The 133,858-nt window shown below is 40.4% G+C and overlaps 3 protein-coding genes across 8 annotated transcripts; 2 read left to right on the top strand and 1 right to left on the bottom strand.

The window, feature by feature from the left end:
• Nucleotides 1-1,154: 1,154 nt before the first annotated feature.
• PDE6H (phosphodiesterase 6H) lies at nt 1,155-15,397 on the bottom strand. 2 transcript variants are annotated; one of them, XM_060777214.2, is made up of 4 exons: nt 15,293-15,397; nt 9,251-9,440; nt 6,462-6,502; nt 1,155-4,884 (listed from the first exon to the last, which is right to left on the bottom strand). In XM_060777214.2, exons 2-4 carry the CDS (start codon nt 9,394-9,396, stop codon nt 4,808-4,810), a joined length of 264 nt encoding a protein of 87 aa, XP_060633197.1. In that variant the 5' UTR covers nt 9,397-9,440; nt 15,293-15,397; the 3' UTR covers nt 1,155-4,807. The 2 variants fall into 2 exon arrangements, with proteins under 2 accessions (XP_060633197.1, XP_060633198.1); XM_060777215.2 differs by lacking the exon at nt 15,293-15,397 and adding an exon at nt 13,753-13,930.
• Nucleotides 15,398-32,929: 17,532 nt separating this feature from the next.
• On the top strand, nt 32,930-66,630 carry ARHGDIB (Rho GDP dissociation inhibitor beta). Of its 5 annotated transcripts, none has more exons than XM_060777210.2 (6): nt 32,930-33,040; nt 53,043-53,290; nt 55,920-56,003; nt 62,527-62,603; nt 64,226-64,289; nt 65,900-66,630. In XM_060777210.2, exons 2-6 carry the CDS (start codon nt 53,113-53,115, stop codon nt 66,097-66,099), a joined length of 603 nt encoding a protein of 200 aa, XP_060633193.1. In that variant the 5' UTR covers nt 32,930-33,040; nt 53,043-53,112; the 3' UTR covers nt 66,100-66,630. The 5 variants fall into 5 exon arrangements, with proteins under 5 accessions (XP_060633193.1, XP_060633192.1, XP_060633196.1 ...); XM_060777209.2 differs by having other exon boundaries at nt 32,938-33,044; XM_060777213.2 differs by having other exon boundaries at nt 32,940-33,036.
• A 5,094-nt stretch (nt 66,631-71,724) lies between these two features.
• ERP27 (endoplasmic reticulum protein 27) lies at nt 71,725-105,524 on the top strand. The gene is made up of 7 exons (XM_060776127.2): nt 71,725-71,897; nt 73,415-73,515; nt 79,289-79,426; nt 88,573-88,689; nt 92,557-92,682; nt 99,194-99,391; nt 105,297-105,524. The coding sequence occupies exons 1-7, from the start codon at nt 71,807-71,809 to the stop codon at nt 105,342-105,344; spliced, it is 819 nt and encodes a 272-aa protein (XP_060632110.2). The 5' UTR covers nt 71,725-71,806; the 3' UTR covers nt 105,345-105,524.
• The last annotated feature ends 28,334 nt before the right edge of the window (nt 105,525-133,858 follow it).

Below are 133,858 nucleotides of genomic sequence, written 5' to 3' on the forward strand. Positions count from 1 at the left end.
ACTTGGATATGTATTGGCTCTGTAAAAATGCTTCCTGCTGGTCTCTCGAGGCTTCAGGTTTAAAAATATATGAATTAATTAAATTTTAATATAATTAATTAATGGTGGTATCAGTTCAACAAATAAATGGCAGAATCTGTATCTGTATGAAAAATGGCCATAATTTTTATTACTTATAGCTTTATCGGGCTTGGTCCTGATGGGATTGGGTTCATGCACTGGGCCCAATGAAGCCTGTAAACCTAGCCATGTGCTAGGAACCCTTGGAGTGACAGTATTGAATTGCCACCTGGGCATAAACCCCCCATCATGTGCATATAAGGCTGTATCCCAATTTAGGTTTTATCTGAGTTTCCTTCACCTCCCAACGTCCTGTAAGGGATCCCCACTGAGTATGACAGGCTCTCAATTTCTTCATCTTTTCCTCTCTGCCAGGTGTGTGCTCCTTCCTACTTTCTCCAGTGTGTATGAGTGAATATATGTGGGATACAGAAAATATGTTACTACAGTATATTCCTGAACCCCGATGTCTCCTTCTCGTAGTAACCATTGAGCTTTTGATTTTGTACCCCAGCCCTCTTGGCCTTGCAAGTTTGTTTGATTGAGTCATTATGTCCCCATTCTGAAGCAGCAGTGCTCCAACTAATTCGTTATTTGTGTTTCCTCTGTTCTGTTTGCCATTCGTGAAGCTCTGCTGTAGTGTGCAATAATTGTGTATATTTTTATTCTTGTCCATGTCTAAGAACATTCCAATTTTTAAAGCTCTGTGTGAATATCGTTTATTGACTGTCTGGGCCGTTCATCCCTTATAGTCTCTTGAGTAATAGTTTTGAACTCATACATGTGCTTTGAGAGTATTACTGGAGACATTATATAGCAGAATACACACCAAGACATAATGGGAAAATTATCCCTTATTATTGAAGTAATCTCTGGAAATTTTCTGTTTTTTGTTGTTGTTTGTTTGTTTGTTTGTTTCGTTGAAGAAAGAGTAGGGTGACAGGATGGAGTTGGGAAAAACTTAACTGTAACTCGTATAAATATACACTTAGCACATGCACTAGCCTAAATGCACACATTAACATTTGGAACCATTCCTATATTTTGTGGAAAATGCTTTAAGAAGAGGAATCAAATGCATGCCGTACTCAGGGTATTTTAAACAATGTTTTATTTCATTTTTGCATTTTATAGTAAATGGATAAGGATATATCTAGGATGGAGGATATGTACTATGACATTTTGACAGAATATTAAATATAGAGCTTGTTTTCAAAATAGCACTTTCCCAGTGCTATTGTTCAAACTGCAGGGAGCATGGATTCACGAACAAAACATACATAAAAGAAGCATATCCCTCCCTGCAGAATATGATTAATCACATGGTAGTAATCTTTAAAAAAAGACACTTTTCCTTAATTGTTGGAATAAAAATGAATTAAAGGTATGGTGCTAACAACCTTTAGCAATAATTGAAGGAATATATACATCTTCCTGCACAAGGAGATGTATGGGTCTGCTGGTCAGTTTTGCCCACTATAGTGAGATGGGTTTTCTTTATCTTTCAGTTATAATAATCCGTTGAAATCTATTGGGGATGTATACAGTGTTAGTGCATCCCACCTCAATCTCCCTTTACTGGGCAGCAGCCACTGTGATTAACAAGGGTCTATTCCCCTGTTGATGACTGACAGATATTCTCACTCTTGGCAATATATTAAGTATCCATTCTATACTTAACTGATATTTCTTGTACCAGTCATATATACTAATTCTCTACTTGCTGGTCCTAGTGTAGACAAACTCAAATCTGTACATGAGGGGAAGTGATCAGCAGGCACAGGTTACACAAGTCAGAAATAATAAAATCTGTTAAGGGGGAGCATCCACAAAGGGGGCGTGCAGACCAAGGAAAGAAATCTGGACATTATTACATGGAAAACATTAAAAAAAGTTAGGTCCTATCTTAATACTCATTGTTTTAATATGTTGTTCAATATTGTTTACAGAGAGTGAAGTTTTTTTATTGAAGCAAACATTCTGTTTCTTTGTTGACTGATAGCAAAAATCAGACATACTCCCTCAGCTATGATGCAAAGTACATTAATTTTGAAAATCTGTCCATCAATGCAAAATAGAGGACAAGGGCTTATATAAAACAGAATTTCAGAGAAAGCAGAATCAAAGAAGGGAAAAAACCAGGAAAAACACAACTGAAGATAATGAAATAAAAGTCCATTTTAAATCTAAGTAAAAGTACAGTCAGGAAGGATCTCAAGAAGAAACAGCATAAGCTGTTCTTTAACGAAAAAGCTGAGTAAATTAGGAGCAATAGTGCATGAAAATGTTGTGCACACTTTATTAAGAGTAATGATTGTGGAACAATTCCTTTTTTTGTTTGCTTTAGCATACTAAGCGTAATTTTCTTTCCTATTGCTATAGTCAGCATCTGGCTTATAGCACTGAAAGCAGGACTAAAGCTAACTTGCTGATTTTCACTTTAGCCTGAAGAGGTGAAGCGTAACATTTTTACTTCCAGACTTGACATATTATTGTATTTTATTTGATAGGTGTGCTATACAGAAGCTGATGCCTAACAGCAATAATGCAGACTACTTCTCTGTGCATCAAGTGTAAGTCAGACATCTGAAGTAGTAGGATAAAGTAAGTAGGACTCACAGGGGGCACATCTACACTGACCATTTAATGCAGTTTGAAAACACCTTGATAGCGCAATATCAAGGCATTAAGGGGTTTAAAAAAGGATCAGTAAAGTTGAGGGATACTCGGAAATAAAGCCTAAGTGTAAATCACATTGCATAGCAAAACCGATTATGGAACAGGTGCTTTGTTGAACCACATATGTGTACTGGTGCAAGGAGAGCTGGAAGAAATAAATCCTCTATGGCAGTGAAGTCGTGAATACTGGATATCCTGGAATCAGATTGAAGCCAATCTCTGCGGTGGCATATAAAAATAATCCAGGCCTCAACCCAGTTCCAAGGCTTCCTGTGCTATTACTCTGCTGAAACTGCTGCCTCCTTTGCCAGTTGCACATCAACCTAAGTGGTCAGTGTAGATGTGCCCAGTGTAGATGTGCCCTTACAAATGTTTGTAAGGTAACAACTCCCCATCTTAATATCAAATGGCAAACAAAGGAAAGATTTATTTCCCAGATAAAGGAAGGATTTCTCCTAGAGCTTTCTACAGCAATTCCAACCAATGTTATTCATCATCTTGGGCTGTCAGGGACTAAGTCCAGGGCGGGATGTGAGAACAACAAAAAGGAATTAAAGTACTTCCTTCCCAAAAAACATTCTTCCAGTCATGTGAGTCTCTTTGCTGATACTGTGGCTACTTCACACAAGATTTTTTTCCCCTGATTTCGACATATACATAGGCATAAGGAGGCATAGAAGAACACATACAATTTATCTTGTGCAAACCAATCATGTTTCTATTTTCTACCATATACATGTGGCAAAGTAGATACTCACATGATCTTCAAACTTGATGGGTATATAGAGTTTCACTTTAAAATCAAGTGTATACATGTAGAGAACATGCAGTCTGCAAAGCAGCTTTCAGAGTTTAGTTACAGGATATGTTGAAAACAAGATGCAGCAATATTAATAAATAAAAACGAACCTGTTTTAAAATGAAAACCCATCATATCCAGCAACTGAAGAGCTCAGTTGATGATTTGTTTATGATTTGATCTGTTTTGTTATGTTCGTTTGCATTGAATTTTTGCCCATTTTTATTGTAAATCACCCTCGGGGAGATAGAGAAGGATAAAATAAAGATTATTATTATTATTATTATTATTATTATTATTATTATTACAGAAGAACAGTCTACTTGTTGTTTCCAAGAAAGTTAAAATGCTATCTCATGTATGACTACTCTGAAGTAAGTCCCACTGTACTCATGGTTACTTATTTCCAAGTAAACATATATAAGATATCCAGACTTACTGTAGGGAGTGCCCATATTTTCTTAACTACCATTCATTCCAGCAATGAAAGCCACAACTGGGGCTATATAGAGTTAATAATCAAACCAGACTTTCATTTGGGAGTCTTTGCAATGCCCAGCTGATGTGAAATAAAAGTGTTCTTAATGTCTTCAAGACTAAAGCTAATTTCTTGCAATTCACTTTATTAAAACGTGACCCAAGAAAAATGAAAAGTTATGGCTAGAAATATGTTGCCTCTAGTGATATTTCCTGCCCACAGAATACAACAGGTTCCCAAGTATTTTTCTGGCATAATGGGATATTTTTGCAACCTTTAAGATGTTTCTTTTTATTCTTTTTGGTTTGTTTGTTATAAGCTATTCGTTACCTTAGCTCTTGTGGCTATTTGCATACAGCTATTAGTGTGGGGTTTAAGACTGGATTAAACGGCAGAAAAATCCAGGATTGCCTGCATAGGCACACACATTCACAAGATGGAGAATTATGGGCAAGATTTTTTAATATATACAAAAGAAATATAGGATCACAAATGGAGACGTGCCATACACGGATTATTTTAGGGAGAAATAGCTCATACTATTTTACATGAAGAATATCCTGATGTTTTCCAAGTTCTTAACTGATGAACCAATTGGTTATTTTAGCAGCATTTCCTAATTCTTGCAAAGGTAAATCAAAACGACAGTTGGTCATAACTGACTCATAAAGAAATCTGTTTCTGTATGATGCCAACATTCTGGATGGACGATAGGAATAAGTGTTATGGGTGACAAGAACTGTTCCAGAACTCCCAATGTCACTAAATACACAAGCAAAAATTGGGGGTGCTTAGATAATTCCAAACTGCGCCAACTCATGAAGCTCCAGGTGGCTAAATGCTTCCCAGGGACAGATCACAGTGATATCTGCAAAAGATAGAAACAATAAATATTTTTTTAGTTGACTTCAGTTTATGGCAACTATTATGTATGAGAGACTTCTAAGGCAGCCTATTATAAAAAGAAAAGAAAAAAAGAATTGCAAATCCAGGATCATGGCTTCTTTTACTGAGTTCTACCTATAATATGGTGTCCCTCTTTTCCTACTGCCTCCAATTTTGCCAAGCATTATTGTGTTTACTAATGAGTCATGTTGGTAATAATAATAATAATAACAACAACAACATCAACATCAACAACAGTAAAAACAACAACGGTAATTTCATTCTTATATCCGACCACCATCTCCCCGAAGGGACTTGGGGCAGCTTACATGGGGACCAAGCCCAACAGAAACAGAAATAAAATATAGCACGAATTAAAAACACTACATTTCAATAATTAAAACAATTGAACCAAACAACAGACATCATAAAAACATAAGAGCTATAATCATCAACCAGTAACTGACAACAGTTGGTGTGTTCTGATCTAGAAGGGCCAGGCAAGGGCTAGTGCAATACAGCTGTTAAGAGCAGGGTGGGTAATAAAGTGCTACAAGGCCAGACAATGAGGAGGGCTGGGGGGCCTAGTCAATCGATGGACCAATTAATCAAAGGCACATTGAAACATCCAAATTTTCATGTCTTTACGGAATGTGGATAGGGTGGACGCTAATGTAATCTCCCTAGAGAGAGAGTTCCAGAGCCAGGGGGCCACCACCAAGAAGGCCCTCTCCTTCGTCTTCACCAATTGTGCTTGTGATGGAGGCGGGGGTGAGAGGAGGGCCTCCTCAGCAGATCATAAAGCCCACACAGACTCTTAGGGGAAGATGTGATCATGAAGATAGATAGGACCCAAAATGTTTAGGGCTTTGTATGTGATAGCCTGCACCTTGAATTGGACCGGAAACATTGGCAGCCAATGGAGCTGTTTTAGTAGGGAGGTTGTCCACTCCCTATAATTATCTCAGTTATAGCCTCAATTTAGTTATTTTAAATTCTGGTTTAGGCTTGATTGGATCTAGGATCTGTTTATTTCAGGCAATCCATGGTACCTATAGAACTCACTACCAGTGCCATATTTCAGAGGTGGCTTGAGTGCTAGACTATGGTTCCGGAGACCAGGGCTTGATTCTTCGTACTCTCTCAACTATCTCAGATGTTAAAAGGGCAGGAAATGGGCTTTACTTTGTTACTTCAGTTGTACTAGGTGAAGGGGAAAATGTGTGTGGGATCTTCTGATTTATATCAGAAATGGATGGGAAGGGGCACTATTTGGTGATTGTCTTTAAGTAGCAAAATAATTAGGTTTGGGTCTGCGGAGCTGTTCATTATGCCAATCATCCAAAATCTTTAGAAACATGTGGATTGCTATTCTCAGAAGCAGCAAACGGGGTGAGATGATCTCATCTGTTCTAAATGATCTGGCAAATCTTTTCAGATAAAAAACAGGAAAACAATCCACCCTACTTTATTCACCATGTGGATTAATCCAAAGCACACTACTATTTCTGCATTCTTCCCACAAAGGCAAAAGTCAAAGCAATATTTTATCTTGTTTACCTGTTCCAAGCCCTTCCATTCCTGGGATATCATCTCCAAAGCTACAGAAAAAAACCAACAAAAAACAAAAGAGAGGTGAGATGTGGTTCATCTAAGACAAGGAAGGATAATGAGGACCTGCTTATGCATCAATATTTTAAGAAGAACAGCAGCAACAATAACCCTGAGAAGAGAATAACAACATGAAAGGGAATGAGCTAGTCAAGAGCTGCACTAATTGAAGGATCAAGTCATTCAGCTGAATTGCGTGTTCTCTTCCCCCCTCTTCCCATTAGTGAGTTCCTGTATTTGGCCTGTCCTTGTTTTGCATGTTAAGTGTTGGGATTATGAACAGGTGGAACTACAAATCCAAAGACAAATGGCCCAGCTTTAAATAGAATATAATCTCCTCCTCACATTCTGGTACATGTGATCCGTTTAGATCAGAGAATAAGGATCTGCCCATAAAAAAGGTCTTATCACTGTGAGTGAACTGGCAGTTTCTGCTTCCAAGTAAAGCTTCTTCTCACAGAAAGACTTTAGTAAGGGAAGGGGTCTAGACGCTACTACCTTGCACTTTTAATTGTTCATTTGTGTTCATTCATCTTTTTTCTCCCCTTCCATAAAAAGATATGTTAAAGAGTAAAAGACATAGTTTTGTCATGTCTTGATTTGTAGAACCCCACTGTTTTAGAAACACCCAGAAACTTACGGCTAATGGCATTTCTGCTAACAAAATGTATATCCTTTTAGTTTGGTGCCATAGTGAACAATTGCAAGAGCACTGTTGTTGAAAAACACTGCAAAACAAAACAAGCACTGTATTGTCGAAGGCTTTCATGGCTGGAATCACTAGGTTCTTGTGGGTTTTTTCGGGCTATAGAGCCATGTTCTAGAGGCATTTATCCTGACGTTTCGCATGCATCTATGGCAAGCATCCTCAGAGGTAGTGCGGTCTGTTGGAATTAGGACAATGGGTCTGTGGAAGGACTGTGGAATGGCTGGGGTGGGGCAAAGAGCTTTTCTCTGCTGGAGCTAGGTGTGAATGTTTCAACTGACCACCTTCATTAGCATTTGAAGGCCTGCCTGAGCCTAGGAAAATCTCTTGCTGAGAGGTGTTAAGATGTGCCTGGTTGTTTCCTCTCTGTTGTTTTGCTGTTGTGATTTTAGAGTTTTTTAATACTGGTAGCCAGATTTTGTTCATTTTCATGGTCTCTTCCTTTCTGTTGAAATTGTCCACATGCTTGTGGATTTCAATGGCTTCTCTTTGCAGTCTTTCTTTCATGTCACTCATGTCAACTTTACCATAAGCTGAGCCACAGTGACATTTAGGGTCAACCTACATACTTTATCATCCAAGAAAAATAAAACCTGCAACTTTGTGGAATGACATACTTTATGACTCATAATTAGCTTAATTTTTGAGTGTGATCTGAAAATGGTTTTGTAATCTTATACAGGCAGTCCCCAAGTTACGAACAAGATAGAATTTCAACTTAAGAACAAACCTACAGAATCTATCTAAGTCGGAATACACTAAAATACACTATATTTTAAAGTGTAACTTCAATTAAAGATAGATAGATAGATAGATAGATAGATAGATAGATAAGCTTTGGATAGTATAGGGAAGGCTTAACGCCCCTATGGCGTTTATTTTGCTATCTGTGCCCCTTTTCCAGAAGACTTAACCTCACTTTCTGACTTTGGTAATTGGATTTTGAAAAAAATGTCTTGATGTAAAAACAAGGATTGGGGATAAAGTTTCCGTGGAGACACTTTTTACCCAACTCTTTCAGGATGGGTAAATTTCCCTTCCGATGGGTAAATTTCTCTCATTTCCTGTTGTCTCACTCCAAATGGTCATAGTAAGTTATATATCCCAATGACATCATCCATCAGTGGCTGCATTTCTGGCCTAACAGTCATTTCACGTAATCCACATTGATCTTTGTATCTGATTTCAAAATATAGTCTGAGAATCCACCAGTATATCTTTAAACTATAAAAATCTCTCCCAAGAAGACTTTTATTTACTTTTCTGTTTTCTCTAATACGACCGATTTTCATTAAACTTCTCACCCCCCCCCCAACCCAAACAGGTACTGGCTCCATTTAATTGCACCACCATACATATTTGTACATGCACATTCCACTTCGAAGCAATGGGGGTGCTTATGAAGGATTCACTTTTCATAGAGGCAATTCCTTGGAGACCTTTGGCATTTCTATGATGTAAGGTTTATGTACACATACATGCAAGTTTAGCACAAGGTCAACAGCACTAACTTCTGCTTTCACAAACTTAGGGACATTCATAGTGTACAATTTCATGCAGAAATTAAAGTTTTAGCACAGGTAGGGTACCATGCTTCTGTAATTTTCAAAGAGCCCCAAATTAGCATATTTTTGGAGAGCAGGGAAGATTGAAGTAAATTATCTCTAGCTAATTCCTATATGTCTTGGCAGTATTCCAACTCCCGTTACTCTAACAACAGGGTGTTACACACCTGTGACTATTGTCATCATGCCTTGATGGTTCAGGCACCTACATTAAGCGTTTTTGCCCGTTACCTATTCCACCTTGCTGAGAAGCATTACATGGGGTTCTTAGCCCTGTTTATAATTAACCAGAGGGCCTGGATTGCAAGGAATTGCTGAAAGGTAATCCCAAACAACCCCAAACCTAAAGCAGTAGGTTTACATAGCAATAGATGAGTCCCTTTGGCTAACAAGAGGACTGGCTGGTATTGCACAGCCTTAATAAGCATTTATGTAGCTAATTCTCTGTTCAGTTGCCTTTCTCTTACCCTTTTACTCCTTTCTTTGGGGGCTTGCTTTTGAACTGTCTTGTTTGCCTTTGCTTGAATTTTGGAGGCCCCTTGCGTGGTGTGGTAGGCCCAGTGTTGGCTGCATCTGTGTTGAGGTTAGCCGGAGGAGGGTTGCTCTCCGTCATTCTTAAGCTGCTCAGAGGCACTCAAGCTTTTCAGACTGTTCTCTCTGGAAGAGAAATAACACAATTAATGATCAGGTGACAATATTTGATCACTTATGATATTTGATGCCATGACAGTTGGAGAGGTAAGAGAATAGAGATGTTCTTGGTTGCTATTCCAGTCTTGAAGAAATCCAGAGACACTGACCTGATTTAGTGGAGAACAAAGCTTGTATAACTTTGAATAAATGGGGAATTTGAGAGGAGTGTGATACTTTGTTCTGTGGAACTGTGACTTGATAAGCTTCCCTTACCAAGCTATCAATATTTCAAAATGTTAGGAGTCTTGCCCTCAATTAATTTAGTTCCTGTGTTCTCTACTCTAGAACTCTGAATATCCGAGCATTCATATGGATGTCAGTATTTTTTTAAAAAAGCAAGATGCAGTGCTTTGGCTAAAATCCTGTTAGTGACACGTGCCAAATACATATCTTTTTTGTTGCTTGTGGAGGTTGGTATTGTCTTTGACCCTCACCTGGACTTATGAATTGGGTGCTGCAACCATACAAAGTGACGATTCAATGACTAGTAGCAGAGATAGATTGGAGAAGTGTCTATCTCCTTGTAGCCAGATGGAAACCAATGGCAGTGAGCCTCCAGTGAATTTCAGTGCATGGTGTAGTTACTCTACATCTGATTAGAGCAGTGGTTCTCAACCTGTTGGTCCCCAAATGTTTTGGTAAACTGGCTGGGATTTCTGGGAATTGTAGACCAAAACCTGGGTACCTACAGGTTGAGAACCACTGGGTTAGAGGGACATAACCAGATACCTCTTTGATCTCCTGCCCCTTTTCACCAGACAGAGAATGGCCACGGAGGTGCCATTGATAGTGTATGATTTAAATTGGTAGACTTTCCCTTCCCTGCCTGCCTTCCTTCCTTATGCATAGGTCATACATTCAACAGGGACAGCATGTTGCATACTTTCAAAAGCATAAAATGTTTAGGAAATGGGGCAATTCTTTCCATGCAGGTTACTTTTCTACTTCTCAACATGTTCTTTCCTCCTCGGTTGAATAAGATAAGCAAATGTAGCAGCCTAGCTCTGCTGAGCCATCTATCTGCAAAATTGCTGAGCTCCTGGCTGATAAGACCAGGTGGTAATTTAAGAACAATGGAGTAATTATGTGGCTGACTGCGATCCTTCTGTATTTCCATTTACTTGTTCTTATCAGGAAATTGTTTTTGGTGGACCACATGCTTTACATCCAGAAGGTCACAGTTTCAATCCTTGGCATTTGCAGGTTAACAATGAGGTACCAAATGATGAGAAATACTCCATCTCAGATCTCAAGAGCCATTACCAGGCCAGGTAAACAATAAGGAGCTAGATAAGGAATGGAAATCTTGTGGCCTGCGGCCAACATACTGTTCCCCTGGGCCATTGTTGTAGTTCAGAGGTTCCTTTTGGATATGCTCCACGTGACCCAGATGGGGAAATACTCTGACCTGATCTACAAAAAGTTGATATTATTGTTATTACTTATTTATGTTTCAAACACCCAAAACAGAGGAGGAACAACTAATTCATTATATTGATTGAGGGGCAGTTCATGACATTGTTTTACATAGTAAGATGGAAATTGAACACACTGGATGTTTTGTTGAAAAGATCCTCCGTATCTTAGACAAGCATGGCATATAACCAGATAGGGTGAGACTGGGCTAGGGAAGCTTGCAGCTAGGCTAGTCATAAGAGTCATTCACAGGAAAATAGTAGCCAAGGAACTTTAGCCTTCTAGGTCCTGAAAACATATGCTGTAACCCACCTTGAGCCACTAAAAGAGGCGAGTAAGAATTATGATTATGATTATGATTATGATTATGATTATTATTATTATTATTCCGATGATTGTTTTTTCAACTCTCTCTGTAACATGGAACTCAGCAATTTTCTTCTTCTTTTAACTACACATCCGTGCCTTCTTTCTCAGAGCCAGCATGATTTTATGTGCATGGGAACACGTCTTCTATATCATCAGTATATCTATACTTTATGGGTTGGATAGAAGATAAATTTTGGAAGAGGGATCAAAATTGCTTGCTGAGCAGAGGTGATAAAAGTCACGCTTGCTGTTTTTTTCCTTTACACATTAACTTAAGGAGAAGCTGCTCTGTGTTCATTGGCAGTTGTTCAATTTCTAATCTTTCTAGTTTTCCTTACAAATCCTAAACAATAACTACTACAACAAATATGGGTATTGCCCAATTTCAGCTAATGTGCTAACTGTTTATGGATTCCCACTTTGCCAGACACAGACCAATGTTCTAATTTACACTAAAAAAATCACTTTACAAAAAAGATTTAACTTTTCTCTTTTTATGTAAAGAATATCAAAAATATTAGGATACAGCTGCCTTGTTCCAGAGGGCAAAAAGAACGTGTCCTTTCTTTCCTCCCATGACACGTCACTAGCTCCCATTTATGACTCCTTACACAAGTTATGTAACTCTTTATTCTAGATGTTTCCTTTTATTATGCCCCCTACTGAGAAGAGACAAAATTAGCCCCAACGTATCTGAGTGCATGTCTAATCTTTTGATCCCTGTGTATCACACTAATACAACAGCATAACATCTTATTATGGGAGGGGATGTTATATCTCTAGGTTATAAAAGCATGAATGCAAATCCCAGGATATAATGAGAATAGATATAATGTCTTAGAAGGAAACAACTTGTGGACATTACATAAAGGGGGATATTTATCATCTAAACCTTTTCTGAAAAGCAAGCCAACTCTTTTGTAATACTAACATTTGAAAAATAAAGGTAAAGTTATTGAACTTAAGAAGACCAGAATTCACAATCATCCAATTATTCACTATCATTATGAATCATTTCATGGCCTGTTTATGAGACAACAAAAATACTTTGGCAGTCACTTTGTTCAAGCTTGTTGTCTTCTCTGGCAGAAAGCACTGTCTCAATAAACAAAGGATCATAATAAACAATCGGTTTTGCTTTGTTTCCATTTAGTACATGTTGACATGGTAAAGAGCAAAAGGAACAAGCAAAAAACCCTGGAGGATTTTGCATGCTTTTGTTTGTTTTGCTTTTGAGAATGAAGAAAGCGAGGTACCAATATTTTGGGCACATGTTGTTGGCTACCACAAACCTTTAGGACTTACTTGGGCAAATTTCATGCTTCCTATAGATGTATATATGACATGCTGCCTGTCATTCAGCATTTTGAATTCACTAGGTTTTACACCCAAGTAAATGTGCAGTGGTTTGTCATTTATAGTTGCCATTTTCTCATAGGAGCCCCCGGTGGTGCAATGGCTTAAATCCTTGTTCCAGTAGGACTGCTGACTGAAAGGTTGGCGATTTGAATTCGAGGTGTGGGGTGGCCTCCAGTCCATCAGCTCCAGCTTCTCATGCAGGGACATGAGAGCAGCCTCCCACAGTATGGTAAGACATATGGGGCATTTCCTAGGCAATGTTCTTGCAGATAGCCAATTCTCTCAGACCAGAAGCGACACACACACACAACCCCCCCCCCCCACACACACCATTTTTTCATGCATCCTTCTTCTGGAAGTTAAAGTCAACCCAAAAGACCATTTGTTCAAGTAAACATCAATTAATCAATCAATCACTTTAATTTTGTCCTGCCTTTTTCCTAGAGAAGTATGCAAGGTTGCTTGCAGAATAAAATATGCATAGGATTACATACAATGAAACCTGCTACCACATTTCCCAGATAACTCCTTGCCAATCTTGAGATGGAAACACAAAACAATCTAATCATGGACATTTACAGCAAAGCTGAGAATTAACTCCAAGCACTGAAATCCTTCATCCTATCATTGCTGAAGCCAATGGGGCTGTGCCAGTTTGAATCAGTGCAAACAGACCTCTATGGTGTCTTAAGCACAACCATTTGTCCTTAAGTTCAGCCTTATTTGAAGGATTTTCATTCCGCATTCATCCTCAGCTTAGACTTTTTGTATTATAACCAACAGTAGAAAAAACATTTCAACGAGAAGCCTATTATTGGATTTTCCACTGCCCTTTTCTCCTTTGAACAAGTTTAAAAACAAACTATTTTCACTGCTAGATTTCCTGAAAAAATCAAAATGTACCACTTGGTTTTTTAGCAAAACTATTTGCTAATTATTGTGAACCATGATTCTGAGTCATCAGCAAAAATTAATCAAGCAAAAGCACACCATTGATTTCTTTACTCGAGTTTGTGTGCTCAAATTTTCACTAGCATTGTACTATATTAAGTGCCTTAACTAAATCTCTTGGCTTGGCTTTGATCTTTAGCATCACGTCTTTAAGGTCCTCTTTTCATCCTTTGAAACTTACCTCTCTCAGGAATGTTCAACAGCAATTCTGCTGGTTTAGTTGCCTGTAGTTATTACCAAATCCCTGCACAGTTCTGAGATGAACAAACCAGCTGCAGGCATTAGAAGTAAAATGTCGCTGGAAAATGGCTGTGCAATTAAGTGTCCTTTCTCTTCCCACCTTCATCCTCCGCCTCCAGCCTCCAGCCTCAAGCTCAGCATTTTCTAATTGATTCTGACAGATCCCTATTTAGTGTAAGAGGTGATCCATTGTATAATGACCTTGCTGACGTAGATGGCTAATTTCATCTAATGCAATTGGCAATGATAATGTTCTTAGTGTGATGCTGTCAGGTGGAAACTCACCCTTCAACTTAATCTTCCTTCTGCTTCTTCGCTTTGTTGTGTAAACAAGAAGGCTTGTGTGCGAATGGCAAATCGTCTCTTCTTAATCCATCCCTTTCAAAACTTTAATCACTGATCCTCCAGGAAAGGCAAAACAGGCATTATCTTTTATAGCAGAAGAAGACCCTGAACTCCAGATGGGTTGCTCTGAGCTTTTAAATGGAGACCCTTCTATATGTGCTCTATGTCCAATAGTAACATTTTGCAGGTCCATGGAAAAGCAGGACTAACCATGTAAAAACTGCAACCTTAAGTGTTCCATAGTGGATGACAGTGGACCCATTGTGGTATGTTCTGAGATCTCCACAAAGTCTCAAAATCCAGTCATCAGAAGGAGCTATTTAGATTCTTCTCAATCTGGCAGTGTGCATCAGACAAATAGTATGGTACTACTATGAGTTTCTTCTACCAGTTTCCTACCTAGAAATTATTTAATCCATCTTCAGATGTGATTCCAGAAGCATATTGCAGATTTATTCCTGTTTTGGGATGACTTGTTCCAGCTGCTCATAATGAATATTTCCAGCATCAACATGACAAAAGTCTTTTCCTCTTCTTATCTCTTCCAGTAGTAAAAAATAGGGTTATCCAGCAATCACTGAAATTGGAAAATCTTCCTCCAAATGATGTCAAGTGCAAATCTCCCACTGGTTTAATAGAGCATTTGTAGAATTATCACCACCAAGCTCAGCCATGTATGTATTCCTTAAAATTTCCCGTTCTCATTGCCTAGCAATGTTTGAAATACTTTAAAGAACTCTGTTAGGAATATTTCTCAGCAAACCCAGCCAAACACATCAACCCATATGACCACAACTGCCAACTGGTAGATCAAAATATTGCTAAGGAAAGGCCTAAGGAAAAAGTGACAAAACTCACCCAGTATTGCCTACATGCTCAAAACACAGTTAATCTAGTGAATAAAGAGCTACTACATCTGACTTTTTAAAAAAAGGAAAGATCAGCAATTTCAAACGATATCATCTTTACTGCTTGTGAATTCATTTAACTTCAGAGATCAACGTACAATAACATTTAAACAAGGTTTCAGTGCATTCTTAAAAGTTTCTAATTCTAAAGCAAGAACCACAATATATTTTTCCTTCCCTCCCTGTTCTACTGACTATGAGATGCAGAGATTTAAATATAAAACTTACAGTATTGGGGACTCCGCCTCGAAACCATGAAGTTATCTTCTACTCACTTTGATCAGAAAAATTTCAGAAAGGCTATTCATCCTCTAGAAATACTCCAAGTCCTCCTAATCCTCCAGGTGACATCACTGTTTAATGCCACCAATTACAAAGTGTCAGGCCTCTCAGCAGAAGCAAACATGCTTCTGAGAATGCTGATCCCAGCTGTACTTTGGAGTGCATTTGGGGAGAGCTGTATTAGGAGAACATTGGAGACAGCAGAACTTCCTCGGAGGAGCCTTTATAGTGCTCCTAGCATTATGTTGGCCAAAGGTGGGCAATGTATGGTTATCAAGATATTCTTGGACTACAGCCTCCATCCATCTTCTTTGGCTTGTTGGCTAGGGCCAATGGGAGTTGCAATATGATGGCATTCAAAAAGCCACAAACTGCCCACCCTGTGGGTACTGACATCCCACTTCGTTTGTAAGTGGATGAAAAGGTGATTTAGCCAATGTCTTTGTTTCATAGATACATAATGTCTATGTGTTGGAAAATACTGCCATGCCTTAATAACAGGAATTTCTGCCAAAATTACTGAAAATGTGATTTAAATGAACAAGGCAGGATAGTAAGCCAAGGTTTGATTCTGGCTTGTTTGAGCTAATTGTTTTATATGAGGGTGTGTCAAAGAATTTTTCCTCCCGTGCCATAAAAACATTATAAATGAAAATATAACAGCAGAAGTTGCTACAGATCATAGCCTGAACTATCCTCTACACCAGTGGTTCTCAATCTGTTGGTCCCCAGGTGTTTTGGCCTAAAACTCCCAGAAATCCCAGCCAGTTTACCAACTGTTGGAATTTCTGGGAGTTGAAAGCCAAAGTATCTGGGGACCCACAGTCTGAGAACCACTGCTCTACGCAAAACTACCGTTTAACATAATAACCATCAATTTGTACACATTTGCGCCATCATTTAACCCAGGCATCAAACCCATTTTGGAAAAATTCAGGGTTTTGCTTTGTGACCCATGATTTTAAAGCTGTTTTAATGTCATTCAGTGTCAGACTATGCAGAGAAGCCAAAGGTCCTCTGAAAGACAACCTACGAGGTTCCAGATTGAATGACTTGGATGATGTTAAATCAGCTATAAAAGCATGAGTCACGAAGCAAAACAATGACTTTTTCCAAATTAGTTTTGATGCCTGGATTAAACAATGGTGCAAATGTGTACAAATTGATGGTGACTATGTTGAATGGTAGTTTTGATTGGAGGATAGTTCAGGCTATGATCTGTAGCAACTTCTGCTGTTATATGTTCATTTCTAATGTTTTTTTGTGACACAGGAGGCAAAACTTTTTGACCCACCCTCGTATATACCTTGTTCAAAGTAATTCCCTCCAGACAGCTATCCTAGCCAGGGATTCTGGGATCTGATTTAGAAACAAGCAAATGGGGGGCGGGAGGACACACCTAAGAGTAACATCATATATAAGTTCTTTTGGTGGGGAGAGGTTTACATTCAAGCGATCTGTAAGTCTCTCTGTTAGTGCTAAAAAGCAGAAATGAAAGTCATTTCTTCAGGAGTAAGGTTTTCAGGTGCTATTTGTGGTCCAACACATTTAACATCAGGTTTTCATTATCACCACACACTACATCACCATATCAAAATAGAAATGTATCTCCATATCTCAATTTCTGTGTTCCACAGTATTATTAAAAACACATGTACAGAACCATTAAAAGAATCCAATATTGGAAAAGATGGATGATAATTTCTTGAGGCATCTGCTGTTCTGTGTGTGAACACATGCATCTAGTGTCAAAATGCCCCCATTGCAGAGCTTGGGACCAACAGATTAACACAAGATTATTCAGTTTGACTGACAGTACACATGTTTGCTGTCAGCTTCTGTCAGCTTGAGAAACTACATAAAGGGTCACCAGTTTTGCCGTATGTGATCTTCTCACATGCCTGCTCACCTCCAGCTCTCCATCTGTCTCAGCTGCACTGAAGCCTTCTCTGTGCCATTTCATTATTCCTTCTTACATAGTGTTTGCCCTCACAGTTTCCTATATTTTAAGCTATTCATTTTTCTTCCTTTCCAATCATCCCTCTTTCCATTTTTATCAGCGTTGCACTGCAGTGCACTATGTATATTGATTGACATGTGAAACATATGTTCGGTATCTTATCTTCCCTCCTTTGATCCTTTACATGCTCTATCTACTTCTTTCTTTCTTTCTTTACCACCTTTTTCATTACTCTGCAACTCAGGGTGGATTTAAAAATTAACACAAATACGGATAAAAATCTCATCATACAAAAGTGAAAATATTAAACTGTGTCAATAGGATAAAAGCAATTTAAAATCATAATTATTTTTAAAGAAAACAAAAATATAGAATCATAGAATCAAAGAGTTGAAAGAGACCTCATGGGCCATCCAGTCCAACCCCCTGCCAAGAATTACATCACATTATTAAGCCTTTAACCCATGAACAATCAGTTCTCAAAGACCTGTCAAAACAGAGGTTTTAGCTTTCACTTTGTAACTGTCCAAGGTGCTAAATCTGTTTGCAAAATAGGACTTCAGCATGTTGGAAAGATGTTTTAAAGTTCAGACTTAAATGCAGCTTTAAAGTTCAAGTTAAAATGCAAAAACTACAGCATTCACCACTCCACTGGAATGGGAGCCACTATCTGCCACTGACCACCACTAAGAAAAAAAAATTCCCTGAGGTCTGTGTGTAAACAATATTCCAGCTCTGTGTCCTCCATCACAGCAGCAGGAGATGACGGCTTTCTCTCCTTTCCTAGAAAAGAGGAAGCGCCAGGCTCAGAGGAGTAATATTAGATGGATTCCTAACAAAGGAAGACTCTTTCCAAGATGTAAAACATAAACTCAAACCCAAGTCACGGCTAAATGCTATGGAATCATAGTTTTTATATAACTGCCTTGAGTCCCTCAGGAAAAAGCTCGGATTTAAAAAAAATCATGGGATTTGTAATTTGGTGAGACACTAACACTTGTTTGTTGTTCATTTGTTCAGTCATTTCCAACTCTTCGTGACCTCATGGACCAGCCAACGCCAGAGCTCCCTGTCGGTACTGGTCCATTTAGTTTTCTTGGCAAGAATACTGGGGTGGTTTGCCATTGCCTTCCCCACTCTTTGGTAGAGAATGTTAAAGACCTTGTAAAACTTCAGCTTCCATAATTCCATAGCATTGAGCCATGGTAGTTAAACTGGTGTCAAACTGTATTAATTCAATAGTGTAGATGCTATACTGAGCATTGAGCATTTCATAGTTTGAGTACTGGGTATTCCAGCTTAGGTGACCTTACCAAGAGTCAAGACCCCAGATAGAATCTCATCCTCTCTCTTAACCCTTTCGCCACACAAATTGGTGCATCTGAATGATAATACAATCAAAACCTAATTGCAAGCCAGTACTTTTGGAAGACATGTTCTGAGAGTGATACAGATTTGGTACATAGTGGTACAAATTGATATGCATTATGAGAAAAATAGTGCTGTAAGTGTTACGTACAGTTCAAATCTTGATCATGGACAGGGCAAGTCACCCCAACATGTAAAAGACATACAGATCAGGCTCATTATTTTTAGATACTGTCAATTTTCGGATTATATAGAGGCAAGAGGTGTCTGTAGTGGAATTACAAGACATACCGAGCTTAAACTCTTAGTACTCTCAGTGACGTTATTCATTATACACAGCCAAAAATAACACTTCCTCCAAGCCCAGTCCTGCCAGGTGGTTTGTTTGCTCCTTTGGGGATCTGTACTTATGTCTGTATAAGCAAGTGTCACTCTAAGTACATTTGTATATTGAGTGTTTCAAGGGGGCTGACCTACCGAATCCATCTGCTTAATGGCAGCAGAGGGGATCTACCATGCACGTTGTGATCTAAAACATCTGTCAAGAAGAATCATCTCCTTAATTTTAGTTTGCTTTCCACCTCCTCCTCCTCTTCCTCCTCCTCCTCCTACATCTCCTACATCTTCCCCTTCCTCCTCCTTTTCTATATCACGTTTTTCTGTCTTGATCAAGATCCAAAGCTATTCACAAGCTTAGAAAAATACAGTTAAAAACCTACAAAGTATCAATATTAAAATAGTATTAAATATTTTAAAATTCCGTTAATATGACATTAAACAAGTAAAAACAAGTAATTTTGCATTGCTTATGCAATACAATCCTATGTGTGTTGACTTTGAAGTAAGACTTACTATGTTCACTGGGTCATATTCACAGCTGAGTTGCATACAATTGCATTCTGAACAGTTTAGCCTAGATTTGAGGAATCTTTTCAGATAGATTTGGTTTGGATGATTAATTGTAGGCGAACTGTTTAACCCTTTCAAAAATGCTTTTACATTCCTTGCTGATTCATAAGCAAGATTAGCATTGTGATCAGGTCTTAGCATGTGCTTGATTTTCCAGTGTGTAGCTGCTGAGACAAATTTCCAAGCTTTCCCAGATTTTATGGTTCTGTGCAATGTTTTATTTTATACAGTGCATTCGGTGATGGGACTTGCTAACTGCACAACTAAATTAGGATATTTTGTATTATTCATCTCCTTATTCTTTTCTCATCCTGTCATGCTTATAGATATCTGGATTTTTTCTGATACAGCATGGAAAAATCTGTTATTTTGTCTAGAAGCGTTTTACGAAATTTGCAATTTCAGCCTTTCCTGTAACAGCAACTTCCTGGAGGAGTCAAGAGGATTAGCTGACTGTACAACTGCCTTTTCTAATTAAATATCCTGCTCATGGTAGTATCTGTTCTGAGATTGTGGCAGAGGAAGAAACAAATGCCAAACACTTTTATAACACTACATTTCACAGGTAATCGGTCTTTAGCTGGTCGCCCAGTGGATTGTCCTTGAAACCAAAGTAACATTAAATGCTATGTAACATAGTTGGGAAGGTAACATACTACTCAAGGTACTATACAATTCACAGTTACAAAGAAATTCATATGTAACTTGAGGTATTTAATTTTGTTTGTAAGATAGACATCCACTTTCCCAACAGCCTCAGAAAAATAAGTCTTTAAAGCAAGGAACAGCAAAAGTGAACTTTTAAGAAGTTCACTGGAGGATGAGGGACAGTCGGAATATTCTGGCATTGAAAAATGTTATCAGAGTTATATTCAGAACATGTTTTGTTTTGTAAACACTGGCAAATGAGAGATTTTGGACAGTATCAGACTTTTTTAAAATGCTAATAGCTCCTATTTCCGGCAAAATATGTTTTATGGAATTAATTGGATGATTTAATGACAGCTAATAAGATGTCAGATCCCCCAGTGGCACAATGGGTTAAACCGCTGAGCTGCTGAACTTGCTGACTGAAAGGTTGGCAGTTCAAATTTGGGGAGCAGGGTGAGTCCCCACTGTTAGCCCTAGTTTCTGCCAACCTAGCAGTTTGAAAACATGTAAATGTGAGTAGCTCAATAGGTACTACTTCTGCAGGAAGGCAGTGGCACTCCATGCAGTCATGACAGCCACATGACCTTGGAGGCTTCTATGGAAAACGCCGGCTCTTCGGCTTAGAAATGGAGATGAGCACCACACCCCAGAGTCGGACAAGGAGAAACCTTTACCTTTGATAAGATGTCAACAAGAAGGATATAATTTGGGATATGTTTTAATTGTGTCTTGATATTTTTTTTCTCTTTTGCATTTATAATAATTTTCTCTTTCCTCATTTTTTCCTGTGACTATTAAGCTAATCAACATTGTTGCTAATCTATATAAATAAAAATGTAATCTTTGTTTGTGGGATTAACATAACTCAAAACTACTGGACGAATTGACACAAAATTTGGACACAATACATGTATCAGGCCAACAAGTGACCATCACTCATAAAAATTCTGAAAAACACAGCAGAAGAGACTTAAAAAGCCAAAAAACAAAAAAATACATTACAACGCATGCACAAAACCACATATATATATGCAAACACACATATACACAAATATATATACAAACAAATCACATATACACAAATTAGGCCACAGCAATGCATGGCAGGGGATGGCTAGTAAAAATATAAATAACAAAACATTAAAAACCATGGGTGCATCTACACTGTCAAATTAAAGCAGTTCGACACCACTTTAACTACCATAGCTCAATGCTATGGACTGATGAATGTTAAAGTTTTGCACAGTCTTTTGCCTTCTGTGCCAGAGAGTGCTGGTGCCTCACCGAACTACAATTCCCAGAATTCCATAGCATTGAGCCATGGCAGTTAAAGTGGTGCCAAACTGCATTAATTCTGTTGCGTAGCTGTTCCCCATGTTGCTGCTCTTATTTGCTTGGCCATATCCAGGATTTTTTAAAAATTACACAATTTGTTACAAAAATAGAAGAAATTTTGAATAGATAACTGGAATTATAGACTGCACCCTGATGGTGAATAGAAAGACATTTCTAAACATCTCTTCGAAAGTGGTGCAAACTAGCATTTAATATACTGGTAAGGGTAAAGGTTTTCTCCTGACACTAAGTCCAATTGTGTCCCACTCTGGGGGTTGGTGCTCATCTCCATTTCTAAGGTGAAGAGCCGGCGTTGTCCATAGCCACCTCCAAGGTCATGTGGCTAGCATGAGTGCATGGAACACTGTTACTTTCCCTCCGGAGTGGTACCTATTGAGCTACTCACATTTGCATGTTTTGGAACTGCTAGGTTGGCAGACAGCGGGAGCTCACACTGCTCCCTGGATTCAAACCTGCAACCTTTTGGTAAGCAAGTTCAGCAGCTCAGTGGTTTAGCCCACTGTGCCACCGAGGCCTCCAATATACTGGCATTTCACATAATATTTTAATGGCACTACATGATAGAGAAGAACACCATGCATGGTAGAATTAAAGACGAAGTAACAGAGGATAAACCTGTTATCCAAGCATGCTTACCTCAGAAAAATGTATCTAAACTGCAGAATTATAGAAGTTTGACACAAAATTAATTGCCATGGAATTCTGGAGTGAAATGTTTTATGAGATATTTAGCTTTCTCCGTCAGAGAGCTTTGGTGCCACAACCAATTGCAAATCCCAGGATTCCATAGATCGGTGCTATGGCAGTTAAAGTAGTGTCAAACTGCTATAATTCTGTGGTATGAATGTGAGATAATAATAATAATAATAATAATAATAAATCACCTTTATTAATCCCCCGCTAACATCTCCCGAAGGACTCGGTGCGGCTTACAAGAGACCGAGGCCCAACACATCAAAAAACAACAACACAACAAATACAACAATAAATAAACTCATAAAACAGGCAATAAACATTAAAAACAATAGCAATTAACATTAAACAATAACACCGTGACACATTTAAAACTAAGGCTGGGCCAATGTGATGATTAAAAGGTTTAAGATTGGTCTCAATACACTCAATGGTGTTATTCCAAGTAGATGTGTATAGGACTGCACTTTCTTCTTCTCCCATAGTCTTTGCATTTCCTCTTGTAGAATTTAAGGAAAGAATGTAAGATTCCTTCCTTATCTTAAATTAAGTAACCCTGGGGAATGTGTTTCCTTCCAGATGTTGAACTACAAACCTCATTTTTTAAACCATTGGCTATAATAGCTAGAATTACTGGGGGCTGCTGGGCCACATGTTGCCCTTGCCTGTGCTGCTTCAGTATCTTTGTCACAGCTTGACATTTGGTCAGTCAGCAGAAAAGACCAGAATTTGCCCACGTGTCTTTTCCCCCCTCACCTTTAAGCTGGGGACAGGAGTCAGATGATTAGCTGACTTGTAAGCTGATTTATTGGGCATTAAACCTGCAAATCTTCTAAAACGTGAGGGAGTGACAGGCGTCCACCAGATAAGACCAGAAAAGAAAAGCCTGCTGATAGCCCAGATCATGCCTTTCCTGCATTAGAAACAGAAGGGAAAGATGTATTGGAATACCTATCATTATATTGCTTCTTACTGCATATTATGAGAATAATTTCCCTGTCTTTGCTTGCTGCCTAGGTTGTATTAAACGTCTTTGTTAGACCCCTTAGTTCTTGTTAGATACTTCTGTTATACAGCTTGGACTGTATGAGAAAAGAGTGATCTATCTATCTATCTATCTATCTATCTATCTATCTATCTATCTATCTATCTATCTATCTCTATCTAAAAAACCCCCAGCCAAAATGGGATCTTGTTGGTTTACTTTCCTGAGAGACTGTTAGGAAGGGAAATCACTATAGGATAAAGTGTGTGTCCTGACCCCAAAGGGGGTCTCTTCTAATTCACTGTTGGGGTCCTGAAAAAGTTGCCAATAGGAAACGATTTCTGAATATCACCTAGTGTCTATTTAGACATCTACATGAATCAGTTGTGTAGCATTTACAGTGGGTTCTGTAGAAGATGCTGCTGCTGTAGTTCACAAAAAGGAAAATCAGAATATTGTCGAAGGCTTTCCTGGCTGGAATCACTGGGCCCAGGCTGTATGGACATTCTCTCCTGACGTTTCGCCTGCACCTATGGCAGACATCCTCAGAGGTTGTGAGGTCTGTTGGAAACTAGGTAAATGGTGTCTATATATCTGTCGAATGTCCATGGGTGGGAGAAAAAACTCTTGTCAGTTTGTGGTAGGTGTGAATGTAGCAAATGGCCACCTTGACCAGCATTTAATGGTCTAGCAGTTTCAAGGTCTGGTTTTTTACTGCCTGGGGGAATCCTTTTTTGGGAGGTGATTAGCTGGCCCTGATTGTTTCTTGTTTGGAATTCCCCTGTTTTGAGTGTTGTTCTATATAACAGTAAATAAAGAGCAACACTCAAAAACAGGGGAATTTCAGACTGCTAGGTCATTAAATGCTAATCATGGTGGCCAGTTTGCAACATTCACACCTACTTCAAACAGACAAGAGTTCTTTCTCCCACCCTGGACGTTCCACATGTATATAAACCTCACTTGCCTAGTTTCCAACAGACCTCACAACTTTTGAGGATGCCTGCCATAGATGTGGGTGAAATGTCAGAAGAGAATGCTTCTGTAACATGGTCATAGAGCCCGGAAAACTCACAACAACTGAAAATCAGAACGTTTAGTATGCCTTGCAAATGCTGATTTGCTACTAGTAAATGTTTGATTTTTAATACCTATTTTATATACCTATGTATCTGGAGTCATGTTAAAATGTCTTGGGCAAAAAGGGGTCCAAGTGGAATGGTTTAAGAAGCCCTGGGATAAAGAACAAAACTATCATTGCCAGGTCACTAATTTTTCAGGCTCAGATGTTTCCAGGGCGAAGCATGAGATCTAGGGATGATTCTTAGAAAAATCACAGGGGATGGGCTCAGCATTGTCATTAAGCACAATACAAGCACCAGTGTTGCTCAGAGCATTCAAATAAAAAACAAATTTAACAACTGAGAGAAAAATAATTAAGTTGAGAATCCGGTTTTCGTGCTCTGCAGTGAACAAAGACTGAACATTTTCATCACATGGTTTTCAACATCTTCTGAAGCACTTCTTGTAGCATCAGAGCAATCTCTTGGGAAAGTACACAGAAGAAAACAACACAGAGTTTAAGATGGCTTATTCCTAATGGGACTTCTTATTGCATTCAGACTCTTCAAGTTTGCAAACAGGAAGCGGGTTATGGGGAAACTTTGGCCACAGTCACCACGCATGTCAAAGTTCCTTTGCCTGAAAATATGTATTGTACCAAGCAGCAAAGCAAATGTAACGTAAAAGCAGAATAAGTTTTTAAAAATAAAATACACATTAAATATTTGCTACTTTGAAATGGAACCAAGAGTGCAAGAGAAAATTCAAATCTTAAGTTTACGTGGAAACGTTTTGAATCACAAAGGCGAAGTTGTGGTTTTACCGTTAGCCAGCATACCACAGAAGTATGAAACTAGTTTTGCAAGGTCAAGCAAATGTTACACTTCCCTTTGATTATCACCAGCCTGTGTTTGAACAATAAGCTTGTTTGAAATGTGCTCTTGTACATCACTGTCAGTGCAAATCCTATGCATATATATTTGTGTGTTGTTTGGATTTTTAAAAGTGTGATTACAAAGGAGAAAAGAGAAAAAAGGAGAAAATGAAACAAGAAGTGGCAGTACCTAGGTTATGGACATGGGGCAGGTGATGATATTTTTGAAATTACTGTGTATAAAATATATGTTTATGTATAGGTAAGGCAGTAACATGGTGAATGTTTATTTTTGCAACTCTGGGATGTAAGTCTTCCATGTAAAGTAAAACCATGTAAGGTCCAACCACATTGATCATCAGTTTGACTCCATGTTTCATAGAAATCTTTTGAAAGAATATATGTGGTGCAGTGGATTAAACCGTCAAGCTGCTGAACTTACTGACCAAAAGGTTGGTGGTTTGAACCTGGGGGGGGGGTGAGCTCTTGCTGTTAGGCCCAGCTTCTGCCAACCTAGCAGTTTGAAAATATCCACTTTGTGGCCCCATTTCTTAGGATTGGCTCTGCATCTCGTGGTGCCAGAACACAGTCTGTTCAGTGCCTTCCAAGTTGCCCAGTCTTCTGTGTGACCAGGGGAGAGTGTCTCATTCGGTATCATCCATGGCTTGAAGTTCTGGGTTTTAGCCTGCCAGTTTTGGACTCTCGCTTGCTGACTGTTCTTGCGAGTATCTCTGTAGATCTTTAAAAAACTATTTCTTGATTTAAGGCATTGGCATGCTGACTGATATCCAAACGGGATGGGTCGGACATGTCACTGCCTTGGTCCTTTCATTACTGGCGGCTACTTCCCTGCAAATGTCAGGTGGTGCAATACTAACTAAACAGTATAATTTATCCTGTGATAATGTGGCATGTCTCATTAAGAGCCACATCCACTGTGTTAGCATGGTGAGCAATGTTCCATGCTGGGCATGTCTATTATATACAGCTATTACAGTCTGATTTTAGAAAAATGAAAAAGGAGTCTTCTGGTATTTTAACACTAAACATAAAGTTCCATGAACTGCAGGTCATGTTCCTGTCATTTTTGCTTCTTAACTGAGCATTTTTCTGTAATGTTTTTACTTCTGTCTATTGAATGGGCTATAAAAATGAATAGACAATGCACTTTAGTTAGCTTTTGATGCCCTGTGAACTAAGCTACAAAGCTCTCCTGCAAATTGTAGTGGATGCAGAAGTAGATGAGGGTAAAGATAAGGATGCACATATAGTGGAGGGTCTTTCAATGGGTGTTGGCTGCTCTAAAAGCTGTTCCTTGTGGAAGGTCCTTTTAAAGAACTACTGAAGGCAGAGCAGGCTTTCATTCTGAAGACAATGAGGTGTTGTTCTTATGTGCTTTAAAGTCAGCTCCAACTTATAGTGGAAACTACATTTCTCTTCCCATTTCTCAGCAGACAGAATTGCAGCCAGGTTTCGGTTCCTTCTCTCTGTTGAGGAAAGAGATATACTTCTTTGTAGCAGAAGTGCAGTTGGATTTAACATCTGGGGAAAGGGTTGCTTTTGGGAGCTCAGTGCAGCAAGCCTGGTCCCTCACTTCCCTCACCTTCATCCACAGAGGAGGCCTTCAGATATAACTTAAACTGAATAACACAAACTTGTATGATACATGGACCTACTGTAGTAAATTAGAGCAACAGTGTTGATATTAAACACATACTAAAGCAAGTAGCACTAAATGTTCTTTTAAAAATGACCGTGTTTACTGGATGGAGCATACCACACCAAAAATATCTCCCTCCCTGTCTGTCTCTCCCACGAGATCCCAATCCAGATAGGACTCACATAGCAAACAAACAAACAACTCTAAAAAGACAAAACCCAGATTAAAAAAAATCAATATGCAGAGCAAGAAGTGAATTTTACAAATGGCATAAAAACCTAAAATAACCACTTTTATTGTTAAAACAGTCCTAAATCACGAGCTCCTACAGCACCAGAAAGGTACGCGTGAATTTATTTTGCTAGTGTGTATGAGACCAAAGATGTAGTCAATATGAAAAATGTCAGCTTTAAGAATCTTTTAAGACTGATGATGGACATTTTAGCTGTGGCAACATATTTGAAAATAACTTTTCTTTAGCTCAGTGTTTCTCAACCGGGTCGGGACACCTGCAAGGGGGGGGGGTTGTAAGGGGGTGTCAGAGGGGTTGCCAAGGACAATCAGGAAACACAGTATTTTCTGTTGATCATGGGGGTTCTGTATAGGAAGTCTGTCCCAATTCTATTGTTGGTGGGGTTCAGAATGCTCTTTGATTGTAGGTGAACTACAAATATTAGCAACTCCAACTCCCAAATGTCATGGTCTGTTTTCCCCAAACTCCACCAATGTTCACATTTGGGCATATTGAGGATTTGTGCCATGTTTGGTCCAGTCCATCATTATTTGAGTCCACAGTGCTCTCTGGATGGAGGTAAACTACAACTGCAAAACTCCAGTTCAATGCCCACCAAACACTTCCACTATTTTCTGTTGGTCATAAGAGTTCTGTGTGCCATGTTTGTTTCAATTCCATCGTTGGTAGAGTTCAAATGGCAGCAACAACTCCCAAATGACAAAATCAATCCCCCACAACCCCACCAATATTCAAATTTGGCCATATTGGGTATTTGTGCCAAATTTGGGCCAATGAATGAAAATACATCCTGCATATCAGATATTTACATTACAATTCATAACAGTAGCAAAATTACAGTTATGAAGTAGCAATGAAAATAATTTTATCGTTGGAGGTCACCACAACATGAGGAACTGTATTAAGGGGTCATGGCATTAGCAAGGTTGAGAAACACTGTTTTAGCTGCAGTGAATAATATACTGTTGATTTGATTCTAGTGGCATATTTATTCCATAGTAAGATATATTACAGAGGAAGGATCCTTAGTAACACCTGTTGAAATTAATAAAACTTATGGATTATCACCGTGCCAACATCAGGCTTCCTTTTCCCAAGAAAAAGGATGAATCCCCTTTCATATTTTCCCTCCAATGCTGAAGGATACTATTCATCCACTGATCTCAGTGGGAATGTTAAGTACATGCATGCCTTGGCTGTATACATGTTTCTTTTCCCCACTTTTCCCCACTGAAATTATAACGCATGACAGAACTTAGGTTGGTGTTTATCGGGGTGCCTCCCAATAAGTATTTTCAACTTTTGTTATATTAACAAACACAATGTTCCTTCATAATGAAAAATAGCCTGTATGCAAAATGACACGTCCATGCTGCAGGATAGGAACCAGCCATCCAAAGCTTCCTTATGAAATGCAAAATGGGAAGTACTGTAGTCAAATCTTCTAGATTGTGTAAACAAATGCCTCTGGATTTAGGCAAGGGCAGAAAATGAAACATAAGCAATGCTTTTACTTGAGGGAATGGAAAGAACTGTATTTTGTAAGTTGATTCTGTTTGCTTAGAAATGTACTGAACTGAGCAGCGTTACAGTCGACAATACCAGCCATGAAGCTTCGTTGACTTATTGTAACTCCAAGGCAAACCCATCATGGAGATTTCTTGGCAAGATTTGTTCAGTCGGTTCGGCCTTTGCCTTCCCCGAGGCAAAAATTTAAAAAATCCAGTGGGTTTCCAGTATCCGGAATCATAGTCCAATGCTCAAACAAATACACTATGTTACTTACATGTAGAGACTTGTTACATGCTTTTAATTCAAACACAGGTGAACATAGCACTGAACGAAACATGCAGAATAATCACCTGTTGATAGATTCTACAAGTTGGCATTGCCCCCCAACCCAATGTGCAATGGGAAGTTGCTAACTGTGAGAAAAATAAGGCTGAACACTGTGAAAGCCATTCACTGCATGGCTATCAGCCTTCTCCCAGTAGACCAGCGTTTCTCAACCTGGGCGTCAGGACCCCTGGAGGGGTCGCCAAAGACCATAAAAATCACAGTATTTTCTGTGGGTCATGGGGGTTCTCTGTGGGAAGTTTGGCCAAATTCTATTGCTGGTGGGGTTCAGAATGCTCTTTGATTGTAGGTGAACTATAAACCCCAGCAACTACAACTCCCCCCTCCAATCCCAGCAGTATTCAAATGTGGGTGTATCTCTCTCCACGTACCAACCTGGGCCCTTCGCTCCTCGGGGGAGGTCCTCCTTTCGCCTTTACCAATTTCACAAGCTCGTCTTGTGGGCACAAGGGAAAGAGCCTTCTCCTCTGTGGCCCCCTGACTTTGGAATTCCTTACCTGGGGAGATCAGGAAAGCCCCTTCACTAGAAACATTCAAAAAGAATCTCAAAACCTGGCTTTTCTGCTGCACCTTGGTGAGTAGGTGCACAGCATGATATTCTGCACCCCTCAACGTTTTCTGCTAATGGAGTTCGTGCCCTTCAAATACGATGTTTAGCCTCACAACTCTCTGTGTTTTGAGTTCCATTTAAATGCTCCGCTCCTATTTTATCTCATTATAGTTTGTTAACTGAATGTGTGGCCTGCCCATTGTCATCTTTACTGTGATTGTGTTTATTGGAATGTTTATCTTACGATTTTTTAAAATGTTATTTTGATGATGTTGTTGTTGTTTGCTGTATATGTGTTGATTTTATTGCTGTATTATGTTGTCCGGGCTTGGCCCCATGTAAGCCGCACCGAGTCCCTATCGGGGAGATGGTGGCAGGGTAGAAATAAAGATGATGATGATGTTTATCTGGTATTTGTGCCAAATTTGGTCCAGTGAATGAAAATAAATCCTGCATATCAGCTATTTACATTACAATTCATAATACTAGAAAAATTCCAGTGATGAAGTAGCAGCAAAAATAATTTTATGGTTGGGGGTCATGTGGAACTGTATTAAGGGGTTGCGGCATTAGGAAGGTTGAGAAACACTGCAGTAGACTCAAATCAAGAAAAAGCTTCATGAGAACCCCTACTCCTCTTAATGTTCCCCCAGCAACAGTTAGAGTATCCCACTGGGCAGCTAAAACAAGAAATCCCAAATGGATGGTCCCCCATGACGGTCTTCCTCCCGGGGCAAACCAAGGGGCAACTTGGAAGTCCCTGAACAGACTCAGAAGTGGAGTGGGCAGATCAGAAAACAACCTGGCAAAATAGAACGACCTAAAAGAATCCTCCACCTTGTGTGGCTGTGGAGCAGAACAAACAACACCTCACCTGTATGCTTGCCCACAATGTCCTGCCTCATGCACAGAGGAGGAATTGTTTAAAGCTATAGACAATGCAGTTGCTGTTGTCTGGTTTTGGTCAAAAATTATTTTCCCACTTGTGCTCCTTCTATTTTTATCAGTTTTATACTTATATATACAATGCTTTTGACACAAAATAAATAAATTCTGATACAATATTTGAATTTGGAGCCCCTGTTGGTGCAGTGGGTTAAACCTCTGAGCTGCTGAACTTGCTGACTGAAAGGTTGGTGGTTCAAATCCAGAGAGTGGAGTGAGCTGCTGCTGTTAGGCCCAGCTTCTGCCAACCTAGCAGTTTGAAAACATGCAAATGTGAATAGATTAATAGGTACCACTTCTGTAGGAAGGTAACAATACTCCATGTAGTCATGCTGGCCACATGACCTTGGAGATGTCTATGGACAACACCGGCTCTTTGTCTTGGAAATGGAGATAAGCACCACCCCCACAGAGTCAGACATGACTGAGCTGCTGAACTTGCTGACCAAAAGGTTTGCGGTTTAAATCCAGGGAGCGGGGTGAGCTCCTGCTGTTAGCTCCAGCTTCTGCCAACCTAGCCGTTCGAAAACATGCAAATGTGAGTAGATCAATAGGTACCACTTTGGCAAGAGAGTAACCACGCTCCATACAGTCATGCTGGTCACATGACCTTGGAGGTATCTATGGACAAAGCCGGCTCTTTAGCTTAGAAATGGAGATGAGCACCACCCCTCAGATTCGGAAACAACTAGACTTAATGTCAAGGGGAAACCTTTACCTTTTACAACATATGATGGTGGTATCCTAGGATTTTCTTGGCAAGATTTATTGGGAGGTGGTTTGCCATAGCCTTACTTTGATCTTGGAAGCTAAAGCATGGTTGGTACCTCGATGGGAGACCGCCAACAAATGCCAGGTGTTGTAGGATATATTACCCACATGCAAATAAAAGTATTCCAAAATTTCCCCAAATTCCAAAATTCAGCACTTCTGGTTCCAAACATTTGGAAGAAATTGCATTATATGGCAGGGTAGATAGGGCCTGGGTGGATGTCAGTTTGGACACGTAATTTATTTATTTATTTGCTAGCCGTCCCCTGCGGGGTCCCCTGTATATGTGTTTTGTGTGTGTTTGTATGTGTGGTAGATATTTGTGTATAAGTGTATAGATGTGTGTTTATGTTTATATAAGTGTTTTTGCGTATGTGTTGTAATGTATATATATATTGTCGAAGGCTTTCATGGCTGGAATCACTAGGTTCTTGTGGGTTTTTTCGGGCTATAGAGCCATGTTCTAGAGGCATTTCTCCTGACGTTTCGCCTGCATCTATGGCAAGCATCCTCAGAGGTAGAGGTCTACCTCTACCTCTGAGGATGCTTGCCATAGATGCAGGCGAAACGTCAGGAGAAATGCCTCTAGAACATGGCTCTGTAGCCCGAAAAAACCCACAAGAACCTAATGTATATATATATTTGTTCTTTTAAGTCCCTTTTGCTGTGTTTTTCAGGGTTTTTATGAGTGATAGTCACTCATTGGCCTGATAGATGTCTTGTGTCCAAATTTGGTGTCAATTCGTCCAGTGGTTTTTGAGTCATGTTAATCCCACAAACGAACATTGCATTTTTATTTATATAGATTTACGACAAATTTTATGCTGCCCTTCTCACCCCGAAGGGAACTCAGAGTGGCTTATATTGTAATATTATTACTAATATTACATGCTATATATATATAGCATGTAATATTAGTAATAATATTACAATATAATGGTATAATACAATATAGTAATAATACTGATATTGTATTGTACATTCCAGCCTGGTGGAATGTGTGTGTGTGTGTAATGTTATTAGCATAGTGAGATCGAAGGTAACCCCCCCCCCCCCCCCCAGGATTCTGTAAAAGATGGTTCAAAATCAGGAAATTCATAGTTTCGCCAAGTACACCAGGCTGAAATGTACAATACAATATCAGCATTATTACTATATTGTATTATACCATTATATTGTAATATTATTAGTAATATTACATGCAATATAAATATGTTATTATAATATCATATTATTAGTAGTAGTATTGTAATTGTGGGTGCCTCTACACTGTAGAATTAATGCAGTTTGACACCACTTTATCTCTTATGACTCATTGCTATACAAGCATGGGATCTCCAGTTTCACAAGGCTGTTGGCCTCTCTGCCAAAGGGTGCTGGCCTGGCACTGATCCGTGGCAGCTCAAGCGGTTTCAAACTGCGTTAATCCTGCAGCGTAGATCCACCCTGCGCTTTGCAAACACCTTCACATCACAAAAATGCCTATCACATAACAAGGAGGAGAGAAAGAACAAGGCAGGAACCACTTTGGAGGAAATGAATGGCTCTTTTGTGCCATCCTTGGTAGAGGAAGGTGATTTTTTTTTCTTTCTTTTTAGCACAGACTAAAAAATAAAAGAAGATGCCTGTGTTGTGCGCAGGGCAGGAAAAAGCAGCCACACCGCAGCCCCGGGCTTCCTCTTCAAGACTGATTTTTTTTACTATTTTTTTTTCAAGCAACTTCCTTCCTGCTTTGAACTGCCAAAAAGCTCCAAGCAGAAGGAGGGAAGGACCCTGGACGGAGGAGAAGGAAGCCAGTGAGTAAGTAAGTAGGGGGTCCCTCCATCCCGGGGAAGAGAGAGAAAGAGAGAGTGGGTGGCCGAGGGAGAAGGAAGGAAAGGAGGCGGATGCGGGGGGAATCAAGCTTTGCAGAAAGAGAGAAAGAAAGAGAAGAAAGGGGCTCAGCCACAAAGGAGCACGATGCAAGGCAAAGAGGAGGAGGAGGAAAGCCGTAGGGAAAATGGAAGCATTCCTAGAAAGTTGCATTCCTTCCAGGAGCTTGTTAGAGGGACCAAGCTTGGTAGCTCCTCCAGGGCCCCCCGTATCCGCGGTCTGCATTTCCTTTTGCACCCGACTCAGTGGAAAATTCCATTCCTGTGCTGAAGCTTGCCTATCATTCATAGAAACCCCAGGGGCCTCTTTCTCCCTCTCCTTCTCTCTTGCTCCATTTCCTTATTTTTAGATCAGGATCCGCTTCTGCCTGGAAGGAGGCAAGCCCCAGGGTGGCTCTACTACACCCCTTTTCATTGAGGGCCACATCAGCTTTATGGTTGCCTCCAAAACGGATGGAGAATCCGTGGATACAGAGGGCCAACCATATATTTTTTAATATAGTGTTCAGTGCTTATTCGGTTTTACCCAATTTGGGTTCCAGGATGTTATTCAGGAACAAACCCTATGAGGAGCGGCTTAAAGAACTGGACATGTTTAGCCTTCAGAAGCGAAAGCTGAGAGGAGACATGATGGCCTGCATAAATGTCTAGATCAGGGGTCCTCAAACTAAGGCCCGGGGGCCGGATATGGCCCTCCAAGGTCATTTATCCGGCCCTCACTCAGGGTCAACCCAACTCTGAAACGACTTGAAAGCACACAACAACAACAACAATGCTATCTCATCAGCTAAAAGCAGGCCCACACTTCCCACTGAAATACGAATAAGTTTATATTTGTTAAAATTGTTCTTCATTTTAATTATTGTATTGTTTTTAAGTGTTTTTTGCACTAACAATAAGATATGTGCAGTGTGCATAAGAATTAATTCATGTTTTTTAAAATTATAATTTGGCCCTCCAACAGTTTGAGGAACTGTGACCCAGCCCTTTGTTTAAAAAGTTTGAGGACCCCTGGTCTAGATCCAGGGAAGTCATGCAACCTCGCTATTCTGCCTTGCTCAGACCACACCTGGAATACAGCGTCCAATTCTGGCCACCGTAATTGAAGGGTGATGTTGACAAGCTGGAATGTGTCCAGAGGAGGGCGACTAAAATGATCAAGGGTCTGGAGAACAAGACCTATGAGGAGCGGCTTAAAGAGCTGGGCATGTTAAGCCTTCAGACACGAAGGCTGAGAGGAGACATGATGAGGGCCATGTATAAATATGTGAGGGGAAGTCATAGGGAAGAGGGAGCAAACTTGTTTTCTGCTGCCCTGGAGACTAGGAACATGGAAGAATGGCTTCAAACTACAAGAAAGGAGATTCCACCTGAACATTAGGAAGAATTTCCTAACTGAGAGCTGTTCAGGAGTGGAACTCTCTGCCTCAGAGTGTGGTGGAAGCTCCTTTTTTGGAAGTTTTTAAATAAAGGCTGGGTGGCCATCCGTCGGGGGTGCTTAGAATACAGTTTTCCAGCTTCTTGGCAGGGGGTTGGACTGGATGGCCCATGAGGTCTCTTCCAACTCTTATGATTCTGTGATTCTATGATTCCTGTGCTGAAGTTCTCCTATCATTCATTGAAACCCCAGGGGCCTCTTTCTCCTTAGCTCTCTCTTGCTCCGCTTCCTTATTTTTAGATCAGGATCCGCTTCTGCCTGGAAGGAGGCAAGCCCCAGGGTGCCTTTACTACACCCCTTTTCATTGAGGGTCAATTCAGTTTTATGGTTGCCTTGCTTCAAAGGGACATTGAATCCATAGAGGAAGAATCCGTGGATACTGAGGGCCAACCATAATTTTTATTTACATAGAATCATAGAGTTGGAATAAATCTCATGGGCCATCCAGTCCAACCCCATTCAGCCAAGAAACAGGAAAACCACATTCAAAGCACCCCCGACAGATGGCCATCCAGCCGCTGCTTGAAAGCCTCCAAAGAAGGAGCCTCCACCACATCCCGGGGCAGAGAGTTTCACTGCTGAACAGCTCTCACAGTCAGAAAGTTCTTCCTCATGTACAGGTGGAATCTCCTTTCCTGTAGTTTGAAGCCATTGTTCCGCATGCTAGTCTCCAGGGCAGCAGAAAAAAAGCCTGCTCCCTCCTCCATATGACTTCCCTTCACATATTTATACATGGCTAACATGTCTTCATAACTTCCATAGCTTTTGATTATCCACCATGCTGAGGATAATGGGAATTGCAACCCAACTGCACTTGTGGCTCAGAGGTTGGGGAAAGCTGAAAGGACATTTTAAAGCCAGGCATCCTATCCACACGCCTTGTATCTCAATCCAAACCCCACTGTCTTGATTAAACAGAACACACTGCAGCCTGGGTTGCTGTGAGTTTTCTGGGCTGTATGGCCATGTTCCAGAAGCATTCTCTCCTGACGTTTCGCACACATCTATGACAGGAATCCTCAGAGGTTGAGGGATCTGTTGCACTGAAGCTGCAAGGCTGTTCAGTGCTAATCAAGGCGATCAATTGCAGGCTGTAGTCCAGCATCTGGAGGGCCTCATAATATAGCATGGTGGGCTGGATTTGGCCCACAGGCCTTAAGTTTGACACATGTACTCTACCATTAGAGAATCAATGACACCACTTGCAGTGCCATGGTTCAATGCTAGTGATTCACAGCAGTTTAGTTTGGTGAGGCACCAGCACTCTTTAAAAGAAAGCTAAAGAGCTTGTGAAACTACAACTAGCACAATTCCGCAATAATAATAATAATAATAATAATAATAATAATACAGTTGCTGGATTTCGTATAAAAAATCACAAGTTGGACACTTCCCAAGCGTCTAGGACTATGTGATGTATATAGCATATAGATCTCGTTAGCTGTGACATACTGCGTTTTGTGTCTGTTAAATAATAATACAGTTTATTTCTTAGCTGCCTTTCTCATGGCTTAAGGCAGAGCACAACATAGTAGAAAACATATAAAAACATTCAGTACTATACATATATTAAATCATGTAAAATACACACCTTGAAATAAACACAGCAGAGATTTATAGTAAACTAGCCATCCCCTGTCACGCGATGCTGTGACCCAGTCTGGTGATCTGGAAAATAAAGTAATTAGAAAGTGTTGGTTTCTAATATATATAATTTCTTTATGATTGTCAGTAAACAGTATTTCTTGCTGTTTCTTTGTCAGTGTTGATGTAGAGATTGTTTGGTTTGCCTACTCCGGAACATGCAACATATCATTGTCCTTCTTTAGGGGTCCCTTCAAATCTATGATACTCTATCTATCTATCTATCTGTCTATCTATCTATGGCTGGATGGCTCTTTGTCAGGAGGGCTTTAATGTTTTCTTGCCCTGGTGAAGGGAGATGGACTGGATGGCCTTCAAGCAGCATTTCTCAATCTGGGGGTCAGGACCCCGGGAGGGAGTTGTGAGGGGGTGTCAAAAGGTTTGCCAAAGACCACCAGGAAACACAGCATTTTATGTTGGTCATGGGGGTTCTGTGCAGGAAGTTTGGCCCAATTCTATCCCTGATTAGGTTCAGAATGCTCTTTGATTGTAGTTGAACTATAAATCCCAGTAACTACAACTCCCAATTGTCAAGGTCTACTTCCCCCAAACTGCACCAGTGTTCATATTCGGGCATATGGAATATTCGTGTCAAGTTTGGTCCAGGTCCATCATTGTTTGAGGCCACAGTGCTCTCTGGATGTAGATGAACTACAAGTCCCAAACTCAAGGTCAATGCCTACCAAACCCTTCTAGTGTTTTCTGTTGGTCATGGGAGTTCTGTGTGCCACGTTAGGTTCAATTCCATCGTTGGTGGAGTTTAGAATTCTTTTTAATTGTTGGTGAACTATAAACCCCAGCAACTACAACTCCCAAATGACAAAATAAAATTTTTTGAGTGAGGGTCACTCCTTGGGTTAGTAGGTGTCTTGTGGCCAAATTTGGCGGCAATTCATCCAGTGGTTTTTGAGTTATGTTAATCCCAAAAACGAACATTACATTTTTATTTATATAGATGTTATTTCCATGTTATTGAGCCATGGGAGTTAAAGTGTCAGTGTAGTTGCAACCTTAGGCTTGCCTCCTTCTCATTCTACCATGTAGATCAAAGTTGTCTAAACATTTCATTTTTAAACATGCATTATTTCGCAACACAGGAATTCAGTTTACTAGCAAACTGGAGGTTAAGCCAACACCATAGAAGAGATATGGACATATACATAAATGGATAGGTACTCAACATATCTCATGAAATCCTTTTGTTGATTTTTTTAAAAAAATGGTTTGTAAGATAATCACATACATTTCCAAGATTTTTATCATCTCTTGTTATGTCTGAGAGACACACCTACACTCTGGAGCTGACGCATGAATGAGTCAACAAACAGTTTGGAAAGTTCTGGTGTAGATGCATCTGCAGAGAGAGGCACATGCACTTAGGTCTGGCTTGACTCCTCTTGCTGCCTTGGGAAGGGGTTGCACTCTTGGGTTTGGCTCACAAGGAATGGTAGTCTTGCTTTTGAAGGAGATTTCAGTCAGAAATGTTTCCCTCTTAAGGTGGAGTAGCAAGTGGTGACCATCAAGTTTGCAAAAGTGGCATCCATCTTTCTTTCTTTCTTTCTTTCCTCCCTTCTTTCTTTCTTTCCACAAGCAATAGAAATTCCACATGTATCATTTCCCCACTATGCTGTGTACTGTCAATAGATGCTGAACATCCCTTATCCAGAAGGCCAATATCCACGTTTCTCCAAACTGATTACATGAGTGTCTGAGATGATGACACCTTTGCTTTCTGGTGGATTAAAGTATACAAACTTGGATTCATGCACACAATTATTAAAAATATTGTATATAAAATTACCTTCGGCCTATTTGCTAAAGGTATGTAAGAATCATAAATAAATCTCTTTTTTTTTGTTGTGTCATGAGCGACTTGAGAAACTGCAAGTCACTTCTGGTGTGAGAGAATTGGCCGTCTGCAAGGATGTTGCCCAGGGGACGCCTGGATGATTTGATGTTTTTATCATCCTTGTGGGAGGCTTCTCTCATGTCCCCGCATGAGGAGCTGGAGTTAATAGAGGGAGCTCATCTGCCTCTCCCTGGATTCAAACTTGTGACCTGTTGGTCTTCAGTCCTGCCGGAACAGGGGTTTAACCCACTGCGCCACCAGGGGCTCCTAATAAATCTTATGTTAAGACTTGAGTCCCATCTGCTGAATATTTCGCTATGCACAGATGTGAAAGTACAGGTCATCCAAAAACTAAAAAATATTTAATCTCAAACACTTTTGGTACGAAGTATTTTGGATAAGGGATATTCAATTTGTATCATTAAGGCTGGATCTACACTGCCAAATAATCCAGATTATCAAAGCAGATAATCCACATGGGATATATAAATACATATAATTCAGTTCAAAGCAGATTATCTGGATTTTATATGGCAATGTAGATCCCTCCTGAGACCTTGTTCTCCATTCATGAAAATCAGCCTAATCGCGGGATCCATCCTGTGCTAATTCTGTGTACATTGGGCCCCTGGTGGGAAAAAAAAACCTTTCACAGGATTTCCCCTGCCTATTCTGCTACAGCAATAAATAAGGAAATGAGAATGATACAGTCCCAAATTCCGACCCAATAAAAACCATAACACACAGTATAAATAGAAGCAGAAGGAATGCAGCCCAGAAAATGCCCTAGCATTTGGCATGCCAGGAGATCAATAAAAGGAGGAACCCAGTTGGGCCTCTACAGGGAGGGATTTTCACAATCTGAGTGCTGCAGTTAAAAAGGGCTCTATTACTCCACATCTTAAATGGAGAGACTCTAGGGTGCATCTACAAGGTAGAATGAATTCCAATTGACACAACTTTAACTGTCTTGGCTCAGTGCTGTGATCTTGGCAACCCTGCCAAAGAGTGCGGGTGTCTCACCAAATTACAAATCCCAGGATCTCATACCATTGAACCATGGCAGTTAGAGTGCTGTCAAAATGGATTAATTATACAGTTCAGATGCCCCCTAGAAGTCTAGAGGACAATGGCTGTGTAAACATAATAGCCAATAAAAGAGTGATTATCCTACTCTTTTCTGATTGCGAACTGTGTTTTTCCTTGCATGGCTGCTGTGTTTTAAAAATGGCAAAAAGGGATAAAACAGGGGAGGCATGCTCCATCACTATGTCTGCATTCAAGGAAAGTTTGTTGTGAGTTTTCAGGGCTGTACGTCCATGTTCCAGAAGCATTCTCTCCCACATACGATTTGGCAACATTTTTGGCCACACAGCTGCAAACCCATATTGGGTTCACTACGCACTACATCAAGGACTCGGCCCACTTCATAGAAAAAATCAGCAACCTCAAACTCAACACCAATGCCAAAGTGATCAGCTTTGATGTGGTGTCTCTGTTTACCAAGGTCCCGGTAGCAGACACCATGACATTAATCGACAGGAGAGAATGCTTCTGGAACATGGCCATACGGCCTGGAAAACTCACAACAAACCAATGATTCTGTCCATGAAAACCTTCAACAAAACATTCAAGGAAATGTTTTAAGGAAAATACAGTACAGTAGAGTCTCGCTTATCCAATCTTCGCTCATCCAGCATTCTGTATCATCCAATGCAGTCTGCCTTCTGCCTAGATCCACAGCTATTTCAATACATTGCGATGTTTTGGTGCTAAATTCATAAATACAGTAGTTACTACATAACATTACCGTGTATTGAACTGCTTTTTCTGTCAATTTGTTGTAAAACATGATGTTTTGGTGCATAATTTGTAAAATCATAACATAATTTCACGTTTAATAGGCTTTTCCTTAATCACTCCTTATTATCCAACATTTTCACTTATCCAACGTTCCGCCGGCCTGTTTCTGTTGGATAAACGAGGCTCTAGTGTTCTAACTAGAGCTCACCAAGTTCGGATAGGATCTAGTTTCTTAGTTATTCAGATATCTATATAAATAAAAAGGTAAAGTTCATTTGTGGGATTAATATAACTCAAAATGCAGGTTGGACTGGATGGCCCATGAGGTCTCTTCCACCTCTATGATTCTATGAAAAACCACTGGACTAAATTGAATCCGAATTCGGACACAATACACCTATCAGGCCAACGAGTGACCATCACTCAGAAAAACACTGAAAAACACAGCAGAACGGACTTAAAAAGTCAAAAAACAAACAAACAAAAAGCATTACAACGCATGCACAAAACCACACATACTTACCTACTTACTTTACTTAGGTAATCCCTCGTTGTCCGAGTAGGATAATCCTCCAGGGTGGGTCCGTAGGTGACTATGGAGCTCCAGTCTTGATCTGTATCGTCTCCTGCAGTGAGGGCATTGGTTTCCAGGTGGAAGGCAATCCTGGTCGAGGTTGGCTTGATGCACCTTCCTCTCTGCATGTTTCTCTTTTGCCCTCCATTTGTGCCTCTTCAAATTCTACAGCACTGTTGGTCACAGCTGACCTCCAGCTGGAGCGCTCACAGGCCAGGGCTTCCTAGTTCTCAGTGTCTATACACATATACACAAACACACATATACACAAACATATATACACAGACTGGGCCACAGCAACGCATGGCAGGGGACAGCTAGTTGAATATAAAATTAAAGAACATATACTATTAGGAGGTAAAATTGTTCTGTGTGCACTGTTTGTGCATACGTCTTTCTCATGCTCTTCCATCTGCAATATAATGAAATTTGTAATTCTATACTTCAGCTGGCCTGCTTGGAGGATGAATATAGTAACTGCCTCATCAATTCTTAAGACAGAAAAATTAAATATCGGGGAAGAAAATGATAGAGCTAGGGCCTACTTTTTGTCCAGCAAAGAGCTCATTATAATAGGAACAGAAGAATAATGAGAATGCCATGTACTCGTTCTGTTTAATTTCTTAAGCATTAACTTAAAGGGAAGAGAGATTTCTTCCTCCCGTGTGTTGTAAAATTGCAACCAGCAGTCGCAAGTTAAGTCTTTTCTCCTTCTTAAAACCAGTGTTTTCTTTATAGCACAATTCAGGAATCCAAATCCTTTGTTTCTTTTCTGGGAATACTGAAGCACGGTGGTACTATGGAAACAATTTAAAATCCTGGGTGCTAACAAAGAAGAGCTACCGAGATGGAAGCAGATACAGAGAGTGAAAGAATGGGGAAGAAAGAAAGAGATAGAGAGGAATAATTTTTGTTTTTAACATCCCCCAAACCACATGCTTTGTTAGAAAATTAAAGGGCAAGTGAAACCTGCTGGTAGAGCCTTTTGCTAAACTTGACGGTGTACAAGCAAACACATGCATCCTGTATATTTATTTTTGGTTCTTGTTGTGCCCCATCTGATTTGAAGCACAATACGTTTTGCAGTCCCTAGAGACTACTAGAGTGGGGCTTCTTAAGCCTTTTCCACTTATGACTTCTTTCTGCCCGAGAAATTATTTCATAACCTCAGGTATAGTAAAGGTAAAGGTTTCCCCATGATATTAAGTCCAGCTGTGTCCAATTCTGTGGAGTAGTGCTCGTCTCCATTTCTAAGACGAAGACCCGGCATTGTCCATAGACGCCTCCTAGGTCATGTGGCTGGCATGACTGAACAGAGCACCGTTACCTTCCCGCCAGAGCGATACCTATTGATCTACTCAGATTTGCATGTTTTCGAACTGTTAGGTTGGCAGAAGCTGGGGCTAACAGAAGGAGCTCATCCCGCTCCCTGGATTCGAACTGAAAGTAAGTGGTACTGGCTGTCTGCCTTCAGACCCTTTTGAGCCCAAATTGAGGGTTCCTAAATTTTCTAGTGGCGCAGTGGGTTAAATGACTGAGCTGCTGAGCTTGTTGACCGAAAGGTCGCAGGTTCGAATCTGGGGAGCGGCGTGAGCTTCCGCTGTTAGCCCCAGCTTCTGCCAACCTAGCAGTTCGAAAACATGCAAATGTGAGTAGATCAATAAGTACTGCTCCAGCGGGAAGGTAACAGCGCTTCATGCTGTCATGCCAGCCACATGTTCTTGGAGGTGTCTATGGACAATGCCGGTTCTTTGGCTTAGAAATGGAGATGAGCACCACACCCCAGAGTCAGACATGACTGGACTTCATGTCATTGGAAAACCTTTACCTTTACCTGAATTTTCTTTGAGCAAGGAGAATATATTGATGATGATGGCAGACAAAAGTAATTCTGCCAAGAAGGAGTGCCATCCACCATATCTTTTTTTAGAAGATGTGGTCTTTCTCTCTCCTTTCGTATTTTCTTTTAAAAAGTGAGTGGGAAGGGGATTGAGGAAGCAAAGGAGACACGCTGCAATTGTCAGCCTCCATGAATCAGACAGGACTGTGATCAATTGCTTCATTTTAGGTGGGCGCAGAAGAGCGACAACATCTTTTTTCATAAAAGAAGCTGCTGGTGTGCCCTGTGTATGTGATTATTTTCTCATTCTACCCCTTTATACCTCCTGGTTTCTCTTAGCACCTTTTCGTCTCAGTTTAATCTCTGTAGCTCATTCAGGGGCCACCCACACAGTATCTTTATCTCAGGAGCTCCCGGTTCAAAAGGGAGCCAAGATATCCGCACAACTGAAATATTCCCACAATCAGGATATTCCCACAACTGAAATATTCCCACAACCAGGTCCTCCCATGTTTTCGGGGAGCCTCTGAATGATAATAATGATAACAAATTTCTGTTCCTGTCTTGAAAGTGTCAGTTCCTGTTTACTAGTGTAGTCCTAACCTTGAAAGTCGTGGTCTTACTCCACAAATTTTGTTTGTGTGCCCCAAACTTCATTAAATGTGTGGAGGACGAAGGTTCTCTTGCCAGGACAAAGTTTTCGCCCTCTAGTCAACTTTTGCCATCTTTTCAGGATAAAAGCAATGAGGAACAGATATGTATGACCCAAGAACAAACGTACGAACATTGCACATATTCACATGTGCGCGTTTAACTTTTTTTAAAGCAGAAATTTCTGGCAGACGTCCTGTGGCAGCTATCTTGCGGGCTACAAAATCTCATAATGAAGCAGCAAGTCTGGAAGTTGCAGGCAGAAATCCTAGGACCAACAGGTCTTTGGGGGGCCTGCTCTCAGGTCCCGGTTTCCCTCCCCCAGTTTTTTTTTTTGCCCCTCATGGAAAACCCATAATTTGGTGCTGTCTGGAAGCACCCTCAGTGGTCTTTTTCTGTTTTCTTTATGTGTCTCCAGCCATTTTGCTTTTCTGCTTTGGAAGTATGCGCTTTACTAAACTGAGAGATGTGCTTTTTATTGGAACATGTGGTATGGTCATATTTGGGGATATGTCTTTTGAATGTGAATCTTTTAATGGTAGTAAATTTCTTTTAGAGTAATGTGTGAGATTTGGTGCAAAGTAGTAGTCTGAGAGTTGGACTACAAATGGTCAGAGTACACATTGTCACTTAGCCTTAGAAACCTGCTGGATGACTTTGGCAAATCACTCTCTCTCAGGCCCCGTCTGCACAGACCATTTCAGGCTCCATTACATTGATTTTACACCAGTAATTATACATTCTAAGTTTGGACTGTGCATAAATTGTGTATATTTCCAGTTTGGTTCTCATTGCAGCAGCTAAGGTCCTTTTATCTACTCCCAGTATGCTTCACAAGTGCTGAGATTGTGCTTGTTCTATTACTGAGATGGAACTTAAGGCCCATACTTCTACTGCATATAAAAACATAGGTGTAACCTTAGCTTCATATACTTTAATTATTGGGATTAAGGTACCTAGGTGGTTATGTGTTTTTAGTTTAAGAATTAAATTCAGGCGAGGCTTTGTTCTGATTGAGCTGCTTTAATGATGATATGTCCAAGAACCAGTCTCGGAGAAAGTTACTCAAAGATAAGGGAAGGTTTTCACTTTTTCTATAACTTAACTATCTAATCGCCATCTGTGTCTCTGTTGTCTTTCCAAACAACATTATTTTTGACTTAGATTTGTTGATGATTAGAGGAGTTATCCTGGCAACAGGAGCTGAGTCTTCTTAACAACCTACGAAGCCCAACTTGTACGTATGGTAGTAATATCATATCATCAGCATATAGCAAAGTGTTACAGTATGTATTTAGGACTTTAGGCATAAGAGCTACAGGGTCCTTCATTAATCCAGGCAGGTCATTGTTATAAAGATTAAATAATATTGGAACTAAAATGCACCCTTGTCTTACACCTTTATATGTATTGATACTGCTTGTCATAGGTCAATTTACCCCAAACCGTACTCCCAAACAGGTACTTTTATATAAGGTTCTGATCAGTAGCAACAATCTAGGTTCAGTTTTGAGGGCAGACAACTTATTCCAGAATACCTCTGTTCACCGTATCAAATGCTGCAAAGAAGTCAATAAAGGCAGCATACAAATGTCTCCTCTTAGAGGCATATTTGGCAATCAAATGATTCAGAATAAAACAGTTATGGATGGTAGATTGGTTTGGTCTAAAACCAGCTTGTTCTTCCACAAGGATGCCTTGTTCATTTACCTAGCTTTCAACTGTGCTTAGTAGGAACCTAGTATAAATTTTGGCAGCAATATCTATTAAACTAATGGGCCTATAACTACTGGCATTCTTTTTACTCCCCTTTTTATATATATTGGAGCCACTATTGCCAATTTCCATCCAAGTGGTACCTGGCAGGTATTGTTTATATGTGTAAACAAGCCCACCAAAAGAGGAGCCCAGGATATTTTTAAAAAATAATTTGGCTAGTAAGAAATCTTCCCAGGTTCTTTTTCACTCTTGAAGCTTTTTGTTGCACTCCAAGCCAGGAAATCACCTCTGTGCTTAATCACCACACTCCAGAACAAGTTACACCAGCAAAGCAGTTTATTGAAGATTATATAAAAAGTAGTTCAGCAAAAGTAGTAGAACTTCAAAGTCCATAAGCAAAATTAGTCCACAGGGTTCAAGAGTATTCAGGAATCCCAAAATAGCAGAACATCCAGCACAGGAATACAAACGAAACCAGAAAATACAAGGCAGCATAGTATCCAATACAAGAATATAGGAACAATTCTTCAAACTTGGAAGCAAGATACATGAACGAGAGCATGTGTTGGGAATCAGCCTGTGTTGGTGTTCCAGGGTGATCATGATGCTTCTGATGTGGGCAATGATGTGGGAAATGATAGTGGCCAGGCTGAGGTGCAAGATGGAGATGGTTTGGTCAATGATTTTCTTCCAGACAATGACAGAGAGGCCCCAGTGCAATGGGCAGTTTCTCATGAGAATATTCCTCATCCTGGCATAGAGATGATGGTTTACTCCCTCTCTCTGTGAGCTCTCGAGAATTGGGTTTGGGAAACAGACACCTGGAAATTTTAATGAGCAGCCAGAAAGGGAGTGGAAAAATAGGCGGCTGGAGTTCAGCCAGGAACGACAACAAACTCAAGGTTTACGTCGCTCCGAAAGGCTTCATCAGATAAGAGTCAAGGGTGGGGGAAAACGAAACCAGTTTTTGGGTTTTGGGATATAAGGTTTGCTTCACGGGAAAACCTGTTAGATCAGGCATCGTTTGGAAATCAAGTTCATGTGCCGTGGAACTCCTGTTTAAGGGGTCTTGTTCTTGTGGATACTTCTAGCCTTTTGGTGTTGGTTAGCAGCATTTGGATTGTCTTTGCATCCTGTTGATTCCTATCTGGATAAATATTGTCTTGGATTGCTTTTATATCTTTTGTGGACATTGATTTGGGTTACTGCATTTTACTGACCTTTTACTTGTTGGAACTTTCCTATTTTCTTACAAGTATTTCTTTCTACTGGCTATTTTACTAAGCTTCAATAAAAAGGATTTGTTTCTTCACTCAGTGTGTGGTGTGTTTTAAAATCAGAGGGCTTTTTCCTGTCCTGGAGTGCAACAGCATGGAACTGTAATTCCCTTGGCAAGAGCTGTTGCCTCAAATATTAACATTGACCAGACTGCTGGGCAAAACCCCTGACCTCCCTAATATACCTCAAAAATCATTTCTTTTCACAGGAGATTCAGATATGGGTCTCTTTTCTAATAAGATCCGTGACCTTCGTATTCTTTTTCTGCTAAAACTAGGTCTTCTATCAACAAACCCGTTACCATTATCTTGAAGCTCATTATTCTTGGCATCTGGAGTTTCAGCCTCTGAACTCCTTTTCGTAGAGATTGGCTCCACTACATCCTCTGGCATGTGGCCTTGGCTAGTTGAAGACACAGGCTGCTCAGTTTCAGGACTTAAAATCTCAGGCCCAGAATCCCCATTAACAATAATATCAGACACCACCATGGGCTGAACTTCAACACCTTTAATGATACACTCTACCTCTTTTTCAGAATCTGGTGGCCACTGGGGAGAGGGTCTTCAATACACAATGGATCTCAGCTTAAGTGCTGTTTCTCTATAGGTCTGTTAAAGCAAATAAACCATGATAGTAATTCCCCAATCCTTGGCTGAGATTGGTCTATCAAGTGAAAATCTCTGTCCCTTTAATATTCCTGCTACAGAATGCCAAAATATAGTCGAATTTACTCTTTGCTGCTATTTCAAGTCCAGGCCAAGTTAGGGTGACATAATCTTTTTCTTTAATTTTATACATTTTTCATATTTCTTTCTAAGTCAACATCTTAGCTTGAATCAGAGCAGATGGACACATCTGAGCAAATTTCATGGCTGACTACAGTTTCTTTCTTAACAGCCAACATTCAGTGTCAACCCAGGCTGATCTGCCTGTCTTTTATGAATGGGACTGAAATTGTCTGGCCTCACTCTTTACTTCCTGGGACACTTCATTAAGATACAATTGAACTCTCGTGGTCTTACAGTATTCAATGGATTTGCAATTAGAATTTTTAGTGAGTGTAATCTAGGATTTCTGGGTTGCTATGAATCTTCTGGGCTGTATGACCATGTTCCAGAAGCATTTTCTCCTGATATTTTACCCACATATATGCCAGGACTCCTCTGAGGAGGTCTGCCATAGATGTGGGCAAAATGTCAGGAGAAAATGTTTCTGGAACATGGCCACACAGCCCAGAAAACTCATAGCAATCTAGTGATTCCAGCCATGAAAGCCTTCAACAACACATCTATGATTTCGATTGCGATTTTTAAAAAAATTCAAGCAGTGTATGGTTGAATCTGTGGATACAGAAGGCCGATCGTGTTCAGTAGAACTGATAGCATCTGCACAAGAAATTATTTTCTCCTTCATAGTGTGTTGTGATGTGAGAAAAAAAATCTGACATCTGTTTGGTTCATTTCTATTGCAGAAATGGAAAAATTAGGATAGGTTGCATTTAGGGCCATTATAATTTGAGTGTTTAGTACATTTAAACTTCCTCCAAATGTCTTGTGAAAATATACAGCCAGTGTTTTCTTGCTCTTATCCTGACCATTATTCATTTAAGGTAATTATAATCTAATTTTCCCCAAAATGTCTTGTCGGAGTATGTGGCTAATGTTTTCTTGCTCTGGTGTCTTTCTTTTGGCCATAAAGCACTCCCATTGCAAATCCAGACAATTATTGTTTCTTGTAGCTCTTCCTTTCTCATCGCTTCTGATTCCTGAATGTCTCCTATTTCAATGCACTTCCTTATTCCTCCTTTAATCTTTCTGCATATAAATTCTTTCTTTCTCCATCTTTTCATCATCACTCCTTTTTCTTTCTTTGTTTCCGGGTATGAAAGCATGTTAACGGACTGGTTCTTCTTGTGTCGCACATTGATCTCCAGGTTAGGTTACTGCCGGGAAAGTCACTGCCCATTGAGCCCAGTGTTTCTTCCTCCCCTTTTTGGGGAAGTCTCAGTGCTGGGTTGCTACTCCTCCTCCTCCTCAGAGTCTCCAGCCAGGGCATGAGTTGCCATGAGAACAAGCCACATGCTTCCTTCCTTCCTTCCTGCAAAGAAATAGGACCTGGTCACAGCTATTTTGAGTCTTGTGCAGTTGAGAAATTGCATGATATTTGCAGCTGGATCCCTTGGTGGCTTTGTTTAAATGTTCCATTATAGGCTCCGTTCAGGTATTTCTCTTGATTGCTTTGCTTTCTAAATGTTATCTATGTGCTCCATGGCTAGAATTCCCTTTAAGTTGCAGCATGGAATATTTGATTGTTTTTGATTGCAGGGGTATTATTGATCGAGGTTGAATTTGATCATGATGGTTCTTGTTTTATGTAGGAATGGGGGTGCTTGTTTCTAAAAGAAGCCGCTTGCATTGCACAGTGAATAAGTGTGTGGAACATTTTGTTACAGAAATAATGCTAGGCTGATGGATGCAAAGCTGAGGTTTTCCTGCATGCCAGCAACCACTTAAACCCTATTTTGAATCTTGTTTGTATGATCAGATTTAGAACCTGTTTTTTTAAAATTCCTAGCATGCAGTTGAATTAATGCAGTTTGACATCACTTTAGCTGCCATGGCTTGAGGCTATGGAATCCTGGAATTTGTACTTTGACAATGTCTTTTGTCTTCACTGCCCCAAAGTGCTGGTGCCTCACCAAACTACAAATCCCAGGATTCTCTAGCTTTGAGCCCTGGCAGTTAAAGTAGTGTCAAACTGTATTCATTCTACAGTATAAATCAGTGGTTCTCAACCTTCCTAATGCCGCGACCCCTTAATACAGTTCCTCCTGTTTTGATGACCCCCAACCATAAAATTATTTTGTTGTTACTTCATAGCTCTAATTTTGCTACTGTTATGAATTGTAATGTAAATATCTTATATGTAGAATGTGTTTTCATTCACTGGACCAAATTTGACATAAATACCCAATACACCCAAATTTGAATACTGGTGGGGTTGGGGACGTGGGATTGATTTTGTCATTTGGGAGTTGTAGTTGCTGGGATTTATAGTTCACCTACAATTGAAGAGCATTCTGAACTCCACCATAGAATCCTAGGAATCATAGAGTTGGAAGAGACCGCATGGACCATCCAGTCCAACCCCCTGCCAATAAACAGGAATATTGCATTCAAAGCACCCCCGACAGATGGCCATCCAGCCTCTGTTTAAAAGCTTCCAAAGAGGGAGCCTCCACCACACTCCGGGGCAGAGAGTTCCACTGCTGAACGGCTCTCACAGTCAGGAAGTTCTTCCTCATGTTCAGATGGAACCAACAATTCCACCAACAATTGAATTGAACCAAACTTGGCACACAGAATTTCCATGACCAACAGTAAATACTGGAAGGGTTTGGTAGGCGTTGACCTTGACTTTTGGAGTTGTAGTTCACCAGAGAGCACTGTGGACTCAAACAATGATGGGTCTCGACCAAACTTGGCACAAATATTCAATATGCCCAAATGTGAACCCTGGCAGAGTTTGGGGAAAATATACCTTGGCATTTGGGAGTTGTAGATGCTGGGATTTATAGTTCACCTACAATCAAAGAGCATTCTGAACCCCACCAACGATAGAATTGGGCCAATCTGCCCACACAGAACCCCCTTGACCAACAGAAAATACTGTGTTTTCTGATGTTCTTTGGTGACCCCTCTGATACTCCCCTCACGACCCCCCTACGGGTCCCGACCCCCAGGTTGAGAAACCCTGGTATAAATGCACCCCTAAAGGTAGAACTGTCAGCTACTGGCCTATGGTTGAATTTCCCACCGAGAATTATTACCAGGGCCCACACAAGAAATGCATTAAATCATGAAAAGGCTTGGTTGCTAACTGTCTGCTCTGTTCCTGCTTCAGGTAAGAAGAACCCTGAATCACTGACAGTGTCAAAAATAGTGAGGAATTTGCTCATGCACAAAATTGCCCAGCCTCACGAGTAGCAAGTCTTTCTGATTTCTAGTACAGGTTTAGTATCCCTTATCCGAAATGCTTGGAACCAGAAGTGTTTTGGGTCTCAGATTATTTTAAAAAAATGAAATATCTATTTTTAAATAATTTTGTGCATGAAACCAATTTTGTGTGTATTGAACCATCAGAAAGAAAAGGTGTCACTCTGTTAACTACCAGTTTAGACCATTTTGGAGTACTTTGGAATTTTGGATAAAGAACACTGAACCAATGGAGAAATTTATAAAAGCCAAAAATGCTAACTATAAACTGTTAACAAGAGGAATATGTGCATGGATATTCTTGGTTTTTGTTTCCTTAATTTCTTTTCAGATTTCAGTCCTTTTAGGCAAGATTGTCTGTTTTTGTTTTTGTTCTTGCTGTTGCTATGTAAGTCATTTTGAGAGCATTGCTAGCAGCAGAGAAGGTTCTAAACAGTACAATAAATAAATTGATATTTAGTGTTGGCATCTCTTGTTGTATTGCTACGCTCTGATTTCAACTGGGTAAAGGATGTGGAAGTGAGAGGAGAGGGGAATCCTGATATGGCGCAGGGGTTTGGGTGTTAGACTACATCAGGATTCAAATTTCTGTTCAACCTTGAAAACCCATTGGGTAACTCTGGGCGAGACCCACGCTCTCAGAAAACCATGTAATAAGTTGTGTTAGGGTCCCTATAAATTGGAAATAACTTCAAGGCAAACAACAACAAAGAAGGGTGTTTTTATTTATTGTATCATAAGCAAACCGTAGGTACAGTTGTAATGTATCTAAAAACCACAAAGTTTAAAAAAACTTGGTATTATACTAAATGTCATTTGACCAGTATCTGGCCACTTGGAGTGCCTCTGTTGTTGCTATCAGAAAGTCCTCCATTGTGCATGTGGCAGGGCTCAGACTGCATTGTAATAGGTGGTCTGTGGCTTGCTCTTCTCCACACTTGTTGTGGACTCTACTTTGTGGCCCTATTTCTTAAGGTTAGCTCTGTATCTCGTGGTGCCAGAACGCTGTCTGTTTAGTGCCTTCCAAGTCGGCAATTCTTCTGTGTGCCCAGTGGGGAGTCTTTCATTCGTTATCAGCCATGGCTTGAGGTTCCGGGTTTTAACCTGCCACTTTTGGACTCTCACTTGCTGAGGTGTATCTCTGTAGATCTTAGAAAACTGATTTAAGACATAGGCATGCTGGCTGATATCCGAACAGGGGATGGGCTGGAGATGTCACTGCCTTGGTCCTTTCATTATTGGCTGCTACTTCCCGGCGGATATCAGGTGGTGTAATACTGGCTAAACAGTATAATTTCTCCAGTGATGTAGGGCATACACATCCTGTGACAATGCGGCATGGCTCATTAAGAGCCACATCCACAGTTTTAACGTGGTGAGATGTGTTCCACACTTGGCATGCATACTCAGCAGCAGAGTTGCAAAGTGCAAGGGCAGATGTCTTCACTATATCTGGTTGTGATCCCTAGGTTGTGCCAGTCTGCTTTTATATGATATTATTTCTAGCACCCATTCTTTGCTTGATATTCAAACAGTGCCATCACCGCCCAAGCAGGGAGCTTTGAAATGGTTGAACAGTAGCTCTCAGAAGATTTGGGTGCTCTTACTGCCTATTACAATAAGGGTGTTGACTTATCTGATGCAGAAAAAGTCTTGGCTGACTTTCTCAAGTTGTGGTCTGGATATCTACTAATGGAATCAGATTGCACTGTACAATTTTATCATTTGCAGCATATTAGTAGATCTTGTGGGACAAGTCTTTTAAAAAGTAAATACATATATTATCTTACAACCTGTTTGCCTATTTGTGATTTGTGACGTTGCTCAGTGCTCATATTTCCATAAGGAGAGCAGGGCCATAGCTATGTCTTTGGAACTATTGAACAAATGGGCACAAGGGTGTAATTGTTGGACTTTATGACAGGCAGTGCAATGTGTGCCAGGGCACTGTGCAGGTCTTCCCGATAATCACAGTTCACAAGAATAGTTGTGTGTCTTATCAAAGATGTAGCTATGACATCGTACAGTAACAAGTCATAAATCTGAATGTCTAATTAATAAATTATATAGTTCTAGATTGAAGAATATTTTATGGTTGAAAAGGGAAGAATACAGCTTTACCTTCAAGGGAGGTATGGATTGGAAGTTGGAAATGGCAGAAATGAAAAGATTAGCTAGTATGATCAAAGAAAAGTCTATATTGCTTATATTACTACAATTAAGATAGTATAAACAAAATAATAAAGTAACAATTATTAGCCTCTGATGAAGGATCTTGGCCATGGCTGCTAACCATGATACAGAGTGCAGTCACAGGAGACAGATATGTTAATAGTTGTTTGGACTGGTTTTCAATGGAGAGCTAGTGTGGTATACTGGTCAAAGTATTGAAGTGACATTTGGGAAAAGGAGGTTCAAATTCCTACCAGAACATGAAATTCACAGGGTGACTTGGCCCTATCACACTCTTTTGGTCTAATCTAACTCTCTATTAAAGTATGCTAAGAGGAGACCCACATATTTTGCCACAAACTCATTGGAGGAAAGGCAAGATACCAGTGTAACAAATACATGTTGAGACTCAGTAAGTATCCTCTTGTTGATGGTGGAGAGTGCTAGTTGTCAGTGACCTGAGACAGCAGAGTGATGTTTTGTATGGTTGTCTTTGTAGAATATTTGAGACTGTCAGACACTACTGGATGCAACTGTAGGAGTCTGTATGCCTCTTTGTAGAATCCTAGAGTTGCAACAAGTATTTGACGGATTTCTGTATACCTCTTTGTAAGGAACCATGGTGGGGCAATGGGCTAAACCCTTGTACCGGTTGATCTGCTGACTTGAAGGTCAGCAGTTCGAATCTGCCAGATGGAGTGAGCTCCCATCTGTAAGCTCCAGCTTCCCATGCGGGGACATGAGAGAAGCCTCCCACAGGTTGGTAAAACATCCGGGCATCCCCTGGGCAACATCTTTGCAGATGGCCAATCATCTCCCACCAGAAGTGACTTGCAGTTTCTCAAGTTGCTTCTGACACGAAAAAAAACACCTCTTTTAACACATAACAAATGCTATCAAAACTTATGCTTTTGATGCAGTTGAAATGGCTGTGCCAGTGACTAAATTATTCTTCTTCTTTTCATCAGAAGCCCAGCCGACAGCCTCTTCCTTCCGCGCTAACGGCCAAGATCTTCCTCTTCTGAGGCCAGGGCAACCATGACTGAGAAAGAACCAGAGCTGCATGTGGAAGATGAAGAAGATGAGCTTGATAGCAAATTGAACTACAAGCCCCCACCTCAGAAGTCACTGCAGGAACTGCAGGAGTTGGACAAGGATGACGAAAGCCTTGCTAAATACAAAAAATGCCTACTGGGGGATGGACCAGTGGTGGCAGGTATGGCTCAATATCTTATAAAAAAGGACCTAGTCTTGGACTGAAAGATCCACAAAATAGGGAAGAAGCTTGTTTTGACACACAATGGCTGTCATCCTGTTGGTTAACCTCAGCCAGAAAAAGACCCATTAAGGCCCCTTCCACACAGCTGAATAAAATCCCACATTGATTATCTGCTTTGAACTGGAATATATGGTAGTGTGGACTCAGATAGCCCAGTTCAAAGCAGATATTGTGGGATTTTCTGCCTTGATATTCTGGGATATAGGGCTGTGTGGAAGGGCCCACAATTAGTGAATGTGAATCAACATTAAGATAAATCCAGTTGATCCGGTATTCTAGTTGGGCTTAACAACAGAATTTGGTCCATTATGTGAGTCGGGGCTCTCCAAATATTGCTTCATACTTCCTTACTGCTGCCTGTGACAACCAGTGCTGAAGGAATTGTGATCCAATAATATCTGGAAGGTGTAAGCGGCCCATCTTTGATTTTTTTTATTTACCGTGTCAGGAGCAACCTGACAGTTGTATTACATTTTTAACAAAATAAACAAACAGACAAAACACAAAGTTTGCAAGCTTGGTAGTTGATTAAATGTCCTCTGACCAGTATCTGGCCACTTGGAGTGCCTCTGGTGTTGCCGCAAGAAGGTCCTCCATTGTGCATGTGGCAGGGCTCAGGTTGCATTGCAGCAGATGGTCTGTAGTTTGCTCTTCTCCACACTCGCATGTCGTGGATTCCACTTTGTAGCCCCATTTCTTAAGATTGGCTCTGCATCTCATGGTGCCAGAGCGCAATCTGTTTAGCGCCTTCCAAGTTGGTCACTTTTCTGTGTGCCCAGGGGGGAGTCTCCCATTTGGTATCAGCCATTGATTGAGGTTCTGGGTTTGGGCCTGCCACTTTTGGACTCTCGCTTGCTGGGGTGCCGGGGTGTTCCAGAGAGTGTCTCTGTAGATCTTAGAAAACTATTTTTTGATTTAAGTCGTTGACGTGCTGGCTGATACCCAAACAAGGGATGAGCTGGAGATGTCACTGCCTTGGTCCTTTCACTATTGGCTGCTACTTCCCGGATGTCAGGTGGTGCAATACCGGCTAGACAGTGTAGTTTCTCCAGTGGTGTAGGGCGCAGACCCCCGTGATAATGTGGCATGTCTCATTAAGAGCTACATCCACTGTTTTAGCGTGGTGAGATGTGTTCCACACTGGGCATGCATACTCAGCAGCAGAGTAGCATAGCGCAAGGGCAGATATCTTCACTGTGTCTGGTCCCATCTTTGATGTAGAACTAGCATTGGCACTGATGGGGAATATCCAGAAATAGCATGAAGGAGGGATGTAATGGTATTGGCCAACCTCACAATCCCTGAATACGCTTGCTGCAATGAAGCATCCACTTTTGAATGAGTTGCTTTCAGGAAGTATCAACATCTCTTTTCAGAGTTAATGCCTCTCTTCTGCCTCTATTCCCTGTTGGGCTATTGGCTTTTCTGTTGCATTAATGCAAATGCCTAATGTGTAGGTGGGTTGGTAAGAATTCAGAGGAACCCATAGGCTGCAATTCTAAGCATATCTAAAAACAAGCAGAGGTGCAAGTTCATATTTTGTAATTGACCAAATCCAGTAATTAACACCACTTTCACATCTTCCTGAATGTAGAAAGGGAGAGAATTATTTAGCCTTGCCATTATGTGAAATACCTAGTGTTCTGTGAGCCAGAATATTTTAGCAGGAGAGCATTAACACCCATGAAACAAGACAAAACGCACTCTTTGGCCTTAAGTGTTATACATAGTCTTTATATGGGTATGCAGCTTTTTTTAAAAAACTGTCCCATTCAACTTGTTGGAGATTTATGTATGTTTTAGGCCTGTGTTGTGTTCACTTTTATTTTAAGAAGCCTCATGAATATTCCTCTGTATCCTGGAGATAGTTAATTCTTATGAAATGGAAGTGATTGATGCTACAGAAGCCAACAATGTGATGCGGCAGCTAAAAAAGCCAATGGCCTGCATAAATAGGAGTCTAGTGTCTAGATCCCGGGAAGTCATTCTGCCTTGGTCAGACCACACCTGGGATATTGTCTCCAATTATGGGCACCGCAATTGAGATGTTGACAAGCTGTAATGTGTCCAGAGGAAGGCGACTAAAATGATCAAGGGTCTGGAGAACAAACCCTATGAGGAGAGCTTAAAGAACTGGGCATATTTAACCTGAAGAAGAGAAGGCTGAGAGGAGACATGATAGCCATGTGAGGGGAAGTCATAGGGAGGAGGGAGAAGGCTTGTTTTCTGCTGCCCTGGAGACTAGGATGCGTAAAAATGGCTTCAAACTACAGAAAAGGAGATTCCACCTGAACATGAGGAAGAACTTCCTGACTATGAGAGCTGTTCAGCAGTGGAACTCTCTGCCCTGGGGTGTGGTGGAGTCTCCTTCTTTGGAGGCTTTTAAACAGAGGCTGGATGGCCATCTGTCAGGGGTGGTTTGAATGTGATTTTCCTGCTTCTTGGCAGGGGGTTGGATTGGATGGCCCATGAGGTCTCTTCCAACTCTATGATTCTAAGTCTTTAAGGAGTGAGACAATTTTTGCCTGTTTGGATAACATACAATCTTCCCTGTCTGATCCTACAGATCCAACAGTTCCCAATGTAGTTGTAACTCGGCTCACTCTAGTATGTTCCAGTGCTCCAGGACCGATCACTATGGATCTCACTGGTAGGTAACTTGTTTGTTTCCTTCCATAAAGGGACGATCAGGGTTACAAGAATATCTGAGCTTGGTTGAAATTAGTCTTATGAATACAAAAATAAATAAAATAAAATAAAAACCTCTAGAAGAGGGGTGAGAACCAGTGGCTCTCTGGCTATTTTTGGACCTCGGATTAGAGTAATCCTGGCCTGCAAGGCCAGTGGCCAAAAGTGATGGTACCTGAGATCTAACAATATCACCGATGGCCTCATAATGGCAACATTCAGCATTTGTTATCATCATCTTTATTATCTTTATTTGTTGTTGTTTGCCTTCATGCTGTTTCGCACTATGGCAGCCTTAAAGTGAACCTATCGTGGGGCTTTTTCCAAGTGGGTTCAGAATAAGTTTGCCATTTCTCCAAGGTTGAGAGAGAATGACTTATCCAACCTGTTTCAGGCTAAAAACAATAATGTTTAAAAAGTTTCAAATTCATTTAAAACACAGATGAGATTGATAAAAGTCCAGCTGATGGACCCCCGCCTCCCATAAGCATGCTATTCCTGATAGCTTCCTGAGATGGAAATACCCTTTTCTCCCCTCTCCAGCTTTTTGACATAGAAATATTCTGATTGGGGCAGGCTGGAAAAAATGTGTAGCTACCTCAGTTCTAATTTTGTTGGATGCAGGTGGAATGGAAGATTTTTTTCTACTTACCGTATATACTCGAGTATAAGCCAAGTTTTCAGCCCTTTTTTAATGCTGAAAAAGTCCCCCTCGGCTTATACTCAAGTGACGGTCCTGGGCTGGCTTATGTTTGGGTTGGCTTATACTCAAGTATATAGGTAATCAGAGTTGGACAGTTTTATCTTACCTTAAATTACAGTTTTATCTTGGACAGTTTTATCTTATCTTAAATTACAGTTTTCATATTCAAAATATTAAATATTCAAAAACATTTAACCTACTGATGCCTAAATTAATGTAATTTTATTGATATCGATTTATATTTTTTATATTTACCAGTATCTGCTGCATTTCCCACCCTCATCTAATACTCAAGTTAATAATTTTCCCCAGTTTTTTGTGCTAAAATTAGGTGCCTCAGCTTATATTCGGGTTGGCTTATGGTACTGGGTTGTCGTAGGGTTTTCGGGCTATATGGCCATGTTCTAGAAGCATTCTCTCCTGACGTTTCACCTGGATCTATGGCAAGCATGCTTAGAGGTTGTGAGGTCCTCTGAGGATTCTTGCCATGGATGCAGGCAAAACGTCAGGAGAGAATGCTTTTAGAGCATGGCCATATAGCTCGAAAACCCTACAACAACCCAATGATTCCGGCCATGAAAGGCTTCAACAATACATATCCGGTACTTATAGCAATTTCCCCATCTGGTGCTCTCCTGATGCCCGGCTCCTGTATAGCCTTACATTGCATGGTGACCCCTGGACTTATCCATGGGTCGTGTCAAAATCCACAATTTTAGCCACAGAGTCTGCCCTTGATTTTTATATGGCATTGTCTTGCACTGGAGTATATAGGGTAATTCTCCCATTGCTGGCTCTCTCAGGCACCTGGATTGCGGTGTATCCTCTGGCTGAGGCCAAAGGAAGATATTCTATTAAGGGTTGTATAGCATAGAAGCAAACCAAGAAAATCAAAGTGCACAAGTAGGACTTATCCTCTGTCCCCCAAAGCTATGAGAATATACAAGCAGGTTAATAGCAGAGGAAAATTCACCACTCCGGTCTATTTCCAGCCTTCATATCTTCTCCCAAACTGCTGAATTATTGCAAAAGGTTTCATAAAAGGTCACAAATCCAAATGGACTCTTTCTCTACACTGGAAGGCTTCTCTCATATCCCCGCATAAGAAGCTGGAGCTGACAGATGGGAGCTCACCCCACTCCCTGGATTCGAACCACCAGCCTTTTGGTCAGCAGTCCTGCCAGCAGGAGGGTTTAACTCATTGCACCACTGGGGGCTCCTATTTTTAGTGTTAGCTGCTTTGAGTAGCTCTTGAGAAAGAAAAAGAGTGATATAAATGCTACTACTATTCCTAGGTGGCAAAGGTCCAACTCAGTACACTGCCTCCCCCCCCCGAACCCCAGAAACTAAAGATGTTTAAATCTTTGTCATTGTAAGGAAAGTGTTCCAATCCTCTGATCATTTTACTTGCTCTTTTCGGCACCACTCAGAAATGTGATGTGGAACAGAGTGAGGAGCTGAAACATGGGCAGGTCATTACAAGAGTCCCTATTGTCCTCTCTCTGACGAGAGCCAAAAAGTGGAGATTATTCTTTTAGCGTGTTGGTGCATGTTTGCCACCATAAACTTGTTGCAGTGCAAAATGGATAGCCTACAGGGCTCATTGTGGCTGATAAAATCTTCCTTGCCCCTGCCAGCTCTTTAATTACCCGTTGAGTTGTTCTTTACATTTCGTTTAAAACCCTCCTACTAGATACACCCTCTGTTCGTGTCCAGCATTTAATTTATTATAAAGTTTTAACTATTACATCTGGCCTGGCCATAGGTTTTTAAATCCTTGTGTGTTACTGTCTATGTGTGAGTTTTATTAATTGTATTGTTTATTTTGCTTATTCCCTGTTATATTTATTGATGTGTTGTTGTTGTGCTTGGCCTCATGTGAGCTGCTCCGAGTCCCTTGGGGAGATGGTGGTGAAGTATAAATAAATAATAATAATAATAATAATAATAATAATAATAATTATTATTATTATTATTATAGCTCGTGTGAATTTTCCAGTTTAGCTGGAAAATACAGTGAGACGGGTGGCTTGTGATCGCATTGTATTTTTCTATCAAAAGTATGGCCACTTTGAGCTCTCCCAGAGTTGAGGAAAGTTCGTTTCTTGGACTGCAGTTAGTTCCTAATTTACCCTGGAAATTGTGGAAGTTTCCTAAAAAGTAATGTTTCTGAGCTCAGACTCAGTACAACACTTTGGGGAGGAGAGATGAAGCTGCATAGGAACTTTGTGGGTACAGTGATGTAAAATTTGAATTTGGGACTTCCTGGCTTAAACCCCTGTGCCGGCAGGACTGAAGACCGACAGGTCACAGGTTTGAATCTGGGGAGAGCGCAGATGAGCTCCCTCTATCAGCTCTAGCTCCTCATGGGAAGACATGAGAGAAGCCTCCCACAAGGATGGTAAAACATCAATAACATCTGGGCATCTCCTGGGCAACGTCCTTGCAGATGGCCAATTCTCTCACACCAGAAGCGACTTGCAGTTTCTCAAGTCGCTCCTGACATGACCCAAAAAATAATATATAGTCCTATTAACATTAAATACTGGAAGTGTTAAAATAGTATATTATTATTATTATTATTATTATTATTATTATTATTATTTGAAACACAACAAGATGAGTCCACAGCAGACAAGATCACTTTGCTGGCTGTTGTATTGGATCACATGTCAGACACTTCCCAAGTGTCTAGGAATATGGGATGTATCAGCGAATAATGCATGCAGATCCCAGTAAAGTGGCCTTCTGCAGCTGGCAGATGATGATGATGATGATGATGATTATTATTATTATTATTATTTATATCCCGCCCTTCTCGCCCCGAAGGGGACTCAGGGCAGCTTACATGAGTGGCATTATTCTATGCCAGAACAACAACAATGAAAGGCAATTAAACAACAATTTTAAAAAACATATGTAAACATTGGATGACTATTGTGTATATATTCAAAGCCAGATAATTAGATTCACCAATCCAAAGCCAATTCCAACTGTATTGCACAGATAATTATGTTGGACCAAATGCTTGCTCCCAAAGCCAAGTTTTTGCTTGTTTGCAAGATGGGAGGGAAGGGGCCCATCTAATCCCACTAGGGAAGGAGTTCCATAGGCAAGGGGCCACCACTGAGAAGACCCTGTCTCATGTGCCCACCAATCACGCCTCCATGATCTTAACCTCCATGATGATTCATAGAAGTATATTGAAGCTCCATCCTGCAGCTAAGGGGTGTGAAGTAGATTGAGATGGATGTAAGGAAAATCAGGAAAAGCTACTTGCATCTCCCAAATAATGTTTTTGAAATTGCCAAAACCAAAATGCAATTCCTTGCATCTCTCAATAGCATGGTCATCGGTTTTTGGGACTTTTGGTCTCGTAAACTTCACCAAGACCTGGGTAGAAGATTACTCTGTAGTTGATTTGCAGTACACGACCAAGGATTTCAGATTCCTAGCAACAAGTTACACAAAATGACCTCCTCCCTGCAACCTTATGTTATACTACCGAAAGTAAGAGAGTCTGAAGCAACTAGAATTCTTTGGAGGATCTTCTTCTGTTCTGGAATGCAAGAAAACAAAATTGGAATTCCATCAGGGCCAGAAAAATAATTTCCCTTGAGATCCAGTTTGTCTCAAGGGATGTTACTTTTCTGTTGCTAATGGAATTGAAATTTTATAACCTGTCTTTTAATTGGCTTTTGTTCCTGGTTACCCCATATCCAAGAAAAGAAGCAGCCTTTGCTTCCCGTCAACAAAAATATCTGATACACAATAATACAAAATATCTTCTTCTGTATGATTTGATGCCTGATGAAAGTTTCAAAAGTTTTCATTATGTATTGTATGCATTTTGGTTGGCTGATAAAAGTATCAACCTTTGGTGGATTTTGGATTTGGTTGTACATATTTTGCTGCATGGCCAACGCAGTTACCTCTGAATATGTGACTTCAGGACTAGATAACCTCAATGTTTCCTTTTTGTTAAAGCTCTAAGATGCATATTCATATTAGACTCTGAATATTTTTTCGGAAGCTCTTGTGCCTTTGAATGGTTAAGTGTAATCAAGATTGGTGCTTGCTATAGTTTCTCCTTTGCTAGAAAAACAGTCTCTTGCAAACTCTAGTCTCAGCTTGCATTTCTACAGAGTTCACTGCCAGTAAGAAGGAGTCACACTTCACCTTATATGGGCTTCTTATCTGTTTGAGAGAGGAAGTCAGGGCATAGCAAAGCTCAGATGTTTCCTCTTCAGCTGAAATCTCTGGGGGTGGCAATACCACAAACATCTTTTTTCTTAATTGTAAGGCATCGTACAGCATACAGCTTGTGAGATGAACCATGAATCTTCTAGTCACCACTTTATATCAGAGATCTCCTTACCCAAATCCTGTTCATTTCAGTGGGATTTGCAAAAAAGCAATCATCCCAAGAAGTTGTGCTCGTTGATTTTGGTCTCAGTGAAATGGCACAAATACAGAAGCCTATAGGACCAAACATTAATTTTTGCACAATTTAGAGTGCTGGCTTTAGCCTATAAAGCCCTAAACAGTTCTGGCGCAACTTACCTGTCTGAATGCATCTTCCCTTATGAACCTGATAGGACTTTAAGATCGTCTGGGGAGGCCTTCTCTCAATCCCACCTGCATCACAAACACATTTGGTGGGGATGAAAGACGGGGCCTTCTCAGTGGTGGCCCCTCGGTTATGGAATGTCCTTCCTGGGGACATTAAATCGCCCCCCTCCCTCTTAACATTTCGGAAGAGTCAAGACTTGGTTGTTTGAGCAAGCGTTTGAAAATGCAAGGTAAAAGACATAAGAATTGGAATGATGAGATGAGACAATGTTTTTTTATTAAGAGATGCAAATGATCTATGTTTTAATATTATTGTTATGGTTTTATATTATGCGTTAATTTAAAAAAATGTTTTATGATGTTTTTGGGCATTGAATCATTGCCATTGTAAACTGCCCTGAGGGCTGAGAAGGGCGGTATACAAATACAGTAAATAAATAATAAATTCTTCAGGAACATGGACACATTCAAATGCTCATCTGCATGTAGTTAGAGGACTGGAGTTGGGAATGTAGACCAGAATCGTATTTTTGAATTATGGTAAAGCTAAAGGTTTCCCCTGACATTAAGTCTAGTCGTGTCTGACTCACGGGGGTGGTGCTCATCTCCATTTCTAAGCCGAAGAACCAGCATTGTCCATAGACACCTCCAAGGTTATATGGCCAGCATGACTGCATAGAGAGGCGTTACCTCCCCGCCAAGGCAGTACCTATTGATCTACTCACATTTGCATGTTTTCGAACTGCTAGGTTGGCAGAAGCTGGGTCTAACAGCGGGAGCTCACCCCGCTCCCCGGATTTGAACCGCCAACCTTTTGGTCAACAAGTTCAGCAGCTCAGGAGTTTAACTGAGGCAATTATTCCCATGCTAGTCAATGACACAAGCCTGGAAGGCGAAGCATCCTGAAATATTTACTTGGGTACTTGGTGACTTCTAGGGCTGCTTTTGACCTTCAAAAAACTTTGCTCAAATTTGAGTCTGTATTGAACAAGTGCAGCCCTGTGGGGTCTTAGAATCATAGACTTGGAAATGGGTCATTGAACCCAAATCTGCTTAGTATGGGATTTCCAGCTAAAGCATCCCCAACTAGAGACCTCCAAACCCTGGAAGATGTTGCATTTCTAAGAGTCTTTAAGTGTGGTTTGAGGCTAGGAAATGTGTTTTCTTTTCCCCAGTCATAGTAAAATTAAATGTATTTCCTCTGTTACAGGGGATCTTGAAGCTCTCAAGAAAAAGACTTATGTGATGAAAGAAGGAGAAGAATATTGCGTCAAGATCCACTTCAAAGTGAGCCCTTTTTAACACTTCTCTCACTCTCCAATGCTGGATTCTCTCCTGTTCTGTGGATTTCTTGTCTTCGGCCTGACTCAGTGTGAAATGGCACATTTCTGGTTTATATTTTTCATGTTTTCCAATCTAAATATTAAAATTAGTGCCATCACTGTGTAATGTGGATATGCAGCTGTGAGATATGCTAAAATTAAATTTTGGCAAAATGGAGTCTGATGTATTTATACCTGATCTACTGAGGATGGTGGTTTGACCTTATATGGCATTTTGGAAAAAAACCTTATTTTACCATTTGTAATATATCTTGGAGAATTTGTCAGCTGTCAGAATAATTGTTTGGATAAAAGTCTGATTATGATTAATTCAGAAATTGCCTAATAATAAACAATAAATCAAGTGGAAAATGTGTTAGGGTGGTAACCCCATCAACTTCCTTGCAGTTAGACACAACATGAGTGGAATATTATGTAAATATATATTATTAAATCCTCCTTGCAAATCAATTACTTACTTTGAAAACATTGCAGCAGAATGAATATTGCGGCTAAATTTATCATTTCAAAGTGCAGCAAGTCGCTAGTTTCTCTCCATAGCAACTGTCATACATCAGATTATCTTGCATTCCTAAGTAATATGTTTTCTCCTCCTGCCATATCTCCACGATCTCATAAAACCAATTTTAGAGTGGTGTATGAATTTTCTTTTAAGCTGAAAAAATAGTAAAGGTAAAGGTTTCGCCTTGACATTAAGTCTAGTCGTGACCGACTCTGGTGGGTATTGCTCATCTCCATTTCTAAACTGAAGAACTGGTGTTGTCTGTAGACACCTCTAAGGTCATTTGGCCGGCATGACTGCATGGAGCGCTGTTACCTTCCTGCTGAAGCAGTACCTGTTGATCTACTACATTTGCATGTTTTCAAACTGCTAGGTTGGCAAGAAGCTGGGGCTAACAGTGGGAGCTCACCCCCTCCCCAGATTCAAACCGCTGACCTTTTGGTCAGCAAGTTCAGCAGCTAGGCTGTTTATCTCACTGCCCCACTGGGGGCTCATGAAAAAATAGTTACCAGTATAATAATCATTTCTAGATCTGAAGGGAGAGGGTTGCAGCTTGAGGGGCTAGGCCACAGCACATATCTTGTTCCTCTTGGTAGGTACAGTTACCAGTACATTTAAGTAGGGGCCTCAGTCTTAAAATCGTTTTTGGATCTTTCCCCATCCCAAGTGATCCTCTACCTTGACAGAGCAGAACTTAAAAGTGTTATTTTGGGGGGACTTCAGCATTGAGTATCTGGAGGGAAAGAAGGTACAGTACTACTAAGATGTGTGATGGAAAAGCCTTGCTAAAGAGCTGGGGTTGACATTGTGAATGCCAAGAAGCACAATTCTCTTGGGGTGCACATTGTGGATGCCAAGAAGCAATCTTAGGTTGAATTACACAATTCTCTTGGGGTGCATTGTGGATTCTCTTGAGACCATTTTTTGTGCCATTTCCAGTAGTTAAAAATAACTGGCATGAACACGGAAGCGATGAGAAAGGAAGCACTGAGGAGAGGACAGTACTATTAATCAAGGGCAACAGAAATATGAACTGAGCTGCAGACTCTGCTTTTCTTTTGCAGGTAAATAGGGAAATTGTATCTGGCTTGAAATACGTGCAGCACACTTATCGGACAGGAGTAAAAGGTGAGTAAAGCAAAAATTTCAGAAACACTCCTATCAATCTTCAGATTACTGAAGTGCACTGTTTACCTATTATCTAGCCTTCCTAAATATAAATTTGTAGAAAATTGAAGAGGAAATAAGAAAACCAGTTACAAATATTTGTTTCTATAGTGTAGTGGTTCTCAACCTGTGGGTCACCAGGTGTTTTGGCCTATAACTCCCAAAATCCCATTCAGTTTACCAGCTGTTGGGATTTCTGGGAGTTGAAGGCCAAAACATCTGGGGACCCAAAGGTTGAGAACCACTGCTATAGTCCATTTCTGGTAGCATGGCTTTATCTGTACTAAGTATTTAATGTGGGCCCGAGCCAGCCTGAGATACAGGTAGACTGCTCTCTGCTTTATATAACCAGGTGTTGTGATAGTGTGACACTTGGAAAAGGGCAACTTTCTTTGTCTTTTGGGGCCTATTCATTGTACTTTTTTTGGTACAATATTTATATTCCACCCTTCTTATCCTGCAGGGGGCTCAGGACGGATTACAATGCATATATACATGTCAAACATTCAATACCATTTAGACATACAACATATATAGATAGACACAGAGGCAATTTAACATTCCAGCATTTCTGGCTTCATGAGGGTATGCTTGGTTCTGGCCATAGGGAAGCTGCTGCTTCACCATCCACTTGTGACACCGAGTCCTTTGATGGAGTACTTCCTCATTCTTCTGCACACTGCTGGAAGATTTATGGCATAGTAAATTAGTTAAATTAGCCTCCCAGCATAAAATGGTACCTAAATTTCCTACTTGACAGGTGCAACTGTCTTTTGGGCTGCATAGGTTCACAGCAAGCTAGACTATGAATGGTCAGGAGCTCACTCCGACTCGGGCTGGCTTCGAACTCATGATCACTCAGTCAGTAATGATTTAATGCAGCTGGCTACTAACTAGCTCTGTCACAGCCTGGCCCTTTTTGGAGACATCCAATCCAGTTTGCTACAGTTCTGAATTGACCAGTGTTGACACCCATGAGCCAGACCTGCATAGCCTGTGGCCCTCTAGGTCAGTGGTTCTCAACCTGGGGTCCCCAGATGTTTTTGGCCTTCAACTCCCAGAAATCCTAACAGCTGGTAAACTGACTGGGATTTCTGGGAGTTGTAGTTTGCCTACATCTGGGGACCCCAGGTTGAGAACCACTGCTCTAGGTGTTTAGGATTCAACTTCCAGAAGCCCTAGCCAGCTTGCCCAATAATCAGGAATTATGGGAGCTGAAGTCCAAAACAGCTGGAGGGCCAAAAGTTGAAAAAGTTGTCAAATCTGTTGCTTCCCTTGTTGTATGTCTAGCAGCAGCATATGTATTGCTTGAGAACAGCACAGGTCTAGTACCACAAACTGAAATGCTTGTTTGGATGCCTCCGGTGGCCCCTGTATTCTTCCAGAGCTTGGAAATGTTACTTTTTGTGGTCACAATGTCCAAACTACTAGAGCCACTGCAGGAAGAGGAGGGGTTTTTTTGGGGGGGGGGATTGTAGTAAAAAAAACCCCCAATATAAGTTGTGGTTGTGTCCAATATCTGTTGATCTGCTGTAAGTCACACTCTTTTCTTGTGGGTTGTTTTCTGATAGTGGACAAAGCTACATTCATGGTGGGCAGCTATGGACCGCGGCCAGAAGAATACGAGTTCATGACTCCTGTGGAGGAAGCACCCAAGGGCTTAATGGCTCGAGGGAACTACCGCAACAAGTCCTTCTTCACCGATGATGATAAGCATGACCATCTCACCTGGGAATGGAACTTGGCCATTAAGAAGGAGTGGACAGAATGAGTCCCGCGTCACGCCTGCCTCTTTGCTTTCCCTGCCAATCGTGCTGTATTACAGCCATGCCAGTCTCTGGCACCTGCATGCCATGCTTCCTCTCCTCCACAACCCACTTGGCCCTTGTAATGTCACAAGAATATCTGCTAACGCAAGCCTCTGGACAGATTCTGTCTCTCCTGCTGCTTTATTGTAAATAATCACAAAGAATTAAACTGGGACAGACCATCCTTTCTCTGCTTGCACAGGATCCGTCCTTGAAGTGCCTTTGCTAGGAAGATGCATGGTTGCCAGCAGATCCCTATTAATATCAGGGCAGATAAGTTGTCTCCCGCTAAAAGATATATGGCCCTGAGCCTTCCGCGTTCAGTGGAAACATCTTTGCCTATGAGTGGATTCAGTCTCATTTAAGCCTATTCTAGTGTCATTTACAAAACTGCATTCGGAAATCTTGCCTTTATTGGTAACAGGAGATACAGTTTCTGCCTTCGCCTGTCATGATTTCAGTGTCTTTGAAAATAAAACCAATTTTGTCCTTTGCTTCTGAGTGAGACTCCTGTTTCATCGAATATAGCAATTCGTTTGGTCTTCCAGGCATGCAGAATATCAAGCTTCCCTGAGACTAATAGCAATCTTAGAAATAGTTCCAGACACATATTTTTCATCCATCTTGTTTTACATCTTGGAGAATAAGCCTGCTTGTAATGACTGGGGTTATGGAGACTTTTTCTCAATATTCCCAGAACAATATTGCCTGTGTCAGGTTTTCCTCCATTTCCATGTTTTGTGTTCAGTGTTTATATTCTGCAAGATGTTAGATAGTAGAAGTGGCCAGAAGAAGGATCTTGGGTTACTTTGAGGTACATTGGCAAGGAGTTCATCTATTTTTTTTATCATGTCAGAAGTGACTTGAGAAACTGCAAGTCACTTCTAGTGTGAGAGAATTGGTTGCCTGCAGGGACGTTGCCCAGGGGACACCTAGATGTGCTACCATCCTGTGGGAGGCTTCTCTCATGTCCCCGCACGGGAAGCTGGAGCTGACAGATGGGAGCTCACCCCGTCTTATGGATTCGAACTACCGATTCTCAAACTATGGCCCGGGGGTCGAATACGGCCCTCCAAGGTCATTTACTTGGCCCTCGCTCAGGGTCAGCCTAAGTCTGAAAAGACTTGAAAGCACACAACAACAACAATCCTATCTCATCAGCCAAAAGCAGGCCCACACTTCCCAATGAAATACTAATAAGTTTATATTTGTTAAAATTGTTCTTCATTTTAATTATTGTATTGTTCTAAAGTGTTTTTTGCACTACAAATAAGATACGTGCTGTGTGCATAGGAATTTATTCTTATTTTTTTCAAATTATAATCCAGCCCTCCAACAATTTGAGGGACTATGACCTGACCCTCTGTTTAAAAAGTTTGTGGACCCCTGGTTTAACCCATCATGCCACCACAGCTCCTTAGTTCATCAAATAATTAAATAGTAATAGTGTCAAAAATAATCTCCTCTGTCACATTACATTATATTATTGAAATGGAGAAGATTTGGGATAAGCAAGATGGGTTTCGATTAGGAAGAACGATGAGTGCTGTTCATTTCCTAGACTCGGGGTTCTTTCATTCTAAGTGTATGTCATTTCCACCAGGATCTGACTATTTGGATTATGGAATCCAAATTTAAAAATAGTTGATTCCACAAACCTGAAATTTACCCATCCCTACTATATAGAATATAGATATGGCACAGTCCATGTTCAGAGAACTTGTGCTTTCTTGGTAGGATAGGAACTGAGTGGTGATTATTTTTTTATACAGTGCCATCATTGTGTATGGTATTATATGAGTAGCTTACAAATTAATAATTTGACAGTTTCCTACCACCATCTAAAGCAGTGATTCACAATTTGTGGTCCGTGGAGGTCTGTTTGAGTGGTCTGCAAGAATGAAAATATGGTCTGTGGCGTCACCATTACTACACTGTTGCCTCAAAACCACACGGCGACAAGAGCAACTGGTCTTGTGAAACTCTCTTATAGTGATGAGGCTACAGGGATGTTGGGAGGGAAGAGGCAGACTACCCACAAAAGATTACTACTACCACATTAAGTCTAGATTATTAAATACGGTTTTCTGTGGGTGAGCAGATGGTGACAACTGGATGGGATATGTTGTGTATCAGAAACTATTGCTGATGTGGTCTATCCAATGCGATTTTCTGAATCAGCACCCCAAATAACCAAACCGAATCGAAAGTTGACCAAAAACTGATTTGTAATCCTTTTGGTGCTAATGTTGGAGAGTGGTCCCTGGTCAAAAAAAATTTGGGAACCACTGATCAAAAGCCACAGCACACAAAGAAAAGGATATGGCACTAGGAAAGGGGATGCTGTCTGCTGTTCTCTCTCTCTCTCTCTCTCTCTCTCTCTCTCTCTCTCTCTCTCTTTTTACATGATGGAGCTGTCCTGGCCTGCTTTGATAAGGTCATGAGTGGTTATGAATAGAAGAAGACTGGGGGAAATGAAATGGAAGACTAGCTAAAGTTTTGATAGAATGGTTCTAAAGATAGAATTAAACAGAGATCAATGTTCTGGTCTAGCAAGTTCCTTTCATTGTCTATGGATGTGTGTCATCTCAGGAGCTTCGAATTTTATGTTTGAAAATGAGTGTTATAATGGTAACTGTTAGTGATAAAAGTACACAGCTTCCCTCAGATTCCCCCCACTCCGTCTCCTTATACTACTTATTTATTTGTTTGTTTACAATATTTATATTCTACTCTTCTCACCCCGAAGGGGACACAGGGCGGAATCACAGAACATACATAAGTGACATTCAATGCCATTTATACATTGACAAAACAGACAATTGTATATAGGCTTTTCCCATCTTTGGCATCTTGGAGGCTTGAGCTCAGTTCCGGCCATGGATGTGTATGTGCTGCCGCTCCATCTCCCTCCTGAAGAGCTTTGTTCGTAAACTTCCTCCTTTGAAATGCTGGTATTTTTCTGTTGTTTTCTCATGGGTACCTTAAAATACCTCCCTTCTTTTAAGCGGTACCTGTTTATCTACTCACATTTTTTGCTTTCAAACTGCTAGGTAGGTGGAAGCTGGGCTAAAGGTCGGGAGCTCACCCTGACCTGGGCTTCGAACTGTCAACCTCTTGATCGACAAGATTTACTGCAGCTGGTGGTTTAACCTGCTGTGTGAAAGCTCGACCTATTATGATAGCTTTCCTTTTTTGTTCCAGGTTTATTTATTATTTATTTAAAACTTTTATATCCCAATCTTCTCAACCTCCGTAGAGGGACTCAGCCCTATATTCCAGAATATCAAGGCAGAAAATCCCACATTATCTGAGTGTGGACTCAAATAACCCAGTTCAAAACAGATATTGTGGGATTTTCTGCCTTGATATTCTGGGATATAGGGCTGTGTGGAAGGGCCCCAGATCGACTGAAGATGAAGCTTGGTAAAAAGCACAATGAGAAATTGGGAGAGTGAGAAGCCAAGGCAGAAGGAAACGGAAGAGAGGCTTTAGGAAAAATGCAGGGTGCTTCCAAATTGTTCTGACTTCACTGCCATATTGACTTCACTGCCATATAATATCCAGATTATCTGCTGTTTTTCCCCTGACATTAAGTCCAGTTGTGTCCGACTCTGGGGGTTTGTGCTCATATCTATTTCTAAGCCAAAGAGCTGGCGTTGTCCGTAGACGTCTCCAAGGTCATGTGGCCGGCATGACTGCATGGAGCACCATTACCTTCCCGCTGGAGCGGTACCTATTGATCTACTCACATTTTCATGTTTTTGAATTGCTAGGTTGGCAATAGCTGGGGCTGACAGTGGAAGCTAACGCCACTCCCCCGATTTGAACCTGCAACCATTTGGTCAGCAAGTTTAGCAGATCAGCGGTTTAACCCACTTTGCCATATAATCCAGTTCAAAGCAGATAATCTGGGGCCTAAGATGAATCTATTACAGTGGTTTCTGGGGCCGAGAGTGTATGATTCGACCAAGATCAAGCAGTAGGTTTCTTTGGATGAGCATGGAATCAAACCCTGATCTACTTAATCATTCAAGATCTTGGCACTGAGACTGACACCTTTACACATTTCAAAGGCATTTGTTGTATCTTATCCCAAATTATATTGTATCATGGCTGGAAAGCATAATCACAGTTATAAACGTGTAACCTAAAACTATGCATTAATCACTGACAGATATCCATGCTTCCTACAAAAGAGCATAGGGAATAAACAGCAATGATAAAAGCCCAGTTTTTCATAACCAGGCAGCAGCTGCTGTGAACAACAGGATACCAAGCAACATATGGTACGTTTACATTATCATTTCATGTGGTTGCTTTTTTACAGTGAAACCCTTCAGTTCAATTGAATCTTTTTTAGGCACAAAGGTGCCCTTCTCTATCTCTCAACTGTTAAGAGTGTCCGGATATATTATATTTGTTACAGGTATTGTATTTTAAATTATTATCAAAGGCAATTACATTGTTATTTTTGTAAACATAGACTTAGTACAACATGTAACAAGTAGAGATTTCCCCTACAAAATGGGCCATCCTTTTATTCTTTTTCACAGGCAGAGGTTTCTCAAGTTCTGTGAGACCAAGCACTACTCTTAAGTAAATCTGAAATCTAAAGTCAAGGGAGAGGCTAAATGAAGTAACCTCTTCATCCTCTTTTTCCTTCTGGAAAAATGAATTCAAACACAGAAGTTTTAAAATAGCTCATAGCTAAGACTTATTAGTGATGTGAACTAATAAAGGAAACAAGATTCGATGCATGCAAATCTTTGGACAAATCCACATAGACTTATGAAAGTGCATGAGTTGCATAAAACTTATATATGCAAATTTATTTAAATGAAGTCCTACCCCAAATAATTTGAATCCAAGCAGTCAACTGCCTAAAAATGCTTGGGAGATGCACAGGAGGAAGATTTTGCTCTCTCTTTGAACCCTCTAGTGGTACAACAGGTTAAACCGCTGAGCTGCTGAACTTGCTGACCTAAAGGTCAGCGCTTTGAATCCGGGGAGTGGGGTGAGCTCCCACTGTTAGCCTCAGTTTCTGCCAACCTAGCAGTTTGAAACAAGCAAATATGAGTTGATCAATAGGTACCACTCTGGTGGGAAGGTAATGTCGCTCCATGAAGTCATGCCGGCCACATGACCTTAGAGGTGTCTATGGACAATGCTGGCTCTTTGGCTTAGAAACTGAGATGAGCACCAACCCCAAGAGTTGGACACGACTAAACTTAATGTCAGGGGAAAACCTTTACCTTTACCTATCCATACTATTATCTTTTTGTGCCCTGTCTACAATGTGGTGAAAAAAAATGTGGACACAAAGTGTATTAATATAGTTGCTAAGACTTCATCCCATAGAATCGTGGGATTTGTAGTTTGGCAAAGGATTTAGAATTCTCACACAGTTGTGTAATTGTATAAGTATAGTTATGTAGTACATCTGCATGCTTTGTTAATGGAGAAGGGAATAAAAAGTGTGTAACATTCAATGAGCCTATGACTGTACTCCTTTCTTATCTTGGGGAGGTCTGTTTGAGTAGTCTCAGGTGTTTAGCTCCCACAGCTTTAGAGGTTGCCTCATCCGATTGAATACAGGCAGTTAAAGTTGTCTGTCGTACAAAACTCAAAACCAGAAACAAGGCAAGAAAAAAAATCAGAATTCAGAAAATGAGAAGTTCCATCTTGTGGGGTTTTGCTGCATTCCTCCTTAATTTTATGTTTTTTGTTGGATATGCTGAGGAGGTTCCTACATCAGAAGGTAAGAGAGCAATATTTCAGGCTTTAAACAAAGAGGTGACAAGTAGTCCTGGAAACCATATGGATCATCAGGACATAGAAAAAGTAAATTCCAGATAGTAGCATGACACTTCTAGCCTGGCTATGACAAATCTCAACAATTGCAAAATGTGCACAGTATTCTGGGTAGTACAGAGTTGTCCCCCTCCATGAAGGGGCCCCCTATCATAGAGGGTTACTTTTAGCAGAGTGGATTGCTAAGGTCTTTGCAGATTACATTGCTTTCTATTCCACAAATCCCAACTATTATCTATTATTTTTCTTTATTTATCATATCTAAAGCGAATCAAGGTACAGCTGTAATGTATTTAAAAACACAAAATTTAAAAAAAACCTTGGCATTATACTAAATATCCTTTGATCAGTAGCTGGCCACTTGCAGTGCCTCTGGTGTTGCTATAAGAAGGCCCTCCATAGTGCATGTGGCTGGGCTCTGACTCTTCTCCACATTCGTATGTTGTGGACTCCACTTTGTGGCCCCCTTTCTTAAGGTTGGCTCTGCATCTCGTGGTGCCAGATCGCAGTCTGTTCAGTGCCTTCCAAGTCGCCCAGTCTTCTGTGTGCCCAGAAGGGGGTCTCTCTTTCGGTATCAGCCATGACTTGAGGTTCCAGGTTTTAGCCTGCCACTTTTGGACTCTCACTTGCTGAGGTGTTCCTGTGAGTATCTTTGTAGATCTTACAAAACTATTTCTTGATTTAAGGTGTTGCCATGCTGGCTGATATCCGAACAGAGGATGGGCCAGAGATGTCACTATTATTTATTATGAAAGCACTAAAATAGTATCCCTAACACCATAATAGGGTGCATTTACCCTGTGGAATTAATTCAGCTTGGCATCACAAACTTCCATGGCTCAATGCTATGAAATCCTAGGAGTTGTAGTTTTATTTAGTCTTTAGCCCTCTCTGCCAAAGAGTTCTGGTGCCTCAACAAACTATAAACCCCAGGATTCCATAGAAATCAGCCATGGTTTTTAGAGTGGAGTCATAACGCTATAACTTTGTAGTATGAAAGGGTTTTCAGTTGCTTTGAAGAAGCAGTATTTGCAAGACTATAACAATCATGATTCAGGCAAGGAAGTTTTAATCCAACTATTCAACCCTGTAAAACTATTCCTTAGAAGCCTGATTAATAGTAGGCTTTAACTTTGTTTAATGTCATGTAAAATCAAGTTGAAGTCAACTTCTCATGGAAAACAAGCTTTTTACCAGAGTTTCCTCAAAAGAGCTGCTCAAAGTCCCAGCAGGTATTGCCTGAAAATCTTCATTCCTAGCATGGTAGCAGGTAAAAGAAGGAAGGGTGTTATGTCAGGTTAATCTAAGCACTGCATAAAGGCAAAGATGCAGAAAGATAAATTCTCCAACAGGGGAGTCCTCACTGAACTTCAAAACACAGGTTGAAGATAGTTATGGCTGTGAGTTTCTGCAGAAATTCCATTTTGAAAGGATGGTGATCATCTACTTTTTCCAATTCTCTAGGCACCGTCAAAGATGCAAGGAAACCGGTTCTTCTGGAGGATATTGCAGCCATTGAAGCGTTTATCAATGCTGCTGAAGTGGTGGTGATTGGATTCTTTAAGGTTTGTTGAGAGAGTTCAGTCACAATAAGATACACAGTCAGTCCTTTCATATCAAGCACTCTAACAAAACTTGCTTTCAAACATGTATAATGTGGGTGATAACATAATCACTCCTAATTCCTAGATACAGCAAAAATTTTTTTACCTGGGTTGCTGTGAGTTTTTCAAGCTGTATGGCCATGTCCCAGAAGCATTCTCTTCTGACGTTTCATCCACACCTATGGCAGGCATCCTCAGAGGTTGTAAGATCTGTTGGAAACTAGGCAAGTGGGGTTTATATATCTGTGGAATGTCCAGGGTGGGAGCAAGAACTCTTGTCTGTTGGATCCCCCCAGGCAGGAAGCAGCCAGGCTTTGAAGCTTCGAGGTTATTCAGTGCTAATCAATTGCAATATTCACACTTACCTCAAGCAGACAAGAGTTCTTTCTCTCACCCTGGACATCCACAGATATATAAACTTGATTTGCCTAGTTTCCAACAGACCTCACAACCTCTGTGGATGCCTGTCATAGATGTGAGTGAAATGTCAGGAGAGAATGCTTCTGGAACATGGCCATACAGCCCAAAAAATTCACAGTGACCCAGTTATTCCAGCCATGAAAGCCTTCAACTTTTTTCCCTACTTGGTTGACACTTTTAGTAAAGTATGATGAGTATGACTTGAGCACAGTTTCATAACTTAATGCAACATTATTCAAGAAGAATAATTGAAGTGTGTGCAACAACTTAATCTCAGCTCCAAAATATAAAATGAAAATACTGACCTCTCCCAATAACCCAGGATACATGTTGATCTACTTTTTATAATTACTATCGGAAGTCAGTTTATGACACTCAGGGGCCAGTATTAGGCAGTTCATGTTGTTGTGAAACAGCAGACAGGGGTGAATCCTTGTCTTGAACCTCCCTAAAAAGGCAGCTACATACTGCCATTAAACTTCTGCCACCATTAAAACATCTGCCCGATATTTTGGAGCACGTGATATAGTGTTGCTGTGGGAAAAACTTGAAGTGGCAATTTTCTGGAGGACTGCCATCACTTGGAGGAGAGCTTAGGTTTGAACCATCCCCATGTGACAGCATTCGTGGGAATCCACAACGAAAGACGCAGTAAATGAGGCTTAACATCTGATTCTAATCATAATTTTTCCTATAGATTGATTTGCATCCAGAGTTTATGTGGCAATTGCTTTTTCCTAGTGTTTATGGTTTTGGTAAGAGTTTTTGGGGGGCAGCTAGTTCTCTCCTCTTGCAAAGTTTTTCCGGTACTTATGGCACTCTGTGATTAAAGTTGTGTCGTCTAATCATATGTAGATTATAGACTATCTTGCCTTTGGAATCAGCAAATCATACTACACCGACTTTGAGTCATTTTGTATGACTGCAGAAGGCAATTAAGTGAGATCAAAGAGTCAGAAGTGATTATACACACATACACACATCTTTCCCATGGCTGTATTGTGCTACATCTTCAACACCAACTAAGAGCAAACTTAAGCAGATTAGCCATGTGACAGACAATTTAGGACAACAAATTTATGCACAGAATAATCTCTACCAAGAGGTTCACGGGAACCTAACTATCTTCTCAAAACATTGAGGTTTATTCTGATAGAACCATCTCAATTGACCAAGAAAAAGTAAGGACGATTTTTACAGCATACTTTTAAAATGACATTATGTAACTCAGTTTTTGTTCCTGGGCTATAAATGTTATCCCTAATTGGTTCTGTCATAAAAGCATGGCACATGTTTATTAAACTGCAAAAACATTGTTTTTGTGGGATATTCTGTAGCACATTTTGCTATAGTTTTTCAATGAGTCGGGGTTGAGCGTCTGACTGTTAACAGCTGTTTAAAAAAGCTGTTTAAAAAATGCCCAGCTCAGTGTCGACCTAAGCAATTCGAAAACAGTTATGAGCTGTGAGTAGAGAAATTAGGCACCACTTAAAGCGGGGAGGCTAATTTATGAGACCATAAAAATGCCGGAGAGCAAGGAGGAAATAATACGATCAAAAAGGCTTGATGTCATTGTGGACGAAGCGACAGCTCCCTCTGTGACCGAATCGAGCAACCTCCAGGACGATTAGAAGTGGAAGCACTGTTGAATGAATGGCCTCTATCTGTTTGTATGTCTTGTATGTCAAAACCAGCATTGAATGATTGCCGTGTATATGTACATTGTGATCCACCCTGAGTCCCCTTCGGGGTGAGAAGAGCGGAATATAAATATTGTAAATAAATAAATAAATAAAATAAATGAATATTTCATAAAGTCTTAACTTAACTAATTCCTCATATTTATTTATTTATTTACGATATTTATATCCCATCCTTCACACCTCGAAGGGGACTCAGAGTGGCTTATGTTATCTGTATGTACAATATATATTATATTATTAGCATAGCACAATATTAGTATTATATATTACTATATTGTACTACATCAATATTAGTAATATTACATGTAATATAAAATATATAATTATTATATTATTGTATTGTATTATCAGTAGTATTATATTGTATTACAATATTATGACCAGTATTATATGTACATGCAATATATTATAATTATTAGCATAGCACAATATTAGTATTATATATAACTATATAGTACTATACCACTATACAGCAATATTATTAGTAATTTATTTATTTATTTGGAACATTTATATCCCATCCTTTCTCAACCTCCAAGGAGGGACTCAGAACGGCTAACATTATATGATATATATATATATATAGAGAGAGAGAGAGAGAGAGAGAGAGAGAGAGAGAGAGTCATGTCAGGAGCGACTTGAGAAACTGCAAGTCGCTTCTGGTGTGAGAGAATTGGCCTTCTGCAAGGACGTTGCCCAGGGGACACCTGGATGATTTGATGTTTTTATCATCCTTGTGGGAGGCTTCTCTCATGTCCCCGCATGAGGAGCTGGAGCTGATAGAGGGAGCTCATCTGCCTCTCGCTGGATTCAAACCTGCGACCTGTTGGTCTTCAGTCCTCCCGGCACAGGGGTTTAACCCACTGCACCACCGGGGGCTATGTAATATATAATATGCAATTATTATATTGTATTGTTATTAGTTTTATATTGTATTACATTATAATGTTATTATCAACATTATATGTATATACAATATATTATATGATTAGCACAGCACAATATTAGTATTATATATTACTATATTGTTGCTGGGGGAGGGGTTCCCAACTGAATGACCCTGACTCCCCTTCTTCACTCATAGTTTGTGGTAGTCACAAAAATGAAGTTTCTGGAGTATAACAACTACTATCAAATTATGTACTGCACAATTAAACAGGAAATAAGACTTTTAATCCAGGAACAGATTTTTTTTTAAATTTTTGTTATTAGTTTATATCCACTTACATGGGAGTGAATAGGCTAAGGCTCATGCTGGGTTTTTTTAAATAGAAAATTATGTTTCAATTTTGAAAACATCATGCTCTCTATAAATATCCTGTATACATGTGAAGCCAAGTTTCCAAGGGCTTGGGACTTGGTTTGGCCAGATAAAGCCCAGTTGGTTAATCATGGAACACTCAAGAGCACTTTCTTCCTCCCTTGGAAGTCCTTGGCTCCCTTTCCTTCCACACTTGTTTTCTTACCACAAACAGATGTTCAAAAGAATACTTCTGTTCTCTCGCTTTTCCTTTTCAACTGACCCTTTCCCTCAACTGAATCAATTATACTATGAACATTAGCCTCTGTTTAAAAGCCTCCAAAGAAGGAGCCTCCACCACATTCTGGGGCAGAGAGTTCCATGGCTCAACAGCTCTCACAGCCAGGAAGTTCTTCCTAATGTTCAGGTGAAATCTCCTTTCCTAGAGTTAGAAACCATTCTTCCATGTCCTAGTTTCCAGGGCAACAGAAAAGAAGCTTGCTCCCTCCTCCCTATGACTTCCCCTCCCATATTCATACATGGCCCTAATCATGTCTCCTCTCAGCCTTCTCTTCTGCAGGTTAAACATACCCAGCTCTTTAAGCCGCTCCTCATAGAGCTTGTCCTCCAGACCCTTGATCATTTTAGTCCAGCTTGTCAACATCTCCCTTCAATTGTGGTGCCCAGAATTGGACACAGTATTCCAGAATCTGGGGAGCAGGATCTGCCAAATTCTGCCAACCTAGCAGTTTGACAGCATGCAAATGTGAGTAGATCAATAGGTACCGCTCCAGTGGGAAGGTAACAGTGCTCCATGCCGTCATCCTGGCCACATGACCTTGGAGGTGTCTATGGACAATGCCAGCTCTTCGGCTTAGAAATGGAGATGAGCACCATCCTCCAGAGTCAGACACAGCTATACTTAATGTCAGGGGAAACCTTTACCTTTACTAGATAGCTTTAATAATTCGGCATTATTTTTCCTCCTTTCTTTCTTCCTCTTCCTCTCTCACTTCTTAGCCAATGTAAATGGTGTAGAATTTTGATCAATACATAGTGGATCAATAACCCAATTACACCCAGGAGCTGAATATTTTGTTGCTTGTGATGGAAGAGCAAATGTTTCCTGCTCACCCACTTACTCATTCCTGTCAAACTGGATAATATCAAGAGCTGATCAAGATGCCTTAGCTCTTGAGGGACAACTCGCACATTCACAAATCCCTGGTCTCTTTGGGATTAAAAAAATACAGTGCTAAACATAGAAAAGAAAGACATTACTGAGGGGAAGTCATAGGGAAGAGGGAGCAGGCTTGTTTTCTGCTGTCCTGGAGACTAGGACTTGGATCAATGGCTTCAAACTACAGGAAAGGAGATTTTACCTGAACATTAGACAGAACTTCCTAACTGTGAGACTTGTTCAGCAGTGGAACTCTCTGCCCCGGAGTGTGGTGGAAGCTCCTTCTTTGGAAGCCTGTAAACAGAGGCTGGATGGCTATCTGTTGGAGGTACTTTGCATGCGATTTTCCTGCTTCTTAGCCAGAGGTTGGATTGGATGGTTCATGAGGTCTCTTCCAACTCTATGATTCTACTCTGGTACTGAACACCAACTATCTTAGACAACTGGTCACACTTTGCTTAATGGCATGGCCACCTTTGCGTGTGTTTTCAACTAAGATAAATGCAGAATTTAAAAGCAGCTTCTGAAGTTTCATATCTTTTATTTCTTCCCATGAAGCAGTGAGTCATGAAGAAAAAGGTCCCTGAAGAAGCCTGTAGGAGTCAAAAGAGCCACCAGATGTCAGCATTCCCCCTAAATACTGGCTAGAGGAAAAAGTCTGCAGAAAACCTGTGGAATTTATTTGGTTCTCCAAGTGTTTTGAGGGTATCTCTACACTGTGGAATTAATGCAGTTTGATGCCACTGTCTCAGTGCTATGGAATCATGGTAGCTGCAGTTTTACAAGGTCTTTAGCCTCTCTGCCAAAGTGTCTAGTGCAGGCATGGGCAAACTTTGTCCTTCCAGATGTTTTGGACTTCGACTCCCACAATTCCTGGCCTCAGGCCCTTTCCTTTTCCCCCTCAGCCGCTTAGCGTATTGTAGTGTAAACTACAATACAACAAGCAACAATTATATATATTATTCTACATTACCTTATAAGCAGTCTTCTTTTTGCTATCTTCTTTTTGAGCCAGAATTCATCCTTGGACCAGTCTCTATGTGATAATTTTTAGAAACTTTGCTGTTTTTTAAAAATTTCTCTGGGGGAAGGCATCCATGTTACAGTGGATTACAGACAGTGCACATTTTTAGTGTTGTGTAATGGTCTAAACCGTTTGCCATGCCATTCTCTCTTCCTCCATCTCTTCAGGATTTGGAGCGACCAGAAGTTTCGGAATTCCGCATCATAGTGCAAAATATACCGGAAGTGCCGTTTGCGATTTCCAACAGCTCTCAAGTGCTTTCTCATTACAATGTCACCAGAAATACCATCTCCCTCTTCCGTGAGGTAGGTGTTCTTTTTTGTTTCCACCACTTTCAGTAACAATAAAGGTGCTAATAGTATAATCTGGGACCATTTCTTAAATTCCATTAATAGCGGAATGTATGATGTCTTATTTACTTTGCAGTGAAGATATTAATATGTATATCCAAAATCAGCAGGAATATTTTGGCTTGGAATATCATGGATAGGAGAGTGGCTCAACACAATTAGTTCAATGTATTATCGAAGGCTTTCATGGCTGGAATCACTGGGTTGTTGTAGGTTTTTCAGGCTACATGGCCATGTTCTAGAAGCAGTCTCTCCTGACGTTTTGCCTGCATCTAGGGCAAGCATCCTCAGAGGTTGTGAGGTCTCACAACCTCTGAGGATGCTTGCCATAGATGCAGGCAAAACGTCAGGAGAGACTGCTTCTAGAACATGGCCATGTAGCCTGAAAAACCTACAACAAACCACAATTAGTTCACTTTGTATTAACAAAAAAGTTGTTTCCCTGCTCCTTTGGCTGCTCTAGTGCTTGAAGACAAATAGCATGTTTTGGAATGAATTCAATGTTGCTTAAAAACTGATTAAATGACTCTAATCTTAATTAGTATATGGATAATAATCATCTATGTTGATTTTGGCAAGTCTTTAGAACAGCGGTTTTCAACCTTTCTAATGCCGTGACCCCTTAATACAGTTCCTCCTGTTGATGTGACATCCAACCATAAAATTATTTTCGTTGCTACTTCAGAACTGTAATTTTGCTACTTTTATGAATTGTAAAGTAAATCTCTAATATGCAGGATGTATTTTCATTCACTGGACCAAATTTGGCAAAATACTCAATACACCCACATTTGAATACTGGTGGGATGGAAGGGGGGGGGGGATTGATTTTGTCATTTGGGAGTTGTATTTGCTGGGATTTATAGTTCACCTACAATCAAAGAGCATTCTGAACTCCACAAACGATGGAACTCCATCAACCTCACAGAACTCCCATGACCTACATGGTGGACATTGACCTTGAGTTTTGAAGATGTAGTTCACCTACATCGAGAGAGCATTGTCGACTGAAACAATGATGGATCTGGACCAAACTTGGCATGAATACTCAATATACACAGATGTGAAAACTAGTGGAGTTTGGGGAAAATAGACATTGACAGTTGTAGTTACTGGGATTTATAGTTCACCTACAATCAGAGCATTCTGAACCCCACCAACGATAGAATTGGACCAGACTTCCCATATAAAACCCCTATGAGCAACAGAAAATACTGTGTTTTCCGATGGTCTTTGAAGACCCTCTGATACCCCCTCATGACCCCCCCCAGGGGTCCCGACACCCAGGTTGAAAAACGTTGCTTTAGAATGTCATATTTTTTATTTTCAAAAGAGAATCATGGCAGCTGTCTTATGATAATGGGTTTTTCACCATAAGCTTTATAGGACTGCAGATTATGTCATCAGATGCATGGAGCATTACTGAAGTTGGCAGATCATTCATACTCATGCTTTGGTGGGTGAATATAATAAACAAAATGGAACTGAAATTCATAAGAACAAATGCTCTGTGCATATATGAAAGCACTCAAGAATGTATTCCAGTTCCTATAATACAAGGATGGGAATCACATTTGGACTGTAGCTTCCATTATTCCTCATCTGCCTGTATGCCACCTAGATCTTGTGGGACGTACTGTCCAACAACACCTTGAGGTGCACATGTTTACCATCCTGTCTTTAATCTGAAGACTATTAACTAGAGTCATATGTGACTTAATAGCACTTAGGAAAGGAATTTTTTAAAGACTAAAGATTTATAGTAGCATTTCCCTGCCTATATTTCTCCAGTCCCCTTTTCCTTAACCTCTCTGCCCTTTCTGTCACTAGTCAACTTGACTAAAGCTTTCAAAGCAGGCAATGAGCCTGAGGCAAAAGCCATGATTACAATTCTTTCTTGAACAACAAACATTATAGCTTCTCAGATACCGACATTTGTTTTGTAATGTACTTGTCTTTTCACTCTCTAGGTCTCCCGAAGTCTGTACTCTGGGGATTTTACACCTCTTGCTCCTTAGTCTTCTGCCTGACTGGGTTGCTTTTCAACATCAGCACTTTTTCCTCTGTGCTTTGCAGCTTAAGATTTTTAAGTAGCCAGTCAGAAAAAAAAATTAAACAGCATCTGCAAAGTAGCTTTCGTCAGCAAGATATCCCCCCACAATGCTCTTATTTACTTCCTGGCCAAGGTGGGAGAAGGAATGGAGGGGGTGTGCAAACACAGGCCCCCCTCCAGCTAACCTAATATTGCACTTCATGTATGTACACAGGAAACTCTTCAGGTTACTTTGAAATTATAACTGCTAGCAATTTTCATGGCTCGTTAGCATCCTGAACCAACTGTCTCGCTATGTTCCTTTGTCTGTTCAGGCCATCACCATCTAACAAATAACTCTGGGTATATACCTGACTAAAGCAAGTAGTGAAGAGAACATATTTGAATGTATTGTCGAAGGATTTCATGGCCGGAATCACTGGGTTGTTGTAGGTTTTTTTGGGCTATATGGCCATGTTCTAGAGGCATTCTCTCCTGATGTTTCGCCTGCGTCTATGGCAAGCATCCTCAGAGGTATTCTCACTACCTCTGAGAATGCTTGCCATAGATGCAGGCGAAACGTTGGGAGAGAATGCCTCTAGAACATGGCCATATAGCCCAAAAAAAAAAACCTACAACAACCCAGAACATATTTGTTTCTGACCTGGATAGTTTGTGTCATATAGAGACCTCGGGTAAAGTCATAATCCATTGGTTATGGAAGCTTCTGGTTTAGTATTATGAGTCATCAACCTCACTGATATGGGAACCAGATGCCAGTAGGGACACTATGATTTATCTCTTAGGTCAATAGGTAGGCAAGGTGTCTCAGCATTGAATGTTTGCCGTATATATGCTGTGCTTCGCTCTGAGACCCCTTTGGGGTGAGAAGGGCGGAATATAAATGTTTTCAATAAATAAATAATAATAAATAAGAAGCTGCTGGGAAAGGGAGAACACAGAGAAGATCTGATAACCCAGGATGGCATCATAGAAGAAAATATGGCCATTTGGGAAACCCCAGGAAGCTAGTTTGGTTCTCATGAAGGCCAGATTCAGCCTCAAGGCCTGACATTCAACACCTCTAAACTTGGAAATAAGTAGATGCCACATAGAATGTTTGTAGCTCTTCTAAAGTAAGTGCCCATTTACTCTCCAGTAGAGTTGGCCCATGCACATACTTATGTCTTCTATTTAAGATCAACATTCTTCCACTTCATCTCATTGAGGGACAGGGCCTTCTCAGTGGTGGTTCCTCAGCTCTGGAACGCTCTCCCCGGTGAGATTAGATTAGCTCCTTCCCTCCTGGCCTTTAGAAAGAAAACAAAGATGTGGTTGTGGGACCAAGGCTTTGGCCAGTAAAATAATGTAGTGCAAAGAATAATTAGGGAATATGTGCAATGACAATTGGAATGGCTCAGGTGTCCGGGTTGTATGGCTATGTTCCAATAGCATCGTCTCCTGATATTTCACCTGCATCTATGGCAGGCATCCTCAGAGGTTGTGTGGTTTGTTGGAAACTAGTAAAATTGGGTTTATATATCTGTGGAATGCCCAGGGTGGGAGAAATAACTCTTGTGTGTTTAAGGTAGATGTGAATGTTTGAATTGCCCACTTTGATTAGCATTTGATGGCCTAGCAGTTTTAAGATTTGACTTCTTATTGCCTGGTGGAATCCCTTGGCGGGGAGGTAACAGCGCTCCATGCAGTCATGCTGGCCACATGGCCTAGGAGGTGTCTACGGACAACTGCGGTTCTTCGGCTTAGAAATGAAGATGAGCACCACCCCGGATTTGACTAGACTTAATGTCAGGGAAAACCTTTACCTTTACCTATGGTCATAACATGTATTTTAGTTAGACAGGGCAGTTTTGATATGCATCTGTCTTAAAGAATGTAAAAAAAGCTTAAAAGTTAGAAGAAGCCACAAAACTATTGGGAAAGGCATACTCTCATCTTCCCTGCCTTGTAGAAAGAGATTTGGAAAATGCACTTGTAGATGACTCACCATTTATCCAATAACAACATATGTAATTTCAACAGGTGCAATAAATGGAAACCAGATTTAACTGGCTAATTTCTACTTGGTCGTGATCTCTTTTTCCTTCCACTCTCCCCTCGTGTCTCAAGTCCACAGTCTGAGTGAAACTGGACATAATTATTGATTGCATAAAAAGCCACCACCCTGGATCCACTTGTCTTGGTTTCTATTTCTCCTTGGTTGACTATTTAAAGATGATAAACAAATGGGTGCTGCCAGAATTAAACTGCGTTGGTAGGTTATAAATACAGATTGAGGAAGAATGCCGGAGTGGGAGATTTTTAATTTCCCCTGAGTAAACTGGAAAGAAGTAAAAAAGTGTGGCCTAGAAGAGGGGGAAGTGGAACATGAACCTGGAATGAATACTCAGCTCTAAAATTATCAAGGCAGATATAGGCAAATAAAAGAACGGCAATAAATCAGGAATAAGGTAAGAGCCTCATTGTTATTTGCACAGCAGAACAAGAATATTTAGGTCAGAAGAGGTGATAGCATCAGTGCCCCGAAGCTGGACAGCATTCTCAACTAATTTAGAGTACAATCCTATGCAAGTTTACATAGATGTAAGTCCCATTGGGTTCATTTGGATTTACTCCCTGGAAGGTGCTTATAGAATTATAATAATGGACCACAATTCCTGTGGCTTTCAGTGAAATGATGCTCAATTGTCATGGTGGAGTTGTATGCTGGTGAATGTGTTGTCGAAGGCTTTCATGATCGGAATCACGAAGTTGCTGTGAGTTTTCCATGCTGATCCAGAATTATTCTCTCCTAACATTTTTTAAAAAGAGTTTTTTAGATTCCCTCCTTTCTGTTGAAATTGTCCACATGCTTGTGGAATTCAATGGCTTCTCTGTGTTAGTCTGACCTGATGAACCAACCTGGACACAGCAGATTATTTGAGAACACAAAAATGCTGGACGACTCTAACAACCACATATCAGACTGCACAGAGAAGCCATTGAAATCCACAAGTATGTGGACAATTTCAACAGAAAGGAGGAAACCATGGAAATGAATAAAATCTGGCTAACAGTTTTTTAAAAACTATAAAATCAGGACAGTAAATAAAGAGCAACACTCAAAAAGCAGGGGAATTCCAGACAAGAATCAATCAGGACCAGCTAACACCTCCAAACAAAGGATTCCCCCAGGCAGCAACAGCCAGGCTTTGAAGTTGAAAGGCCATTAAATGCTAATCAAGATGGCCAATTGCAACATTCACACTTGCCTCAAGCAAATAAGAGTTATTTCTCCCACCCTGGACATTCCACAGATATATAAATCCCACTTGCCTAGTTTCCAACAGACCTCACAACCTCCAAGGATGCCTGCCATAGATGTGGGTGAAACATCATCAATGCTTCTGGAGCATGGCCATACAGCCTGGAAAACTCACATCAACCCTGTATTGATGGTGGCTTTCTAGCTTTTGTATGTTTTACAGGGCCGAAATACCTCTCTCAGAGGCATTTCATGTCAGTTATTGACAATATTTTACTTTTGGCCCAACTCACTAGAAATTCTGCCCTCTGAAACACAATGAATTTTCTACCCTGTTGCTTGCTTGTAGACCATTTGTATCTATTCTGACTAGAATTCTCTTTGTTATAGAATTAATTTTGATATAGTTCAATTTTGGCATTTGCTATAGTATTAGTGAATGTTGGTATGAATGTATTATTTTATTTATTATATTTATTTATACCTCCCTTTATCTCCCCAAAGGGGACTCAAAGCGGCACTTGTTGTTTGCCAACTTTTAACACATAGACGGTTTCTGTATCAGAAAGGAAATAAATTTTGCATGTGTTTAGAAACAGTATAAAATGTATTTTTTCTTCGTCCTTGGTTGTGATATTCAGTATGCCACCAGAGATCTTTAGCTCTAGGTGCAGTAATATTTGTAATTTTAAAAATCAAAACTGTTTCTGGGTCTTGGTCCTATCCAGAAGGGCTGGATGTGTAGATGCCCTTCCCCAAGCGATTTCTTAAGTTTCAAACTTTGTTAGGTACTCAGTATGTGTGCATACATATATTGACTCTTTAGTACAGACGATTCCTTATGTTATGGCAAAATATGCAAAGCATCAGATTCTGGTTAATCTCTGTTTTTATAGAAGTCTGTTGTCTGATCCAGCTCCAGTGAGAACTCTTTCCACTGACTTTGGTGGTCCCTGAAACTGTCCCAGGAGCTTATGAGCTCTGGCTCATATAAATTTAATCCTAGTTTAAAACATCATATTTTCCATGGGACTGCTCTTGTTTGCTCCTAGGCTAGCGAGAGAAGAAACAGGTCTCCAATACTTTTCCACTGTAACCTGAGAAGCACATTTGAGACAAAACTCTGCACCAGAGACAACATGTGGCAAGGATGGGCAAACGCTGACCCTAGATGTTGGTTGACTACCATTCCTATCAACAACAATCAGCAAAGCCAATGATGAAGGTTATCAGGAACTGAAGTCCAACATCTAAAAAACTATAGTTGCTGAACCCTGATGTATAGAAAAGAGTGCTGTGGGTAGATCTGCCTCTGGGAGGAAAAAAGACTCAAACATTTTATGGGATAGCAGAATACAGAATTCTCTGTGCATATATATTTCCTGTGTTCCAACTATGTTGTCCACTCAAACTTGGCAACCTCCAGCTGTGTTATACCAATCTGGAGATGTTGCAGTTTGCAGTCAACATGTCCAGAGGGTGCCAAATTGGGCAACATTAGTCCATATGTTTACAAGGATTCAGACCTGTCCTTCTGACCCTTCGTTAGATGGGTTAACCAAGCAGCTAATCATTCAGCTGGAGCTCTGTTTTTGCCTTTTTGATTCCCTCCTGTCTGCCTTTTAAGAAGACTATCAAGAAAATAGATCCAGGAAGATGTCAGGAGGCAATCTTTTCCCAAAAATGTTGTTTGTGGAGCCAGAATAATTTTTTCTTGATCTTCTGGAAACAAAATCCTATGTTTATTGGAGAGCTTTCTTGCTTGCACAATGTTTCCAGGAAATCCACATAAGCTTGTGCCAATGAAATAAGCAGCTGAATGCTTTCAAAAATGGGAAAGATTTAGTTTGGTTAAGACTCTGTTTCCAGAGGGCACAAAACAGTTATCAACTAATCTCTCTTGCCTTTGGAATCCAGAGCACTATTTTGCACCTGATGATAACAGTCTTCTCTGAAGTCTACAAAGATGTTTGTTATGCTTTTCAGCTAGAGGAAAAGAGAAAAGAAAATAGCCATCCCAAGTTGTGGGAATAATTTAGTGTTATGGTCCATATGAAAATCTTAGGCAATGTGTATTGTACATGGTAGGGTGGACATTGTGAATAGTGTGTACATTGTTGAAATGTGTCAATAGAATAGCAAGTAACTTGGAAATGACAGGCACATTGATCCTAAATCAGTTTGGGCAGGTTCTGGAGATTTCTAAGTGACCACTTCTTTGATATGCAGAATGTTAAAGCACCAGATCCTATCTGGTCTTGGAAGTTAAGCAGGGCCATGCTTAGTTCGCACTTGGAAAGGAAAGTATTAAGGATGCGGTTGGTTACATTCAGAGGAAGGAAATAACAAGTCTAATCCAAATCAATGTTGCCAAAGAAAATGCTATGATAGGGTCACTCTAAGTTGGGATGAATATCAAGGCACATAACAATAACAGCAACTTGAAAGTAAGTGTTTCTTCTCCTAGTTTTAGAGAAGTAGGTCAGGTTAAGATAAAGAGGTAGGTCAAGATGACAAGGAAGAATCTTTTAATTACCTAGTTAGGGCATTGTGCAATTATCTAGTTTTTAAATTATACTATCCTGTAGTTTTTAATTAATGTATCCTGTAATTTTCAAAAACTATAAATGTACATTTTCCCATTTCTCCCTTACTACAAGCCTCCAGAAAACACCTGTTTTATAGCTCTACTACTAATGCTACTACTAATAGTTTTATTTCTTACCCACCTCTCATCATGGCTCAAGGCAGGTTACAACATTGCAAAAACACATAATCAAAACACATAATCATATAAAAATACTCCATAGAATATACATATTAAAACATATTTCCATATTAAAATACATATTAAAATACACAAAACAAAAGTTAGACACAGAGTGGAAGTTTAAAATCCATCATTAAAACTCTCTGGGTAAGCCTGCCAGAAAAGAGAGGTCTTCACTTGTGTCTTAAATTGTGATAGCTGATATAGCTGTCAGAGCTTTTTTGGCAGGTTGTTCCACAGTCTTGGGGTGGCCGTTGAAAAGGTTCTCTGACTGACGGTTGCCAGTTGGGTTCTCGCAGATTGGAGCGGATGTTCCCCAGAGAACCTTAGTATTTGGGGCGGATTATATGGGAGGAAACGATCCTGTAGGTAACCTGGACCCAAACCATGTAAGGCTTTAATGGTCAATACCAACACCTTATACTTTACCCAGAAACTAATTGGCAGCCAGTGGAGTGACTTTAGGGTAGATGTAATATACTCACTCCTAGATGTTCCTGTAGTGCACTCTACTTCCATAAATAACAAATATGTTAACAATGTTGGCACCTCCTGATCGAATCACTCTGGTTGAATGGTACACAGGGACCTAGTTTGTGCAGGGGGAACTGAGTTCTTGGATGGAGCTTCGGGAATTTGTAGTGTAGTTAAGGTTTATATATTATGGAAGGGATTTGTGTGGTACAAATAATGAGTATGTGATATAGTGCTTAGACTACAGGAGGACTTGGAAAATTCAGGATCTAGTCCCACTGACGCCATGAAACTCGCTGACTAACCTTGAGCTTGTTATCTTCTCTGAGCCTGCAATTTATAAGATTATCATGAGGATAAAATGAGGTTATGAGGGCAATGTATACCACCTTGGAGGCAAGGTAGAATACAAATTATGATGGTTCAATTAATGATGATCATAAATGAAAACAATGTGTGGGTAGAAGATTTTTTTAATACATGACTTTATTTTTCTGAGTGCTGTAGGGGGCAATAACTACAAAAGAGCAACAACAGTTAGACTATTTGCTTTGTTTCAGGTGGATAACAAAAGGCAAGATGTGGAAATCGAAGATATTAAAGGACTCGATGCTGACAAGCTGAGTCGCTTTGTCCGGGCCAATGAACTCCGTTGGGTGACCGAGTACAACCCTATGGTAACAAAGGACTTCTCTAAAGCCTACTGGGGTCGGAACTGCCAGTGCATTTGATTTCTGAGTTCACACTTTCAGTCCGAATGGTAAAAGAACAGAAACATAGAATCAACATATCAATCAGATGGTACCACGCTGCCTTAAAATCCAAGCTAATTATTTGATTGTAGAGCAATAATCCAGCCACTATTTTATATATCTGTTTCCATATAGGATCAAATCACTAACTTCCTGCCGCGTAAGGGGAATCCCCCCCCCCCAAACAAAGACAAAACAAAAACAGCCCATTTGAAATCTGAGGTCCTCAGCGAAAGCTCTGTTGTATGTACTAACATCTCATGAAGTTAAGATTAGCATGCAAATATAACAGGGCTTTCTTTGTAGCAGAACTTAGAACGTGGAATTTCCTGCCAAAGCAAGGAAGGGTGATTCCATCTGTTTTAACTTCAGCTGGGTAGCTGAAGCATTGCTATTCTACATGCCCTTTGATGTCTGAAACTTAATAGTTTGTTTTAAAAAATATAGTTTAGGATTTTTTCACATTGTTTTAAACAATTTTAAGAAGTATTTTAATGTTTTTAAAATGTGTATCTTCATTTAAATGTTTTTATTTGTTATTCATCTCCTTGGAGGCTCAAGTGGACTGGGAAGTGATATATAAATACGGGCGGGTGAGATGTGTTAGTGGCACATTGTTGAATCATCATGGTTATTGACTAGACTAGACTAAAAGAAAGTCATGATGAAGTTCAAAGGTGAGACAGGGTGTGATAACATTCTCCAAGTCCTTATTTGAACTAAAATTATGGCAAAACTCACAGGGATTGTAAACTATTAAACAATATTGAATGCATATAATGCAATTTAGATATTAATAGACAAGCCACATGACACTCTTGCAAGTATCTGGTGTAGGTACACGTAAGGTGGAGTGGCAAGTTTGGTGAGAGTCAATTAAAATACCATGCAATGTGATCCCCTTTGAATCTATCTACTGACCTTGTTTCCAGTTTTGAGGTGTAGTCCTGAATGAACAATATAGAAAGCCATTGTGTATATCTTGGCTAATCCTGGAACTAAGGAATCTGAAATATAGATCTTGAAGCCCCCATCTAAGCCAGATGTATCTAGTCATTCATATACTGTTGCCTACAAGACCACAGAACAGTCTTCCTCCATTCTTTCTCTATGTAGTTTCCAATAGGCAGAACAAGTAGGTTTGTGGCACACTTGGTATTCTGCCAACATTGGACTATATTCACCTTGATAGGTCACAATTTGTAAAGACCTGGTATAGTACCTACAATTGGATTAAGGTGACTCTGTAGAATGACTGACTTATGCCTTTCCATTAGACAAAAGACAAAGTTGGAGTCAACGGCCACGCATGGTATTTAGTTAGGGGGCTCTCACCAAAATGGGTGGTTGAGCCTTCTTATTTAGACCATGAATTGCAAGTGACTGAAGGCTAAAATCAGGATGATAATTTGGTGCTGATCAAGGTGGCCAATTGCAACATTCACACTTGCCTCAAACAGACGAGAGGTCTTTCTCCCACCCTGGACATTCCACAGACATATAAATCTCACTTGCCTATTCCAGCAGACCTCACAACCTCTAAGGATGCATGCCATAGATGTGGGCAAAACATCAGGAGAGAATGCTTCTGGAACATTGCAATATAGCCCAATACCCACATCACTGTAGAAATTAGTATGGTCCCCATAAGTTATTTTATTATTTTGAATCCATATTTCTGGGATAATGTCTGCCTTAAGTGGTTTGCACAGTGATGTGTGTTCAGATTAACAAACTGATAACTGCCTTTTGGTTATTCATCTGAAAGGTACAAATCTCTTGCTGAGATTATTTTCAATTGATGGGTGATCCACAGATCAGAGAATTGCCATAGTATGCCTTGAATTCTTTTCTGGTATAGTCTTCCACCTTTCCTGTATTTCATACTTTCTGCTTCTGTCTTGTCATCTTCTGCGGAGTGAGAAGCTTGATGGCCGTAGTGCTCTGGACCTCCCATGGTGCCAAAGTCCCTGCACTCCCATCTTGGAAGGCTCTTTGAGAAATGCACTCGCTGACCTCTTCTTGTTAATTCTGGAATCCTCTCACACTTTCCCCCTTTTCATAGAAAAACTGGCAGCATTTGACACTAAGTCAGTCTCTTGCTCTCTTTTGGTTATTTGTGTGGCACATGGGGAAGGAGCAAGTCAGCTGCCAGCTCTCCAGGACTCTGTTTGGCTTGTGGGAGGGGCAGCTGCCATTCAGGAAGGCAAGGCGAAGGCAAGGGGGGAAGGAAAAGTCAGATGACAAATTACCTACCAACTGGAGACTGAGCAAAGAAACCATTGGCGGCATGTGCTGCCCCAAGGTGCTTCACAGAGACCTAGTGTTTGCTGCTGCTCAGTCAGCGCATCTCCAAGCAATACACAGAGAAAGTGATGAGCCTTCTTTTTGCGTAAGCCTTCAGCATGCTTGTCCTTGCAGCTTTTAGCCCAAACACAGTACAAAGTTCCATTCAGATGCTTCTCAAGTTTTTAATCTGTTTTTTAAAATGATAGCTGTAGTATCAAGGAAGATCACATTTGTGTGAATTCTTGGTCATTTGCCGTTAATGGTTTCGTTAGTCAGTTCCTATTTTTTAATTTCTGAAGAACCCTTTACACAGCCTCCAACATTTCAAAGATTTAAACCGGAACACACGGGTCCGACTATTATTAATTACAAGTAATTAGTATTGAATGATTGCCTAAAACAAAAATGTAAAAATTCCCCCCAAAAACCAACCAAAATATAGGATTTCGCTCAAATGCAAAAATATGAATTCTCAAGAAGCAACATGGACTGAAATATTATGCACACACATTTGAGCGTAAAGCACTGTTGAGACAAAGTAGAAGAAATGTTTGTGTAAACTTTTGTGGACTGAGTCCATTTTATCAGATGTGTGATATGTGTCCATGAAAAAAAATTGTGAGGAAATTCTTTTTTTGTAGTTACGTCTTAAAAGTGCTACAAGATTCCTGTAGTGAGATCATCTCTGTTGCATCCAAACATTTTCATCATCTCTGCCCCTTTGTTTCTTTACCTTTTTTCACTGTGTTTTGTCTCCACATTTAGTTACAAACATGAGCCTGGAGAAATGTCTGCTTTGGACCACTGCTGCCAAAACCCAACATGACAACTGTGCATTGTGCTTTGAGGACTTTATCACACAAGGCTGTGATACTTTCTATAGGCTGTACTTATCACATGACATTGTGTCTTTCCATTGCTGCTTTGCATTTAAATCACCCGTTGGGCACACATTTCCATGGCTGGAAAAGAACCTCAATGGTTCCCAATATTGGAGCTAAAGTGAATGGGCGTGACTTTCCTTCTAATCTCCTCACTGTTCCTAAACAGGCTAAGGATGGTTACAAATGAACAAGGGTATTCAAATACTGGGAGGAGAAGAGATGGACCCGTGTCTTTTTGGCAGATGTGCAGGAAGGGGGAGCAGAAGTGGGGGGAAAATACCAAGACAAGAAAAGAGAGGATCAGGAAAGGAAACCCAAAGGACAGAAGCACAATATTGCAATTGTAGAGAGGTGTAATAATGATTGTATTCAAATTTGCTATGTCACTGGAATGTTCCCATTTGCTTTAGCATTACAATTGTTGTGAGACAACAGCTTGATGTGATAAAGTCCTAAGACATAACTTTTCTAAGCCCTAATTTGAGATAACAAATGTGTAATTCAAAGAGTTTGACTCATAGTTCTGAATATCATCTTTAGGACTTGCCGACCCAACAGTACCCCAGATTTTCTGGCCAATGTGTATCTTTATCTCTTCTTTTCTAATGTACCTCTGCAGACTGCGGTTGGTCTCTTTGAGAGCGTTGTTGAGACTCATCTTCTCTTGCTCACTAACAAGTCATCCCCAATGCACACTGAGAGGATGAACAAGTACCGTGAAGCAGCCAAACTCTTTCAAGGGAAGGTATGTAATCCACAGTGGTAAAGCCCATTTAGATAGCTTGTATGCTTGCATATCATGTGTGTACTGCTTTTAGGCTTTGTGCATACAAAATGGATAAAAACATGGAAGCTGGCAGCTTGGAAGTGTGAACATGACTCAGCTTCTATTCTATACATTACTTCTGTAAGTTTCAGCTTGTTTTTAAAAGGCTACGGTTACTGTTGTTGGCTTATAGTCCTTTGTGGTTTTCCAATTTGTTTTGGTATAGCTCTCCTTTAGTGGAGGCAGAGCTTGGAAAAGTCCCAGAGTCTTCCTATAACGCAAAGAGTTGTGATTCAATCAATCAAATTTCCAAGTTCTGAGTGGGTGATATTATATGATTATGTCCAACTTTTTCCTAAGACATATTTAATTAGGTTGGTGGCAGAACATCCTGAATCTTAATAAAATGCATATGGGGTACAAACAGGGCTAATCCAGAGAGTTTGCTGCCTGAAGCAAAGGGCAAGATGGTATGTCACTCAATTCCATGTACATAACTGGACTATAGTTAAACCTTGCTTCAACACTGGCTTTTGGGGCTTTCACATATTTGGTGGCAACCGGGGCAGTTTGAGAGTGCAGCACAATCTATGGGATACTCTCAGCTGTATTTTCCATAAGAAGAAAATGGCCAATGGGTTCAAGAAAAGCAATGACGGACTGCCACACGAACCATCCAATGTCTGTAGGCTGGAGTGGTTGCATCACTCTGCCTGACAGTAGGAATGGCCCTGGCCTCTGCAGCAAACAGGAGGGTGGCCAGATGCTGTTTCCTGAAAATGCGGAAGCAATCGCTACAAAAGACAAAAAACGCAAGATTTTCATGTCCGGGAATATTGTGTTTTTGAGCCAAATATGTGGATCTTCGCATGTCTGTGTGCCTCTGCAATCAGAAATCACTGGAATCTTTTTATCTGGGTTTGTTCCTGGTTTTTAGATGTTTGTTCCTGATTGTCGTTCCCTAAAACTGAGGTGACACTTGAGTAGAAGGCAAAAACTTTGTTTGTGTGACAGATACTTCATGAAACATCTGGAGGGCACAGTTTTGCTGGCCAGGACAAAGAACAGAACTTTTTCAGTGATTTGCTGCAGTGATGCTCCACATATCCACATCTTGACAGTTTTTTAAAAGTTTCCAGTGGAAGTCCCACAGCGGCCATCTTGGGAGCCTCTAAATCTCGCAACAAAGCATCAAGTCTGGGCAATGAAGGCAGAAATTCCGGGACTAACAGGTCTATATGTGGACCTCTTCTGAAGTCCCAGGATTTTTTTGCCCCTGTTTAAAATCCGTGACTTAGTGCTGCCTGGAAGCGCCTTCAATTTCATGTACTTAATTGGACTATAATTAAAGCTTGCTTCAATACTGGCTTTTGGGTCTTTCACATATTTGGTGGCAACTGGGCAGTTTAAGAGATGCAGCACAATCTATGGGATATTTTACATAAGAAGAAAATGGCCAGTGAGTTCAAGAAAAGCAATAACGGATTGCCACACAAACTGCCCAATATCTCTAGGCTGGTGTGGTTGCATCACTTTGCCTGACAGTAGGGCTGGCCCTGGATATAAGGAGGTAAAACAAATTTATTCTCCACCAAACCTGCTTTTTCTAAGACATTTTTAATCTCTGATGGGGCGATTTCTTATTTGGGTATCCATTGTTAACAAGGCTGATTCTACGATATGGTGCAGAGGAGTGCCAGTATTTTGCTCATTTATTTCTAACCTGGATCCAAGACACAGTAATCACAGTTAATTCGAAAATAACCTGAAGTAATTAAAAGAAATATTGGATGGAACAATTTTGATGGAAATGTTGTGTATTTTGCAGCACTTTGACAATCTTTTTCCTTTGGAATACCAATAAATCTACCTCCATTTGTTTTGTATGTTTGGAGCATGATTCAATAGTAGGGGGAAAACTGGCGTGGCCAATGGAACTCTTGTTCCATTTGCTTTCTCCTCAGGCCTTTGAACATTCATTTGGCCTTAACAAAATTCTCCAGGTGCTGGAACAACACTTCTTTGAGTTTATGGGCCAGGTGAACTGCAATGAGGACAATGAGTCAGAATTTCAGGACTTGTAATTAGGTAGCCTGTAGTCCTACAGTAAAACTCTAGAAACAGAGCAAGCATCGTATTTGACTTCCCTACAGCCTTCTTCTCACATCCACCTGTTTCCTAATGGTAGTGCTGATTTCTATCTCTAATTCTGCTCTGCCTGTTCAGGTTTGCTGTTCTACAACTACGGGTAAATTCTTCCTGTTGTCATTGTCTTCTTTCTCATTTGTTGCTATTGTTTCTAAGTTTTTGATATGATATCAAGAAAGTGTCCTTTTTCAATTACGTTTAATAGATCTAAGGCTGGATCTACACTGCTTTATAACCCAGGATCCGAATCCAGATTATCTGCTTTGGACTGGATTATATGAATCTACACTGCCATATAATCCAATTCAAAGCGGATAATCTGGATTTTATATGGCAGTGTAGAAGGAGCCTAAATAGGAAGCTGATACATTAAATTGATTGGAACAAATAATCAGATCATTTTGTGTTAAAATACATTACCCACTGTCCTGCAGTATGTGGGTACCATGCTTATAATGAGTCTAGCTCGGGCATGGGCAAACTTTGGCCCTCCATGTGTTTTGGACTTCAACTCCCACCATTCCTCAAAGCCTCAGGCCCCTTCTTTTCAGCTTAAGTGGATGAGGGGGAAAAGGAAAGGGTCTGAAGCTGTTAGGAATTGTGGGAGCTGAAGTCCAAAACACCTAGAGGTGTCTTGTAACAGACTTGCAGCATAGCAGGATGGGTGTATCTCTGCTCCAGTGAACAAATTATTTTTAAGTAAAAAGAGTATTAAAATTATTCTTATTACAAAGTTTTCCCACCCTATCAGGAATATTTAGGTATTAAGGATTACAGCCCTTTACTAATCTTAGATGAGGAGGCCCATGGATGACTGCAATGTAGGTATGACTGGGTGAGTCCAGGTGGCAGACTGATCTAGCCTCCTTGCCTAATTGGATGTTAACTTTGTTCAAGCTGCAGGGTCAGTGGAGGTCCACAGTCACACTTCTCAAGGACAGGGTTCAAGAACAATGGCAAGGAGGGCTTTAAGAACACAAATGAGTGATTCCAAAAACTTAGCTTGCCTCCTGCTTCCCCTCTTTGGAGGTCAGGTCCTCTCTCCTGAGTTGTGCCAATAAATTTGTCTCAATCTTTCCTAAATGATGGGGACTCAAGGATCCGGGGACAGGGGAGAGTAGTGATTTTGAAAATGGCTGGTTGAGCACAGAGAATGCAATGGGTGTGAAAAATGCTAGTGTATGCCCAGTCTGGGGGAATCTGTCATGTAGTGGCCTCTCTGGAGGACAGAGACACACAGGATCCTCATGGAGGTGCCACTCTTCCAAGTTCTTTGATATATTTTAGGAATCTCATTATTATGGTCATGGAGGGTTGAAGACTTGGATGAAAGGTCACACCAGTGGTTCCTCCCCTTCTCAAGGCAAGACAAAAAAAGATGAAAATGTTTCCACTGCAATGTTTAAATTTGTAATTGTTCCCAATGTTGTTTAACATCTACATGAAGTTGCTGGGAGAGATCATCTGGAGTTTTGGAGTTTGATGCCATCTGTATGCAGATGACATTCACCTCTATCACTCCACCTGCTGCTAAGAAGGCTGTCCAGGTTCTGAACTGGTGCTTGGTAACTGTGATGATCTGGATGAGGGTGAACAACTTGAAATTGAATCCAGACAAGACAGAGGTACTCCTGGTCAGTTGTAAGGCCAAACAGGGTATAGGGTTACAGCCTGTGCTGGAAGGGGTTACACTTTCCCTGAAGACACAGCTTCACAGCTTGGGGGTGATACTGGATTCATCGCTGAGCCTGAAATCCCAGGTATCAGCAGTGATCAGGGCTGCTTTTGCATAATTAAAACTTGTGTGCCAGTTGCACCCGTATCTTAGGAAGCCAGACTTGGCCACGGTGGTCCACACTCTTGTTACATTCTGAATAGATTACTGCAATGCACTCTACGTGGGGTTGCCTTTGAAGACTGTTTGGAAGCTTCAAATGGTCCAACAAGTGGCAGCCATATTCATTACTGGAGTGACGCACAGAGAGCACACAACCCTCCTGTTATGCCAGCTCCACTGGCTGCCAGTCTGCTATTGAGCACAATTCAAAGTGCTGGCTTTAGGCTATAAAGCCCTAAACGGATCCAGCCCAGCTTACCTGTCTGAACATATCTCCCTCTATGAACCATCCCAGAGGTTAAGATCTTCTGGGGAGGCCGTGCTCTCTACCTCACCTCCTTCACTGGCACAGTTGGTGGGAATGAGAGACAGGGCCTTCTCATTGGTGACCTCTTGTCTATGGAACTCCCTCCCTAGTAAAATCAGATCAGCTCCTTCCTTTCTGGCCTTCAGAAAGAAAGTAAAAACATGCCTATGGGACCAAGCCTTCTGATAGTAATGTAGTGCAATAAATGAATACGGAAAATGTGCAATGACGACTGGAATGGCTCTGGACTATGATATTGGATTGTGTGGTTTTAATAACAATTGGTTTAATGTTTAGATGGTCCAGTTCTTTGGTTTTAATGCAAATGTTTATTTTAATTGTATGTTTGCCTACTTGTAAGGCTGCTTTGAGTGCCCTTTGGGGTGAGAAGGGTGGGGTATAACTATGGTAAATAAATAAATAAACTTGTTAGATTTTGGGGCTCCAGTTTCCCCTCAGACAGAGAAGAAGAAAAAGAGCCTTCTACAGTATGAGCTTTGGTGCATTTAATTTCCCATTTTGCTGAGGAAGATGGAGAAATCATCAAACTAGCTTCTGGCCTAGGCTTTGGGTGATGCAACCGAAGGGGTGCCAGAAATTAGATCTTAATCTAAGCAATATGTTCTTGTTGCTGTCTTTCCTGAGATTATTGCAGTGCTTTGGAGAGAGAGAAGTTTCACTCAGAGCCTGCCAAGTCTTTGCCAGCTTAAACAGAACATCTATTCACTCCTGCCTGAAATTATGGAAAAATTTAAACGTTCTCTTATTGATGCTTCTGTAGCTGGCTTGATATCTGAGTCTCTTTTTGTAGGGATGGGGATGACCCCCACCTCAAATACTGAGGAGAAAAAAATCGTAGGCTTTTTGTGTAGGTCCCATGAGCCTTTGGCTCTCACTATTCAAGCAGTTTCAGCTTCTTTAGTGAGAGCTACTAGATGGACAAAATACTATCTTCCTCAGATCTCTGGAGATGGGACCAAGGTTAGGTAAAATATTAATAAATTGGCCAAAGTTTTTATGGCAGACGCCAGTCTCAGTTCAGTACAATTTGCCCTTAGGGCCATGACAGCTGGGGTTGCAGCCAGACACCAATTTTGGTTAAAATTGGAATGTGGATACTCACTTTAAGGCCAATTTGGCAATCCATTCTTGAAGGGTATTAAAATAGCTCAGATAGTGGGAGTTCCAAGTCTCTCAGATCAAACTGACATTCTTTTAGACCAGTGGTTCTCGACCTTCTAATGACACGACCCCTTAATAAAGTTCTTCATATCGTGGTGACTCCCAACCATAAAATTATTTTTGTTGCTACTTCATAACTGTAATTTTGCTACTGTCATGAATCATTATGTAAAGATATGATATGCAGGATGTATTTTCATTCACTGGACCAAATTTGGCACAAATACCCAATACGGCCAAATTTGAATACTGGTGAGGTTGGGAGGGGATTGATTTCGTCATTTGGGAGTTGTAGTTGCTGGAATTTATAGTTCACCTACAATCAAAAAGCATTCTGAACATGATGGAATTAAACCAAACTTGGCCCACAGAACTCCCATGACCAACAGAAAATACTGGAAGGGTTTGGTGGGCATTGATCTTGAGTTTTGCAGTTGTAGTTCACCTACATCCAGAGAGCACTGTGGACTCAAACAATGATAGATCTGGACCAAACTTGGCACAAATACTCAATATGCCCAAAAGTGAACATTGGTGGGGTTTGGGGAAAATAGACCTTGACATTTGGGAGTTGGAGTTGCTGGGATTTATAAAGAGAATTCTGAACCCCTCCAATGATAGAATTGGGCCAAAGTTCCCAGACAGAACTTCCCACACATACTGTGTTTTCTGATGGTCTTTGGCAACCCCTCTGACACTCCCTTGCGATCCCCCCAAGGGTCCAAGCCTCCAGATCTGGAAAGCTGGATTAGGGCCTTTCCAGTTGTAAAATTTATTCTTGACTTGTGATGGGTTACTCCTTCAGGAATCTGGGGCCTTTGAGTAGGTCATTACTTAGTCCAGTTGGTATTTCGGCTGAAGGATTTCTTGAAGCTATAATCCATGCTTTCCTTTCATCAAGGATTATCATCATTGAATTCTATTGCAGTGGACCTCTTTTGATCACTCATCATTATCTAACTGCCTGTGTGAGCCTTTTGAAATATTTTTTCATCTTTGCTTTTCTCTTCTTGCAGCTACTTTTTATCTTGGTGGACATCCTGGCAAAGGGCAATGACCGGGTTATGTCTTATTTCCACTTGAAGAAGTCCCAGCTGCCTGCGCTGGCTGCGTATCATACTCCAGATGAGGAGCAGGAAGTGCTGTCCTTGGATGACATCTCAGTGGAGATTATAAAAGAGTTCTGTGATGGCTTCTTACAGAAATTGCAAGCAGTGAGTATTTGGGGCCAGTTCTTAAATGACTTCTTCATTGGGTAATCACAGCTTTCTGTTCCATTATTATCCCCTGCTCTTTAGAAATGTGTCAGCTCTTCTATATTTGTCTGGAATACAGTTCCAATCTTGACAAAGGTGGTATGGATTAGATGAACTTAATAAATTACTTCTGGCTACACCTACTAGTGCAGTGTTTCTCAACCTTCCTAATGGCGCGACCCCTTAATACAGTTCCTCGTGTTGTGGTGACCCCCAACCATAACATTATTTTCGTTGCTACTTCATAACTGTAATTTTGCTACTGTCATGAATCATTATGTAAAGATATGATATGCAGGATGTATTTTCATTCACTGGACCAAATTTGGCACAAATACCAAATATGCCCAAATTTTCATACTGGTGGAGTTGGGGGGGTGTGTTTGATTTTGTTATTTCAGAATTGTAGTTCCTGGGATTTATAGTTAACCTACAATCAAAGAGCATTCTGAACTCCACCAATGATGGAATTGAATCAAACTTGGCACACAGAACTCCCATGACCAACAGAAAATACTAGAAGGGTTTGGTTGGCATTGGCCTTGAGTTTGGGAGTTGTAATTCACCTACATCCAGAGAGCACTATGGACTCAGATAATGATAGATTTGGATCAGACTTGGCATGAATACTCATTATGCCCAAATGTGAACACTGGTGGAGTTTGGGGAAAGTAGACCTTGACATTTGGGAGTTGTAGTTGCTGGAATTTATAGTTGACCTACAATCAGAGAGCATTTTGAACCCCACCCAACAAAAGAATTGGGCCAAATTTCCCACACAGAACCCCCATGCCCTGAAGTGACCTGCACAAACGTCCCTCCAGCCTCACATGCTTTCTCTTGCCTGTGCATGTGCACCGTGCTGTCATGCGCCAAGCACGCCTGCTCTCCCCTCCCCACTTGGTGTCCCTGAAACAGCCCTCCCCTTGTCTGACAGGCCGGCTGAGAGGCTGGCCAATCACAGTGGAGGAGGGCTTTTGGCAGGAGGATTCGCCATCTGTTTCCAAAAAGGAAGAGAAGGACAGGCGGAGAGATCTTCAGTCTTCTCTGCCAAAGGGGTTCCTAAAGCCATCAGAAATATATGTTTTCTATGGTATTTGGTGACCCCTCTGAAAACCCCTCATGACCCCCCAAGGGGTCCTGACCCTCACATTGAGAAAGCAGTTCCTTTCCAGTAGTATAACATTGGCCCTCAAACTGGAAAAGGCTCTGCACTTGGATTCTATATTTCTTATTAGATCTATTATGTTTAAAGGTGTGAGTTCTTGGAAGTGAGGACAGTAAGTTTTTCATATATTTAAAAGGGTTTTTTTAGTTCCTTCACTGTCCAAGACTATAAGCCAAGACTGAAGGCCATATTTCTGTGATTGTTATAATTTCTATCGATACACAGTCATGGGACAGTGGACGGGCAAAATTCTTATGTGAAAATGCTCTCTAAATAATTAATATTTCCCCAAAGTTGGATTGCTTCTTCTGAAAAAATGTGCAGTCTTAAAAGATATGCAGACTTATTTTGAAAATAACCTTTGAAGCCCGATTGGTTATGTTGAAAATAACCTCTGAAGCTCAATTGGATGCAATTATGCTAATTGGAGAAATGTGAATGATTATATTTAATGTCTATTTTCTTCTCTGGCTCCAAAAGTTTGTTTTCACAACCTTTGGAAATGTTTGGTTCTGTTCCTTTATTTTTATTTTGCCAGAGAATGGGGAAGGAGGTTTGAGACTCATGGAAAACTGTGGAGCTGTGGTGGAATATATGCGTAGGTGTTGGGGCAAAGGGACTCTCCAGACCGAGGGAAAACTTTGGGAGCTGGCATAAGCAAAACTGGCTCATACGCAGCTCTGGGAATGATGGGGCCAACTGCTTTCGAGCACAACAAAAATGAGCTACCTTTGCATTGTGAATCACACTAGGAAAGCACCCACTCCAATATTTCATAGATGAAAACGGGGTCACTTGCCCTTAAGCACATCAGAATGTGGTCAAGATCACAAAATTAAGAATGAGGAAGAACACACAAACTAAGAAACTCTACAGCAGTTTGCTTTTGTCTGAGTCAACTGGCAATGGCAAGATTCTGCACCTTTGCCTCTCTCCTCACTTTTGCACTTTGAACTCAGTTTGCAGCAAGTGAAGTACCTTATTTAGGAGATCCCTCATTGTCTGAATATGATGGCCTTCCAAGTGTGGTGTCTTGGCAGTGGGTACGAAGGTGATTGTGGAACCCTATTCTTGACCCACATGTTCTTCCACAGTGAGGGCGTTGGTTTCCAGGTGGAAGGTGGTCCCGGTCCCGGTTGGCTTGACGTGCCTTCCTCTTGGCACGTTTCTCTCTTTTGCCCTCTATTCGTGCCTCTTTCCTGTCTCCCAACATTCCGTTTTCCATTCTTGAGTTGGGAGTAGAGTAATTGCTTTGGAAGACGGTGATCTGGCAATTGGACAACATGCTGAAGTAAGCTGAAGACAAATAGGGAATGAAGGAAGAGGAGAGAAACTGAGATATTTTAAACACTGTTGAAAAAGCGAGGCAACAGAGATGAGTTAAGACTATTGGAGGGTGTGGGAATGGCAGTATATACATGCATTTACAGAAATCAAATAAACTCATGCCATATATCCGAAGTTACATATGGGGTGCTTTCTCACCCATCCCTTGTCAGGTATTTCTCAACATTTTTTTAACAGAAGCTCCAAGAACCCCCCCAGCGAGCATGGCCATTGGCTATGGGACTCTGGAACCCACAGTGATCTCAGCAAGCCTTCTCAAACCCTTTTAGCATTAATTGGTAAATGGTTATTATTATTATTATTATTATTATTATTATTATTATTATTATTTATAACCTTCTGCAGGAAACTCAAAGCGTCTTAACATAAAAGCATCAGCATACAATTTAAAATGTGCAAATGTGCAAATACTAAAACAGGATTAAATATAAACAGTATTAGAAAAATTATTTATTTACAACAACAACAACAACAACAACACTTTATTTATATTCTACCCTATCTCCCCAAGGGGCTTAGGCTGGATCACAGTACACATACATGGCAAACATTCAATTCTGTTTTGGACAGATAGGACAGAGACAGATAAAATACAAAGGAGGTATGTTGTGTCAACGTCCAGCTTTGGAGGTTGTGCTTGAATCCAGCCACAAGGGAGTGCTGTCGCTTCGTTCTCTATGACAAAGAGCCATCAGGACTTCCTCCTTCTTTTTGATCGCAGGGCATTTTCTAATCTTTGTCTTTATGGTGATGTAAAATACCTCTCCTGCTTGTTTAGTAGTACCTAATTTCTTTACTTACAACTCAAGCTGTTTTTGAACTGCTTAGGTAAACAGTGAGTTGGGCTGACAGGTGGGTGCTCATGCTGACCTGGGGCTTCGAACTGGCAACCTTTCGGTTGGTGATTTACCAGCTATGCTAAAGCCCGGTATACTATATTTATACTCCACCCTTCTCAACCCTGAAGGGGACTCAAGGCAGCTTACACATAGGCAACTATTCAATGCCTTAAGAACAACATAAAATTAAAATAAACATTTAAATTGAAATTAAAAATTAATATACATTAAAACATTTAAAAACATTACCACACCATCCAAAATTCTCAGTTACAACCATTCAAACATATTCAAAGTTAAAAACCAGTCTTCTAGTCTTCCTTAAAGAAACAATGCAAGTTAATACCAAAACATCTATGGATTCTGCTAGGGCTTCAGCAGCTTACAGGAACATGTTTGCAGATCTGCAAATGTTGAAACTGCCTGAAGCTTTTGTCCAAAAAAGGGAAACAACATTCCAGTCAAATAGGACCTGAAAAAGCCTGCTTGTTTTGTTTCAGGATTTGTTATTTCTGGTTGGTCAATAGTTTTACATTGGAATTCATGATTTAGGCTTGGTTTTCAGGACAGAGGATGCTAAGTACTTGTGCCCTGAAGAGGGAGTAACCTGATGCCAGGCGTGTCAAGTGAAGCCCCACAAGATGTCATGTATGTACCCCATGTGGAGAATTAAATTTAAATCAAACATTTGTCCTGGCTTTTTAGAACTGAGTTTCAGAATTCCAAATTCACTCACTTACACACTTTCTCTTTTCTCCATTTTATAACAATTTAGCTCAGCACTAATGAATCATGTGTCAGGCAGAGTTCTCACCCTCTTTGGGGTGAGGCAAACCCCTTCTGAAACCAAGTCTTGTTCCTGTAGCTCTTCACTGTCAACAATGGTCTGGCAATGGCTTCCAGCTTCTACCTCAGTCCTATCTGAAAATACCAGGGAGTGAACTGGGGCCCTTTATGTATAAAGCATGCTACTAAGTGCATTGAAACTATACAGTTGTAGTGATACAACCGTCCCCTGCCATATATTGTTGTGACCCACGCGTTGCTGTGGCCCATGGGGGTTCTGTGTGGGAGGTTTGGCCCAATTCTATCATTGGTTGTGTTCAGAATGCTCTTTGATTGTAGGTGAACTATAAATCCCAGCAACAACTCCCAAATGACAAAAGCAATTTTTTTGAGTGAAGGACATACATTGGGTTGTTAGGTGTCTTGTGTCCAAATTTGGTGTCAATTCATCCAGTGGTTTTTGAGTTCTGTTAATCCCACAAATGAACTTTACATTTTTATTTATATAGATGTCATGGATTCATCTTATGGAATCCTGAGCATTATAGTTTGGTGAGGCATTAGAAGAGTTCTCTGGTTGGGAATAGACAACACTCCTACCTAAGCTACACATTCCAGGATTCCATAGGATGGAACTATGACAGTTCAAAGGGAATTATAGTGCTATAATTGTTTGAAATTTGATTGTTTTAATGTGAGAATGATAATTCAGCCTTGCTGTTCATATAGGTTCCTCTTTGAACAAAGTACGTATATCTTGATGTTTCATACAAAGATTATTTGAGAGGGTTTTCTCATGTTTTCAGATGGCTCATGTAAAGGATAGTGAGACAACGTAAAAGGCCTATGAAATGCTGCAATGAAGGGTCTGAATTTCACCAGTTTATTTATTTACTTATTTATTTGCTTCATTTTTACCCCTCAGGGTGACTTACAACGTCGGCGAGATTCAGTGCCACTTAAAACATAGTCATAAAACCTATACCATTTACTAAAAATAGTTAAAACAGTTAATAATAAACAAATAGAATAATAACAGGTTGAAACACATAAAGTGCATGATTCCATTCATCCGTAATCCTTGCTCATAATCCTTATTCAGACTGTGTCGAAACTGTAATGATTCATTCTGCAAACACTTGTGTACAGAGCCTTGTCTTTTAACTTTTTTTCTGAAAAGCAGCCAAGAGATGGGGCCTGCCTGATGTCACTGGAGAGGGAATTCCACAACTGGGGGACCACCACTGAGAAGGCCCTATCTCTTGGTCCCACCACCTTTGCAAGTGTGATTGGTGGGACCGAGAGCAGGGCCTCCTCAGCTGATCTTAAACTCTTGCTTTCTCATAGGAGGAGATGCGTTCGGACAGGTAAGTTGGACTAGAACCGTTTAGGGCTTTATAGGACAAGTTGCTTTGTATAGCTCTTTTCACCTGTCTCCATTCTCTCTTTATACCAAAGATCATTGGTTGAGGAGGCCCTGCTCTCGGTCCCACCACCTTCACAACCGCAATTGGTGGGACCAAGAGCAGGGCCTCCCCAGCCGATCTTAAGGCTCTTATTGGTTCATAGGCGGAGATACATTCAGACAGGTAAGTTGGACTATAACCATTTAGGGCTTTATAGGCCAAGTTGCTTTGTAAAGCTCTTTTCTCCTGTCTCTATCCTCTCTTTATACTAAAGATTATGATATTGACACTCTTCCCCTTGTTTTGTTTTGTTTCAGAAAGAAAAGCTTAAGACGGAGGATAATGTCCTGAAAGAGGAGCTCTGATTCCTTTCCAATTTGAACAACAGCATGTGTCCTCTGCAGTTCTATACTTAAACTTGTTTTTGATGGGAAAATAATCAACTGCAATTCAAGAGCCCGGTGATCTTGACAACTTGAAAAACATCTCAGGCTATGCCAACTGAATGGATATACTTGTCATAAATCTTTCTGTTAAATATCCTATGTTATAAGTTCAGTCTTTTCGCTTTTGTTCTTAATTCATTAGAATTTGAACTGTATTGAAAATGATTTATTTTTATTTATATTATTTATGCATTGAGTTCATATCTTATCTTTCTACAAAGATGGGGATATGGTGGAAGTCTTGTGGGCTGCTGGCTAGAGAATTGGAAATAGAAAGCATTGGCTGTTGCACAGCTAGGTACATGTCAGCCAAGCAATCTTTACTCATTGGAAACCAGTAGCACAGTAGAACAATTACCACAGCCTGTACCTTAGTCAGGGAGCTGGTTTCACTGTACATGGTCTTCACCTGGTTTCTCAGTCTACTTGGCACAATTGGAGAAGATCTGGAAACAGTAAAAACCAGATGCCGGTACTAAGTGTTAACTAGAGAAGAGGTTTTATCCAGCTAATACCTTAAAGTGTTTCTCAACCTGCATTTTTCAACCTGGGCGTTGGGACCACTGGGCAGGCTGAGAGGGTGTGTCAAAAGGGTCGCCAACAACCATCAGAAAACACAGTATTTTCTGTTGGTCATGAGGGTTCTGTGTGGGAAGTCTGGCCCAATTCTATAGTTGGTGGGTTCAGAATGCTCTTTGATTGTAGGTGAACTATAAATCCTATCAACTACAACTCCCAAATGTCAAGGTCTATTTTCCCCAAACTCCGCTAGTGTTCACATTTGGGCATATTGACTATTCATGCCAAGTTTGATCCAGATCCATCATTGTTTGAGTCCACAGTGCTCTCTGGATGTAGGTGAACTACAACTGCAAAACTCAAGGTCAATGCCCACCAAACCCTTCCAGTATTTTCTGTTGGTCATGGGAGTCCTGTTGCCATGTTTGGTTCAATTCTATTGTTGGGTGGAGTTCAAATGCTCTTTGATTGTAGGCAAACTATAAATCCCAGCAACTACAACTCCCAAATGACGAAATTAATCCCCTCCCAACCCCACCAGTATTTAAAATTTGGGTGTATCGGGTATTTGTGCCAAACTTGGTCCAGTGAATGAAAATACAGCCTATATATCAGATATCTACATTACGATTCACAACAGTAGCAAAATTAATGTTATGAAATAGCAACAAAAATAATGTTATGGTTGGGGGTCACCACAGCATGAGGAATTGTATTAAGGAGTTGCGACATTTGGAAGGCTGAGAACCACTGCAATAGAAGGATGCAATGTATGCACTTTGTGGTTTCCATTTTGGGGAAATAGTTTTGTGAGGCACAACAGGAAGTCCATCTGCTGTAGATTAAGGCTGAAGTTTTGATTTGAAAAAGCATGGTGTACAAATGCACCCTCACAGGGATACCAACAGAAGGTAGACTGAGAGAGACGTACCTATGTTGATATTTTAAAATGCTTTAAAATGTGGTGTGTGGGTTATACTTGGGTGGCTTTAACTGGAGTACTTGTTGGTCTGCAAATGCTGAAGAGTGGAGAGGTATGGAAAAAGAGTGTGAGCTTTCTCCTTGAGCCATTTTATCACAACTGTGCCAAGGAGCTTGCCTCACTCTTGGCTCACTTTCCAGACTGAAAAGATTGCTACTGCATCAAACAGTTGCCACATTGTCCCTCAGGAATGGATTTGACTTTGAGGGGAACTACTAAGTGCTGCAGAGCAGAGACACTACAGAACACCCCCTGTCTAACATTGGCCCATGGAGCGGAGGAAGAGGTAAAAAGCAAGTCTTGTTCTTGCCCTGTTCAGCACCCATCTCTGAAGCCTGAAACCAACAAGAGTGATGAGTGATGGCAACAGCTAAGGGAATGAGATATACTGCACTGCCAATGGTCCTGAAGGAAAGAAATCTCTATCCTGAAAAATAGCTTGTTGTATCCTACATGCTATTGCTGCCTCCTTTCCCCCTGCTTGCTGTTTTTTTAATCTCATAACTTCATTACCCACTCTTAATTACACTGAATCAGTACCAGAACTGCAGGTTTGGACAACTTACTATGTAATCTTGGCACAGGAATACATGTGGAACTCATACATTTCAGCTTTGGATCGTGCTGCATTCAGAGCTGGCAAAACAAACATGCACACACATGCCAGATCTTAGTAATCACACTGTTAAAATGCCACGGTAATTCATTAATCTTTTAAGTAACATGGGACCCACTGTCACTTTTAGACATTTAAATAACAATAATTTTAATGTTAGGGGTTCTTTGCATAATAATTTTGCAGAAGTTGGGGACAGAATATTTTAAGTGGCATTTTGTGTTGTGTGTTGTGGTGTTGTGTAGGTTTTGGAAGACGCCTGTGCGTGAATTTAATTTATGTGTGGAGATAGATGCACAGCCTTCTTACACCTTCACAGCTTTGTAACATGTACAATGTTATCATCTGCCTGTTTCGTCGCTGAGGTCTTCAGATTGTTTCCATGGATTCCATGGATTGGGTCCTCCCCTGCAGCCCCTCTTAGGAGTACATGACTCCGACGGAAAATGTAAGGCCCTTCACCATAACAAGGTGACAATCCTGCAAATCTCTTGGGAAGACACGCGGACAAATGTCAGCATGCTAGAAGAAGCAAAGATCACCAGCACTGAAACGATTCTTCGCCATCAACTTCACTGGACTGCCTATGTTATTCAAATCCCCGATCACTGTTACTATACCCCCAACTCAAAAACGGAAAATGGAATATTGATGGACAGGAAAATAGATTTAAAGATGGTCTTCAAGCCAAGCTTAAAAACTGTGGCATAGACACTGAAAACTGGAAAACCCTGGTCCTTGAACATTCTAACTGGAGGTCAGCTTTTACCAACAGTGGTGTTGAAAGGGAGAAATGTGTCAAGCAGAAGGCGTGTCAAGCCAACCCTGACTGGGACTGCCTTCCATCTGAAAACTGATGTCTTCACTGTGAAAGAACATGCAGGTCAAGAATAGGCCTCTACTGTCACCTACGGACACACTACCAAGACTCTACACTTGGAAGGCAATCATACTCAGACACGAGGGATTGCCGATGAAGATGGAGTTGTGTAGTGTTGGACTAGGACTCTGAGATTCCTTTTCCATGGATTCAGCCACCTGCACTTCAAGATGGGAAGATGAATGCTTATACTCCACAAAGATTGATACTGAAGACTCTTTTGTTTTACAAGCTCAACATGAAGAGGCTGGATAGAATGCCCTGAAGCATAACGTGCAAGTGAACCATCCTATGTGGCTCTTCATAGTCCACAGCTTTGATATTGTCATGGAGGCTTCTATATCATGGATTGCCCTGGTGTCAAAGGTACGAGAGGTTGAGCCTCCACATCAACAGATCAAAGTGGTGTTTATGGGGAGAGACACATTAAGAAATGGGGATCCTGGACATGTCCATAGCCTTCTCAGAGTCCAGAGAGATCTTTTCAAAGCTACCTGAACCAATGAACCAGAGGCAGTCAGTGCCAAGGAAGACCAGGATGGTAGAGACCCATGATGGTTGTCCTATCAGAGGCTTTTGGGACTTTCTCTCACAGTAGAGCCTTGAACCTAGAAGAGCAGTTCCTGTGCAGTGAATGTTGGGCATTAAGAGCAGATGTCCACATCAAAAGGCAGTGTGGGAATCTATCTCATGAATCCTGGACTCAGAAGAGATACACTTTTTGAAGGAAGCCAATGAATCTGTTGCAAACTACACTGCTAACTGAGCCACCAAGTCAAATAAAATCCATTACGGAAGTCATAGATTTCTACATCAAACCGAAAATCAGACTCCAGAACCAATCTAAATTGCAATATAAGAAGAATCAAATAATAAATCAGAGTCCAAAAACCAAGTGAAAAAATTCAGAAGAGAACACAACAAGCTCACTAACAGTTTCTTTGATGCTAGTGAGGTGGCGGTGGAAAAGGAACTGAGTGACTGAGTGTGAACTACAATGGCCACATGTACCATGGGGGGGGGGGGGGGTTCGACTGCCAAAAGGCTTACATTTCAGCTCTAGAAGGCTCTGAATGACACGCTGCACAGGCACAGATAACCCATTATTGTGGGTCACCAGGGAAAATAAACCAAATTCTATGCTGCAGAGTGAGGTGGTCTATTCAGGCAGAAGATTGGTTGGGAGTGTCATATGATAAGATAAATGCATATATGTCTTATATCATGTGTCCTGTATCTCCTAAACTAGATTGCTATTTGAAATATGGCAGAGGACCCTGTTCCATCACTAATGTGGAAATAAGACTGAGCTGTCGGTCAGGGAAACAGCTGTACATAGAAATGAGAAAAGTGCCATCTTGTCCTTTCTTCTGGCAGAAAAATGTCTTGGTTTAGACCTGAAAATAGCAATATATAGATTTCTGGTCTAGCCAAAGATACTAGAAGTATGCTGGAAGAGTTAGGCCATCACAAAAGAAGAATAGCTGTCTTGATTGTCTTCTTGGCATGTAATAATGTGAATCATTTTCATTCATATGAGGCAAAGGAAAAACAAAACAGGATGTAAGAGGGCCTTGTGGTTATGCTAACGTGCTTGTGAGCAGAAGATGCCTCCCTAGTGACTGTCCCGCAAGTGTACTTAGATAATTATAGAGACAGCTTTTTAAAGAGGCTTGTTATGTACATTGGTAAGTTTAATTCCCATCCTTTCTTGTCTAGAAGACCACACTCAAAACAGAAAGCCCACAAACTTGTGGAGTAGCCAAAAAGTCCTCCTCCATCCTCCCACAGCTGGTCATAACTGTAGAATTGTAAAATATAGAAAGCTGCAGGATGATGTCCTCAAGAGACCCTCCAGCTGGTGGAGCGTTCAGAAAGGCTGAGGACAGAAGACCTTGAATTCCTCAAGAAGCTCAAAGTATTTTTGAGATATCAGATCAACAAGTCTGGACACCGGTATGTTTTACTGAGGGAAAAGGACATATTTGGTAAAGCAGTGTACCACTTCCATTGAACTGATATGGACCATTGGGTAGTGTGAAATGGGCAAATGTCAAGAATTATTGCAACAAAAATAACGAAGAGGAAAATGTCATATAGTGTAACAGCTACAGAAATTTCCTTGCAGGATGTGCTTCTGAAGCTTTCCCCCTTTTTTCTATTTTTATGCTGTCTAATGCTGTTGCGAGTTACAGTCCAACAACACTTGGAAGGTCATACATTACCTCCTCTTGATTTAAAAGCTATGACTTTTCTCTAATTAGTCAACACATTGGAAAAGGCTCCTAATGGACACTTTTTATAACTGCAGAAGGGTGACATGATGATGACATTTCCCCAACAATTCATAGATGAATCCCACCATTTATTTATTTTCTAAGCATGACTGGAAATGTGGCTTTAGGCTCAGAAAAGCCAGTATTCAATAAGCCTCAAAATCTCTAGCCCAATGCAGAATGGAATTACAGTTAGGAAGTATTCAGTCATTTTGCGGTGAATTCAAAATAACGGGGCCTTTTTGGTTGAATTTCCAGTTCCATGTTATCAAATGAAGTAGGAGACTGAATATATTTGTGTAACAGTACCATTCGGATGTACATAAATATTTCATTTTTGAGAGTGCCTATGTCTGCTGAAATTCTCTCTTCTGTTTTTAAGCCTAGCATAAATGTATTTCATGCAGTTGAGTAGTTTTTAGACAGAGATGCAGTCTTCTGCTCCAAGACAATACAAAGACTTGGAATTAGAACCAAATTTCCAATCTGCCCCCACAAACCATAGTGTTGAGTCACCTTTCCTCGTAACCAATTTCCCCAATACCACTAATAACCTCTTAAGAGACTGAAGCAGGAAGGAAACATGTTGTCTCACCGGCAGAAAAGCTGACAGGGGGAATGCCTCGATGTGAAGACAGAGGCTACTTGCTCATAGTAAGGACATAGCAGAGCACCTGATGAACCAACCTGGTCATAGCATATTGTTTGAGAAATGCTGGACCACTCTAACAACTACCAAGTCAGGCTACACAGAGAAGCCATTGAAATCCACAAGCATGTGGACAATTTCAACAGAAAGGAAGAAACCATGAAAATGAACAAAATCTGGCTACAGTATTTAAAAACTCTAAAATTATAACAGCAAGTAAAGAACAAAACTCAAACACAGGGAAACTTCAGAGAAGAAACAATCAGGAACAACTAATGACCTCTCAACAAAGAATTCTCCCAGGCAGTAACAAGGCACACCTAAAATTATTACATATACTTTTATCCTGCCCTTTTCCCCACAAGGGGACTCAGGCCATCAAGCTGTCAGGCCATCAAATGCTAATCAAGGTGGCCAATTGAAACATCCAAACCTAGCTCCAACAGACAAGAGTTATTTCTCCCACCCTGAACTTTCCACAGATATATAAATCCAATTTTTCCTAGTTTCCAACAGACCTCACAACCTCTGAGGATGCCTGCCACAGGTGAAGGTGAAATGTCAGGAGAGAATGCTTCTAGAACATGACCATACAGCCCAAAAAACCTACAACAACCCAGTGATTCTGGCCATGAAAGCCTTTGAAAATACAGAAGAAATGTTGAATTTCTCTTTCTGATCATGTTGTCAGTGTTTAAAAACTCATGTGCTTCATGCTCTATCCATTGTGGCAGTTATCTGGAAACTCTTTTAACCCCTATGCACTAGGATGGACAGTCCAATTTCTCCAAGAGATTTGACTCTTGCTTTCCTTGATGCTGAGAGAGTATGACTTGCCCAAAGTCAGCAAGGTTAGAGTGTCTCGGCTATTGTGGACTACTTGACTTTGGAAAAACGGGTGCCATATTGGGGAAAGCTGGCCAAGCTTAAACAGAGGACAATTAGCTATAATGTGCTGTTAGCAAGGGATACACCACAAAAATTAAATCAAAGGTGATAAACTAGCTCTCCATCACACATTTCACTTGCAAAGTGGACCTAAGAGAGAATCAGTGACTCAAAATCTCAGAGACATTAAATATTTCTTAAGTGTCACTGCATTGTCAAAAAAAAATGCTAATTCCATGTTAACATTCAAAAATAAAAATGCAGCCACATAGGAATTATTTCTAAGGGAAGTGGGTGGGAATGACACATACTCAAGTGAGGGAGTCCTGCTGTATTGGTTTGCATATGGAGATGCTTTAGCTAAATACCAGTCTAAGCATCCCACACAGCTCCTCTTTCACTGCATTGCAAGCCAATGGGAACACTCTTTCAGATGCAACTATTATGTTTTGTGGATTGCAGAAAATTCCAATAATAGGTCTTCATTATGAGGTCTTCCCAACTGCCACGTCTTTGCTGAGTTCTTAGAAGGATGAATAGCAATGGAAAAACTGGCAGTTGGGAAGACCTCGCAATGAAGACCTATTATTGGAATTGTCTGCATATATTCCTCTAAATGTTATGTGACTTTTTAATCTCATCATAAAGTCACATAACATTTAGAGGAGTATATTACCATAGCACTGTTAATGTGGACTACAATGCATCCTTAAGGAATTCCCATGACCAGACACAGACATCCTTAGCTTCAAAAAGGTGGCTGCATCATGCACCTTCAGACACTCGTCATCAGCAAAGGACTTCAGCTAAATATTAGAAAGAATATCCTTGATGATATGAGCTGTTTGGCAATTGAATACATGTCATATAAAGTGGATTGCCTTTGTTTTAAGCAGGAATGCGGTGACAAGTAGATTTCTTGCATTAGCAAGTGGGTTGGTGGGACTACATGATCTTTAGATCTCTTTCCAACTTTCAAATCTGTGAAATAGTCCCACTTCTAGATGTAAGATAGAGCTTCTTTTTTGCTGCTCACTTTTGTCATAGTTTGGTGGAGATGATAACACACTATGGATGACAACCTATGGACTGGGGATCTTTTGCACATCTCAGATCAGACAAATTTAAACCAATGTTGAGTTTTGTTGCCCTTGAAGCAGAGACTTGCCAGCTTGAACTCTCTTTTCCCCTATTTTTTAAGCTTGACTTTGATTGTTCACTTGGAGATGTTGCAGATTTCTCCTGCTTTTTGTCTTCTTTACTTCCTTACTTCCCTCCATTCATCTTCCTCCTGTTTGACTTTCTAGAACACTGACTTAACTTGGACGGTTGACAAGGACTGTACTGATTCTGCATCCTACTCCTCTGGCCTGCCCTTCCCTGTTTTCTGAGCAAACCAACATCCTGCGCCTTCAAGTAATCCTTTATGCACCCAATTAAGCTCCTGACTTGAAAAGCAGGCAAGAGAGACCTGAGGAAAAACAGCCCCCCCCCCCCCCCGCTCCCATGTGTGTGGGGTGTGTGTACACCTGCATGCACTTTAAGGCAGTGGTACTCTTAATCATTAATCCATGTCTACATGTCTTGTGAGCCAACAAGCTGACCTGCCGGTTGTGGATACATCTGAATTTGGCATGCCAAAAAACAAGACGCTGTCAGGTACTTGGCAGTCTCAGTATATATCTTGAGTATTGCGCTTAGCTTGTGTTTAATTTTATTATATTTATCTTGGTGGGTTACATGCTGTGCCTATCCCTGTTCCTAGCTTCATTTTTTCTCTACAGTATCATAGAATTAGATGAGACCAAAAGGGCATCAAGTCCAGTCCCCTGCCATGCAGAAATACTCAATCTAAGCATACCCAATAAATGGCCATCTAGCCTGTTTAAAACTTCCCAAAGAAAATGACCCCACCACTTTTCAGGGGAGCATATTCCACTATCGAACAGCTCTTACGGTCTGGAAATTCTCCCTAATATTCAGCTGGAATCACTTTTCCTGGAGTTTGAATCCATTGCACTGTGTCTTTGTTTCTGGATCCCACATGTTCTTAATTATTATAACATTTTCTATTCTGTCTATATTGTTCAATTTATAATTTGTTATTTCCACATGTAACATATCTACTATATAGTTATACCAATTTGTCAGAAGTCCATTTTGTTTTATCTTTCCAACCCCTCACTAAAACAATTTGAGCACACACTATTAATTTGTCAACCACTCTTTCCTTTTGCACATGATACACTCCTGGTATCCTTGCATGTAATACTTTTCTATTGCTATTATGATTTGAAGATTTAACATTCTGTTAATTTCTCCTTCAATTATTCTCCAATATTCCCATAGCCCATGATTAAATACACCTCATTGTTTGCAACCATGCCAACACTTGTCCTTTACCTCTGGTAAAAAAAATATGAAAGTTGTGCAGGAGTCCTGTACCATTTTTGTAACATCTTTCTAGTTTTTGACTCAATCAAGAATTAACTCATGTGCATTACAGAAGAGCCTGGCAATGACTAACTTTAATTTTCAATATTGGTTTAGCTCTGCTTGGCCATAAAAACCCAATGGGTGTATAGCCAAGTCATACTCTTGCAGCCTAATCTCCAGAGTATCAAACAACAAGCATAATCCCTCCTCAATGTGACATCCTTTAAAAATGTTAAATATGGCTAATATGTCCCCTTTCAGCTTTCCTTTCTCCAAACGAAACATACCCAGCTCCCTAAGCTACACCTCATGGAAACCTTTTGGAATTTTACCAATATAATATTATTTGTGTATGTGTACTCTTTCGATCTCCAGCCAATGCATGAGCCATCTTTCTTATATGTGACAACTGTTTGTTTCATTCCAATTTCTATTTATAAATGGTTAAATTATGCTGCCAATGAACCAAATGGCCTAGAACTGAGTTTAAACAGCTAACTGAAACATCTTTAGATCAGCAAGGCAACCACCTACCTACCTTGAAGCACTGGCCTTGGGTAGGATAATATTTGTACAGATTGCCAAAAACATCTCGGAACACTGAAATTTATTATGCCTAGGCAAAAGACATGAAATTTACCAGGCCATGCATTTATCAAGGCCAACCAGATGTTCAATGTTAAGAGAGGAGGGGCAACCAGCATCCTTTTTCTGGTACTGCTATATGAGTTTATACACAGAAGGGAATGAAAATTGGGAAAAGTTACTGTTTTGGATTACATCTGCCAATATTCCACAGCCAACTGGCAAATGATACATGTCTAAAAGTAATTGTAGTGATAAATGTATTGAAGTGATTTCAGCTGGGACCAAGGAAAAGAAGGTCAGTGCCTGGTGAGCTTCAGCTAAACCAGATTAGACAGGATAGAGAACAAGGCTGAAAACAAACTATAGATATTTATTACAGTTTGGTCAAGTGGGATGCCTATGCTAAAAATTACAAGCATAACTCCATAGAAAGATATAAGTCATTTTATATACTTTTGACAGCTATTCTGACTTCCTGTGCCTCCTTCTCACTGGCTGAGAAATGGGCTATCTAGGATCCATGCAGGGATTGAACAGAAGTTTCCCTGATGTCACTGATAGGGGGATGACATCTCCATGGTGGGAAGAAGAACACCTGATTATTAGTAATAATAATAATAATAATAATAATAATAATAATAATAATAATAACTTTATTTCTAGACCGCCCCCTAACCCCGAAGGGACTCAGGGCAGTTTACAGACACAAAACAAAAGGCAAACATTCAATGTCCCAAATGAATACAAACACATCAAAATAACACAAGATAATGTACAGAAAGAATTAAGCATCAAGATGAAAATAATAAAAATCTAATAAGACAAAGTAAACTAAAACATGAGTAAAACATTACAATACATAGCCTAAAAGCAATTATGATATAATTACATTAACATGACTTTAAATTTGCTAAGACCAGTATTCATTTAAGATACCAGTAGTAGGTTTAAAGGTTCAGTACTTTGTAGAGGCGTCCACGTAGAGGGTGCAAAACTGAAAGGGATGATGATGAGGGCAAGCGGATGGTTCCTTGATTGACATAAGTGTCCAGTTCTGCGGAGTCAAAGGTGCAAAACCTTGAAAACAAATGGTGACAATTCTGGACACCCAGGGGCTTGGCTGCTTATTCAGAAGGCTAATGTATTCACATCTCTTTTAGCTTTCTTTTCTGTAGGAATGGTAAGCCTCCAATCATAGTTAAACATGTAAACATCCTAAGCCCATCTTAGTGATAAAAGGATCATTTGTCTTATACACGTACACAAAGGGTCTGATATTATCTGGCTTGGGAGCCCACTGGAGGACCTTCCTTAATAGTTCAGTGATCTCTGTTCTCAGGAGCTTATGGGGCTGCTGGGTAAGCAGATGCCTTTATTTTATATATTTGATACAATTTTATACATTTAGAAAATGATACAGTACATGATCATACAAGTTACACACGAAATATTATTTTAATCCATTTATTCAAGAGTTTAGCTATGATATAGTTCAGGGTACAGTTGCTGCTGGGTCCCTTCCGGAGCCTCCAGCAGCTTTGGCATTGCAGAACTTCAAACAATTGGAAAACAGGCTATATGCAGAGGCGTCCCTAGGTATTTTCAATGGTAAGCAAACAGTATTTTGCCCCCCCCCCCCATCAATCACTGATATATATTTTCTGTTTGTCATGGGAGTTTTGTGTGCCATATTTGGTTCAATTCCATCATTGGTGGAGTTCAGAATGCTCTTTGATTTTAGGTGAACTATACATCCCAGTAACTACAACGCACATATGTCAAGGTCTATTTTCCCCCAAAAGCGCCTCAAGAGCGCCCCTGGGCAAAATCAACTATACTGCAAATGCTAACTTTGCGTAATGGGTTGAGCCGCCCCTGGCTATATGCCATTGAAATAATTGAGTGAAATCCATTTATTGGATTCACAGCTTTAGTAGCCTTCTTAATAAGAGCTTTGAATCTAGAAACCATCCTTGTTGAATCACAACACATTTTGTAATAACAAATACCGGTACTTTAACAAAGTGTTGGCATAATGTAATGGTAATATCAAATTTGTGGAAATGATTACCATCCTGTGAAAAATATTTTGAGAATTATTTCCTTAACATGTTTTTTTTTTTAAAAAAAAAAACCATACCAGCCATTTTCAGTTTTGGGGATGCTGACTGTGGATTATGATAATTGTCATCCAATACATCTGGAGGTCTCCAGGTTGAGGAAGGAAGGTAAACTTGTTTGAATGCCCTATTGATGCTATGAGCTGTTGTAGGGCACATACTGCAGAAAACAACATGAGAACTACTTCCCTTGGGGATGTCTTAAGCTTAAAATGGGAGAAAAGCACCCTCTCCTCCCACTGGTGCCAAACACTGAATCAGTTGAAATTCTTAGTCATATATCCTGGAAACTCTATGTTTTGAAACCCTATCCAGCCCTGAAATAATATGGGTGGGGACTTGTTTTAATATAAACCATGTTTAGTCTCAATCCTCCCTTGCTTTACCTAATCAGAACATCCAAAGCCCCAAACTGAAAAAAAGAGGCAGCTTCTATTTCTAGAGCTGAATAGGAGCCAAGGCTCTCAGTCTGCTTTTAATTTTTGTTTAATACATTAACACTGTCTCAGAGAATTTGTTTATGAGTGAAAACTAAAGTGCGGAACCTAGGCCATCACATCTGATTGTGGCTGAAGAAAGGGGTGGGAGGTGGAGGAGGAAGAGGACGTGGTGTTATTTTAAGGTAAACATTCTAACCTTGTTCATTTATCACAAACCTCATAGGAGCTCAACCTTCATGAATATTATTAATATCTATGCCATGACCAACTGTGACACAAACAAACACAGTACTTTCTTGTGTCTCTAGAACATGTACCTTTAAGAAAGCGGGTTTAAGCAGATTTAGCAGAAGCCAAAACAACAGCACTTGCAAAAAGTCCCCATAGAAGTGCTTCTCAAGCTATCTGATGTGGATGGAAGCTTTTCCCCCTACTGTGCCAGGGACTAGTACCATATTTGCACTTATTGCCTAAAATTCCATCAAGGGGCAGGTTGCACAGGGGATTTTGAAATCATCATTGATCCACTTCTGCTAGAAAAAGCACTTCTCTTAGAAGAACATCTCCATTAGATGTTGGCTGTCTGCCTTAACCTCTGGTCTTTTCCTCCTATTAGCTGTCCCATGCGATCTGAATAGCCAATAATCTACTGACACTTCCACACTGTCCTGATTCTGGTACATTTCTCCCTTTCTCTATTTTCACCAACACTAATCTGGAAGCCTAACTTGCTTCTCTACTTCTTGGTAGAATGGCAGCAAAGCACTTGACCACCTGGAGAAGGCTAGATGTTTCTTCAATCCGCTTCTGAGGACCTCACAAACCTCCATACTCATTGGGCTTCCAGGCTTCTAAGGCAGATCTTTTGGGGGTTGTATCAGAAGGTATACCGATGATGGTGCTCCATCACTGTAGCTACATTTCCTTGTGCAAGATCTTGTTTATTAAAATCAATATATTGTTGTTATTGCTGACAGAGTTTCCTGGTGGATTTGTGTCAGTGGGATCTATAACAGATTTTGGATGACTCTTCATAGGTTTTGCATTCCTGGGCAGCCCAGTATGGGAAATGTAAAATAATACAAATGAAGGCAAACAAAAATGAATTTTAAAATAACCTGTAAAAACATGGTCCTCAGGGCAATGACTGTGCAAATAGTTGTCTTGATAACTTGATAACTTTGATAACGGACAACAGTCTGGGCTATTAAAAACATGGGTTGCAGCTGGACAGGCAGACCTTCCAGATGGTCTTCAACTTTAGTATTAGAGTTTCAGACTCTATAAGGTAGTGATTCTATTGATCTGTATGTCTGGGCTACATTGTGGACATTTTCTTCATAGCTGGAGATGTTTCAAACCTGGGGGTTATAACAAAGAATGGGGTAATTGCATTCCTATAAGAGATTTTGTCTTACATTTACCAGGTGAGTCAGAAAGAAATGGGTGTTGGGGGAGATTTGTATCTAGATTTGCCTCTGCATACTTTAAAATGGACTTCAGAGAGGGCTGCTGGAAGACTACTCCTAGCTGAAATTAACTACATGTTTTTTTTCTGAAATTATATACATGTTTATTTAGAAGTCCCCAGCAATTTAAAAGGACTTAATCCCAGGCATGTGTGTATAGAACCACAGTCTTAATCTCATTTTAACTGAATAGACTCATAGTTATATTTGGGTTATTTAAGCCAACTACATTTGTGATGAGCCCAGGGCTTTAAGTACTTGGGGAGAGGAATCCTACCACCCTTCATTTTGCTGTTGGGCTCTTTCAGAAGCTAATAGGGTGTGGCTAAATTTGATGTGGCTAAAATTGTGGATAGTGAAGAGTAGAGACATCACACTGGCAATAAAGATCTGCATAGCTAAAACAATGGTATTCCTCGTAATAACCTATGGATGTGAGAGCTGGACCATAAGGAAGGCTGAGTGAAGGAAGATAGACGCTTTGAACTGTGGTGTTGGAGGAAAATTCTGAGAGTGCCTTGGACCGCGAGAAGATCCAACCAGTCTATACTCCAGGAAATAATGCCCAGTTGTGCACTGGAGGGAAGGATATTAAAGGCAAAGATGAGGTACTTTGGCCATGTAATGAGAAGACAGGAAAGCTTGGAGAAGATAATGATGCTGGGGAAAATGGAAGGAAAAAGGAAGAGGGCCCAACTAAGGGCAAGATGGATGGATGGTATCCTTGAAGTGACTGGCTTGATCTTGAAGGAGCTGGAGGTGGTGACAGTCGACAGGGAGCTTTGGCGTGGACTGGTCTATGAGGTCACAAAGAGTTGGAAGCGATTGAACAAATAAACAACAAAAAATTGTGGAGAACCAGAAGCTAGTCTTGTGGATTTCATTTAGGGTCTTTTCCCTTCCCCTATGATGTAACTCAGCACTGAAGGAAAAGCCCTCATAATGACAAGAATCCTAGAAATGTCTTTCACATACAGCCCATGTTTCCCTATGGAAGTGGTTGGATCATTGTTTTCAATACAGGACAGCCAAATTCATTTCAAAGTTGAGAAGCAAAATTGTACATGTGGTATTACTGTGCATGGTTGTGCATAATAATAACAACAATAATACTACAAATAATAATATTTTGTTTTTATCCTGCCACCATTTCCCAAAAGGGATCCGGAGTGGCTTACAAAGGGCGTGGTAGTGCAACAGAATGCACAAAATACATTAAAATACATATAACACATAACACTATCATTTTACACAAGTCCAATAAATATATAAAAACATGTTTACATAAGACCAATAAATATATTAAACCCTTCTAGTTTAAATAGAACTAGTCAATAAAACACAGCAATAACTGTGGACTAAAATACAGCCATATAAGTGTCGGTCACATAAAGAGCAGGAGTAAGTATTAACTGTTGTTTTAATCATGTTTGAAGGCCTTCTTGAAGAACCATGTTTTCAGATTTGTCCAAAAACATTGGAGTGTGGAGGGCTAGCGTAATTTCTCTGGGGAGGGCATTCCAAAGCCAAGGAGCCACCACAGAGAAGGCCTTCTCCCTCATCCCCACCAACCACACTCAAGACGGAGGTGGGATTAAGAGGAGGGCCTCCCAGCAGATCTTAGAATCTGCACCAGTTGATAGGGGGATATGCAGTCTCGAAGATAGGTCTCGAAGATTGTACATACATTTGTTTTGCACATTCAGTTGTGCAGCATCACGGTACACTAACAAGATGTTGTTCCACTGTAGTATAACCCCTTTGCTGTAAAGTTACAATGCATCTTCTCAATGTAGGATCTCAGGCAACATAAACATGTTTATGTGTGAGAGAGCTATATGTTCTCAGGGCGCTATTTGCACAACTAGGAATCTGAGGATAAGAGATACTGAACTCATTTCAACTTCTGGTTTGTTTACGCCTTCCAGGAATGAATAAGGGGTTGATGTGCTGCAAGAGTCAACAAATCCCAACAACTCTCAGCGAGGTCAGGGGCTCTTAACTGACATATCTTTCATGCAAACAGGTCACCATAGGGCTTGTTACTGCTGATGAGTGGATGTTTTCATTCCAAAGGAGAAAAAAACAAGTGACTCTAAAGAAACCCAAGGTAATCAAAAAGGGTGTATACTTGAAATATTCAGGACTCTTTGCAATGCTAAATTCTAGAATTTGGCAGAATTCATTGTTATATTCCTTCACATCAAATCCAGTATATGGCAGTCCTATCATAGGCTTTTGTTGGCAATATTTATTCAGAAAATGTTTGCCACTGCCACTTGGGTTGAAAGAATGTGACTTGACCAAGGGTTTCCAAGAGGGTTTCCATGGCTGATTTCCATGGTGATTTGAATGGAATCTTAGGACTGGAATGAATGTAGTTTGACACAACTATAACTACCATGATTAAATGCTAATGGAAACATGGAAGTTGTAGTTTTACAAGCCTGGTTTCACCGAACTACAACTCCCATTGTTCCAGAGCATTTAATCATAGCAGTGTCAAACTGCATTAATACTACTGTATAGATGTGCTCCATACAAGGAGTACACCCTCACCCCGCAATCTCAGCTTCACTGGCTGCCGGTCCATTTCCGAGCACAATTCAAAGTGCTGGTCTTGGCCTATAAAGACCTATACAGCTTCGGCCCAGCTTACTTGTCCGAACTTATCTCCCTCTACGTTCCACCTCGTAGTTTAAGATCCACCAGGGAGGCCCTGCTCTCAGTCCCACCAGCTTTGCAAACGCGTCTGGTGGGGACGAGGGACAGGGCCATGCCAAAAGATCTCCGCCGGCATTTGGAAACAATAAACATTGACAAAATCACGATCTGTCAGCTACAAAAGGCCACCTTACTTGGATCTGTGCGCATCATTCGAAAATACATCACACAGTCCTAGACGCTTGGGAAGTGTTTGACTTGTGATTTTGTTATACGAAATCCAGCATATAGATCTCGTTTGCTGTGACATACTGTGCTTTTGTGTCTATAATAATAACAACAACTTAATGCAACATGAGCTACCAGGTTCTGTTGCTGCTGCCTTACTCTTCTACAAGCCCACACAGAATTAGATTGAAGTAGTTGATACAATGAATCCAGGTTATTTTTCTGATCTATCTAATAGTTTAAAAGGAATTCAATTTTTAATAACAGCATAAAGCCTTCTTCTATAAATATGGACAGTTTAGTTCTATTTGCATGGAAAAAAGTCCTGGTTAATAACACTTTCCTATGCATTTGAAAATATCAACATGGAAGACACTGGTACAAAAACAAATGGATTCCACTTTGCATGCCAGTCTTACTGCATTCATCTCAGAATGAGCTCATATTTACACAGACTACAGAATGAGATGTGTGCTCTCTGCTTGGCTACACCCTGCAAAGCGGGTGGAATGTGAATGCCAGTCAGGAGGGAAGTGGCTCACAAAACCCAGTGTGCCTCACTTCCATGGGTATATTTTGATTGACTGGTTGTGAAAGGCTGGCAAACAGCAGGACCAGAAGGAACATTCCTTATTGTTTCCTTGTGGCTTCTCTCAACATTTTGAACCAAACACATATGACTTCAGCGTGCATAGTATAATCAATTCTTCCTTCCTTCCTTCCCTCTTCCCTCCTTCCATCTTTAAAATCTGTGTTCCATCTTTCTTCCAGGTTTCCAACATAATTAAAAAGATTTCAATAAAAGTACATTAAATTATACATATGAAAATGCAATTTAAATTAATTGTACTATTGAACTATTGAAGCACTCATTCATCACACTTTAAATACCACCCTGATAATAAATAAGAGACAAAATGTCCCTTATTTATTATAAAACGCATTCATTATAAAACACAACAAATAATCCGTTTCTGTAGGCCTGCCTGAGTAGACGGATATTTTTTTGGAGGAGGAAGCACAACATTGCCTTACAAGAATCATATATATTTATTTTGGTAAGTATTTCCTCACAACCTGTGAACTGTTTTTGCTCTGTGGGATTTTTATATCCTGTCCTCTTTTGAATGAGTTAGTCACACAATGTGCCATTTGCTCACATCCTACATTTTAATTCTGACCTCCAAAAATAACAAGAAAACCCAAGAGATTTTTGTTGCCTCAGGCAATATACAAAGTTCCACATACAGCTGCTAACCAGGCTGACAGTTGAATCACACTTCAGCACTGGTGACTCTAGGATAGCAATAGCATTATTTACCAAGAGCTTGGTTAACCTATTTAAGAGCCGCCGCAAACTAGCCTCCTGCGGGAGCAAACTGTGCCAGCACGTCCATGACGTCATGAGACCCCACCTCTCTCTCCGCCCCTTTCTCCGCCTCTTTCTCCGTGTCAGCATGGTTTTTCCTTTGCTAGGGCAGCATTGCCAGCGTACTCTCGTGGGTGTCAAACTCATGTTCACCGAGGGCCATATCAGCCTAATGGTGGCCTTCAAAGGCTTGGTTATTGGTATTATTGTTATTATTGTTATTAACTTTATTTAAATCCCACCTTTCTCCCTGTGGAGACTCAAGGCGACTAACAATCCCACACTAGACAAGTTTTAAAATCAACATTGATCCAATTCTGCTAGAAAAAGCACATCTCTTAGAAGAACATCTCCATTACATGCTGGCTTGTGTCACCTGCCTGCCTTAATCTCAGTTGTCCCATATGATCTGGAAAGCCAATAATCAACTTCCACACTGTCCTGATTCTTGTACATTTCTCCTTTTCTCAAGTCTAACGTGCAAGATAACTGCTACTCACTAATCAATCTGTAGTCCTAGCAACGTTTATCCATTAAGTCACTTATATTATTAACAAGAACCGCCAGTGTGGGCATTCTTTGAATGTATTTATATCACATAGTTATAGCATTGAATGAAACATGCAGAATAATCACAGGATGTCTTAAACCTACGCCTGTTGATAAACTCTACAAGCTAGCTGGCATTGCCCCCTCCCCTGATGTGCGATGGGAACTTGCTGCTAAATGTGAGAGTAATAAGGTTGAACACTGTGAAAGCTACCCACTACATGGCTACCAGCCTCCTCCCAATAGAATGAAATCAAGGAAAAGCTTTATGAGAACTACCACTCGTCTTGGCGTCCCCCCCTCCCCTGCCCCTCCCTCTGGGCAACTAAACCAGGAAATCCCAACTGGATGTCCCTCCTTGAGGGTCCACCTCGAGAGGCAAACCAAGAATGCGCAACATGGAAGTCCCTGAACATACTCAGAAGTGGAGTGGGCAGATCAAAAGACAACCTGGCAAAATGGCACTACCTAAAAGAATCACACACCTTATGTGACTGTGGAGCAGAACAGACAACTTGTCCACTATGCCTTGCCTCATGTACAGAGCAAGACTTGTTGGAGGCTACAGACAATGCCATTGCTCTTGCCCGGTTTTGGTCAAAAGATATTTAGCCACCTGCAATCCTATTTTTATAGGTTTTATACTAATTTATGCAATGCTTTTGATACGAAATAAATAAATAACATAGTTATAGCAGTTTAATACAGCTTTAACTATCATAGCTGTGGATCCTGGAATATATAGTTGAGAATTCTGTAGTTTAGGGAAGCAAACTAGAACTCTCTGGCAGAGGATTCAAAGTATTTCAGCAACTATTAGTGCCAAGATTCTATTGGGTAGAGTCATGATAGTTAAAGTGGAACCCAAATGTTGTAGTAGTGCAGTGAACATACATTTTTGTCCACTATTTTGTATCCTGGTAATTGTGCATTGCATCCTATCAAAAAAACATTGGCTATGGCTCCTTGGTTCAAATAGTGTGTTGATCAGTGACAGTTGGTGGCTTCCAGTGGGATAATTCATTCACAATTTTAAAAGGATATCTAAGGGCCCTTCCACACATATAACCCAGAATATCAAGACAGATAATCCAGAATATCTGCTTTGAATTGGGTTATCTGAGTCCACACTGCCATATAATCCAGTTCAATGTGGATTTTATACAGTTTTGTGGAAGGGGCCTAAGACATTGAGCCTATGTTGGGATTATGGTTCAGTACCTTGGACAGCATGTTCAAACAGGGACCCAGTGCCTGCCTCACTTGCATAGAATCCCTTTTCATTGAATGGAAATAAATAACTGAAGCTGCTCTTGAAAAATGACCTATGGCATGTTGGGAATAGGGATTGTGTGATAGCATACATTTTCAAAAAGGAGGCGGAGGAGGAAGAAGAAGGAGGAGGTGGTGATGGTGGTAGTTTTTAAAGAGTATCCGGTTATGTTGTATAAGGTGTTCAAGCATTTGAACATCTTCAAGGCCTTTGGATAAAATACAGATTTACTGTAGTGAATACCAGCTTCATTGCATACGATTTTATTTCTTCTCCACACCAGACTGCATTTTACATTTTTCCTATCCATTTTTAATGTGCTGGGGAAAGGGAAGACACAATTAAAGAAATGTGTGCATGCATGTGCATGTATTTAGACCAGCTAGCTCTAGGGATTATTAGAAAAGGGAATTGCCAATAATCACATCACTCCATCTTTTCTTCTAAACTTTCGACCTATAGAGAGATGGAAGAGAATTACCCTAAAGCACTTTGAATATTACACTCATTCCTCATCATTATCATATCTTCAAGACATAAATACTTGGTTTCCTGTTTGAGCATGTTTCAAGCATGAATTTCTGGTTAGAAAAAATAACTCAAACTATTTCAGGTAGTTAGATTGGCAGTTATCCCATTCAGTGCTAGCTCCTCTATCTTAAGGTGCATGGCACCATATACCACTCAACCTATTTCCAAAATAAACAGGTTAATACCAAACCAAGCCTAAACTCTCACTAAAAACCAAAGTAATGACATTGAAGGTTATGTACTTTGGACACAATATGAGACAACATGACTCACTGGAAAATATGATAATGCTTGTTAAAGTTAAAGGCAGCAGTACAGGTGGATTGACTCAATCAAGGGAGTCACAGCCTTGAATGCCTAAAACCTGGAAAAGGCTGTTTAATAACAGCATCTGCTGGAGGTCCTGTCATTTACAGGGTAGCGGTTAGTCTAAACCAGTTTGACAGCACATAAGAATAATGAGGAGAACACATGTACCTAAATGTCATTGAATCAATTCGATTTGTTTATATGTTGCTTCACCATTCAAACTGATCGAATGAAGCTGCTCTGGTTGCGATTAATAGGATTCTAGCCATGGATTCTATGCATAAGGTGGTCACATGCCCTGGTTAATTGAAATTAGTCCTTTGTTTGGTGTACACTCAGCATAAAGGACTGTCAAGTCCAACTCTTCAAAAAAAATAAACATAAGAAGAGAAAGTAAGGACTTAAATATGATATTTAAAAAATCATGTCAGGAGTGACTAGAAAAACTGCAAGTTGCCTCTAATGATAATCAAAAGTGAATATCTGAAAAAAGAGTTTGACATAATCGGAGATCTCATATGGTGAGAGGATGTATTTCTGTTTGAAATACATTTGCCTTCCAAATTTACATTTATCCATATACATTAGCACGTACAGAATATATGATGATGATGATGATGACGATGATGATGATGATAATGATGATAATGATGCAGAGCAGAAGAGAAATCTGGCCAAAGAAGGCTCTCCATGGACATTCCTGGGAAAAATTGAGAACAAAATTGACAAGGAAAAAACCATGGATGTGGCTCACAAAAGGAACTTTGAAAAAAGAGATGGAGGGCCTGATTCTTACTGCCCAAGAACAAGCCATCAGGACCAATGCCATCAAAGCCAGAATTGAAAAATCGACAACAGATTTCAAGTGTAGACTCTGCAAGGAAGCAGATGAAACGATGGATCACATCCTCAGCTGCTGCAGAATTGTGCGCAGACGGACTGCAAGCAGAGGCACAACACAGTTGCTCAGATGGAACTTATGCCGCAAATACCATTTGCCTACGACAAAGAAATGGGATCACAAACCTGAAAAATTATGGAAAACGAACATGTCTAACTACTCCAGAACTTCTGAATTCAGACTGACAGAGTTTTTGAGCAGAATACTCCTGACCTCACAATTGTGTGTGTGTGTGTGTGTGGGGGGGGGGGGACAAGTATAGATCGTCGATGTTGCAATTCCAGGCGACAGCAGGATTGAAGAGAAACAACTGGAAAAGCTTACACAATATGATGATTTAAATATAGAACTGCAAAGACTCTGGCACAAGCCAGTAAAGGTGATCGGCACACTGGGTGCAGTACCTAAAGACCTTGGCCTGCACTTAAAAACAATCAGCACTGACAAAATTGTCAGCTGCAAAAGGCCACCCTACTCGGATCTGCATGCATTATTTGTCAATACATCACACAGTCCTAGACACTTGGGAAGTGTACAATGTGTGATCAAATACAAAAGTCAGCACAGTGATCTTGTTTGCTGTGTACTAATCTTGTTATGTATCTATCTATTATTATTATTATTATTATTATTATTATTATTATTATTATTATTAACTTTATTCTTATATTCTGCCACATATCCCTGATTATACAAGGTAAATTACATTTTCGTGTTAACAAACAGGCTTGATAGCAATATTTCTTATATTTATTTATTTATTTACAGCTTTTATATTCCGCCCTTCTCACCCCGCAGGGGACTCAGGGCGGATTACAGTGTACACATATATGGCAAACATTCAATGCCAATTTTTGACATACAAACATATACAGACATACACAGAGGCTATTTAACTTTTTCTGGCCACCAGGGGAGCTGTCGCTTTCATCGTCCATCTGCGACGCTGATGAAGTACTTCCGCATTCCCCGCATGCTTCCCCGCTGGAATGCTTTGCTGGAGTCTTCTTTATGGCCTCATAAATCAGTTAATTTAGCTTCCCCACGCTTTAAGGTGGTACCTAATTTTCCTACTTGACAGATGCAACTGTCTTTCGGGTTGCAAAGGTCGACAACAGGCTACACACAATTGGTTGGAAACCCACTCCAACCCGGGCTGGCTTCGAACTCATGACCTTTTTTTGGTCAGAGTGATCTTAATGCAGCTGACACTCAGCCAGCTGTGCCACAATCCAGGTGCTTATAGACAGAATATAGACACCTGGGAGATGTGTGTTTTATAATAGCAGACTCCACACAAGAAATATATGATCTTTGGCACTTTTGGCACTTTTGCCTAAGGCAGGCAGTACAACTTTGGCACTTTGGCACTTTTGCCTAAGGCAGGCAGTACAACTTTCTTTCTGTCAGAGATGAAATAAGGTTGTTTACCAGAATAGTAAAAGGCTGCAGTCCAAATAATGTCTTATCACTCTTCAAGTCTGGACAGAAAAGTTAACTGGATAGAGATCACATCTGTCTGTAGAGAATGAGTCATCTCCGGACATGTATTAGCGTAAGAAGTAAGGAAACTGGGAAGGGCCTACAAAAACGAGGACTTCTGATTCATCATACTTCAATGACTTTTAAAATAACATTTGGCTTATTTTTAATGTACTTACAAGGATTTGATTAGTTATATGGGCCACTTGTTAGTTCACCTGCCAGTTATTAAAAAATGGAAACCCCCTATTCCCCTTTTCAATTCCTTCCTTTTTTCCAGACTGGGGGAGTAATAGCTTGATTAGTCTGGAGGAATGCAATAAAGCAGTCACTGAGTGGAAGCCAAGTAAAGAGATCCCAGTTGCACAATTTCCTTCTGGATGGTGAGTCCATCTTGTGATAGTCTCGTTCTATGTTTGGCCAGAACACAAAATTCACAGTGCACGGCTTCACTGCAGATACGGCCTGTTAGCTTGGCTAAGCTGCAGATATGGCTCATCAGCTTGCTATTGTTGCATGAATTTTGTATACATCCTCTTGCTTATTTGTAGCAGGATCCTGTGTTGATATGTATTACTGTGGCTTTCCACAATCTGATGCCAGCCACATGCAACTGGACTACAATTCTTGTCATTCAAAGCATGGTAAATTGCCATAATAGTTGGCGATAATGTAATCCAACACATGGGAAACATATTCTATTGGGGAAGGCTACATCAAAATACAGGGTTAGTCAAAATGCATAGGCCAATAAGCCATTCAATTGAATGGCTTATTGGCCTATGCATTTTGACTAACCCTGTATTTGGGAATCATAAACTTGTTTCTGAGGATATATAGACAGCTGGTTTTATGTCACTGTCTTAAGACCTTCCCCATCCACCCATCGACTTTGTTGCTGTTTGTTGTTATTTGTCATTAAGTTGATTTCAAGTTATAGTGACATATTAATGAAGCTGCTCCAAGAACCAACTGACACATGTCATGTCTTACAAATTCAAAATCATGGCTTCTCACCTGTCCAAAAGTATATCCCTCTATGATCCACTTCGGAGAGTAAGAACTTCTAGGAGGCCCTACTCTTGGTTCCACTCCCTTTGCAGGCGTGGTTGGTGGGAATGAGAGACAGGGCCTTCTCAGTGGTGGCCCTTCATCTGTGGAATTCACTCCCCGGGGAAATTAGGTCATCGACATCCCTCCTCTCTTTCAGAAGGAAATTAAAAACATGGTTATGGGACCAGGCTTTCGGGCAATCTGGCGGTTAGATAAGGACAATGATGACCAGAATAGAGAGTACTTGTGGAATGAATTTGCGGACTATGAGATCGCGAACACTGAGCATTCGATTGTTTTATTGCTTTTAATGTATGGACTGACTGTCTTAACTGTTATAATTGCTGTTACATGTTAAATGTTTTATCCATTGTTATGTTTATATTGGCATCGAATTGTGCCTTTTATAAGCCACCCTGAGTCCCTCCTTGGGGGTTGAGAAGGGCGGGGTAGAAATGTGCAAAATAAATAATAATAATAACTCCCTCACAGCGAAATTAGAGCAGTCCCCTCTCTCCTGACCTTCAGGAAGAAAGTAGAACCATGGTTATAGGACCAAGCTTTTGGATAGCAAGTTTTAGTGCAATAAGAGAATATGGAATAATGTAATTACTAATAGAACGGCCTTAGATCATGATATAGGATGGCATGATTTTAATAATTGGTTTAAATATTGATATGTTTTAATTTCTGGTTTTAATGTATTTGTTTATTTTATTGTATGTATGTTTATTGCATTGAATTACTGCCTTTTTGTAATGCTGCTCTGAGTCCCTTTTGGGGTAAGAAGGGCAGGATATAAATGTAGTAAATAAATAAATAAATAATTTGATTTAATCAACCCACCTCTATACAGACTTCCTTCTGCCTCTTTTAACAAGTATTTTCCAATAAATCAAACAATAAATCAATCAATCAATTGTACTCCAAAGTACAATAACCTTAGTTTAATTCTCTTGGCTAAAAATAATCTTCATATAACTTCAATGTTGACATAGCTCTGCTTTCTGTGATCAGAATCCTGTTGGTATCTTATTCAGGTGTTAGCTGCACTAAGCATGCAGTTTTAGGTTAGTTGGTTTTTCCGATCTTCATGCAGTTCTATCTAGCTCAGTGGTTCCCAACCTGTGGGCTGCGAGACCTGAAATAAGATCTGCAGCTCTAGATTATTAAATATGGTTTTATGTGGGCGATCAGATGGCGACTACTGGATGGCATATGTTCTGTATCAGAAACTAGAGCTGATGTGGTCTATCCAATGCAATTTTCTGAATCAGCACCCCAAATAACCAAAGTGAAGCGAAAATTGACCAAAAACTGATTTCTAACCCTTTTGGTACTAATGTTGGAGAGTAATCCATGGTCAAAGTGGTCCCTTGTCAAAAAAAGGTTGGGAACCACTGATCTAGCTGAATGTAGCAGAAGTGGAGTTCTATGGGTGAAATTGTTGCATATAAAGTAGAGCTATATGGATAGACATTGCAAAGTTGTATAGTAGTGGAAGCCAATGTGTACGATTGCAGCTATGAACATTGGCTTCCAACACACATTGTACTACACTACCATCCGGAATAAGAGAAGTGGATTGTAACTCAGCTGTGGGATATTTACAGTACATTGAAGTGACATAATTTTGACCTGGGGCAGCTGGGAATAAGTCATTGCCCTTTTTTATGTGACTGACTTTCAAATAAAGTGTTATCATGCCCTCTGTTTATCTTTTCTTAAAAAGCTAATTGCACCCAGTTCCTCCAGTCTTTCAACATAGGACCTACTGTTTTCCAGCTCCTGTGCATCTGTCTTAAAGATGGACATCAAGGTTCAGATGTCCACATATGGTCTAATTAACACAGTACAAAAGAGGAACTGTTATTTTTTGTGACTTGGAAAATGTGGTTCCACTAATGCAGCCTAAAATCACATCAGTCTTTTTGAAAATGTTTGTTAACTATAACTCAAGATAATTTTGCCATGTATGACAGCCAAACCAGCTGCTCTCTCCAACCCTGTCAATTCTACTGCTTTGGAATTTATTTTATTGCCTAAATGTAAAACCTTTGCAGTTATCCCAGTTAAATTTTATTTTGTTAGTTTCTTTAGTGCTTCATCATATTATGGTCATTTTAAATTGAATTCCAATTTTCCAAGATGTTCTCAAACCTTTCAAATTTGTGTTATCTACAGATTTGATAAGGATTCTATAAACTAGGCAATCTATACCTTTGATTACACAGTGGAGCAGGTCCTCCTCCACAGTTTAATGAAAGGTATAGATCAATGGTACCCAAACTTTTTTTGACCAGAGACCACTTTGACCAGGGACCATTCTCCAACATTAGTACCAAAAGGGTTATGAATCAGTTTTTGGTTAACTTTAGATTTGGTTTGGTTGTTTGGTGCTGATTCAGAACATTGCATTGAATAGACCACATCAGCTCTAGTTTCTGATACAGAGCATAAGCCATTCAGTAGTTGCTATCTGCTTGCCCTCAGAAAACCATATTTAATAAGCCTCAGCACTATAAGAGGGTTTCACGAGACCAGTCACTCTCTTTGCCATGGTGTAGTAATGGCAAGGCCGTGGACCATATTTTAGTTCTTGCAAACCACTGGTAGTCCACGGGCCACAAGTTGGAAAACACTGGTATAGATTAACTAGTTTACAGAATCCCTATAAAATCTATTTCTTCATATTATCTGTAGGTACAATATGTTGAAGTATGCAAGGAATCAGTGAATGTGTGTGTGTCAACTGTAAAATAAGATGCATGAAGCTGATTGGTTAGGCAATGCTTGGGGAGCAGGCTGAGCTTGGGACTTTTGGATACTGTTACATTTTTGTTCAGGCTTGAGCTATGCAGGTGCTTAAAGAGAGACAGTTTGAAGAGAGAAGCAGAGAGAAACAGAGTTTGGAGCGTGTTCTCGCTTCATGAGCTGCTGAAGGAGTTTATCCATATGGACAGAAAAATACCATTTTAAATCTCTCATAAAATAACATTATGTGAGTTGATGCAACTAATCGCATATGCTGTTCTGAACTATGAAGAGTAAACTACTTGTTCACACCCCCGGCATAATTCCTGCTGTACCATTGCTTCCATATCTATTGTGACAAGTGCAGCTCTAGTTGGACACTTAAATAGGCAGGATATGTCTAGAAGTGGAGACACCAATGGAATAAGGATAAGTCAGGGGCTTTTAATGGTGTACTACACATTAACTTTGCAGGCCTGTGGTTCCAATCATACATCAGGAAAGCAAAAACTGGGAACACTGGCTGGGGATAATATGGAAAGGCCTGTTGCTGGAAAGGCTTCTCATAATCTGAGTCATTCAGCTTGCACAGGTTCACATAAGTTGATGGGGTCAAGCAATGTTCTGAGGTGCAAAATCTGCTGAACTGGCTCCGAGCCATGATTATTCTCAGCTTCTCATTGGAAAAGGTGCCAGTTCATATTTGACTAGGACACCTCCAGCATATGTGCCTAGGTAGTTGCACCCACTCGATAGGATAGAAAAGTACTGTCTGGATTTTCCTCTTACTAAAGGAAATTGGATGGTAACGAACTGAGTCAAGTATTTCAATATTTGTTATATTGACTAAACACACACAAGGGAGATGTTAAACACTGTTTATTAAGCTATAAACCATGTTAGACAGAAAACAGATCCCCAAATACTCAATAATCCACTGAGGCAGGTTGTTCCCTATTACCCACGCGGATCTAGCTCTCTGCAGCTGTTGAGGCAGATAATTTTTTTCAATGTCATTTACATGGGCAACACAACTGTTGTATTTGTCACGCCTTGCCCATAGGTAATGGCTTGCTCTTCTTGTGTAACGGATTTCTTTCAAACATTCATTCATCTGCAATTGATTTAGAAGCCAATTCCCATCACTGCCAAACGCCCACTCAGTTCAAATATGTTGTTTTGTGCTCTTTAAATTCATCTTAACGCATTCCTGTTTTGGGGAAGAGAGGAAGAGTGGGTTCAGAGAAGACACTGAAGAGCCAAGCACTTTTTACTCCCCCCCCCCCCCTGCATCTGGAGGAGTGCAAGTCAAACAGTATGGTTTTGAAGGACTACTGTATTTATCTATGAGGCCTTGCTTGGATGTATGCTCTTCTCTCTGCATATCTGTGGCATAAGGCCTGAGTGCTGGAGGAGGGAATGGAGTTGGAAAAGAGAAAATCAGGCATCAAAGAGCT

Source organism: Anolis sagrei, chromosome 5, assembly GCF_037176765.1.
Source record: "Anolis sagrei isolate rAnoSag1 chromosome 5, rAnoSag1.mat, whole genome shotgun sequence".
Classification (NCBI taxonomy): domain Eukaryota; kingdom Metazoa; phylum Chordata; class Lepidosauria; order Squamata; family Dactyloidae; genus Anolis; species Anolis sagrei.

Bases quoted from the DNA above. Each gene is read 5' to 3' on its own strand.
- PDE6H (XM_060777214.2), bottom strand. From the start codon at position 9,396: ATGACGGAGAGCAACCCTCCTCCGGCTAACCTCAACACAGATGCAGCC. The intron at 6,503-9,250 runs GTAAGAGAAAGG...TTTTTTCTGTAG, and splicing joins CCAAAGAAAGGAGTAAAAGG to CTTTGGAGATGATATCCCAG. The intron at 4,885-6,461 runs GTAAACAAGATA...TATCTTTTGCAG, and splicing joins AATGGAAGGGCTTGGAACAG to ATATCACTGTGATCTGTCCC.
- ARHGDIB (XM_060777210.2), top strand. From the start codon at position 53,113: ATGACTGAGAAAGAACCAGAGCTGCATGTGGAAGATGAAGAAGATGAG. The intron at 62,604-64,225 runs GTGAGCCCTTTT...TTTCTTTTGCAG, and splicing joins GCGTCAAGATCCACTTCAAA to GTAAATAGGGAAATTGTATC. The intron at 64,290-65,899 runs GTGAGTAAAGCA...GTTTTCTGATAG, and splicing joins TTATCGGACAGGAGTAAAAG to TGGACAAAGCTACATTCATG.
- ERP27 (XM_060776127.2), top strand. From the start codon at position 71,807: ATGAGAAGTTCCATCTTGTGGGGTTTTGCTGCATTCCTCCTTAATTTT. The intron at 88,690-92,556 runs GTAACAAAGGAC...GTACCTCTGCAG, and splicing joins TGACCGAGTACAACCCTATG to ACTGCGGTTGGTCTCTTTGA. The intron at 92,683-99,193 runs GTATGTAATCCA...CTCTTCTTGCAG, and splicing joins CCAAACTCTTTCAAGGGAAG to CTACTTTTTATCTTGGTGGA.